This window comes from Bufo bufo, chromosome 2 (genome assembly GCF_905171765.1).
Source record: "Bufo bufo chromosome 2, aBufBuf1.1, whole genome shotgun sequence".
Lineage (NCBI taxonomy): Eukaryota > Metazoa > Chordata > Amphibia > Anura > Bufonidae > Bufo > Bufo bufo.
The window spans coordinates 207,606,838-207,732,639 of NC_053390.1; the positions used below are offsets into that span (position 1 = coordinate 207,606,838).

At 44.8% G+C, this 125,802-nt stretch overlaps 1 protein-coding gene across 2 annotated transcripts; it reads right to left on the reverse strand.

Annotated features, from left to right (window-relative positions):
* Positions 1-1,184: 1,184 nt before the first annotated feature.
* TRAFD1 (TRAF-type zinc finger domain containing 1) lies at positions 1,185-66,908 on the reverse strand. 2 transcript variants are annotated; one of them, XR_005776145.1, is made up of 13 exons: positions 66,821-66,908; positions 43,878-43,932; positions 40,566-40,701; positions 35,934-35,987; positions 22,868-23,231; positions 20,795-21,079; positions 20,057-20,127; positions 19,376-19,552; positions 16,909-17,059; positions 14,918-15,140; positions 8,319-8,371; positions 3,209-3,230; positions 2,737-2,772 (listed from the first exon to the last, which is right to left on the reverse strand). XR_005776145.1 is itself a non-coding variant. In XM_040416051.1 (12 exons), the coding sequence occupies exons 2-12, from the start codon at positions 43,919-43,921 to the stop codon at positions 2,722-2,724; spliced, it is 1,578 nt and encodes a 525-aa protein (XP_040271985.1). In that variant the 5' UTR covers positions 43,922-43,932; positions 66,821-66,908; the 3' UTR covers positions 1,185-2,721. The 2 variants fall into 2 exon arrangements, 1 of the variants encoding a protein (XP_040271985.1); XM_040416051.1 differs by lacking the exon at positions 8,319-8,371 and having other exon boundaries at positions 1,185-2,772.
* Positions 66,909-125,802: the final 58,894 nt, after the last annotated feature.

Genomic DNA, 125,802 nt, shown 5'->3' on the forward strand with positions numbered 1-125,802 from the left:
ATGTAGCTGACTGACATTAGCGCATCGCTAATGTCAGCACTACATAACAGTATGTTTCTAACGTTAGTCCCTGCAGCCGTTTTTGTTAAAAAAGCACTTTTATAGATATGCTAATGAGCCTCTAGGTGCTATGTGGGCGTCATTAGCACCTAGAGGGCTCCGTCCACTAACCATTTCAGCCGCCCATCGTGTCCCTCCAGCCCGCCCCGCTCCTGTTGATTAACGTGAAACTTCTCAGTATCTCGTACCAATTCCCGGGCCGTGCGCTTCTGTATTCGGCGCAGGCGCAGTGAGTGAATGCCGCGCTCCTGGTGCCGGCTTCCTCATTGTAAAGTAGTTGGCGCAGGCACAGTGAGGAAGCCGGCGCCGGGAGAATACAGAAGCACACGGCACAGGCATCAACAGGAGCGGGGCGGGCTTTTTAACAAAAACGGCTGCAGGGACTAACGTTAGAAACATACTGTTATGTAGTGCTGACATTAGCGCATCGCTAATGTCAGTCAGCTACATAACAGTATTTCTGGTGGTAGAAACCCTTTAAGTTTAAGTACTAAGTTTAGCAAATGTTGCACGTGGTTTGATAAATTCGGAACATCTTTATACCTAATATTTTTATCTAGAAATGCTGCTCTGGTTTTTCTACTCCACCCTCCTACTGGTGCGATTTAGAAAAAGTTGAAGTGGTAAATCTGGAGTGCAACTAGTCAACGTAGGCCACATTCCCACCCACTAATGATATATTCCCCCCCAAAGAATACAACTCTGAAATACACATCACAGACAGACATTCAGCCCATTTTACAAGACAATTCTGTAAACCCCATGATGTAATTCCAATGACTAGTGCAATGTACAGGCAGCCTGTTATAGAGCAGGAGGAGCCGAGATTGATATATAGTATTATGGGAAAATATTCAGTAAAACTTGTAATTTATACATTTATATGTTTTCTCTAACTTAGGCCTCATGCACACGAACGTATTTTGTTTCCGTGGCCGTTACGTTTTTTTTGCGGATAGGATGCGGACCTATTCAATTCAACGGGTCCACAAAAAATGTGGACAGCAGACCGTGTGCTATCCGCATCCGTATGTCCATTCCGTAGACCGGAAAAAAAATATAGAACATTTTCTATTCTTGTCCGTATGGACAAGAATGTCATCCGTGTTTTTTTTTGCGGATCCGCAATTTGTGGACCGCAAAACACATACGGTCGTGTGCATTTAGCCTTAGGCTACATTCAGATGACTGTTCTGTTTTGCAGTACACAAATTGCGGATCTACAAAACACGGATACCGGCCCATGTGCGTTCCGCAATTTGCAGACCACACATGGCCGACACTATGATAGAGCAATCCCAAGGCATTTTCTATCTTTTTTGCTGGGCTGCGGAATGGAATAACTGATGCGGACAGAACATGGTGTGCTGTCCGCATCTTTTGCGGCCCTATTGAAATGAATGGGTCCGCAACCGTTCCGCAAAATTGCAGAATGGATAAATGCGGACTCATTCTTACGATCGTCTGAATAAGCCATTAACAACAACCCTATGAACAGCTCTCAGTACACGGAGGAGGTGTTATCAATGACTGACAACTATCTATGTATATTACAGAGAATGCTATCAATCACTGATAACACCTCGGAGGGTGGTCTTTTCCCACAAAAATATATATCAATCTGCTCGGCTTCTCCTGCTCTATTACATGGAGCCTTCACATTGCATTCCATTATGTGGCGATGGGTCCTCTAAAGTGCATCTATCAGTATGCTCAACACTATTAAAACTATGTACATACTGCTTGCTAGGGTTGATTATGCGGATTAAAACGATACCTTCCTTATGTCTCTAGGTTGCATTGTTGTTGAAAAATCTCAGTTTTTATCATCATGCAAATTGCCTCCACTTCCAGGTCACATCAAGACACAGCGCAGGCCGGGAGAAGACAAGAGGTCTAGTCCTGTCCATCCCGGGGAAGGGAAGATTGGCAATAACTGAAGGGTGTCAACTAACTGGTGCTCGGAGGGCTCTGGCCAGCCCCTCAGGGCTCTACCTGGCCGATTTGCATAATTATACAAATGGAGATTTCTCGACAATTGTTCAACCTAGAGACCTAAAGAAGATATTGTTTTAATCAAAGTGATCAATCCTACTAGACAGTATAGCTGGTTTAATAGGTTTGACCATACTGACCGATACTCTTTAAAAATGCAACCCCTCTGGCTGAATACATGGTTAGTCTTTTATTGCTTTGAATATTTTGCTTATTAAATGAAAATATCACTTTATATCTTTTTTTGCATGAAGTTTCAGCATTCCAGCAAATTAAGTTAATGCACACTGATAAAACACTGATCTCTTAGAGAGCGGCAGTACAGGAGGTGCCATGAATATAGCAACAGTCCCAGAAATCTCTGCTCTAGACCTGAATTAGAACAGCAGGTTAAGCAAAATCTCACTGTTCAGGTGAATAAATGTAACCTGCTCAAATCATACAATCCCATTATTAAAAATTAATAAGCCCCATACAAAAGATATATACAAAGAAACAGACAACATACATATCTCCCCTATCATATACATAAAGAAAACAGTGTTCAGACGGGACTAGCCCTATAAAGGAGTGTGCCCGCAACTTCTTGAGCAGTTTTATAGACTCTCCTTTACAGAGGTGTAATAGAAGATATAATACAAAAGAATTGAAAAACATATAGAGACGTTACTCCTCCTTATCCACTTCGTCAGACCTTGAGTTTATCTTCTTTTTCGGCTAAATCAGAACATACAGAAATGAGTTAATACAGCACACCAGTCATGACAATAATGGCACATGTATTCCAGTTAAAATAAGTTATCCCCTTTCCACAGGATACTGGATAACTATCAGATCTGTGGGGGTCCTACCGCTGGGGCCCCAATGATCATGAGAACGGGGGCCCTGTACCCTGTGGAGCCCTCCTGAAATGGACGGAGCGGCTGGAAGTGTCTGAGATAGCCGAGTACAGCGCTCCGCTATCTCTGGTGCTCCCACAGAAATGGATGGGGTGGTGGCGCTGATTTACCACCAGCCGCTCTGTCCATACAGGGGGGCTCCTCCGGGTACCAGGCCCCCATTCTCGTGATCGGTGGAGGTCCCAGGAGACTAACTGGAATACCCTTTTAACCTTACAGAACTTCTTTATAGGGAGGGACGCTGGCTTTCTTACCTTGCCTCTGGTGCTGGTGTTCCTGCAGAAAAGAGAAACAGACTTTAATGAACACATAAATCCCACACAAAGCACCCATCAATATACAAATACAAGAAAGAATCCATATTTTTCATCACTAGATAAGTCGACTGTGGACATGTGGAGACTGCTCACAACATAACTACAATCTAAAGACCAATACGTATTATCCTTGTTGATTCTTCCATTGAAATTAATGGGAAGCTGAAAATAAAAAATGTACCAAAAACATGCAGAAAATGGAATGGAACAGTGGCAAAAACCCATCCAAGTTGGATCTTTGATTGACTGTCGCATCGCAGTGTGACACCATTGACCATCATAAAATGTTGCGCAACATGTCACAGTGTAGTTGTACCTCTTTTGTCACGTGACAAAAGTCGCCATGTAGCCCTAGCCTAAAGTGTTGTCCTATCTCCCTTGTTCAACTCCACAGCTCAGCAATTCCTGGAAGTTTAGTGGGTGGATCTATTCTATTTGACTGAAGCCAAAAGGCAGGCAGCGCTCTAATGTGCGCAGATTGCCTGCATGTGCACATTCCCAATGCTAGGTTCAGCCGTTCTATCTCATCAAAGCTGTATAGCCCAGCTCCAGGACTACTGCACATGTAATGGAGCTGACCTATACATAAAATGCTGCAGCACCATGGACGGGAACTGCCACGCATGCATGCTCCTGCAATCCCAGCCACAACAGTAAGAAGGAGTTCATCCCACTGCGCAAGCGCTGCCACTGCTGCAGGATTGCAGCGGTGGCCATATCCGCAGTACACACTACAAGGGAAGAGGGAGCCAGAAGTTGTAAAAGGAGGCACTTTCAATAAACCACTGCAATTGGCAAATTCCTTCTATTAAAAGGGTTGTCGGGGATTTTAATATTGATGACCTGTCCTCAGGATAGGTCATCAATATCAGATCGGCGGGGGTCCAACACCCGACACCCATGCCATCAGCTATATGAGGAGACGCAGTGGGCACGTGCCTTCTCTCTTCCTATTCCTCGCTGCTGTCTATAGCAAAGCAGCGGTGAGCAGGAAGAGAAACCGGAGACAGACCATGTGCAATGCGCACGCCATCTCCTCATACAGCTGATCGCCGGGTGCCGGACCCCCGCCAATCTGATATTGATGACCGATCCTCAGGATAGGGGTCCATTCACACATCTGTAGTGTATTGCAGATCTGCAATACACCCGGCCGGCACCCCCCATAGAACTGCCTATTCTTGTCCGCAATTGAGGACAAGAATAGGACATATTCTATTTTTTTGCGGAGCCGCGGCCTGGAAGTTCAGGGGCGCACTCCGGAAATGCGGATGTGGAGAGCACAGTGTGCTCTCCGCATCTCTTCTGGCCCGGCCCCATAAAGAATGAATGGGTCCGCACCCATTCCCGATATTGCAGAATGGATGCGGACCCGTTTGCGGACGTGTGAATGGACCCTAGGTCATCAATATTAAAAGCTCGGACAACCCTTTTTAAGTTTTTCTGCATGAGGGGACCTAATAAACAAGCTGGGAATACCCCTTTAACTCTACAGAGTCAGGAAAGATATGATGGCTGCCAAATTGCTAATCTCCCTGCAACACTGTACCAACGCCAGCTGTTAAAGGGAATCTGTCAGCATTGCCATGTACAATAAACTACCTTATTTCCTGCTGTGGTCTTCATTTATATTTTTTATGGTGTCATTTTGATAAAAAAAGCGCTTTTTAGGATATGCAAATGAACCTCCAAGGTGCACAGAGGGGTGTTATTCTTCTTCTTCTCTTGAGCCCAGTAACGCCCCCCTGCAGTGCCCAGCCTGCCTTAATTTCCAGCCCAAGCACGCCGCCTCATCAAGAAATACCCTCCGACCGCCGAGGTAAACGGCGGCGCCCCCTCCGCTATGTCATCAAATACATTCCAGCTACGCCTCTGGCTTCTTCCTTTCGGCCGCCGGAAATCTCGCGCAGGCGCAGTACAGCCCGCGCCTGTGCTCCCGAGGGCAACAGCATCAAAAGTATCACTGAGCATGCGCCGAGCCCAGTGATTTCTCGGCCATGCCCATTGACACTTTTGAGGCTGTTGCCCTCAGGAGCATTATGATCGCACAGGCAGTCGGCAGTACAGCGCCTGCGAGAGATTTCCGGCGGGCAAAAGGAAGAAGCCAGGGGTGTAGCTGGAATGTATTAGATGAGGGGGCGGCGCCGTTCACCTCGGCTGTCGGAGGGTATTTCTTGATAAAGGCGGCGTGCTTGGGCTGGAAATTAAGGCAGGTTGGGCACTGCAGGGGGGCGTTACTGGGCTCAAGAGAAGAATAACGTCCCTCTGGGCACCTTGGAGGTTCATTTGCATATCATAAAAACGCTTTTTTTTTTTTTTCAATCAAAATGACACCATGAAATGATAAAAGACCACCACAGCAGGAAAGAAGGTAGTTTATTGTACATGGCAATGGTGGCAGCTTAATATGCTAAAACCTGGTGACAGATTCCCCTTTTTTTTTTTTTTTTTTTTAACATTGTTGCCTGGCCAAATATTGCTAGAAACTAGGGATGTCCCGATACCATTTTTTTTAAGACTGAGTACGAGTACCGATACTTTTATTTAAGTACTCACCGATACCAATTACCGATACTAATTTTAACAATAAAATACACACACATGTATTTTCTGACCACTGACCAACCAAAAGGCCCAAAAACAGAACTATAACATTCCAAGGAGACATTATACTGTATGGGGGCAGCCACAAGGAGACGTTATACTGTATGGGGGCAGCCACAAGGAGACGTTATACTGTATGGGGGCAGCCACAAGGAGACGTTATACTGTATGGGGGCAGCCACAAGGAGACGTTATACTGTATGGGGGCAGCCACAAGGAGACGTTACACTGTATGGGGGCAGCCACAAGGAGACGTTACACTGTATGGGGGCAGCCACAAGGAGACGTTACACTGTATGGGGGCAGCCAACAAGGAGACGTTACACTGTATGGGGGCAGCCAACAAGGAGACGTTACACTGTATGGGGGCAGCCACAAGGAGACGTTACACTGTATGGGGGCAGCCACAAGGAGACGTTACACTGTATGGGGGCAGCCACAAGGAGACGTTACACTGTATGGGGGCAGCCACAAGGAGACGTTACACTGTATGGGGGCAGCCACAAGGAGACGTTACACTGTATGGGGGCAGCCAACAAGGAGACGTTATACTGTAAGGGGGCAGCCACAAGGAGACGTTACACTGTATGGGGGCAGCCAACAAGGAGACGTTATACTGTATGGGGACGGCCACAAGGAGACATTACACTGTATGGGGACGGCCACAAGGAGACGTTATACTGTATACTGTATGGGGGCGGCCACAAGGAGACATTATACTGTATGGGGACGGCCACAAGGAGACGCTACTGTAAGGAGTCAGGACAACAATTTTTGAAGCCCCCCCTCCTCAGTATAATAGTCTTGTGGCCATCATACAGTAAATGTATATTTCTTCTTGCCCTAATGCCTGCTTTTAGAGATCAATGTGCAGCTTGCAGGCAGGAAGGGAAGGACCAGGGCCATAGAAGACAGACACTATCACTTTTAGAGGGACTCGCTCCTGGCAAACACAGCTCTGCTGCAGTGAATGCAGTGGAGCAGACTGATATAATTACAATGTATAGTTATTGCAGGGACTCAGAGAATCGTCTGAGAGTTTATTAGTTAAAACGAATCGAATGAGTCAGAGACTGTGTCACCCCAGACTTCCTGCTCTGCTACATGCACCCTGTACACACCCAGCTCCACTACATGCTATGCTAATAATGCCCCCCCTTCCCCCGGACGGACTTACAGGGAGCCGCAGAGCAGGAAGTCTGGCAGGGACTCGATGACACGGTCTCTGACTCATTCGATTCTTTTAACTTAGGGCTCTTTCACACCTGCGTTCTTGTCTTCCGGCATAGAGTTCCGTCGTCGGGGCTCTATGCCGGAAGAATACTGATCAGGATTATCCTAATGCATTCTGAATGGAGAGAAATCCGTTCAGGATGCATCAGGATGTCTTCAGTTCCGGAACGGAACGTTTTTTGGCCGGAGAAAATACCGCAGCATGCTGCGCTTTTTGCTCCGGCCAAAAATCCGGAACACTTGCCGCAAGGCCGGATCCGGAATTAATGCCCATTGAAAGGCATTGATCCGGATCCGGCCTTAAGCTAAACGTCGTTTCGGCGCATTGCCGCATCCGACATTTAGCTTTTTCAGAGTGGTTACCATGGCTGCCGGGACGCTAAAGTCCTGGCAGCCATGGTAAAGTGTAGTGGGGAGCGGGGAGCAGTATACTTACAGTCCGTGCGGCTCCCCGGGCGCTCCAGAGTGACGTCAGGGCGCCCCAAGCTCATGGATCACGTGATCACATGGATCACGTCATCCATGCGCATGGGGCGCTCTGACGTCATTCTGGAGCGCCCGGGGAGCCGCACGGACTGTAAGTATACCGCTCCCCTGCTCCCCGCTCATACTATGGCAACCAGGACTTTAATAGCGTCCTGGGTGCCATAGTAACACTGAACGCATTTGGAAGACGGTTCCGTCTTCAAATGCTTTCAGTACACTTGCGTTTTTCCGGATCCGGAGTGTAATTCCGGCAAGTGGAGTACACGCCGGATCCGGACAACGCAAGTGTGAAAGAGGCCTAATAAACTGTCAGACGATTCTCTGAGTCTCTGCACTACGCTCCCTGTGCTGTGAGTCAGTGCTGGCTGCCTCTGATTGGTTGGAGGGTGGGGAGGGGCGGGGCGGAGCTAGCTTCCACTCTAGGCTCCAATTACACTGCCTGCTGCTGCCTGTGAAGCTGTTAGAGATGCAGGGGCTGCGGACGGACACATAAAAGCGGCGCACAGGTATCGGCAGTGGTATCGGGGACATTTGCACGAGTACATGTACTCGTGCAGATGCCCGGTATCGGTCCCGATACCGATACTGGTATCGGGACATCCCTACTAGAAACCAATCTTTAATTATTTAGGTCATCAGCTTCAAGTGTTTGTCCTTTCTAGACAAACCATTGACATATGCACAAATAAAAGCTGCAACTGGAAGATATTATAGTAATACATACTTTGTGCATTTTTTTTGCAGTAGAGGTGTGTTCACTACCACAGCATGATATCTCTGCTTAGAAAGTAAGTGAAGAATATAATTATACTTCAGGGTTGACTTTCTATAAAGTCTTTAACTTTTTTCACATGTTTCTACAACTTTGAGTAAAGTCCACCTGCGGTAAATTAAGTAGAAAGGACATGATTTGGAAAGACCGTGTCCTTATAAGGTCTCACAGCTGACAATGCATATCAGAGCAAAAACCAAGCCATGGGGAAGAAAACTGCCTGTAGAGCCCAGAGAAAGAATTATGAGGAGGAACAGATCTAAAGAAGGGTACAAAAATATTTCTGCACTGCAACGCTTCCAAGAGTGGGCTCCATAAATTTGAAATAGAAGCTTTTTAAGACTCTTTCTAGAGCTGGCTGCTCCACCAAACTAAGTATCGGAGGGGAAAGGGACTTTGTAAGAGAGGTGACCAAGGACCCAATGGTCACTCTGGCTGAGCGCCAAAGATCCTGTGTGCAGATGGGAGAAACTTCCAGAAGGTGAACCATCATTGCAGCACTCCACCAATTTGGGCTTTATAGTAGAGTGGCCAGAAAGAAGCCTCTCCTCAGTGAGACTACTTTCACACTAGCGTTTTGCTTTCCATTTGTGAGATCTAGTCAGGGCTCTCACAAGCGGTCCAAAACGGATCGGTTCTTTGCCCTAATGCATTCTGAATGGAAAAGGATCCGCTCAGAATGCATCATATTGCCTCCGTTTAGTCTCCATTCCGCTCTGGAGGCAGAAACCAAAAAGCTGCCTGCAGCGTTTTGCTGTCCGCCTGACAAAGCGGAGCCAAATGGATCCGTTCTGGCACACAATGCAAGTCACAAACGGATCCGTTTTCTCTGACAATAGAAAATCGATCCGTCCCCCATTGACTTTCAATGGTGTTCAAGACGGATTCCGCCATGGCTATAGAAGACATAATGCAACCAGATCCGTTCATTATTGTAACGGAAGAGTTTTTGCAGATCCATGACCGATCTGCAAAAAACGCTAGTGTGAAAGTAGCCTTAAAGACACATAAAAGCCCACGTGGAGTTCACAAATAAAAACACTCTAAGGGTCCATTCACACATCAGTGTGTGTTTTGCGGATCCTGCCTTTTCTTGTCCTATTCTTAGGACATGTTTTATTTTTTTCGGGATCGGAAATGCGGACCTGGAAGTGCGGATCCGCAATTCCGGATCTGGGCAGCACATCGTGCTGCCCCATAGAAATGAATGGGTGTGCAATTCCGTCCCGCAAAATGCGGAACGAAATTGCGGACGTGTGAATGGACCCTAAATCAGTGGTCCCCAACCTTTTTTGCACCAAGGACCAGTATCATGCACGAAAATTTTCCCAGGGACCGTGGACAGGGCTTAGGGTTTTTATTTTTATTTTTATGTTACGGCGCTCACCACACAGGAAAATTTTTGGATATTTTAATAATTTGGACTTTCAGACATGGCGATATGTACAGTAATCTGTAAAATTGGGAAAGGGGGTGATTTATACTTAATATTTTGGTGGTTTTTTTTAACTTTTTATTTAATAACCATTTCCCTCCTTAGGGGCTAGAACCTGGCTGCCATGGTGATCGTAGTCCCGAGATTACACTGCTGGGGCTCCGATCAGAAGCTGCCACTGCCACCAATGAGGATGAGGATGAGAGGAAGGGACCCTGTGGCCACTGCCACCAATGATTTTAATACTGGAGGGGGGGGGGAGAGGGGGGTGAGTGCACAGCGCCACCGATGATTTTAACCACCTCCGGACCGCCTAACGCAGGATAGCGTTCCGGAGGTGGCAGCCCTGCGCAGAGTCACGCATATACGCGTCATCTCGCGATGGCCGAGATTTCCTGTGAACGCGCGCGCTCACAGGAACGGAAGGTAAGAGAGTTGATCTCCAGCCTGCCAGCGGCGATCGTTCGCTGGCAGGCTGGAGATGTGTTTTTTTTAACCCCTAACAGGTATATTAGACGCTGTTTTGATAACAGCGTCTAATATACCTGCTACCTGGTCCTCTGGTGGTCCCCTTTGTTTGGATCGACCACCAGAGGACACAGGTAGCTCAGTAAAGTAGCACCAAGCACCACTACACTACACTACACCCCCCCCCCCCCCCCGTCACTTATTAACCCCTTATTAGCCCCTGATCACCCCTGATCACCCCATATAGACTCCCTGATCACCCCCCTGTCATTGATTACCCCCCTGTCATTGATTACCCCCCTGTAAAGCTCCATTCAGATGTCCGCATGATTTTTACGGATGCACTGATAGATGGATCGGATCCGCAAAACGCATCCGGACGTCTGAATGAAGCCTTACAGGGGCATGATCAATGACTGTGGTGATCACCCCATATAGACTCCCTGATCACCCCCCTGTCATTGATTACCCCCCTGTAAAGCTCCATTCAGATGTCCGCATGATTTTTATGGATGCACTGATAGATGGATCCGATCCGCAAAACGCATCCGGACGTCTGAATGAAGCCTTACAGGGGCATGATCAATGACTGTGGTGATCACCCCATATAGACTCCCTGATCACCCCCCTGTAAAGCTCCATTCAGATGTCCGCATGATTTTTACGGATGCACTGATAGATGGATCCGATCCGCAAAACGCATCCGGACGTCTGAATGAAGCCTTACGGGGCATGATCAATGACTGTGGTTATCACCCCATATAGACTCCCTGATCACCCCCCTGTCATTGATCACCCCCCCTGTCATTGATCACCCCTCTGTAAGGCTCCATTCAGACATTTTTTTGGCCCAAGTTAGCGGAATTTTTTTTTTTTTTTCTTACAAAGTCTCATATTCCACTAACTTGTGTCAAAAAATTAAATCTCACATGAACTCACCATACCCCTCACGGAATCCAAATGCGTAAAATTTTTTAGACATTTATATTCCAGACTTCTTCTCACGCTTTAGGGCCCCTAGAATGCCAGGGCAGTATAAATACCCCACATGTGACCCCATTTCGGAAAGAAGACACCCCCAGGTATTCCGTGAGGGGCATATTGAGTCCATGAAAGATTGAAATTTTTGTCCCAAGTTAGCGGAACGGGAGACTTTGTGAGAAAAAAATTAAAAATATCAATTTCCGCTAACTTGTGCCAAAAAAAAAAAAAATTCTATGAACTCGCCATGCCCCTCATTGAATACCTTGGGGTGTCTTATTTCCAAAATGGGGTCACATGTGGGGTATTTATACTGCCCTGGCATTCTAGGGGCCCCAAAGCGTGAGAAGAAGTCTGGTATCCAAATGTCTAAAAATGCCCTCCTCAAAGGAATTTGGGCACCTTTGCGCATCTAGGCTGCAAAAAAGTGTCACACATCTGGTATCGCCGTACTCAGGAGAAGTTGGGGAATGTGTTTTGGGGTGTCATTTTACATATACCCATGCTGGGTGAGAGAAATATCTTTGTCAAATGCCAACTTTGTATAAAAAAATGGGAAAAGTTGTCTTTTGCCAAGATATTTCTCTCACCCAGCAAGGGTATATGTAAAATGACACCCCAAAACACATTCCCCAACTTCTCCCGAGTACGGCGATACCACATGTGTGACACTTTTTTGCAGCCTAGGTGGGCAAAGGGGCCCATATTCCAAAGAGCACCTTTAGGATTTCACAGGTCATTTACCTACTTACCACACATTAGGGCCCCTGGAAAATGCCAGGGCAGTATAACTACCCCACAAGTGACCCCATTTTGGAAAGAAGACACCCCAAGGTATTCCGTGAGGGGCATGGCGAGTTCCTAGAATTTTTTATTTTTTGTCACAAGATAGTGGAAAATGATCATTTTCTTTTTTTTTTTTTTCATACAAAGTCTCATATTCCACTAACTTGTGACAAAAAATAAAAACTTCCATGAACTCACTATGCCCATCAGCGAATACCTTGGGGTCTCTTTCCAAAATGGGGTCACTTGTGGGGTAGTTATACTGCCCTGGCATTCTAGGGGCCCAAATGTGTGGTAAGGAGTTTGAAATCAAATTCTGTAAAAAATGACCTGTGAAATCCGAAAGGTGCTCTTTGGAATATGGGCCCCTTTGCCCACCTAGGCTGCAAAAAAGTGTCACACATCTGGTATCGCCGTACTCAGGAGAAGTTGGGGAATGTGTTTTGGGGTGTCATTTTACATATACCCATGCTGGGTGAGAGAAATATCTTGGCAAAAGACAACTTTTCCCATTTTTTTATACAAAGTTGGCATTTGACCAAGATATTTATCTCACCCAGCATGGGTATATGTAAAATGACACCCCAAAACACATTCCCCACCTTCTCCTGAGTACGGCAATACCAGATGTGTGACACTTTTTTGCAGCCTAGGTGGGAAAAGGGGCCCATATTCCAAAGAGCACCTTTCGGATTTCACAGGTCATTTTTTACAGAATTTGATTTCAAACTCCTTACCACACATTTGGGCCCCTAGAATGCCAGGGCAGTATAACTACCCCACAAGTGACCCCATTTTGGAAAGAAGAGACCCCAAGGTATTTCGTGATGGGCATAGTGAGTTCATAGAAGTTTTTATTTTTTGTCACAAGTTAGTGGAATATGAGACTTTGTAAGAAAAAAAAAAAATTTTAAAAAAATCATCATTTTCCGCTAACTTGTGACAAAAAATAAAAAGTTCTATGAACTCACTATGCCCATCAGCGAATACCTTAGGGTGTGTACTTTCCGAAATGGGGTCATTTGTGGGGTGTTTGTACTGTCTGGCCATTGTAGAACCTCAGGAAACATGACAGGTGCTCAGAAAGTCAGAGCTGCTTCAAAAAGCGGAAATTCACATTTTTGTACCATAGTTTGTAAACGCTATAACTTTTACCCAAACCATTTTTTTTTTTACCCAAACATTTTTTTTTTTATCAAAGACATGTAGAACTATAAATTTAGAGCAAAATTTCCATATGGATCTCGTTTTTTTTGCAAAATTTTACAACTGAAAGTGAAAAATGTCATTTTTTTGCAAAAAAATCGTTAAATTTCGATTAACAACAAAAAAAATAAAAATGTCAGCAGCAATGAAATACCACCAAATGAAAGCTCTATTAGTGAGAAGAAAAGGAGGTAAAATTCATTTGGGTGGTAAGTTGCATGACCGAGCAATAAACGGTGAAAGTAGTGTAGGTCAGAAGTGTAAAAAGTGGCCTGGTCTTTCAGGGTGTTTAAGCACTGGGGGCTAGACCTCTAACAGGGAGCTGCTATCAGCGGCAGTTAACCCCTCAGGTGCCGCACTCGCCTCCTGTATCTGTAAGATGAACATTCATGGGTCCGGTCTTCGTTTACTAAGTAGCAGGACAGGTAGAGAGGCGCCAAGGGATCTCCCTGCACTTATTATATCTGGGCACCACTCCGTTCGCCCGCTGTGGCCCCCATTACCGTCTCCCGCGCTGTATGCTAATTACTAGCATGGGAACATCAGCTTCTCTCCCTCTGCGTAGTGATTGGACAGCGCTACAGCCAGGGAGAAGGAACGCCCAGGGAGAGAAGCTGATGACTCCTCCCTGGTGTTCCGATAGTAGTAATTAGCATACAGCGCGGGTAACGGGGGCCACAGCTGCCCGCTGTGTGTGATGTGCGGCCCAGCGGTTGAAGACTGCTGCTCTAAATGACCCTCAGACTGTGAGAAACAAGATTCTCTGATCTGATGAACCCAAGATAGAATTCAGGCCTAAAAATTCAAAGTGTCAAGTCTGGAGCAAACCTGCCCAATACATCCCTACAGTGAAAGAAAAGCTGAAAGAAACAAAGTACAGAGATATTCTTAACGAAAACCTGATCCAGAGATCGCTTGGCCTCAGACTGGGCCGAAGGTTTACCTTTCATTAAGACAATGACCCTAAGCGCACATCCAGGACAATACAGGAGTGGATTAGGGACAACTATGTGAATGGCTCAGCCAGAGTGCTGACTTGAACCCAACTGAACTTCTCTGTTGAGACCTGAAAATGGCTGTCCACCAATGGTCCCCATCCAACCTGACAGAGCTTGAGAGAATCTGCAGAGAAGAATGGCAGAAAATCTCCAAAATCTAGCTGTGCAAACCTTGTGGCATCATACCCAAAAAGACTGGAGACTAACTGTAGCCAAAGGTGTTTCGACTCAGTCCTGAGTAAAGGGTTTTAATACTTATGTTAATGCTAAATTTTTTGTTTTTTCTTTTCAATAAATTAGCAAACTTTCTAACATTCTGTTTTCACTTTTGAGTGCGCTTTTGGGTATGGAGTGCAGAATGATGGGGGAAAACATGCTACAACATAAAAGTGTCTGAAGACTTTCTCAATGCAGTGTACTTAATACTAAACTAACAGAGTTCAGCAAGCAGGAAGGCAGCTATAGGGTGTGAAGAAGAAGCGGTCACATCTGAGGATTGGTGCCTAAAGGCCACATAAACAAAAAAGAGAGATGTAAATGGAACATGATAGTTTGAAAAGACGAACATTTAAATTTTGCTGCCTTTTTTCAAAGGAAAAAATAAATCTAGCATAATTCTGCAGCTAAATTACAGAAGATGTTTCCCCTAAATCAAGAGCATAAGTAGATTTTGTTACCTGCTTGATGCTCCCTGTGTATGACCAAAGAAATCCTCGGATTGGCTTCTGGCCATTCTGGCATTCTCTTCCATGTTCCCTTTTCTCATTTCTTCAAGACTGGACTGACGAGTGTTATTCATCGGACGATATAGATTGTCAATTCTGCCATGAGCTCTAGTTGCGTTACCTGCATTCCTTCTTGTCTGGTTCCTGAAAGAGACTGTGGCTTCACTCCCTGATGCTGAAATATGAGAACGCAAATTAGTTAGGTCAGTAATGTTACTAATATACTGCTACAGAAGTAATCAAGTGTTCTTATTTATTAAAGGTGATGTCACAGAGTCATTTGTAGCAGGCTCGCCAACACTCCCCATTTCAGATCTGACCAAAGAGAGGTCACAAAAAAAGGGACACCTTTTACAAGAAAACTTACATAGAAAATTATGAATGAGACGGGCCTCCTGGCCCGGCCTCTTCTCGGCCTACAATTTAAGACCCGGCGTGAGTGGGGAGAAGTCACAGATAGCGGTGCAACTAACCGTTGCGCCGCCATCTGCACCTGAAATACGCGTAATATAAGCGTATTTCCGTATAATAAATGATCCCCTTTAGTGTGTTTACTTAAAATTAAGTTAAAAATAAATTCCAAATTAAAAACTATACCTTTATTTTTCTGTCAATGGAGCTGTCTTAGCTCGTTTTTGTAGGGTGAGCTGTGTTGAGTTTCTGGCACAAGGAGGGCCAGAGATGCAACTTATTTATTAAGAGTCATTTGCTTCTTAATAAATTAGGTGTATCTGACTATCGCAGGGGGATGAAGACTGGCATATGGGAACGCCAGTCTTGATAAATGTCCCCCAGTGGCTTTGGCAGTCTAGGTCTAAACATCAGTCAACAGAAACCTACACTTATTATGGACCTTCACTGACCATTGTGGCTCTGTGTGTATAGAATATTAAAGGGGTATTCCCATCTTAGACAACGGGGGCATATCGCTAGGACATGCCCCCATTGTCTGATAGGTGCGGGTCCCACTGCTGGGACCTGCAAACATATAGAGAACGGAGCGGGGAGCGATATGGCTGGATGACCCCAGATTTCCCGGGGTCCGTCCACCACCAAGCGCTAATCCCCGCCTCTCCCATAGAAGTGAATGGGAGCGTGCCGCGCATGTGCAGCCCATGCTCCTATTAATTTCTATGGGGCAGGCGGCAATAGCCATAATTTCTATTTTCGGCGGCCCCATAGAAATTAATAGTCGACGGCTGCACATGCGCAGTGTGCCCTCCTTCACTTTTGGGGCTCCGTTCTCTATATAGGTGCGGGTCCCAGAGGTGGGACCCGCACCTATAAGACAATGGGGGCATATCCTAGTGATATGTCTCCATTGTCTGAGATGAGAAAACCCCTTTAAAGAGGTCATTCCAGAATGGCAACTTCTCTATCCAGTGGCTCTGTGGTGGACTAACCACTGAGACGCCCAGCCATCATGAAAAGTACGGTCCTGTGTCTCCCATTTAAACAGAGGTGCAATGGAGCATGCGCACTGCCACTCAACCTCAGCTCCATTTAAACAGGGAAGACTGTACCCTCATTCACATGGATAGGTGAAAGTGGTCATTCTGGGACTACCTCTTTCGAGTCTGCCTTCTTAGTGACACAAATCTCCAAGCTGTACCAAAATGGTTCAGGTTCCCCGATTTTGGAAATTCATGGTGGTCTGTGCAGGGACACACCTCCAACTGGTTACCTCCCCTCTGTACCCTTACTGCAGACTGCTAGCAGTTCATTCATAACTTCTAGTAGAAATAATAAAGGAATGGCACAAAATACAGACATAAGAATAGATGTTCCCCATAGATTACATGGGGAATGTTTGTAGCTATTAAAACAGACATGTCAGGAGCGGTGACAGATCCTCTTTAAGTATCTGTTTGACTTGCTAGAGGATAATCTTAAGTGGATTTCCACTTTAATTATTCTGTACTCAGAAGCAGAGGAGAACAAACCTGCTCTGTGACTGAGTGTCTGGGAGGGTGTGGGAACCATGTAACTTCTGTACTCATCTTCAGAGGCGACCTCGGGGGAGACATTATCAGCAAATGATGGTGCTGAAAAGTGGGATGTTTTCTCAGAGTTTGGTCCCATGTCACATTGATCCTATGAGAAACCAATAACAGAAATTAGGAAAGGGATTTATGCAATTGTAATCACAAAATAAACATCTATATGGCACCAGATTTTACCTTAAGGCAGAATTGTACAGAATTCTATAACACCAAATGCAGCACATACATATATGCACCAATAAGGAACTGTTGGAATGGAATAACACTTTCTATGTGTGAATGATATATGCAAGTTAAAACGGATACGCTTATTGGGAAAAAACTGTACAACTAAAAGGAGGCTCCAAAACCCTTTTGGGCCGCCTCTAGTCTGGATACAAGATGACATGGAGCCTTACAGGTTCCATAAGGTATCCTGCTGCACATTTGACCACAGATGTTACAGCTAGGCCTGTAGATCCTGCAGACAGGTAGGCTGCTGAAGCTGGTGTCCCAGCTGGCTCCATAAATGCTCAATTGGTGATAAATCTGGTGACCAGGCAGTGTTGTAATCTGAGAAACCCTTCCTGTGTGTGGCGAGCATTATCCTGCTGAAAAATGCCAGTTGGAAGCCCTGCCATAAGAAGCAACACATGATGCAGCAGGATGTCCTGCACATATAGATGAGCTGTTAGTGTTCCTAGGGTGGACCGACTGTCATGTGTGATGGCTCCCTAGATCATCGCACCAGCAGTTGGGGTAGTGTGTCTCCCCACTGCAAAGGTGTTTGCCATGTGTGTGTGTCCTCACGTAACCAATGCTCCCAACACCTCCTAACAACTAGGTCAGAACGGCCTAGATGGTGGGCAGTTCATCGAAACAACCATCCTGCTTCCCTCAGTCCAATGATGTGCCCCCTCTCAAAGTCTGTCAACTGGGCAAAATGTCTGAATGCATCATAAAGGTATGTCTAGCGGTCAGCGATCTCTCACTGAGATGTACACAACCCAAAAGTAGCCTCTGAGAACCTTTTTATAGGACAGCGGGAAAACACTTATACACCCTCTTGTGGCAAGACCCAATGTCTAATCAGACCGCAACTGAAATCATTTACAGATCTGCCTTAGACTTAACTGCATGCAGAGTTTTGCAGCAATCTGATAAATTTATGGTATGCTTTATCAATCTGAGTTTCCCATCTTTCAAAGGTTTTGTTTAGCAACTGTATTCCAATAAATATACCTGATGTTCTGAGTCGCTTGATCATTTACATGATGGTGATGAAAAGCCAGATGTTAACATTTTACACATTCTAATTATTAGTCATTTATAAGTAGTCAGAGATGGAGTCAGAGTTTGGAAAAATACAGAAGTCTGAGTCATAGCAGGAAGTCTGGCTTACCGCCATTGCCCTGGGTATCATACAAGTGAAAACTAAAAGGAACCCTTACAGCTGTTTCACACGAGCGGATGCCGTGCGTGACATCCGCTCCGTGAATGACAGCCAAGACCCGATGCAGACTGCAGAAGCACGGAGCATTAACATGACTGATAATGCTCCGTGCCTCTCTGTGATCTCTTTACTACGAACTCACAGTGACTACTTTATCTCACTGTGATTTCGTAGTAAAGAGATCACAGAGAGGCACGGAGCATTATCAGTCATGTTAATGCTCCGTGCCTCTGCAGTCTGCATCGGGTCTTGGCTGTCATTCACGGAGCGGATGTCACGTATGGCAGCCGCTCGTGTGAAACAGCCCTTAGAAATCAGGAGCTGCAACAATTATCAAGGCATTGTGCCTGGTTTAAACAGTGAACCTCCTGGAGACTGACTCCCGGTGAGCATACTGTATATTCAGATGTGACATATCATCACTTCAGTATTTTCTGTATTGATCATTTTAGGCTACTTTCACACTTGTGTTTTTGCCTGATCCGGCAGGGATCAGCAAAAACGCTTCCGTTACTGATAATACAACCATCTGCATCCGCTATGAACGGATTCGGTTGTATTATCTTTAACATAGCAATGACTGATCCGTCATGAACACCACTGAAAGTCAATGGGGAACGGTTCGATTATTTATTGTGTCAGGAAAACGGATCAGTCCCCATTGACTTGCATTGTGGGTCATGCCGGATCCATTTTGCTCCACATCCCATGACCGAAAGAAAACCGCAGCTTGCTCTCCGGTATGGGAACGCAACCAAACGGAACGCATTTTGGAGCCTTCCGTTCTGTTCAGTTACATTTTTCTCCGGTATTAGATCCTCTGCTGGATCTCAGTCCCGGAAAATGTAAACGCAAGTGTGAAAGTAGCCCTAATCAGTGCAAAACACAGTCATGAGACGAAATGCTGCATGTAGGCACATCACCTATCGTCCAATGTTTTACACAGGAGCCACAGATTTTACAATCATCAGGTACCTGATGATGGAACAGGATATCCCCTTCCATCAGGACACCACAGAATTCACACGGAATGATGACACTCTGAGGACTGTGAGCAGGAGGTGAAGATGATCTAAGATGTTCAATGAAGTCCAGCGGGGGACTAGGGGAACGTCTTCTAACCGAGGAAGTGACACTGGGCCTGCAACCAGACTGCAAACAAAGAAATCACTATACATTTTTCGGAATTAAAAACCAACATAAACAGAAACTTGATAACTATTCACAAAATATAGGATATAGGAGAGTTTCAGAATAAATTTGGAGGTGAAAATATATAATCATTGTGGGGCAGAATTATTTGTGTGCACAACGCTTCCTTTCCTGCAATTACAATGCAACAAGCTTGCCGCAATGTCAAATTCAAAGATATGCAATCGTGTATATATAGATGACACTATCTAAAAAATAAAAATTCTGCATTTTATGGAACAAAATGCAGAACTAAAAGGTGATGAGTGAGCAGAAAGTAAAGAAACCCCCACTTGGCAATGAAATGATGCAAAACACCATGATAGGAAGCTACAGAAAGGAGTAGATGTTCATCATGTTTGTCCTGTATTTGAAGGATAAAATCTAGCAAGAACTGAAGCTCAGTTTGTTTGATAAGTGCAGTCATAATGAAAGGGACTGTGAAAGGGATTGTGGCGCTGGTACCTGGTGTAAGATAAGATCATGTTCAGGAAAGAGCTCTTCGCAGAACTCGCAGGGCAGCTGGATGGCATCGGCTGTGAAGACAAACATGAGGGTGAAAAACTAAACCAACTTCATCTTAAGGACCCATTCACGACTGTGGTGCTGCTGTGCCCATGTTGTGGACCGCAGGTCCGTAAAACACAGGCACCAACCGCGTGAGCTCCGCATTGCTGTGCGGACCCTTTGACTTTAATGGGTCTGCGATCTGCAAGATGCGGAGAAAGATAGGACATGTTCTATCTTTTACGGCATGGAGGCACCAACCCGGAATCTCTTCCGTATGCCTCCAGGTCTATGCCGCAAAAGACAGAACATATCCCATCTTTCTCCGCATCTTGCAAATCGTGGACTCATTGAGGTCAATGGGTATGCACGGCGATGCAGAGTTCACATGGCTGGTGCCCGTGTTTTTGCAGACTCGCGGTTTGCGTCCGCAACATAGGCACGGCGGCCCCGCGGTCGTGTGAATGAGGCCTAACTGACTTCACAGAGTAAAAAGGTACAGCCAAATGTGGTGTAAATGCTGAGGATTTTCTATAGTGGAATTGATTGTAGAAAATATACGTTTCGCAGCAGCAGCAGAGTAGACGAGATTTAAACTCATCCACAAGCTGCGGTGCTTCATTTATTTGTACTAATGGAGATGCAGCTTAGAGAAACAAGGGTTTATTTCCATGCTAGGCCCTAAATAAAACGTACCAGTGAGTGTGCTGGGTGAATTTAAGTGCGCAGATTCACTGGTGGAGAAATAGTTAAGGTTGCTTCGTCCCTCGACATTCGTCTTCATTTTATTATCTTTGCAGTAGTAGTCACGCCAGAAGTCCAAGTTATCATCAGACTCAGGACTTGATCGAGTTTTGTTCTGACGCCGTTGAAGATGGGAATGATCATAATTGCGGAATGGTTTAGGCTTTTCCTCCGAAAGGTGATCGAAAAAATCCAGTGGACTGTCTATGTCCAGATCCTGAGGAGTCCGATCTCTCTCTAAAAGAGGGAAAAGACAGCTTATCATAAGACAAATTAAATCCTGAAATATGAAATCATTAGATCGCAAGTAAATCATCTGCTCCAGCAAAGAAAGAAAAAAAAATAAAGAGTCCATATTTCTCATAACAGCCAGGTCCCTTTACACTTATCCGAGGGAATGTATCTCCCAATGGAACAAAAGATCCGGCATGCTGAAATCAAACATGCTCCATCCGCCATTACCCTGCCATCTGTAGTCAGGTGAGTTGTGACAGCCTCACACACATTAGACAGTTGGCTGATGCAGCCAATGCATATCTAATGGGGATGGAAACCTTCAGGTATTATAGAAGATGGCACTGAGAGGAGTCCGTGCACTTTACAGGTTCAAATAAAGCAGACCGGTTACCTCTCCCAGCATGTCTAATTTAATACATAATTGTATTCTACATGAAACGACCATCCTGAAGCATCTATTCTTATGACTGTTTTGTCATTCCTCTGTTATTCCTGCTAAAAATGTATGAATAAATGTATAACTGTATGTTTCCAATTAAGAAAGTGCCCCTGTGCAATCTGCCACTGGCAGCAGTGATCGGATAATGTTAGAAGGTGCAGGGACACACTCCTAAAACCCAGTAGGACCTTTATTGCAGACTGCTGGAAACTCATTCATAAACTTCTAAGGGTCCATTCACACATCCGTGTGTTTTGCGGATCTGCAAAACACGGACACCGGCAATGTGCGTTCCGCATTTTGCGGACCGCACATCGCCGGTACTAATAGAATATGCCTATTCTTGTCCGCAATTGTGGACAAGAATAGGGCATGTTCTATTTTTTTCGGGAACGAAAATGCGGACCCAGAAGTGCGGACCCGCATTTCCGGATCGGGCCGCACATCATAGAAATAAATGGGTCCGCAATTCCGTTCCGCAAAATGCGGAATGGAATTGCGGATGTGTGAATGGAGCCTATTGTGTACGGCATAATAGAGGAATGGCACAACAGAGTCAGATGCAAAGATGCTCCAAAAGGTGTTCAGATATGGTAACAGGTCCACTTTAAACGTACAAGCAACACATTTTAGAAATCTGGGACACAGAAGATACACATACATGGGAAACACGTCACAACATCACACGAGTCAGGTGAAGCATGGGCCACACAACTCCACTGCGGCGGGCAGATGACCCATATCAAATACGGTGTGCAGGAGCTCAGACCCAGCGGCATGGGTATCAGGTAAGTATGATTCCCTCCACAGGTCTGCCACGCTGGGGGTGTCTGCCCAAAAGGCCCCAGGGACGAACAAGCCCTTTAAGTGGGTGAGTGCATACAATAAAACAGAAAAATTCAAACCATTCTAGGTGGCACTGATGCAGAAGAAGCTCATTACTCCAATAGTACCAATAAAAAGGTAATCTTTTATTCAAGAAGGTCTACGCGTTTCAGGGGCAAAACATGCCACTTCATCAGGACAATAAAAATTATTGTTTAAGTGGGTGAGGGAATTCACAGCTTATGTCCTGGGGTGACAAAGGATTGGGCATGTTGAAATCCAAAATACCCAATCATTCTGTCTCAACTGCTGGGTGGGAAGAAGCTAGGAGACCTCCATAGAGTCGGTTCACGTTATATAAGGTCTGTCACATAACGGACACTGGCAGCAACTTATAATGGAGTCTGCTGTTTTCACACAAAAAATTATAATAATACCAGTAGCTCTGAATGCAGTGTTATTAATTCTATCAAAACGGACGAAATCTACAACGTATTAGATCATTACCAGCTCAGAAATCTTACCTTGTTCTCTCCTCGTGTATTGGTTTAGGTCATCTAATTGGGTTAAAATGGAGTTTCTATAAAATCTCTTGGGTACGTGACTTGGCACCTGAGAAAGAAGGTTATTCACTAAGGCGCTTCTGTTCACAGACGCATAATCTCTGCTGTCCTCCCAACTGTGGACTCTCGCTGGTTTCTTTTGCGCTTTCACTTTGCCACACACAGCCGGGTGCTCCGTGAGGTCCTTAATCATTACACTGGAGCCACAATTCTTACACTGCTCAGTCCGAGCGCCACAATAATCTTCATGATTTTCTAGTGTATTAAAGGTCACTTCCAGCTCACAAAACTGGCATTTAACCAGACGCAAAGGACAAGAGGATTTCTGCAAAAAAAAAAAATAATAATAATAATAATAATTAAAAAAAAAGAATTTCCAAATACTAACACACTGTATTTCAGGTTACCCCACGGAGCATGACAGCTGACCGTTTCCATCCTTTACCGATAGGTCATAGATTTATATAATACATGCAATGACTACAGACAGACATAAGCTGCACCTCAGACATCATCATTTTCGTCTTTCTCAGTCGTAAGTAACGGAAGGCTTCATTCTAAGACCATCCACCACCTTTAGGCCTCAAGCTCAAAACCGTATCAGTTTTGTGGTCCGCAAAACATGGATGATGTCCGTGCGATGTCTGTTTTTTGTGGACCCACTGACTTCAATTCGTCCTTGGTCCGCATTTTGCCGCAAAGAATAGGACATGTTCTATTTTTTATTTCAGAATGGCCACATGGATGCGGACAGCAAATGGATGACATCGCGGTCCAATTTTTTTGGAGACCCGTAGAAATGAATGGGTCCGTGTGCAGTACGCAAGAAATGCAGATCGGACACATATACAAAATGCAGTCGTGTGTGAGAGGCCTTACTGAAAGTCTAAGGCTTCTTGCACATCTGCGTTTTTCCTGTGACGGATCTCAAAACCGCAGCAAAATGCTTCAAGTTTTCTCCCCATTCATTTTCAATGGGGACAAAAATTAATGGTGTGCATCAGAATGCACTCCGTTCCGTTTGGTTGCGTTCCCATGACCGCAAGCAGCGGTTTTGTGTACGGCATGGGATACTGATCAAGACCGATCCGGCATGAAACACAATGTGCAGGATCTGTTTTTCGGACGCGTAAAAAAATGGATCCGACGCCCATAGACTTAGGCTACTTTCACACTAGCGTTCGGGGTTCCGCTTGTGAGTTCCGTTTGAAGGCTCTCACAAGTGGCCCCGAACGGATCCGTACGGCCCCAATGCATTCTGAGTGGATGCGGTTCCGCTCAGAATGCCTCAGTCTGGCACCGTTTGACCTCCGTTCGGCTCAGCAGGCGGACACCTGGCCGTGCGGAGCCAAACGGATCCGTCCAGACTTACAATGTAAGTCAATGGGGACGGATCCGTTTGAAGTTGACACAATATGGTGCAATTTCAAACGGATCCGTCCCCCATTGACTTTCAATGCAAAGTCTGGACGGATCCGTCTGAATAACTTTCACACTTAGAATTTTTTCTGAAATATAATGCAGACTGATCCGTTCTGAACGGATCCCATCGTTTGCATTATAGGAGAGGATCCGTCTGTGCAGACACCAGACGGATCCGCTCCGAACACAAGTGTGAAAGTAGCCTTACAATAGATTTAGTGACGGATCAGTCTTGTTCATTTTGGAGATAATACAACCAGATCCAGATGCAGACCGTTGTATTATTATTGAACGGATGCAGACCGCTGTAGTATTATTGAACGGATGCAGACCGCTGTAGTATTATTGAACGGATGCAGACCGCTGTAGTATTATTGAACGGATGCAGACCGCTGTAGTATTATTGAACGGATGCAGACCGCTGTAGTATTATTATTGAACGGATGCAGACCGCTGTAGTATTATTGAACGGATGCAGACCGCTGTAGTATTATTGAACGGATGCAGACCGCTGTAGTATTATTATTGAACGGATGCAGACCGCTGTAGTATTATTATTGAACGGATGCAGACCGCTGTAGTATTATTATTGAACGGATGCAGACCGCTGTAGTATTATTATTGAACGGATGCAGACCGCTGTAGTATTATTGAACGGATGCAGACCGCTGTAGTATTATTGAACGGATGCAGACCGCTGAATTATTGAACGCATGCGTTTTTTGCTGATCCCCTGCCGGATCCGGCAAAAATGCAGATATTAAAGTAGCCTAAGAAGTTGTTCTGTTCACCAGATGATCTGGCCAAGGAAAGTGGCGGGATGTGGACCTATATAAAGAAACAAGCAGAGAAGACAAGGATTGTGTCATCTCTGCATGCCCTTATGTCAAATGCAAAATCAGCTTCTGCCTTCAGGAACATCTCACTCAGTGGGGGTCATTTACTAAGCATGTCAAGCCACTCTTTGGCTTAAAAAAAAGTTGCAAGACAGTACTTAACGACTTTTTTTTTTTTTACTCCTGTACGACAATATCTTGTCACCCAAGAGTTTTTATGCCACCCTTGCCACTTAGGAGTGGTGGGGGTGTAAGAGAGTGAAAACGAGGATTCCCCTGCATAACGGAAACGGGACGTATCCGTTATGTAGGCCATAGACTTCTATTATGACGGAAAGAATAACGGAATGCCTCTAAAGGCATTCCGTTATACATTCCGTCATAGAATTGCGTTATGGTCCGTGGTAACGGAAACCATAACGCAATTCTGCTTTTACCACAAAACGAAGCGTGAACGATTTCAAGATATGAAATTGGCTCATCTCTAATGGCTATATAGCCATCAATGAACACAATGGGCAATCTAACGATTGCCAGCTATTGTCACCCAAATGAAAAAAGTAAAAAAAAAAAAAAAGTTTTTACAAATATAAAAAAATAATAATAATACATATAGAAAGTTTAAAATAAACTCCCTTTCCTGAACATAAAAATACTTAACCAATAAAAAAAAATAAACATCAGCGTGCGAAAATGCCCATACAATTAAAATATAACAATATTAATGGCATATGGCAAATAGAGTAACGGGGAAAAAAATTAAAACAGCCAATTCGCCATTTTTTGTCACTTCAACTACCCAATAATTTTTTTATAAAAAGTGATCAAAAAGTCGCACACACTTCAAATTGGTATCACTGAAAAGTACAGATCGTCCCGCAAAAAATGAGCCCTCACACAGCCCCGTACACATAACTACAAAAAAGTTATAGGGGTTAGAATATGGTTCTAACATTTTTTTTTTTTTCCTCAAAGGTTTTTTTTCAGTATTAAAACGCAAGAAAAATTATACAACTGTGGTATTGTTGTAACCGTACTGATCTGGAGAATGAAGATAACAGGTCAATTTTACCGCATAGTGTAAAAAAAAAAAACACACCATCTCAATTCCGTTTTTTCCTAATTCTACCCCATTTCGAATTTTTTTCCCCGCTTCCTACTACAAGGCATGCAATTAGAAAGTACAACTTGTCCCTCAAAAAAATAAGCCCTCATAAGGCTATGTGAATGGAAAAATAAAAAAAGTTAGGACTATGGGAAGGCGGGAAGTGAAAAATGAAAAGGCAAAAAAGGAAAATCTCAGGGCCCTGAAGGGGTTAAAAGGTAGACAAAAGTGTCTGTCCCTATCCTGTCTACATTTTAGGCCTCATGCACCCAACCGTAATTTGGGTCGGCGTCCAAAAAATGCAGACAGCACAGGGATTTTATCCACGTGCTGTTCTGCAAAATTATGGAACATATCATATTCTTGTCCGTTTTGCAGACAAAAATAGTCATTTCTAGTATTATAATGTACGGTATCCATATTTTGTGAGCGCAAGCAGGTCTCAAGCAGAATCAGTAAATCTGCCCAAATGCGTTTACTGACGGGGAACTGATTATGTCAGTAAGTGTCACAGCTCATAGTGCGGTGTGCCAGGGCAGGCTGTGCTGCAAGACTGGGTAGAGATAACGTAGGAGGCACCGTACAGAAAACGTTGGCGATCCTCATTCTGCATAGGCACTAGTGTAGGCTCCTAGTGCTAGTGTACTCCAATAGCTGGTGATGTACATGCTGATTCTTGTCTAACATGGTGAACTAGTTTGTTTAGTATTTTGTCTAGTATTCAGAAAGTAGTAGATCCAGGCCCTGCATCACTACACAAACACCGAATATGTAATTTGGTGGAAAAGAAAAGAACTAAGCAATTATATTAGAAGACTATGGGGTCATTTACAAAAACCAGCGTTCCACACCAATCTTTGTTGCCCCTACACTGTCATAGGATTCAGCTAATTTATGATGAGGAGTGTGCCTCGTCATAAATTAGGCGCACCTCCGGCAGTCCTTGCGTCAGGCATAACAACGACACCAGCCATCACTGTTTTCAGGCATAAAAGTTAGTACATTTTTCAGAGCCATCACTCCAAAGTGCTGAATGTGCAATTAAATAGTCCAAGGATGTTAAAAAAGTTTGCAAATTTGCAACTATTTTAATTGCTAAAAGCTGGCGCAAAAATGATGGTAGATGACCCCCATGTGCACAAAAAGACACCAGTAGCCCAGTTTTGCCTGTTCTATTCTGTAGTCTTATAATTTAATGGGTTACAAACTATACACTGGACAGTCCCGCTCATTTCCTTTATACTTTAGACCTTATTACTTACCATTTACAATATCTCTGTTGCACGGAGGGGAGTTTATCACCTCCTACACTCCAGAATCCTGGCTTCAAAAAGTCACAAAACAGGGCATTCGCAACTGTCTGGGCTTCCTTGCACAAAGGTTTCATGACTTTTTGAATTTTTACCACTCACTGCTGTTCTGAAAAGTAGGTGGGGAAATGGGTGTGGTGTGGTTCCCTTCCGTCAATTGTCTGCTCGCTAGAGGAGGAGACTGCTGCTATTACATGCGACGATCTCCTCTTCAGCATAGGGACAAGGGATCGCTAATGCACCGCTCGTCCCTATACTGTCTCATTGTCTGCCGGCATCAGAGTGCCTATTACACAGCGTAATCTGCCGCCGGCAAACCAGGATTTTTTAACATGTAAAAGATCCCAATTACCTGATGAACGGGTAATCAGTGGCAGTATTACATTGTCAGATGATTGCTAACGAGCGGTAGGGTCTCAATACCAGAGAAAAACGCTTCTGTTTTGTCACCATTCCTTGTCAATGAGGACAAAACTTAACTGAACAGAACAAAAAGCGCCAAAATGCATTCGTTCCATTCTCATACCGGAGAGCAAACCGCAGCATGCTGTGGTTTGCTTTCCGTCATGGGATGCGGAGCAAGATCCGGATCCGTCATGACCCATAATTTAAGTCAATGGGGAAGGATACGTTTAAAGGGCTTCTGCAGTTTTTTCAAACTGATGATCTATCCTCTGGATAGATCATCAGCATCTGATAGGCGGGGGTCCGACACCCGAAACCCCTGCCGATCAGCTGTTTGAGAAGGCAGCGGCGCTGGCAGTAGCGCCGCGGCCTTCTTGCTGTTTACCGCAGTGACGTCACAACTAGTATCCAATGGCCTGGGCGGAGCCAAGCTCCATTCAAGTTAACGGAACAGCCCCGTCCAGGCTATTGATACTAGTCGTGACGTCACTGGGCCTGCGGTAAACAGTGAAAAGGCCACGGCGCTACTGCCAGCGCCGCTGCCTTCTTAAACAGCTGATCGGCGGGGGTCCCGGGTGTCGGCCCCCGCCAATCAGATGCTGATGATCTATCCAGAGGATAGATCATCAATTTGAAAAACTGCAGAACCCCTTTAACTCTGACACTATCTGACACAATAGAAAACTGATCTGTTCTCCATTGACTTTCAATGGAGTTCATGACGGATCCGTCTTGGGTATGTTAAAGATAATACAACCAGATCCGTTCATAACGGATGCAGACGGTTGTATTATCAGTAACGGAAGCGTTTTTGCTAAACCCTGCTGGATCCAGCAAAAACGCTAGTGTGAAAGTAGCCCAACTCCAGTAGGGAGTAGAGTACAAAATAAATTAAGTACCATTTCTAGACAAGATGTGACAACTTTAATAAACAACATGCGACATGGTGTAAAAAATACCAATGCAGACTCAAGCAAAACTTAGGGTCCATTCACACGTCCGCAAAATGGGTCCACATCCGTTCCGCAATTTTGCAGAACAGGTGCAGACCCATTCATTGGGGCCGGAATGTGCTGTCCGCATCCGCATTTGCGGATCCGCACTTCCGTTCCGCAAAAAAATAGAACATGTCCTATTCTTGTCCGCAATTGCGGACAAGAAAAGGCATTTTCTACGAGAGTGCCGGCGATGTGCGGTCTGCAAAATGCAGAATGCACATTGCCTGTGTCCGTGTTTTTCGGATCCGCAAAACACATACGGACGTGTGAATGGACCCGAAGATATATCACTCTCACAATTGTTTTTATTCAGGGGGAGAAAAACTTTCCTGACCATGTCCTGCTCACACAGCTGATTGGTTTGCTGTAAGGTATAGAGCTAGGCAGCCCCATGTAAGCTAAAGGCCTCATGCACACGACCGTTGTGTGCATCCGTGTCCGTTGTTCCGTTTTCCGTGATTTTCTGCGGACCCATTGACTTTGGGTCAAACTCGGAAAATGCACCGTTGTACATCCGCGTCAGTGATCCGTGTTTCCTGCCCGTCCAAAAAATATGACCTGTCCTATTTTTTTGATGGACAACGGTTCACAGACCCATTCAAGTCAATGGGTCCGTGAAAAAACACGGATGCACAGAAGATTGTCATCCGCATCCGTAGGCTACTTTCACACAGACGGATCCGCTGATCCGTCTGTATATTCTAACACAGAGGCGTTCCCATAGTGATGGGGACGCTTCAAGTTAGAATATACTACGAACTGTGTACATGACTGCCCCCTGCTGCCTGGCAGCACCCGATCTCTTACAGGGGGCTGTGATCTGCACAATTAACCCCTCAGGTGCCGCGCACCTGAGGGGTTAATTGTGCGTATCATAGCCCCCTGTAAGAGATCAGGTGCTGCCAGGCAGGAGGGGGCAGACCCCCTCCCTCCCCAGTTTTAAATTCATTGGTGGCCAGTGCGGCCCCCCCTCCCTCCCCTGTATTTAACTCATTGGTGGCCAGTGCGGCCTCCCCCCCACCTCTAATTAAATTCACCCCCCCCATCATTGGTGGCCAGTGCTGCCTCACCTCTCCCCCCCCCCCCCCCCCCCCCCAATTAAAATCACCTTCCCCCATCATTGGTGGCAGCGGAGAGTTCCGATCGGAGTCCCAGTTTAATCGCTGGGGCTCCGATCGGTTACCATGGCAGCCAAGACGCTACTGCAGTCCTGGCTGCCATGGTTACTTAGCAATAGGAGCATTATACTTACCTGCGATGTCTGTGACCGGCCGGGTGCTCCTCCTACTGGTAAGTGACAGGTCTGTGCGGCAATGCGCAATGAATATAATACTGGGGAGGGAGGGGGGCCGCACTGGCCACCAATGAGTTAAATACAGGGGAGGAAGGGGGGGAGGAAGGGAGGGAGGGAGGGAGGGAGGGGGGGCCGCACTGGCCACCAATGAATTTAAAACTGGGGAGGGAGGGGATCTGCCCCCTCCTGCCTGGCAGCACAGGGCAGTTATTACACAGTTCTCAGTATATTCTAACTTGAAGCGTCCCCATCACTATGGGAACGCCTCTGTGTTAGAATATACTGTCGGATCTGAGTTTCACGATATAACTCAAATCCGATGGTATATTCTAACAGAGGCGTTCCCATGGTGATGGGGACGCTTCAAGTTAAAATATACCATCGGATTGGAGAAAACTCCGATCCGATGGTATAATAGGGACTCTTGACTTTACATTGAAAGTCAATGGGGGACGGATCCGTTTGTAATTGCACCATATTGTGTCAACGTCAAACGGATCCGTCCCCATTGACTTGCATTGTAAGTCAGGACGGAGCAGTTTGGCTCCGCACGGCCAGGCGGACACCAAAATGACTTTTTCCTTCATGTCCGTGGATCCTCCAAAAATCAAGGAAGACCCACAGAAGAAAAAACGGTCACGGATCACGGAACAACGGAAATCCGTTTTGCGGACCGCAAAAAAAACCGGTCGTGTGCATGGCCTAAACACAGCAGAAGCAAATTCCTCTCCACTCTAGGCTGATGTGTATTAGCTATGCTAATAGATTATAATGAGCCAGGCTGAATGTCCCAGGAAGTTTAAAGGGGTTTTCAGAGATATTTTTAATGGTGACCTATCCTCTGGATAGGTCATCAGTACCTGATTGGTGGGGGTCTGACACCCTGGACCCCCAATCGATCAGCACACTAACCACACCGTCGATAAAATAGTAGAGATTTGTGTGTGATTTTTATTGCAGATATCATGCGGATTTTCTGCATACAAATCTGCAGTGTGCAAGTAGCCTTGGGTTACCTGTACACGAGTGCAGGTTGTGCAACAGAATTTCTGCATGGGTTTTTATATGGATTTTTATGTTTTTATGCGGATTTGCTGCAGATCTCACCACTGACACTGCAAAAGGTAAAATCTGCACCAAAAAATAAATACATTGCATAAATAACCGACATGTTCCGCCAGGTCAATTCAGCATTTTTTCGCATGGAAAAAAAGCAAAGTGTACCTGATATCAATCTAATCTCTTTCACTTTGCAGGCACTGTATTATGCTGTGTTTTGTCTGCACGTAATCTGCAATGTGTGACGGTACACAAGTGCAGGTGAACGCACAGAATTTCCGTGCATTTCTGCAGTACATCTGCACCAAAATCCGCAATTTCTAATTGAGGATTAGATGTGGTTTTGCAGCAGATCTCGCTCTTCCATTGAAAAGGGTGAAATCTGCAGCTAAAACCGCAAACATAATTGTCATAATGTGGCTTCTGAAATCCACAATGCAGGTCAATTTCTGTATGGAAACAATCCGCAAAGTGTACATGAGATATGTGTAATGTCATACACTTTGCTGGTACTGTACTACTCTGCGGTTTTTCTGCGCGGAAAAAACTTGCGTATTCTGCAATGTGTAGAGGTGGCCTTGGGTTATGTTCACACAGAGGATTTTTGGTGTGGGTTTTGGCCCAGATCCTGCACTAAAAACAGACACAGAACCTCTCCATTGATCGCATTGGGGAATCTGCATGTTAAACCATATATAAAAAAATATAAAAAGTCAAACACAGTAAAAAAAAAAAAGGAAATTACCTGTCCATTCTTGATGTGGGTTCAGAACTCCCACACAAAATCAGCAGGAATGAAAATCCATGACAAATCCATATTTAAAAAATAATAATATATATTTGATTCCACATCAGTTTCTTTCAGCACAGAAAATATTCTATGTGAACACTGATGCAGTTTTAATGTGGGAATTCTGGATGGGGATTCGGCGCAAAATCTGTGTTAAAAAGTTGAAGAGCTTTTCATTTATACGGTGATTAAAGAAGCTTTCCAGTAAATGTTTGCAATAAAGAATAAGGCCTCTTGCACATGAACGTTCTTTTCCCCCATTTCCGTTCCGTATACGGAACCAAACATTTCAATGGATCCGTTTCCTTATTTCCGTTCACAGATAGAACACGTCCTATTATTGTCCGCAAAACAGACAAGGATAGTACTGTTCCATCAGGGGCCAGCTGTTCCGTTCCGCAAAAAACGGAATGCACATGGACATCATCCGTATTTTTCTGCGGATCAGTTTTTTTGAGGACCGCAAAATACTGAAAAAGCCATACAGTCGTGTGCAAGAGGTCTAAGGTAGAGGCTCTTTAGTATATCGTGTGTGTACTTGATTTTGCTTTCAAGGTTGTCTGCCATCTTGTCTCCTTTTTCATGCGGATGGGTTTCCCCTAATGCAGTCATGTGCAGCCCTGCAACCTACATTTCCCATTAAGTTGCTTGCTATCCAGAGGCAGAGGGGGTAAAGACCCAATACACTGCACATGCTGCGCTCTGAGCCCTATCTAAGGGCAGCAAGTGATGGATCAGTGACGTAGAACTTGTGTCCTTTACTTATAAAACTCCCCCTCCACAGAGATGCTGCTTCACACTGCTCTCCTCTGCCTTGTAAGAGCAGACGGGGGGATACCCATCACAAGCAGGAGTCAGGGGAGAGCAGCATGAAGCTGCATCACCTTGAAATACAATGGACTCTACGCTGAACCCAGAAAAAAGCTGGGGTGAGTGAGGGGAGTTTTATAAGGCTTATTGCACAAGAGTGATACGGAATGAGTCCAGGTCTATTCAGGGAAAAACCGATGGTCTTCCATGCAAGTTCAATTAGTTTTGTCTGTGATTTCATTCAGTGTTTCAGTTTTTTTCCGCATGGATGCAATCCATTTTTGATGTGTTTTTCATGCACAGTAACAAAAACTGAAGAATTACACTCAACATCTCCTAGCAATTATCTGTGAAAAACGCATTGCACGGGGATGCCTTCTGTTTTTAATGGAAATCCCATTCACTTATATGCAGCCAGAGCTGTGTGGAAGAAAATGCAGAATATAGAACATGTTGCGATCTGCAATGCAGAGATAATCAGTGATAAACGGCGCTCATGTACACATACCCATTGAAACAAATGAGTCAGGATTCGGTCTGGATGCTACATGCTTCGCATATGGACAGAAAACTCGCTCCTGTGAAAGAGGCCTAACTGCAACTAATCACTCAATGGACGCACCTACATCACTACATTTCTATTCCCTTATCTACACCAGAAATGATCTCATCAGCAGCATTCTATAAATGGGGGGGTGCATAGGGAGGTACAAAACAGGGTAACCTGGTGGGGAGGGAAAGTGCGAGGAGGGATTTAGTAGATGCTGGTGTAATTCACAGGTCATACCTGGGGACAATGATCTCCTGTCTACATAGTAGAACCCGCTCTTGACTTGTGGTCAGGCTGGTGATCACATGAAATAAGAAGCTTCAGACTGTATGAATGGAACAAATAACACTGCTAGAATATTGCTGGAGAGTTAGCATTAAAAGTCCCAGAAAAAATGCTTGAACTGCTTCTTTAAAGGGAACCTGTCACCGGGATTTTGTGCATAGAGCTGAGGACATGGGTTGCTAGATCACTGCTAGCACATCCGCATGACCCAGTCCCCATAGCTCTGTGTGCTTTTATTGTGTAAAAAAAACGATTTGATACATATGCAAATTAACCCGAGATGAGTCCTGTCCCTGACTCATCTCACGAACAGGACTCATCTCAGGTTAATTTGCATATGTATCAAATCAGTTTTTTTTACACAATAAAAGCACACAGAGCTATGGGGACTGGGTATTGCGGATGTGCTAGCGGCCATCTAGCAACCCATGTCCTCAGCTCTATGCACAAAATCCCGGTGACAGGTTCCCTTTAAGCAATAGTCATACAAAATCAAAGAGGAGTATTAATTAATAAAACACAAGGTAGGGGTTTTCCAACAGTTAGAAGGTTGGGTGCTGGGAGCATAACAAGCGTACTGTCGGGCTGATCTATATACTTTCTGTACAGAATTATGCCCATAAGACCTCATTCAGACGGCCGTAGTGTTTTGCAGACTGCACATGGCCTCAACCACAATAAAAAATGCCTATTCTTGTCCGTGAGTGCGGAAAATAGGACATGCTCTATCCTTTTCACGGTGTACAGTCGACATCTTTTGCGGCCCCATTGAAATGAAGGGGTCCGCACCCGTTCCGCACTCTTTCATACGGCCGTCTGAATGGGCCCTAAAATAAAGCATGCTTTTATAAAATAACCCACTTAAGTAAATGGGTCCGCATCTGCAAACGGCGTGAACACGGACGGTGCCCGTGCATTGTTGACCGTTATTTGGGGTCCGCAGCACGGCCACAGGGCACACACGCCCATGTGCCCTTAGTCTGTAAAAACAAAAAGTTTAGAAGAAGAAGAAGAAGAAGAAGAAGAAGAAGAAGGAAAAAAAATTTAAAAAAAATAAAAATGACCTTAATGCCACCTGCACACTTTACGGATCATACACGTTTTTATCTGCGCGGAAAACGCTCAGCATAATACAGTACCAGCAAAGTGTATGATATTTCACAAATGTCATGTACACTTTGCTTTTCCTTTGGTGTTGAAATTGATCTACTGTTCAGATTTTGAGATCTGCAACAACTCAATTCAACGCAACGGTGAGATCTGCGGTGAAACTGCATCAAATCCACACCAAAAATTGCAAGGAACACAGAAGCCTGGCTTACAGTGCAACGGTGGCGTGCTTGCTGCACTGAACAGTTAATTTGCATATGATAAGACTAATTTCTCCAGAATGAGGCCAACAACTAAGATGGGACCAAGAGCGTTTTACTCAGAGGACCATCACACGCCTAACAATTCAGTTACACGGGTATGGTGGTGGCAAATTCCCTTCAGGGTCCATTTACACATCCGTATGAACGGCTCCGCATGCGCTATTTTGCGGAACGGGTGTGTACTCAATTTCAATGGGAAAAAAAAAAGATAAGAGCATGTCCTATACTTGTCCGCAGCCACGGACAAGAATAGGCATTTCTATCGCAGGGCCGACCACGTGTGGTCCGCAAAATGCGGAACGCACCATGGCCAGTCTCCTTGTTGTGCGGATCTCCAATTTGCGGACCGCAAAACACTTGCGAATGCGTGAATGGACCCTTAGGGTCCTTTCACACGTCCGTGAATGTGTCTGCAGCCGTTCCGCAATTCTGTGGAATGGGTGCGAACCCATTCATTCTCTATGGGGCAGGAATGGATGCGAACAGCACACAGTGTGCTGTCCGCATCCGTATTTCCGGAGCGCGCCCCCGATCTTCCTGTCCGCTGTGCCGTAAAAAAAATAGAACATGTCCTATTCTTGTCCACAATTGCGGACAAGAATAGGCAGCTCTATGGGGGTGCCGGCTGGGTGTATTGCGGATCCGCAATACACTATAGACATGTGAATGGACCCTTTAAGTGAGCAAATGAGACCAGCACAAATACAGTGGGGTCATTATAAAATAGACATTCCTGAGAAACCTGCATTCTACCCGCGAACAGAAGAACAAAAGTACACAATAAACTGACCTCATGTTCCTCCAGTGCACACTTCTCCATGGTCATGTTGCATTTGCAAGTCACCTGCAATAGAATCATAAAAATGAGATCTATAAACTAGACCTAAATATTTTAGGCATGGTTTATACAATAAACTGTGTTAGAAATATCCATAACTGAACAACGAATGTTGATTTACTGAATTTAACAGACTTAATCAGCCCCTGGATAAAGACCTTGGATGTTTCCATTCTAAAGTCTAAATCTTTCCTTTATTATATATTTCTGATTGCTTTCGAATCCACTTCTGATTTTGGGCAAAAATCCTACAGGCAAATCTGCCACAAAACCTCCTCCGAAAACTGTTCAGCCGTAGCCTGACAGAAAAAAACACAGTGAGAAACTGAAACGGTTGGTTAGATATAGTAAGACTGGTATTGCATACGTCAGTCTTAAAGGTCATTGGCATAAAATGCAACATATTTATTAAAAGACGCAGGCCTCTTAATAAATTTGGTGCATCTTCTACAACTATGAGCTGGCATAGATTTTAATTACAATTTATGCCATTTTCACTAAGTATCTTTCTACCCCTCATCTAAGCCTCACCCACTGTACTTGCCACTTTTGAAAAGTGTTGAGAGAAGTGAAGTCACAAAGTATGGTATGTGCCATAATTAAACGTAATGTAAAAAGTTTGATATATCTGTCCCAGTGTATACAAAAAAGTTGTAGAACTTTGCACTGTACAATACCTACATAAAACCAAAATAATCTGTTGAAGGAATTGTCCCATTAAGACGGCTTATCCAAAGAATAGGACATAAGGACCTGATCGGCGGGGGTCCGACCAATGGGACCGCTGCTGATCACAAGAATGGGGGTCTAGTCTCCCCTGTTTGAATAGAGCAGTGATCATGCATGCTCACCGGCACTGCTACTACAGATATCAGAGTACAAGAGCTAAGCTACCTCTGGCAGCCCCATAGAGCTGAATGGAGTGGCAGCGAGCATGCATGACCACAAATGGGGAGGAAAAGGGCCCCCCATTCTCGGGATCAGCAGGGGTCCAAATTGGTCAGACCCCCTACGATCAGATGTTATGCCTAAGGGCTCATGCACGCGTCTGTGGCGTGTTTTGCTGTACGCAAATTGCTGATCCGCAAAACACGGATGCCGTCCGTTTGCGTTCCTCAATTTGCGGAATGGAACAGGCGGTCCATGATAGAAATGCCGCATTCTCTCCCCCCCCCCCCTTCCCAATGAGATTGCACCAGTCACTCACTTGCTGTGGCAGGCTAGGGCCTTCTAAAGTTCCTAATGACTGTACATTCCAGTCCTCTTGGAGAACAAAAAATAAACTTTAAAAAAAAAGTTTTCAAAAATATCCAAAACATTTAAAAATTCTAATCAGATCCTTTTCACATTATACACCACAAAGAAAAATAAATAATAATAATTGGTATCACTGCATCCAAAAATGCCTGAACTATTAAAATAGAAAAGTATTTATCCTGTACGGTGAACGCCATAACAGAAAAAAATAGCTAATGCTTGTATTGCTGTTTTTTTTGTTGCCTCACGTCCCAAAAAGCCATACACACACCAGTAATCATACATAACCACAGAATAAAAGGTGAAGTATCATTTTTGAAGCCCAGTGAATGCAGTAAATACAAAACCCATAAAACAATAGTGGAATTGTATTTTTCCCCTAATTCCACCTTCTTAATAATTTTTTGGCTTTGCAATACATTGTATGGAATATTAAAGGGGTTTTATGAGATTTGTATCCTCTGGATAGGTCAGTATCTGATCGGTGGTGTCCGACACCAGGGACCTCCGCTGATCAGCTGTTTGAGAAGGAACCGGTTCTCCTTTGAGCACCGCGGCCTTCTCTCTGCTTTTCCTAGGCCAGTGATGACCTGTTCATCGATCACATGTCCTAGGAGCAGCTCAGCCCCATAGAAGTGAATGGGGCAGAGCACGGACGCTATACAATGTACGACTCACAAGCCCTCATATGCCTATGTGTATGGAAAAGTAAAAAAAAAAAAATTATAAAAAAAAGTTATGGCTCTTGGAAGGCAGGGATGGGAAAAAAAAAAAAAAAACATTAAAAGGGGTTATCTCAGAAAAGTTATTTCTGAGTTATCCCCAGGATAGGTCAGATCTGTGCGGGTGCAGCACCTGGGATCCCCGCTGATCAGCTGTTAGAAGAGGCCTTGAACACCGCAGCCTCTTCCTAGACCAATGACATCACTGTACATCAGTCACATGTCCTGGCTGCAGCTCAGCTCCATCCAAGTCAATGGGGCTGAGCTGCAATACCAAGTACTGTCACTATACAATGTACAGCGCTGTGCTTGGAAAGCTGTCGGGAGCTTGCATCACTCACACAGCTTTGGTGGGCATAGCAGCTCCCTGAAACAGACGACTGGCAGGGATACCGGGACTTGGACCCACGCTGATGTGAAAATCATGACCTATCCCGAGGATAGGTCGTCATTACTTTTTCCAGGACAATCTCTTTAACCCCTTACCGGGCTTTAAAGATGGTGCCTGCTTTGCTTGGTTCAAATAGTAGGGCCCCTGGACTTAAGTCCGCAACTGGCAGTAAAGCCGATTGCGGGCCTTTAACCCTTCAGATGTTGAAGTCAAATGTGACCACAGCACCTGAAATAGCAAAAACCCCAAAGCGCATGCTTCTGGGTGTGCTTCAGCTCCCCCCAGCGAGGATCGGTTGAGCCAGATGCAGTGTGCAGCAGCCTCTGTCCTCCTGAATGACACATTAGTTCCTATGGAGCCCCCTGCCTGTGCGCTCCATAGGAACATAGGGGGTCATTTATCAAGCTGAAATACGCCTAAATTAGGTGCAGATTGCGACGCAATGCTTAGTTGTGCCATAATATGCGACTTTTCCCGGCTCACGCCAGGTTTGAACAAGGGGGCGTGGCATGGGCAGGGTAGGAGACGGGCTGGTAGGCGCGTCTTATTTACCATTTTTGTTATGCCTGTTTCAGGGGTAGGAAAAGGTCTAAATGTAAGACAGCTCAGCAGAGTCTGGCGACTCTTCATAACTTAGGCAATCCACCACTAGCTGTGGGCCTTTATTAAGACCGGGGTCTAAAACATAATAAATATGCGTCAAAGTGTATTTCTCATACACTCCAATGTTAATGCATTGGAGTGTATGAGAGAAACAATCTAATGATTGCTTGATACAGTTCCCTATGGGAACTATAAAAAAGGTTTTAAAAATAAAAATGTAAAACAATATATAAAAATTCAACTCCCCTCCCTTTCCCCAAAACAATCTAAATATAATAAAAATATTACATAAACTAATACACATCATCGTGTACAAAAATGTCCATACTATTAAAAGATAAAAACATTTATCACAAATGGCGAAACAGAGAAAAAAAGCAAAATGGACAAATTTTGGTCACTTCACTTCCGAGAAAATTTTTTTATAAAAACTGATCAGCTTATATACTGGAAATTGGTATCAATGAAAAGTACAGATTGCCCTTAGCAAAAAATGAGCCCTCACACAGCTCCATACACAACTATCAAAAATATGGCGATAACCTTTGGAAAAAAATTTTTTTTTTCTTTCCAGTATTAAAAACAAAAAATACTATGGGGGAAATTGATCAAACTGGTGTATAGTAGAACTGGTGGCTACTTTCACACTCGCGTTTTGGCTTTCCATTTGTGAGACTCATTCAGGGCTCTGACAAGCGGTCTAAAACGGATCAGTTTTGCCCTAATGCATTCTGAATAGAAAAGGATCTGCTCAGAATGCATCAGTTTTCCTCCGTTCAGTCACCATTCCGCTCTGGAGGCTGCATGCAGCGTATTTCTGTCCGCCTGACGAAGCGGAGCAAAACGGATCCGTCCTGGCACACAATGTTTTCTCTGATACAATCTGGCACAATAGAAAACGGATCTGTCCCCCATTGACTTTCAATGGTGTTCAAGACTGATCAGTCATGGCTATAGAAGACATAATACAACCGGATCCGTTCATGACGGATGCATGCGGCTGTATTATTGTAAAGGAAGTGTTTTTGCAGATCCATGACGGATCCGCAAAAAAACGCTAGTGTGAAAGTAGCCTTAGTTGCCCATAGCAACCAATCAGATTCCACCTTTCATTTTTGACAGTTCCTTTGGAAAATGAAAGGTGGAATCTGATTGGTTGCCATGTGCAACTAAACCAGTTCTACTTTACAATAAATGTTTCCCTATATATATATATATATGCGGTATCGTTGTAATCGTACTGACCTGGAGAATGAAAGTAACAAGTCAGTTTTACCATACAGTGAACGTCATGAAAACAAAACCCATAAAACTGTTACAGAACTAAGTTTTTTTTTCCAATTTCACCCCATTTGGAATTTTTTTACAGCTGCCCACTACATTGTATGCAATGGTAAATGGTGGAATTAGAAAATGAATCTTGCCCTGCAAAAAACAAGCCCTCATACGGCTAAGTGACAGTATTTTCTTTGTTTGACCTGAAAATAACACATTACTATAACACAAATACATCATACATAATAAAAAACTGAAAACACTAAATGCATTATGGTGTCCAAAATGAATAATCTTCAGTACCTAATACATAAAACTATTCCTGCCAACTCTTACCAGGGCATGCTCACTGGCATGGTGATCCTCCATCTCACTTCTGGGGATCGGCTCTTTGCACAGCTTACATATGATGATATTGCGTCTGCAGTGAATCTCATGGATGGTGAAGTTAACCACAGGAATGTCATGTTTACTATATAAACCATACAAAAAGAGTAAGATTAAAGGCTGATAAAGAACAGTCTTGCTGTAACTTTTAGTTCTTATTTTAAGGGTCCATTCACACATCCGCAATTCCATTCCGCATTTTGCGGAACGGAATTGCGGACCCATACATTTCTATGGGGCCGCACGACGTGCGGCCCCGATAGGAATTACGGACCAACACTTCCGGGTCCGCAATTCCGATCCTGAAAAAAATAAAACATGTCCTATTCTTGTCCGCAATAGCGGACAAGAATAGGCATATTCTCTTAGTGCCGGCAAAATGCGAAACGCACATTGCCGCTGTCCGTGTTTTGCTGATCCGCAAAACACACACGGATGTGTGAATGGACCCTAAGAGAATCTGTTACTAGGATATTCAGTATTAAACCAGGGAGAGATCACAATGACTCCTGTATAGGACATTTTACTCCCTAAAAAAAGTCTTAGGATCCATTCACACATCCGCAAAATGGGTCCGCATGCGTTCCGCAATTTTGCGGAACAGGTGCAGACTCATTAATTTTCAATGGGGCCGGAATGTGCTGTCTGCATCCACATTTGCGGATCCGCACTTCCGTTCCGCAAAAAAAAAAATAGAACATGTCCTATTCTTGTGATGGCGGACAAGAAAAGGCATTTTCTATGAGAGTGCTGGCGTTGTGCGGTCTGCAAAATGCGAAACGCACATTGCCGGTGTCCGTGTTTTGCGGATCCGCAAAACACATACGGACGTGTGAATGGACCCTTAGGCTTATTTTCCCTGCCATTCATGAGTGCAGGGCAAAATGGGACAAATAGGACATCAGTGATTAATAGTATTCTCTGTGGAAGTGTGTATACAGAGATAGCTGTCAGTTACTGATATCTGTACACAGGGAGGTGTTATCAGTGATTGATAGTATTCTCTGTGTAAGGCCTCATGCACACGGCCGTTGTTTGGGTCCGCATCCGAGCCGCCGTTTTGGCGGCTTGGATGCGGACCCATTCACTTCAATCCGCATCCGTTGCTCTGTTCCGCGGCCCCGCAAAAAAAATATAACATGTCCTATTCTTGTCCGCAAAACGGACAAGAATAGGCAGTTATATCAATGGCCGCCCGTTCCATTCCGCAAATTGCGGAAGGAACACGAGCGACTTCCGTTTTTTGCGGGTCCGCAGTTTGCGGATCGCAAAAAACGGCACGGTCGTGTGCATGTAGCCTAAGTGTGTATACATAGATAGCTGTCAGTCACTGATAGTTGTACACAGGGGAGGTGTTATAAGTGATTGATATAATTCTCTGTGTAAGTGTATATACATAGATAGCTGTCAGTCACTGATAGTTGTACATGGGGAGGTGTTATAAGTGATTGATATAATTCTCTGTGTAAGTGTATATACATAGATAGCTGTCAGTCACTGATAGTTGTACATGGGGAGGTCTTATCAGTGATTGATAGCATTTAGAGATAAGCGACTCTCGTGTTGAAATTTGTTTGCAATTCGTTTACTGGTAAAAGGTGAATTGCGCTATGGATTCCATTACCACGGTCCAGAACACAATTCTATGACGGAATGCATAACGGAATGCCTTTAGAGGCATTCCGTTATTCATTCCGTCATAATAGAAGTCTATGGGTTGCATAACGGATCCGTCCCGTTTCAGTCATAGAATTGCGTTATGGTCCGTGGTAACGGAATCCATAACGCAATTCACCTTTTACCAGTAAAGGAAGCGTAAAAGAATTTCAAAATATGAAATTTGCTCATCTCTAATAGCATTCTCTGTGTAAGTGTGTATACAGAGATAGCTGTCAGTCACTGATAGCTGCACACAGGGGAGGTGTTATCAGTGATTGATAGTATTCTCTGTGTAAGTGTGTATATATAGATAGCTGTCAGTCACTGATACCTGTACATGGGGAGGTGTCTTCAGTGATTGATAGCATTCTCTGTGTAAGTCTATATACATAGATAGTTGTCAGTCACTGATAGCTGTACACAGTCAGGGAGAAGGAGAGTTGTTTTTTCTCTCCGTTTGTGACGCTCTCCACTGTGATTGGACCATGGCACAGCCAGTGAGAAGGAGACGCCCATTGAAAAACCCTGGCGTCTCTTCCTCCCTGTACCGATGCTCAGGATTAACATATTGAGCAGGAAAACTGCAGGGGGGCACAGCGGGGTGTATGAGCGATATTTGAAAATCAGCAGCATCAGCAGGGGGGTACCCCGCAAGGAAAGGTATTTATCTAAACTAAAAAAATAAATAAAAAAAAACACACATGAAAGGTCCTCTTTAAATGTCCTTTTTCTCAGACCACACTATTTTATTAGAGGCCACTCCACTTTTTGTGACAGCCCCGCCGCCTCAATGTATGTTTGGACGCCGATGCCAAGTCTGATGATGCAGAATCCCATTACCACACACGGGGAGATATGCCAACTCTTCTAGGTGTCGTAGGATCCCTTTTTTTCCCCTTGAAAGTTGGCAAGTATGAGGTCATCTGGTTCTACCAAAACTGGTGGATTCTGATGACTTTCATCTAATGTGTAGGCCCCCTTATTAGAACTTCTTTATACAGAGCCAGTAACACAGGTGTCTTACATACAGTCTGCAATGGAATTTCATGCAGATATTACCCATTGCAGAGTATTTTATCCTCTGCATCTGGATAGGGGTTTGCATTCTTATGCATTGTACAGATTATTGTGTAGTTTTGCTATTAGGTTAGGTTTACATCTGTAGCGAATTTTCCTTTTTTCCTGTTCTGGAATAGGGGGAAAAAAAAAACAAGGTCAGGATTCAGCAGCACCTGGTGGACCCTGGTGACTATAATTGAGTCTGTCAGGCTTCTGGCACTCTGCTGGGCAGTGGCCTATTACAAGGATACGCTCTGTACTCAGCTTGCCGAAGCTTTCACCGAGCAGACGCCTCGTGGCCACATGTCTGCCCAGGAGGCTCCACTGCCTCTGCCTGAGCTACAACTACTACCACTAGCAGAAACAGCAGCACCAGCTCCTACTTTTTGTCAAAACCTGCAATGGAGGCTCCAGAACAAACCTCTGATGTTCTGTATGGATATGTCACTGGTATTACATAGCACCAGAACCGATCCCCGAGACATTTCTGTCCTCTGCCCATAAAAAGCAATCCACAAGCTGCCATTATGACACATTACTCACCAGTTTCCGCACAGCCGTGTCTCCTGCTCAGCACTGGAATCCATGGTCAGCGTCTCTAAAGAAAACAGCACAATCACTATCACTTTCATTTCTCAGTAAGACCATAAAAAAAAAAAAAAAAACATTCCTCAGAAACTCCCTCCTGAATAACACACTCTACTACAGGAGCCCTAGAATCTGTATGGAGGAGGTCACATGGAAATAAAACATCCCTCAATCTTAGGGTTGTCACGATACCAAAATTTTGATTTGATTTCGATACCATAAGAAAGTATTGCGATACTCGATACCAAGCAAAAATAATAAAAACAAAAAAAAGCCTCGTGCATTACGCATTTTATGGAACGTCTGGCCCATAATAGAACAGTCCTACCCTATTTTTTTTTTTGGGGGGGGGGACGACAAGATGACCAAAAAAAAAAAGGTAAATTGCATGTTTTTTTTTATATTTTTTTCTGTTACGGCGTTTAATCGCATAGGAGATACTTTTTGATATTTAATCATTCTGACTTTTTCAGACGTGGCGATATGTAATATATTTATTTTTTATTGTGTTTACCATATATTTTTATATGTAAAATTAGGAAAGGGGGCTATTTAAAATTATTATAAAAAAGTTTTTGTTTTTTTTACTTTTTATTTAATAACTATTTCCCCCCTTAGGGGATAGAACTTGGGATCTTTTCATCCCTTGTCCTATTCACCCTAATAGAGCTCTATTAGGGTGAAAAGACGGCCAGAGCCGAAACTTGACCCTTCAGGGAGCTCAGCGACAGTCCCATCTCAAGTCCGGACTGAAGAAACGAAAGCACCATCGGGATGGAAAAACGAAGGGGAGGGAACCCCGAGTTCTCACAAAAGGCAAGGAAGGCCTTCCAGGTACGATAGTAAATCCGGAAGGAAGCCGGCTTCCTCGCTCTGATCATGGTTCTAACAACCGAATCCGAGAACCCCCTCTTCTTCAGGATGGCGGTTTCAACAGCCACGCCGTTAAACGAAGTTACCGTAAATTCCGACGGAAGAGCGGTCCCTGAGACAGTAGATCTTCTCTGTCGAGAAGAGGCCATGGGGCGTCCGCCAGCATCCGAGCCACGTCCGAGAACCATGTGCGGCGAGGCCAATCCGGGGTGATGAGAACGGTCAGAATCCCTTCCGCCTCGATCTTGCGTAGAACCTTCGGCAGCAGAGGAAGTGGAGGGAAGACAAAGAGGAGGCTGAAGTCCTGCCTCGGAGACACCAGCGCGTCCACCCCGTACACCTTCGGATCCCGGGTGCGAGCCAGGAACACCGGGAGCTTGTTGTTGAGCCTAGACAACATCAAGTCCACATCCGGACAGCCCCACCGGCGGCAGACGTCTTCGAATACATCCGGATGCAGAGATCACTCGCCTGGATCCACCTTGTTGTGGCTTAGAAAGTCTGCAGTCCAGTTGTCTACTCCTGGAATGTATACCGCTGACTACACCGGAACGTGAGACTCTGCCCACAGCAGAATTCTCCTCACCTCCTGCATCACCGCCCGGCTGCGGGTCCCGCCTTGATGGTTGATGTAAGCCACAGCCGTGGCATTGTCCGACTGAATCCTCACCGGGCGGCCGGCAAGGAGAGGGAGTGGAAAATCGCTCTCAGCTCCAGGATGTTGATCGGGAGGTGAGATTCCGCCGCCGACCAAACCCCCTGAACCGTGCGGGACAGGAGAACGCCGCCCCAACCCAGGAGGCTGGCATCGGTGGTGACGATCGTCCAGGAGAATGGAAGGAAAGATCTTCCCAACGTCTGGTTCATAGGGGAAAGCCACCAAGGAAGAGCTGCCCGAACCCACTGAGACAGGCGGATGCGAGCGTCCAGACCACGAGAGGTCTTGTCCCAGAGGAAAAGGATCTCCTGTTGCAGCGAACGAGTGTGAAACTGGGCATATGGCACGGCCTCGAAAGAGGCTACCATAAGACCCAGGACCCGCATGCACTCCCGGATGGAGAGACACGGGGAGCGCAGCAGGAGCTACACTGCCCCCTGGATCTGGGACGACTTGGAGACTGGAAGAAACACTTTGGCGGCCGAGGTATCCAAAACCATCCCCAGGAAGGAGAGCTTCTGGGAAGGGAGGAGAGAGGATTTTGGGAAGTTGATCAGCCAGCCGAACTGTTCCAGAGTCTGAACAGTGATCCGGACGCTGTCCTTGGCCTGTGGAAGCGAGGGGGCCTTTATCAGGATGTCGTCCAGGTAGGGCAGCAAAAGGAATGCCCCTTGTGCGAAGAAGCGCAATGAGCGGCGCTAGGATCTTGGTAAAGACTCGAGGGGCGGTCGCTAACCCGAAAGGAAGGGCGACAAACTGATAGTGCCGGCCACCAATGGCGAAGCGCAGGAATCGTTGGTGAGATTCTGCGATAGGGACATGCAGATAGGAGTCCTGGATGTCTACGGACGCGAGGAACTCCCCTGGAAGAAGAGAAACAATAACGGAGCGGAGGGATTCCATTCGAAACCTCCGCACCCGCAGAAACTTGTTGAGCAGCTTCAGATCCAGGATCGGACGCACCGACCCCTCCTTCTTTGGGACCACGAACAGGTTTGAATAGAAACCTGTGCCCTGTTCCTCTGGGGGAACTGGGGTGATAACACCCCGGTCTAGAAGGGAGGAAACTGCCATCAAGAGGTCCGAGGCTCGGGCGGGATCCCCCGGAACGCGAGAAGGGAAAAAAACGTTCCGGCGGTCTGGACGCGAATTCTATCTTGTAACCTGACGTTACAATTTCCAGAGCCCATGCGTCCTGAACATGAGCCCTCCAAACCTGCTGATAATAGAGCAGACGGCCCTCCACCACGAGGGGTGGGGGAGCCCCTTCATGCGGAAGACTGCTTGGCAGCAGCAGGGCGGGCCGACTGTGCCCTCGGGCGCCAGGAAGGTTGGGGCTTGAAGGAGGGCTTTTTGCGGAAGTCCTGAGACCCCACAGCGGAGGAGGCAGGCAATGTCCTACTAGAAGAGAAGCGGCAAAAGGACTGGTATCGGGAACCGGAAGACCTGGTCCGAAAGGGGCGCTTGGGCCTGGGTTGGGGAAGATGAGTGCTCTTGCCCCCTGTAGCCGCAGAGATGAACTCGTCCAGCTGAGCTCCAAAAAGTCTGGCACCCCCAAAGGGGAGATTAGCAAGGGAACGTTTGGAAGAGGCGTCGGCGTCCCACACCTTTAACCAGACTTCTCTGCGCTAAATGACCGAGAGGGCTGAAATGCGTGCAAAGAGGGAAGCAAATCCAGTGTGTCAGCAGACGCATCTTGTTCCGCCAGGTCTTGGTGGTGACGCTGAAGCCACACTGAGAGGGCTTCAGAGGGGAAGCCATACTTATCTGCTCCTGTAGTCTTATCCCTCTGTTCTGTACCAGCAGGGCTCACCTCTTCAGACATCTGACTCACCTGAGTACAGTGCTCTGGATGGAGGGCAGCAGCAGGTGACCCAGGAGCTGGTGGGATGCCGGAGCTAACAGGTCGAGCCCGGATCCACTTGTCTTCTTGGTGGAAAATGGAGGCAGCCAGGCAGCATCCAAAAGACGGCGGCGGGCACTCCACTGGGGACCAGGAAAGCGCTATGCTGACCTGTGTTCCCTCTAGAAAGAAAATAACAAAACGGAGTAGCATCACTAAAGTGTCATCCTCCTTCACCGGACACTAAGCAAAGACTGACTTCCTCCTGGTGGAGCCTGGGGGTATAGCCCGAGGAGGAGGAGCTCTCTTTTATATTTGCATAGTGTCCCTCCTAGTAATACCTCTAAGCCAGGGCTCGACAAATCCCAGGCGCCAGGTCGCTATGGCGACCAGAAATTTAGTCCTGGCGGTATTTGTCAGCCCGTTTTCAAAGGTGCCCGGGCGATGGGTGAGGAGCTGCCATTCTGTCCGGAGGCAGCACCGTTTGAAACAGCTCCTCAGTCAGTGAGTCACAGCACACAGAGAGCGAGATGCTGGCAGCAGGGAGGGGAGGGGCTCGGGAGGAGTGTAATCTGATCCTAGAGTGGAAGCTGCTTCTGCCAGCCCCTCCCCTCCCCGCCCACCAACCAATCAGAGCTGAGGCAAGGACTAGCAGCTCTAGGTCACTGACACAAGTACAGGAGGGAGTCTAGAAAGAATCGAATGAGTCTCAGGTTAAAGGGTTTCTGTCACCCTGCAAAACTCTTTTTTTTTTTTTTGGGATAGTTAGATTGCTCATAGTGCGATATAGGAGAATATAATAGTCTTACTTACTTTCATGCGGCCGATTCTTTATAAAACGAACTTTTATAATATGTTAATGAGGGCTCTACCAGCAAGTAGGGCGTCTACTTGCTGGTAGCCGCTGCAGAAATCCGCCCCCTCGCCGTGTTGATTGACAGGGCCAGCCGTGATCTCCTCCTCCGGCCGGCCCTGTCAGTAATTCAAAAATCGCGCGCCTCGCGTCATTCGGCGCAGGCGCTCTGAGATGAGGAGGCTCGTATCCTCAGCACTCCCTCAGTGCGCCTGCGCCGATGACGTCTTCTCTTTCGGTGATGTCATCGGCGCAGGCGCACTGAGGGAGTGCTGAGGATACGAGCCTCCTCATCTCAGAGCGCCTGCGCCGAATGACGCGAGGCGCGCGATTTTTGAATTACTGACAGGGCCGGCCGGAGGAGGAGATCACGGCTGGCCCTGTCAATCAACACGGCGAGGGGGCAGATTTCTGCAGCAGCTACCAGCAAGTAGACGCCCTACTTGCTGGTAGAGCCCTCATTAACATATTATAAAAGTTCGTTTTATAAAGAATCGGCCGCATGAAAGTAAGTAAGAGCATTATATTCTGCTATATCGCACTATAAGCAATCTAACTATCCCAAAAAAAAAAAAAGAGAGTTTTGCGGGGTGACAGAAACCCTTTAAAAGAATCTAAAGATCTGATTAGTTAGTGACTCATTCGATTCTTTGAGTTAAAAGAACAGGTTACACTGAGGCTGTCGGCTGATGCTTTTGTTGCAGCAGTGATCAGATTAAGGGACAGGAGCAGAGAGATAAAAGTGACAGGACACAGTTTAGATTACAGGTTGAATTAACCCTTTAGGATCAAATTGGCTTCTCAAGGAGATATACATGTTAAAAGGCATCCCTTCTTCTGTCTCATTCAGTAGCTATATAACTAAGGGTACTTTCACACTTGCGGCAGGACGGATCCGGCTGTTCACCCTGTCGGATCCGTCCTTCCGCTGTTTCGCCGGACCACCACTCCGTCCCCATTGACTATAATAGGGGCAGAGCTCTGGCAGTGCATGGTGAAAGGCCGCCGGACTAAAAGTACTGCATGTCCAACTTTTTAGTCCGGCGGCCTCTCACCGCGAACTGCCGTGCTGTGCCGGAGCTCCACCCCCGTCCCCATTATAGTCAATAGGGTCCGGGGACGGAGCGGCGGTATATGCAACATGGTATACAGCATTATTGGGGGGGGAGCACTATGGGGGCACCTACTGGGGGCTTTATGACGCGGCTCCGCCTGGCTCCTAACTTTTTTAGCTGGCTCCTAGATTCCAAGGAAATTTGTCAAGCCCTGCTCTAAGCTATACCCATGGTCTGTATCCCCCAATGGAATGTACGTGAAAAGTGGGTTTTGGAAATGTTCTGAAAAATTACAAGATTTGCTTGTAAACTTCTAAGCCTTCTAACGTCCCCCAAAAAATAAAATGTCATTTACAAAATGACCCAGACATGAAGTAGACATATGGGAAATGTAAAGTAATAACTATTTTAGGAGGTATCGCTATCTGTTTTAAAAGCAGAGAAATTTAAATTTAGAATTTTTCAAAAGTTTTGGTAAATTTGGCTCTTTTTTTTTAATAAATAAAAATGAAACATTTTGACTCAAATTTACCACTGTCATGAAGTACAATATGTGATGAGAAAACAATCTTAGAATGGCCTGGATAAGTAAAAGCGTTTTAAAGTTATCACCACATAAAATGACACTGGTCAGATTTGCAAAAAAATGACCTGGTCCTTAAAGAGTTTTTATCACTTCGTTTCACATAATTAGCTGTCAGACACTAGCGATCCGCTAGTGTCTGCTCTGCCAAACCATCCTAATATAATTGCTTTTGGGGCAGCCGTTTTGCTAAAAAAAAGAACTTTTATTAATATGCTAATGAGCCTCTAGGTGCTATGGGGGCGTCATTAGCACCTAGAGGCTCCGTCTACCTTCACAAACTGCCGCCGCACAGCGCGTCCCTCCAGCCCGCCCATCTCCTCCTGAATGCGATCCTCCCTGTGAGCGCCTGTATTCGGCGCATGCGCAGTGAATGTCTGACCGCTTCCCTGCTCAGACATCTCCACTGCGCCTGTTCCTTGGAGCACTATGACGTCATCGGCGCAGGCGCAGTGGAGATGTCTGAGCAGGGAAGCGGTCAGACATTCACTGCGCATGCGCCGAATACAGCCGTGCACGGCGCATGCGCGAGAATTCGTCCCTTGCGTCACACGGAGGATCGCATTCAGCAGGAGATGGGCGGGCTGGAGGGACGCGCTGGCAGTGTATGAAGGTAGACGGAGCCTCTAGGTGCTAATAGAGGCTCATTAGCATATTAATAAAAGTTTTTTTTTTAGCAAAACGGCTGCCCCAAAAGCAATTATATTAGGATGGTTTGGCAGAGCAGACACTAGCGGATCGCTAGTGTCTGACAGCTAATTATGTGAAACGAAGTGATAGAAACCCTTTAAGGTGAAAAAAGGAGGGTCCTGAAGGGTTTAAAGGGGTCATCCAAGATTACAAAAACATGGCTGCTCTTTGGGAAACAGCGCCACACCTGGCCATGGTTGGTGTGCAGTATTGCAGATCTGCCCCATTTAAGCGAATGGGGCTGAGAAGCAATACTACACAAAACCTGTGGACAGATGTGGCGCTGTTTTAGGAAGAAAGCAGCTATGTTTTTGAAGTTCTGGACACCTAATCTGAGCCTTTTAGACCACTCAGATCAGGTTATAGACTCCCTTGCTCTCATTACAATGGTACCTTTATTTGTTCTGTTCCTCGCCGAGATCTTAAAAAAATAACTTTTTAAACTTATGCTAATGATGTGCAGCAAGTGCCCAGGCCCCTTGGCGATGTGCCTAGAAAACCACACCTCTTTCACCATTCTGGCCCGCCCTTGTTTCCTATTATTACCTCCTCCTCTCCAACAAAGATCTCGCGCCTGCGCATGCGCAGTCCAACTACCTGTTCCTCTGCCCATAATGGGAATAGCAGTGCGCAGGTGCTGGACAAGTGTGGAGCGGCGCAGCCACGAAATCTGGGAGGGAGAGGAGGAGGTAATAATAGGAAACAAGGGCGGGCCAGAATGGTGAAAGAGGTGTGGTTTTCTAGGCACATCGCCAAGGGGCCTGGGCACTTGCTGCACATCATTAGCATAAGTTTAAAAAGTTATTTTTTTAAGATCTCGGCGAGGAACAGAACAAATAAAGGTACCATTGTAATGAGAGCAAGGGAGTCTATAACCTGATCTGAGCGGTCTAAAAGGCTCAGATTAGGTGACAGACTCCCTTTAAGATATAGGTGGAGGACTCTGATTGATCTACGTGAAGAAGGGTAAAAGATATAGTCTATAACTGACTTATTCTTCACGGTGCCAGAAAAGGGAGAGTCATACAAAGCAGACAGCATTAACCCTTAAAGGTGCAGTACAGGATTACAAGAATTTGACTACTTTTTTTTCGTGAAACAGCACCACACCTGTCCATGGGATGTGTCTGGTATCAGGGCGTATTCAGACAGTCTGGGTGGGTGCTGTCAAAATTACATTTGGAAAAAACACAATGTGGTTAAGGTTTTCCCTGTAAAAAAAATACACAGATGTGGTTTTAATTGCGACAAACCTGACCATCTGAATATAGCCTTACACCTAGCCCTGCTAACTTTTATTAAAGGTGACAAAACGTGGTACAAAATGAATTGATTTATAACAATAGAAAATTGTGCATCAAGAATAAAAGTTACAGTACATACCAGTAGTTGTACATTTGGACCCCTGCCATAATTTAATTTGTAGAAGCTGTTCTATAGTGGAGTATATTTAAAGGGAACCTGTCATCAACTTTAGGCCTCATGCACACGACCGTTGTGGTCCACATCAGAGCCGCATTTTTTGCAACTCGGGTGCGGACCCATTCACTTCAATGGGGCTGCAAAAGATGCGCACAGCACTCCGTGTGCTGTCCACATCCGTTGCCCCGCAAAAAAAATATAGCATGTCCTATTCTTGTCCGTTTTGCATTTCTACAATGGGCCGCAAAAAAACTGAGGGCAGTATAAAATAGTGACAGAAATGCTGATGTCAGCGGTGTGTCAGTCATGAGCTAAAAGTAAGTGGTTGCTGAGAACCAGCATCAGAATCATTGCAGCCCAGGGCCTGAGAAGAGTCAAATCTACCTGAGAAGAGTCCTGGTTATTATAATCTCCTGCTCTCCCGTCCATCCGCTGATGATTGGCAGTTCTCTCCTAGCGGGAAAGGGAGAAAACTGGGTAGAAGACGGTCAGTCATCAGCAGGTGGGCAGGAGAGCAGGAATTCATGGATAACCAGGACTTCTCAGGTGGCCGGGACTCTTTTCCAGGCTCAGTCTGCAATGATTGTGATGTTGGTTCTCGGCAACCACTTACCTTTAACTTATAAATACAGACCGCTGAAATCAACTCACCTGTCTCTACTTTATTCTGCCATTAGTATGGGCAGTAGGGATCGACCGATTATCGGTTTTACCGATATTATCGGCAGATATTCAGGATTTTGACAGTTATCGGCATCTATTTTGCCAATATACCGATAACGTATTGGGAACACAGAACGTGCTGCTCTCAGCGCTCTCCGTGTTCCCTCAGAAGCACAGGGGAGAAGGAAGCAGTGTCTCCCTCCCCCCTGTGCTGCTGCTGCCACCAATTAGAGGAGAGAGGACAAAAGAAGGGGAGGGGCTGTGGCCACCGCTCCACCAATGAAGATAAGTCTTTCATTAATTCATATACAGGAGGCGGGAGCTGGCTGCAGAATCACATAGCCGGCTCCCGACCTCTATGAGTGGTAGCTGCGATCTGCAGTAGTTAACCCCTTAGGTGCCGCGGATCGCAGCTACCACTCATAGAGGTCGGGAGCCGGCTATGTGATTCTGCAGCCAGCTCCCGCCTCCTGTATATGAATGGTGCGCCCCCCCCCCCCCCCAAGCCCCCCAGTATTAATCATTGGTGGCGCAGTGCGCACCCCACCCCCATCCTAGTATTAAAAACGTTGGTGGCGCAGTGCGCCCCCCACCCCCCCCAGTATTAATCATTGGTGGCAGTGGCCACAGGATCCCCTCTCCCCTGCTCCTCCGATCGGAGCCCCAGCTGTGTAATCCTGGGGCTCCGATCGGTTACCATGGCAGCCAGGACGCTACAGAAGCCCTGGCTGCCATGATAAGCTCTATGCTGCTGTGTGCACAAAGCACAGAGCAGCAGGGACAGTGTGAGATCCTATTCACCCTGATAGAGATCTATAAAGTTTGGTTTTAATAAACAGGCCATTTTTTACCTCTCTAGTGTGTGCATTTTATTTAATATTTCCTTATTAAGTGGGTGAGTTTATATTTATATGGTACATTTTATGAGGAGTATATGCTTTGTATTGCCATGTGATCAATGGATGCTGGGCTACCAGATTCCCAATGGTGGGGTCGGACTTTAGGATGCCCCAGTGTGCCTGGAGAATTTCACGTACTTCTCTATGAGCTTTGTCGAACGTGCCTATAATCCTCATGATGTCACATTTACACTCAGGGGCTTTGGGACACGATAGCTGTTCGGAATTTGAATTAAGTGAGTGATGATAGGCCTTTTTAATCACGTCCTGAAGATAGCCGCCATTTGTAAATAGAGTTCTCAGGTCACGGGCGGCAATCCTAAAGTCTGCCAATTCTGAGCAGTACATGGGACATAGCCCGATATACTCTGGACAGACACACATACCTCCCCCTCTATTTTCCTTCTCTCATATCAACCTCTTTCCTTCTCAGTTTGATTGTGCCTCCCTTTAGTATCCTCTGGTTAATAAAAAAACAACGACGTCTATAAATTTTCACTGGTCAGTAGATTAAGGCTACTTTCACACTTGCGGCAGAGTGATCTGGCAAGCAGTTCCGTCGCCTGAACTGCCTGCCAGATCCGGCAAAACGTATGCAAACTGATGGCATTAGTAACTGATCAGGATCCTGATCAGTCTTAAAAATGCCTGATCAGTCAGAAAAATACACTGAAATGCCGGGTCCATCTTTCCGGTGTCATCCGGCAAAACGGATCCAGCAATTATTTTTTTCATCCAGCATTCCTGTATTTTGAATGCCACTAACAGGCAAGTCTTCCGTGTTTCTGGCCGGAGATAAAACCGTAGCATGCTGCGGTTTTATCTTTTGCCTGATCAGTCAAAATGACTGAACTGAAGACATCCTGAACGGATTGCTCTCCATTCAGAATGCATGGGGATATACCTGATCAGTTATTTTCCGGCAATGAGACCTTTTGAGGGAACTCAGTGCCGGAAAAGAAAAACGCTAGTGTGAAAGTACCCTTAGCCGCTTTCAGTGGCGTACATACAGGGGTCGCAGGGATAGCAGTTGTGACCGGGCCCGGCACTCCAGGGGGCCCGGCCGCCTGTGGACCCCTGGCCCCTGCAGTAGTGCCTCTCAGACTAAGGTGTGGGCCCGCGGCGGCGTCAGGTGACAGGGACATGAACGCTTCCATTGTGGAAGCGTTCATCTCCATAGTGATCTGTATCGCCGTCCTCAGGACAGCGATACAGATTGCTGTGCTGCGGCCGGGCAGGGGAGGGAGGCGTCTCCGGGCATGGATCAGTTTTGCACCGGGGCCCCATGGATTGTGTGTACGCCACTGGCTGCTTTATGTGTTCCCCTAACACCTACTAGCGCTTGCAGCACTCCCCTCTTGGCCTGTATGCCGTAACCTGGGACGTCACAGTTAGGGGGCACGATCTGTCACGTGCCCATACTCCTGATTGGATGGTGACCGTGGCACTCCTCCATGAGGGGTGGGGCTAAGACCTTTTATCCCCGCGTATGGCCATCACAGTGCCGGGTTAGTTTTCCTGCACGCCATCAGTGGCGGGCTAACTTTTTTTACCACTGACTACATAATAGCTGTTGGTCCTGATGAAACGTGGGCTTGTCCCCATGTGGAAACGCGTCGAGCAGCATTATAGCATGTCTAGGTGATATTGTCAGGCAGTTATCCCTCTCCCCTAATTGCTCTTGTGCTGGGGTAAAATATCCCACTACTATCAGCCCAGAGAAATAGCGGAAGCGGAGTTCAAGCTCCAATGTGAGGGAGGGTTACTGTTTCTGATAGCCCTCTATGAGCGAGAGTTGGTCATACGACTAAGGCCTCATGCACACGACCGTTATTGTGTTCCGTTCCGCAAAATGGGGTTCCGTTGTTCCATGATCCGTTTTTGTTTCCGTGTGTCTTCCTTTATTTTTGGAGGATCACCAGACATGAAGAAAAGTTAAAAAAAAGTCTAAGTCAAGTTTGCCATGCAAATGATAGGAAAAAAACGGACGCGGATGACAATCTTGTGTGCCTCCGTGTTTTTTCACGGTCCCATTGACTTGAATGGGTCCGCGAACCGTTTTCCGTGAAAAAAATAGGACAGGTTATATTTTTTTGACGGACTGGAACCACAGATCACGGACGCGGATGACAAGCGGTGCATTAGCCGAGTTTTCAACGGACCCATTGAAAGTTAATGGGTCCGCAGAAAATCATGAAAAACGGAACAACGGACACGGAATAAAACAACGGTCGTGTGCATGAGGCCTAAGGCCTCATGCACACGACAGTGTTTTTTCACTGTCAGTGATTTGGCTTCAGTGGTCCGTGTCCGATTTTGCTTCAGTTGTGTTTCCTTGTGTCTTCCTTTTTTTTGTCTGACAGGGAAAAAAAAAAAGGAAGGTTAATGAAAAGTGTAATTTTATTACACCAAGGTCTTGTAGGAAAAAAAACGGACACAGACGCGGACATGGATGACATACCAGTTGTGCATCCGTTTTTTTGACTGACCCTATGACTTGAATGGATCTGGCCTCCATTTTCCACTGAAAAAAATAGGACAGGTTATATTTTTTTGACGGACTAGAATCACGGACGCGGAGAAAAAACGGAGGACTATCAGTTTTTTTTTTCAAAGCTGCATAGAAATGAATGGGACCTCCGCTAAACTGTGAAAAATGACGGAACGGACGCGGATGCACACAACGGTCGTGTGCATGAGGCCTAACTGTATAGAGATGCACTAGTAATTTGATATACCAGTGGTTCTGACGTTCAGTAGTGCGCTATGTACGCCTTCACTGGTGAACTATTTAAGTGAATGTACCCCGGTTAAGGTGATATAGGTGAAGGGGATTAACTAACCTCCTCCCGTATTTATTTTGCACCTTAAAAGCCTGTATTGTTGATATTGGGCTATTAAGCCCCTTTTTAGAGTATATTTTCTACAATGAAGATTAGGTTTTATTTTTAGCGTTCTATTCAGGCTGTGTTATTAAAACCAGAACAAGTCAAACCTGTACTCTCCACATTATTTAACTGGGGCGGTTTCATTTCTTAATTTGCTGAGGATAGAGGAGGGGCAGTGCGATAAATGTGTAGGGACAATCTGACAACATGCGTTGCTTTCTGTACATCTCTCCTTTCAGAAGACTGTCCTGTCAGCAAGAATACAATGGGGTTTGCTGGGATTCACATTTATGTGCTTAGATTCGGATCCAGCAAAGCTGTCACAACAATTACTTTAATGAGAATGGGGTCTTACCAATAGTTAAAGGGGTTGTCCAGGTTCAGAGCTGAACCCAGACATATCCCCGTTTTTTCTTGCCCTGCACTGAATGTTTATATTTTTTACACTGCTGAATCGCGCACGGCAAAGGCTTTTTCTGGAGATCCAGTGACATACCGGGCTCTCCATGGGAATGCTAGACGGAGGCTTCAGCCTAGCAGGGAGCCCAGTAATGTCACCGGCACTATTTGGTGGGTTTTAGCGCGGCCCCAGCCATTTTACAGGCGAGGGAAGTGCTAAAGCCCGCCCATTAGTGCCACTGATGTCACCGGGCTCACTGATAGGCTGAAGCCTCCGTCTAGTATTCCCATGGAGAGCCTGGTACGTCACTGGATCTCCAGAAAAAGCCTTCAGCGCAGGGCAAGAGAGAGACTCGGAGCATGAAATAATCCGATGCTCAAATCAGAGGGGCGCCGGCGTGAAAACGGGGATATGTCCGGGCTCAGAGCTTTAAAAAGGTTTTACGAAACTTTAGAACTGATTACTTGTTCTCAGGATAGGTCATCAGTATCTGACAGGTGGGGGTGCGACACCCGGGACCTTTGCCGATCAGCTGTTCGAGAAGGCACCGGGGGCTCCTGTGAGCACTGTGGCCTAGTTCTCCCTGCTCACCTAGCATAGCCCTGTACTTTTTATAGCGGCTGTGCTCGGTATCACGTTCAACCTCTTTCACTTCTATGGGGATGAGCTGTGCATAGGCCACGTGACCACTGAACGCGATGAAACCCGGCCTAGGGAAAGCTGGAGAAGGCTGTGGCACTGATCAGCGGGGTTCCTGGGTGTTGGAGCCCCACCGATCAGATACAGAGTATAGGTCAGGGATGGCCAACCTGCAGCTCTCCAGCTGTTGCAAAACTACAACTCCCAGCATGCCCAGACAGCCTACAACTATCAGCCTACAGCAGGGCATGGTGGGAATTGTAGTTTTACAACAGCTGGAGAGCCACAGGTTGGCCAGCCCTGGTATAGGTCATCAGTTCTAAAGTCTCAGAAAACCCCTTTAATGGTATGCATGGAGGAAGGGTGCCTCTTTAGTTTGGCAGCTTATCAAATTATGGCCCAATGTAACCAGAGAAAACGTATTTCCATAATTCTGTAATACTTGGGTGGACAACATATTTTCCTTTCTTACAGGAATTCTAAAACTTTACATTTGCGTCATGTAACCGCTGACCACATGGCATCTGAGCCTGCCAGCAGACGTACACCACCCGGGTATTAAATGCACATAACGTCCTAGAGTGTAGGAAAACAGTCTGTGGTGCCTATCAACACAGATAATATAAAGCTATGCTGATGCATACCAGCCTGATGGGTTTTGTGAATAAAGGTCTATGGATATGGTATAGGTGCTGGGGGGAGCTCCAGGGCATATGCCAATCATATCAAAAATAAAAACACTATGGGAAACATTTTTCAAAAATGGCATTTTCTTTGCCAGTTTTGGTTTCTCCGGCAGAACCGGAGGATGCACCAAATTTATGCAGTGGCGCAGAAAACTGGCGAGAATAAGGATCAATTTGTCGGACCTGCTGGCCCCGCTTCCTCCCTTCGCGTCCTTTTTGGAAAGCGATGAGAGCAGTGTAAAAGCCCCAAATGCTAAACATTATTGTCACAGTGGCGTTTAAAAAGTGGCAAACACAAGGTTTTGGTCGAGATTCAGCGACGACATTCTGTTGTTGTGGTCAGGCTCGTCAGATGATTTTTATGGCTTCATGCAGGATCTAAACAAAAATCATATTGGCCTGGTTTTCACGTATGAGCTACAGCATCAGAGCATAACCTTCTTGGATGTACAGATCAACAAAAATGCAAACAGTACCCTAGCCACAACGTTATATCGCAAGCAGACATCAACCAATAGTTTGCTCAGATGGGAGAGCTTTCACCCTAAACCACTGAAACCCTAAAGAGACAGTTTCTGCGAATACGCAGAAACTGCTCAGATCAGATGGAGTTTAGGAATCAGGCCTCCACACTATTCCATCGCTTTAAACAGAGGGGCTACTCAGATGCTTGCCTGTATGACGCGTGGAACCACGCAGAAACCGTGGATAGATCCACACTCATCCACTCTGATGGGAAACAGGGAAGCTCAAAAGAGGTCATCAGGATTAGGGATCGACCGATATTGATTTTTTAGGGCCGATACCGATAATTTGTGAACTTTCAGGCCGATAGCCGATAATTTATACCGATATTCTGGGAATTTTCATTTTTGAGAAGAAAAAAAATTCCTACACAAATCTGCTGAAAATTAATATGTTTATTGTTAATGTGTATTTTTTTTGTTTATTGTTAATGTGTATTTTTTTTTTTTATAAATCTTTTTCATTTATACTTAATATTTTTGTGTTTTTTTTTTTTACTAACTTTTAGCCCCCTTAGGGACTAGAACCCTTGTCCTATTCCCCCTGATAGATCTCTATCAGGGTGAATAGGATCTCACACTGTCCCTGCTGCTCTGTGCTTTGTGCACACAGCAGCAAGGTTACTGACTATGGCAGCCAGGGCTTCAATAGCGTCCTGGCTGCCATGGTAACCGATCGGAGCCCCAGGCTTACACAGCTGGGGCTCCGATCGGAGGAGCAGGGGAGAGGGGATCCTGTGGCCACTGCCACCAATGATTAATACTGTTAATACTGGGTGGGGGGGGGGGGGGCGCACTGCGCCACCAATGATTAATACTGGGGGACTTGGGGGGGCGCACTGCGCCACCAATGAAGATAAGTCTCTCGATCATTCATATACAGGAGGCGGGAGCTGGCTGCAGAATCACATAGCCGGCTCCCGACCTCTATCAGCAGTAGCTGCGATCCGCGGCACCTGAGAAGTTAACTACCGCGGACCGCAGCTATTGTTCATAGAGGTCGGGAGCCGGCTATGTGATTCTGCAGCCAGCTCCCGCCTCCTGTATATGAATGAATGAAAGGCTTATCTTCATTGGTGGCGCAGCGGCCACAGCCCCTCCCCTCCTCTTATGTTCTATCCCCTCATTGGCGGCAGCGGCAGCAGCAGCACAGGGGGAGGAGACACTGCTTCCTTCTCCCCTGTGCTGCGGAGGGAACACAGAGAGCGCTGAGAGCAGCGCGTTCTGTGTTCCCAATACGTTATCGGAATATCGGCAAAATAGATGCCGATACCGATAACGTTCAAAATCCTCAATATCGGCCGATAATATCGGCCAAACCGATAATCGGTCGATCCCTAATCAGGATCATAGGAACATATGACACGGAGTCCCAACAGGTTCGGGAAATAATAGGACGCTATTGGTCACTATTAAAGTCAGATCCGGACCTCACTGATCTCCTCCCCGAACGCCCGTCAATTACGTTCAGACGGGGTCGTAGTATTGGGGATCAGTTGGTACATAGCCACTTTGAAGCACCTCCAGCGCGTAACACATGACTCATGGATAGAAGGGTTGGGACCCACAAATGTGGGAGGTGTAAGGCTTGCTCCTTTATTGAGGTAGGCAACACATTTTGTAACAGTAACCAGGACCATACGTATACGGCTCGCTCTTTTGCGAACTGCAACACTGTCGGCCTGGTGTACAAGGCACAATGTGGGTGCGGACAGAGCTACGTGGGTAAAACATGTAGGGCATTCAAAAAGAGAATATTGGAACATGTCGGAGATGTCCGCCACAAACGTGACAAACCATTGTCCAGACATGTTGTACTCCAGCATGGAGCAGACCCAAATACACTACGTTTTTCTATGATAGAGACTATCAAACACTCTATCATAGGAGGTGACATAGACACCATTTTGAAACAAAAGGAGTCCAGATGTATCCATAGGCTAAGTACTATGTCACCACTGGGACTTAATGAGAATATTGATTTCTCTTGTTTTCTATAGTCTGTCATGAACTATCGATATAAGGGTGTGGGTATATTATAGCAGAGGATTGATTGTAATGGTTAGGGCATGTAGCCATCTCCTACACCCCGCTACTCCACTTTCTCTTATAGTTAATAAGGCGAACGTTAAAATAAAACAAGAAGAACAAAATTTTATATAGCATAAAAACAAAAAAGAAACATACACACGTAATTGATGGAAATGTGTAAGACGCTATTAATATATAAATTTATAACTGCACGGTCAGACACAGACATAGGGGTCTACAATGCCCCGATCCATTTTAGACATCCTCACCTAGACGGACACTATATCAAAATGGTCAGGGTTATCATCTATATATACACTGCTCAAAAAAATAAAGGGAACACTTAAACAACACAATGTAACTCCAAGTCAATCACACTTCTGTGAAATCAAACTGTCCACTTAGGAAGCAACACTGAGTGACAATCAATTTCACATGCTGTTGTGCAAATGGGATAGACAACAGGTGGAAATTATAGGCAATTAGCAAGACACCCCCAATAAAGGAGTGGTTCTGCAGGTGGTGACCACAGACCTCTTCTCAGTTCCTATGCTTCCTGGCTGATGTTTTGGTCACTTTTGAATGCTGGCGGTGCTTTCACTCTAGTGGTAGCATGAGACGGAGTCTACAACCCACACAAGTGGCTCAGGTAGTGCAGCTTATCCAGGATGGCACATCAATGCGAGCTGTGGCAAGGAGGTTTGCTGTGTCTGTCAGCGTAGTGTCCAGAGCATGGAGGTGCTACCAGGAGACAGGCCAGTACATCAGGAGACGTGGAGGAGGCCGTAGGAGGGCAACAACCCAGCAGCAGGACCGCTACCTCCGCCTTTGTGCAAGGAGGAACAGGAGGAGCACTGCCAGAGCCCTGCAAAATGACCTCCAGCAGGCCACAAATGTGAATGTGTCTGCTCAAAAGGTCAGAAACAGACTCCATGAGGGTGATATGAGGGCCCGACGTCCACAGGTGGGGGTTGTGCTTACAGCCCAACACTGTGCAGGACGTTTGGCATTTGCCAGAGAACACCAAGATTGGCAAATTCGCCACTGGCGCCCTGTGCTCTTCACAGATGAAAGCAGGTTCACACTGAGCACATGTGACAGAGTCTGGAGACGCCGTGGAGAATGTTCTGCTGCCTGCAACATCCTCCAGCATGACCGGTTTGGCATTGGGTCATTAATGGTGTGGGGTGGCATTTCTTTGGAGGGCCGCACAGCCCTCCATGTGCTCGCCAGAGGTAGCCTGACTGCCATTAGGTACCGAGATGAGATCCTCAGACCCCTTGTGAGACCATATGCTGGTGCAGTTGGCCCTGGGTTCCTCCTAATGCAAGACAATGCTAGACCTCATGTGGCTGGAGTGTGTCAGCAGTTCCTGCAAGACGAAGGCATTGATGCTATGGACTGGCCCGCCCGTTCCCCAGACCCGAATCCAATTGAGCACATCTGGGACATCATGTCTCACTCTATCCACCAACGTCACGTTGCACCACAGACTGTCCAGGAGTTGGCAGATGCTTTAGTCCAGGTCTGGGAGGAGATCCCTCAGGAGACCGTCGCCACCTCATCAGGAGCATGCACAGGCGTTGTAGGGAGGTCATACAGGCACGTGGAGGCCAGACACACTACTGAGCCTCATTTTGACTAGTTTTAAGGACATTACATCAAAGTTAGATCAGCCTGTAGTGTGTTTTTCCACTGTAATTTTGAGTGTGACTCCAAATCCAGACCTCCATGGGTTGAAAAATTTGATTTCCATTTTTTTTTTTTGTGTGTGATTTTGTTGTCAGCACATTCAACTATGTAAAGAACAAAGTATTTCAGAAGAATATTTAATTAATTCAGATCTAGGATGTGTTATTTTTGTGTTCCCTTTATTTTTTTGAGCAGTGTATATATTACACCATTGGGTTATCCACCATGAATATACACTCACCTAAAGAATTATTAGGAACACCTGTTCTATTTCTCATTAAATCAATTATCTAGTCAACCAAATCACATGGCAGTTGCTTCAATGCATTTAGGGGGGTGGTCCTGGTCAAGACAATCTCCTGAACTCCAAACTGAATGTCAGAATGGAAAAGAAAGGCGATTTAAGCAATTTTGAGCGTGGCATGGTTGTTGGTGCCAGACGGGCCGGTCTGAGTATTTCACAATCTGCTCAGTTACTGGGATTTTCACGCACAACCATTTCTAGGGTTTACAAAGAATGGTGTGAAAAGGGAAAAACATCCAGTATGCGGCAGTCCTGTGGGCAAAAATGCCTTGTGGATGCTAGAGGTCAGAGGAGAATGGGCCGACTGATTCAAGCTGATAGAAGAGCAACGTTGACTGAAATAACCACTCGTTACAACCGAGGTATGCAGCAAAGCATTTGTGAAGCCACAACACGCACAACCTTGAGGCGGATGGGCTACAACAGCAGAAGACCCCACCGGGTACCACTCATCTCCACTACAAATAGGAAAAAGAGCCTACAATTTGCACGAGCTCACCGAAATTGGACTGTTGAAGACTGGAAAAATGTTGCCTGGTCTGATGAGTCTCGATTTCTGTTGAGACATTCAAATGGTAGAGTCCGAATTTGGCGTAAACAGAATGAGAACATGTATCCATCCTCTGATGGCTACTTCCAGCAGGATAATGCACCATGTCACAAAGCTCGAATCATTTCAAATTGGTTTCTTGAACATGACAATGAGTTCACTGTACTAAAATGGCCCCCACAGTCACCAGATCTCAACCCAATAGAGCATCTTTGGGATGTGGTGGAACGGGAGCTTCGTGCCCTGGATGTGCATCCCTCAAATCTCCATCAACTGCAAGATGCTATCCTATCAATATGGGCCAACATTTCTAAAGAATGCTATCAGCGCCGCTCATGTAATGATACATGAGCGGCGCTTTGACCCCGCCCCCAACGCCAGCAGAGCGGGCTATTTAAACCAGAAGAAATCCACAGCTGGTGACTCCACACAGGACTCATTGGGGCACCGGGGCTGGTGTGTTTTGAAGAGAACTGAACAAGGCTAATAATGTAGGTAGACAATATAGACATGATGGCTAAGATGTACACTTTCTATTATATCTCCTGATAGACTATCATTGGTCAAGCCGGAATATGGTGGGCTGCGACATCACCACATGGACGCACCTAACCAACCCCATATAGTCATTTTTGGGCACGCAAGTACCATTAATATCATAACTATCACCCATGTTTTGGTTCACATGGAAGAATTAATGTGACCATTATTGTGTATCATAAGCAGACACACCACCAGCTAACATGTGGATACGGTGAAGTGTTTAGATGTCTGTGTCTATAGGGGGAATAAATCCATCCCCTAAGTGGACATAGGGCTGTGACCCTGTTGTGTGTGGTTCTGACTGTACCGTCCAAGAGTGTGGACTGGTGGTGTAGGGCTGTAAATATTGAAAGCCTAACACTGGTGACAATCCTAGTGTACTGTCACCTATGATGAGGAATATTGTGTCCTGTTCATGTTAATATTGATGCCCATTATATATCCCCTGAAGAGCCCAGGTGATTGGTATGGGCGAAACGCGTAGGGATTATATACATATATACCAATAACACGTTTGGCATCGGAATGAACGGCTGCATTACAATAATGCACTACTGTGAGTGTCAAGCAGCCGTCTAGTATGTGTATCATAGAATACCTCTCTTTTTCCCTCTAAAAGACATTTTTGGATCCAGCATGTATCTGTATGATGCAATAACCTATGGATATATCTTTATTATTTTCTGTATTTAGCCTAGGTCACTCCCCAGGACACTACAACTAGACCTAGTCCAATCATCATCGATAGGGGTAAACCAGGGATATACAGGAGGTTCCTGAACACGGGATCGCCCCTATCGGGGCGGCCATTCCGTTTTTTAGGCAGGAATAAATATCTTAGGGCCACATATAGGGACAGGCCCGCTCTAGAGATCAGCATCCTGCCTGGAATCTAACGTCCTTTAGGGATCTCACCAAGACACAGAGAAACTTATCGCTGGTCCGTCTATAGAGCGTCGATTTTGTTTTTTCTTTTTCTTTCTTTCTGTGTTTGTTCTAATGGGAGTTTGTTATTTTATACGTATTGTATAATAAAGGCTACGTTTTAAGGCAGGTGGTACCCTGTGATTATACAACTTATACATACCATCCGTAATTAATCTCCCTCTGACGGGACATTGTCTTAACTGCGATTACAAACACAAGGTTAGCAACTTTTTTACACCCCCAATGTGAACATAAAAGGGTTTACCACGATCCGATAACTAATGGCTTATCCATCAATATCAGAACTGTGGGGGTCCGACACCTGACACCCACATGATCAGTTGTTTGAAGGGGCCACAGGCCCAATGTTAACAGCAAGAGAGCCACAGCGCTCACACAAGTGCCTTGGCCTCTTCACAGACCCCCACCAATCCTGATCCTGGAAAACATAGGCCGCGTGCACGTGACTGTATGTATGCTGCAGTCTGGACACCACAGAGCCGCAAAATACGGACACTGGCCGTGTGCATGTCGCAACTTCTATGTACAAATGCCTATTCTCTGCAAAACGGACAACACAGGGCCTGCTCTATAATTTGCAGGGTGGGCACATAGATGCAAAGGGTCTGCATGCGATCCGCATTTTTTTTGCAACCTGAAAATACTGTTGTGTGCATGAGGCCTTAAAGGGGTTGTCTCATCACAGACAATGGGGGCATATCGCTAGGATATGCTTCCGTTGTCTTATAGGTGCGGGTCCCCCCGCGGGACTGGCACCTATATCGGGAACGGAGCCCAGCAAGGTGATGGCTGGAGGATTCCAGTCCGGCCACCACCAAGCACACTTCCCATAGAACGTACCGTGCATGACCTGCCACTGCTCTCATTCACTTCTATGGGCCTGACGGAAATAGCTATTTTCGGTGGCCCCATAGAAAATGAATGAAGAGCGCCCTCCAACACTTTTGGGGCTCCATTCTCTATATAAAAGTGCGGCTCCCACCGGTTAAGACAATGGGGGCATAGCCTAGCGATATGCCCCCATTGTATGTGAAGATACAACCACTTAAAAAAAAAAAAAAGAACCACCAAAAAAGCAGCGTGCATTCTGCATTTTATGGAAGGTCCAGCCCATAATCCGATCCAGCGCAGGGCAAAGGAGTGCATCGGAGCATTAAAATGCTCCGATGCTCATATCACAGGGGCCGCCGGGGTGAAAATGTGGGTATGTCTGGGTTCAGCTCTGACCCTGGACATACCCACATTTTCACCCCGATGCCCCTGTGATATGAGCATGCTCTCCCTTGCCCTGCGCTGGATCGGATTATGGATTATGGGCTGAACCTTCCATAAAATGCATAATGCACACGGCTTTTTTGGTGTTTTATTTTTTTTTGCATGGTATCAAGTATCGCAATACTTTTTTATGGTATCGAAATCTAATTAAAATTTGGGTATCGTGACAACCCCTTCAACCAGAGGAGATTGTACAGAGCTTTGATTTTTAACGGATTATTCCTCACCCACACAGTTATGGTATATGCACAGGACATGAGTGTCAGACAAATCCTTGTCTCAGTAGTAGGACCCGCATCTGTCTGTAGATGGAGGCCTCCCCTGACCCCCTCATGCCTGGATGCAGAAGCTATGGAGACAGCAGACCAGGCCCTGCTTTGCTGTTCCTGTAACTCCCATTAACTTGTATGAGAGATACAAGTTTCAGATCTAGTGTCCCACTGCTCACCCAGGCACTGAAGCTGCCTAGAACAGGCACTACATGTCCCAGAATACAGATCACAGAAAATAAGGACACAGATTTCAACTCTGACACTTGCAGAATTATGAATGCAGCTCTGGTCTATAATGCAGGCAGTCACAGGTTACTGCTACATATATATATATCCCTCCAGTTACACGTCAATAACTACCCCTGGGCACAGGCTGGTCACAGATGCCAGGCAGGCACTTGCTGCTGAGGAGTGAAATGCCATGAATCACCATGACACAGGAGGAACTGGGAGCGGACGCCCTGCCCAAGGAGCCCATCCGTCTCCATGCTGGGACCTGTAGTGCCACAGCACTTCTACCCACACAGCACTGGAATACGGCCGAGGGGTGCCCTTAGCGCCCGCGGGCGTTACTCAGCTGACAGCAGGGGAAGCTCCAGTCTCTTACCCGGAGCACAACAGAAGAGTACGACACCGGCTGTCACCAACGGCTCCTCTGCTTCTAAACACAGAGCCCCAATGAACTGGAGCCGCTGGCTGACGTCACGGTCATGTGACCGGTCCGTTGGTGGGAGGAGCCCCGAAGTTAGGTTTTCACGCCAGCGAATGGTGGGTTGTTGTTTCCAGTCTGCGGCTGTGAAACTACAACTCCCAGCATCACCTGTTACAGTATGCTGGGATTGTAGTGTCGCTACAGCTGGAGAGCCACAGGTTGGACATCACTATTCTGCATTCTGTGATGGAAGGGAACGTGTGTAGGGGCCCTAACAGTACAGTCAGCCTGGGCAACCTCTCTGGGGGCTGTACAATAACTGGGGCTTTACAGGAGAAATCAGCTGTAAAGGGAACCTGGATTTTGGGTATAGAGCTGAGGACATGGGTTGCTAGATGGCCGCTAGCACATCCGCAATACCCAGTCCCCATAGCTCTGTGTGCTTTTATTGTGTAAAAAAGCGATTTGATAAATATGCAAATTGACCTGAGATGAGTCCTGTCCCTGACTCATCTCACGTACAGGACTCATCTCAGGTTAATTTGCATATGTATCAAATCGGGGTTTTTGTACACAATAAAAGCACACAGAGCTATGGGGACTGGGTATTGCGGATGTGCTAGCGGCCACCTAGCAACCCATGTCCTCAGCTCTATATCCAAAATCCCTTTAAATGTTCCCCAGAGGTCTTGTCTGTCCATATTGGGACACAATGTGTAAAATAGTGTTGAGTGAATCGAAGCATCTGAAGTGAAATTCTATCCGAAGTTTAGAAAAAAAATGTATTCACAACGAATCTCTATTTCCTCTGGCTTTGTGGTAACAAATCTTTTTTTTTTTTTTTTTTTTTAAATGGCGACTACATGTGTTACAAAGTGAAAGTAAGGAGTCCAGGAATGTGAGATCACCCATAATGCCATGCAGATAGCCAATCAGCAGCTAGACAGCCCCTGTGATGTCACATCCCTATAAAACCCTCATCCCGCACGGTCTCCGCCATTTTTTCGTGAGCTGAGCATAGGGGGAGAAGTGACAAGCGCTCATCAGCTAGGGACGGTGTTGCTAAAAGATTTTAATTGTGGGATATTGGATAGGGAGAGTGCAGGACCAGTTTTTACACACTATAGGGAGACTCCAGGGAAAGCAATCTGAAGGGATCCGTAGGAGACAGTGCAGTGTGCATCAATCCCAGTGTAGGGCACAGCGCTAATTGAACAGCGTCCACCTTGTTTCATAGATCAGCCATTCTATTAGGCCTTGATTTTAAAATTGGGGAGAATAAGGCTTCGTTCATATCACCGTTCAGCCTTTCCGTTCTCCTGCTCTGTTTAGGATCAGAAGAACGAAAGGACGGATTCGGCACATAACTGAGCCTACGGACCCCATAGACTCAGAAGAAGATTTTTGAAGCAGAGACAAAAGTCCTGCATGCACTACTTTTTCTCCGCTTCAAAATCTTCATCTGAGCAGAAACCTAACAGACCCCATTATAGTCTATGGGGTCCTTAGGTTCCGTTCAGCTCAGTTATGTGCCGAATCCGTCCTTTCTGTATTCCTGCTCCTAAACGTAAAGGGTGAACGATGCCTAAGCTGTCTTGTTCTACTGTTATTGGGGTGCCTGTCACAGTAACTGTTTCATTGCCAGAAAGGACTAAGGCTGGGTTCACACGGGCGTGACGGATTTGTTCAGGATGCGTCCCGGGTGTAAACCCGCGCGAGTAGGTACCCAATTGCAGTCAGTTTTGACTGCGATTGCGTTCCGTTCAGTTTTTATCGCGCGGGTGCAATGTGTTTTGCACGCGCGTCATAAAAAAATGAATGTGGTACCCAGACCCGATCATTATTATTTTCCCCTTATAACATGGTTATAAGGGAAAATAATAGCATTCTGAATACAGAATGCATAGTACAATAGGGCTGGAGGGGTTAAAAAAAAAAAAATTATAATTTTTTTAACTCACCTTAATCCACTTGTTCGAGCAGCCGGCATCTCTTCTGTCTTCATCTGTGAGATAAAGGACCTGTGATGACGTCACTGCGCTCATCACATGGTCCATCACATGATCAAGCACCACGGTGATGGATCATGTGATGTACCATATGATGAGCGCAGTGACGGAAAGGAGATATAATATAACAAAGTAGTTTAGCTGCATGTTGTGATATTAACAAAAAATGAAAAATAAATTTCCTGGGTGTAAAAAAATAAAAACCAAAAAATACAAAATTAAATATAAAGCTCCATATGTCACCAAAAAAGGTGCAAAAATGACATAACAACAGAAAAAAGTTATAGCTTTCAAAGACATGTACTAAAACAAAAACAGAAAAGGTGCCTGGTCAGGAAGGGGTTAATCCTTGAACAGTTTTACATTTTATTTCTGACCACTGTATTAGGCCTCATGCACACTTCCGTTTCCATATTGCGGTCTGCAATCCAAGAATCTGCAGCTACCGTATGGCTATTTCAGTGTTTTGCGGTCCGTTTTTCACGGATCCGTTGTTCCGCTTTTTTGTTTCCGATGTGGTTCCGTTTTTCCGTATGGCATATACAGTATACAGTAATTACATAGAACAAATTGGGCTGGGCATAACATTTTCAATAGATGGTTCCGCCAAAAACAGAACGGATACAGAAGACATACGGATGCATTTCCGGATGCATTCCGGTTTTGGCACACACACCCCCTGAGGAAGCTTACGCGAAACGCGCGATGGGGCTCTTTTGGATCACTATTCTGGTATTTATATAATTTTTTATTTATCATATTGTTCATTTTATTGTCAATGTACATTGTATTTTTTGTACTTTAACTCATGTACTGTATTTGGCTCCAATATCTTGTTCACACCTTTTGGTGAGGTCATTGTCATATGTACTCCATCTGGGTATTTATCAATTATCTAGTATCTCCTTGACCTTTCCATGAATTGTTTTTACATGTCGTCCATTTTGTGATCCTTTCCCACCCTGTGTGTCTCTCGTCCACCCATGTATTGTTTTTCATTGCATTTTATCGGATTTTCCCCTTTTTTGGGGAACCATAATAAAGTTTATATATATTGTTAGTCGTGCTTTGCCTTTTTTATTCTTTGGTGTTGAGCATACATAACATGATAACCTTATTCGCTGGGTCAGTACGATTACAGAGTATTTTTAAATTGTTCTACTTTTATGCAATAAAAATTCTCTTTTAACCACTTCAGCCCCCCTACCTTAAACACCCTTAATGACCAGGCCACTTTTTACACTTCTGACCTACACTACTTTCACCGTTTATTGCTCGGTCATGCAACTTACCACCCAAATGAATTTTACCTCCTTTTCTTCTCACTAATAGAGCTTTCATTTGGTGGTATTTCATTAGTGGTGACATTTTTACTTTTTTTGTTATTAATCGAAATTTAACGATTTTTTTTGCCAAAAAATGACATTTTTCACTTTCAGTTGTAAAATTTTGCAAAAAAAACAACATCCATATATAAATTTTTCTCTAAATTTATTGTTCTACATGTCTTTGATAAAAAAAAAATGTTTGGGTAAAAAAAAAAAATAGTTTGGGTAAAAGTTATAGCGTTTACAAACTATGGTACAAAAATGTGAATTTTTTGAAGCAGCTCTGACTTTCTGAGCACCTGTCATGTTTCCTGAGGTTCTACAATGCCCAGACAGTAGAAAAACCCCACAAATGACCCCATTTCGGAAAGTAGACACCCTAAGGTATTCGCTGATGGGCATAGTGAGTTCATAGAACTTTTTATTTTTTGTCACAAGTTAGCGGAAAATTATGATTTTTTTTATTTTTTATTTTTTCTTACAAAGTCTCATATTCCACTAACTTGTGACAAAAAATAAAAACTTCAATGAACTCACTATGCCCATCACGAAATACCTTGGGGTGTCTTCTTTCCAAAATGGGGTCACTTGTGGGGTAGTTATACTGCCCTGGCATTTTAGGGGCCCAAATGCGTGCGAAGTAGTTTGAAATCAAAATCTGTAAAAAATGGCCGGTGAAATCCGAAAGGTGCTCTTTGGAATGTGGGCCCCTTTGCCCACCTAGGCTGCAAAAAAGTGTCACACATCTGGTATTGCCGTACTCAGGAGAAGTTGGGCAATGTGTTTTGGGGTGTCATTTTACATATACCCATGCTGGGTGAGATAAATATCTCGGTCAAATGCCAACTTTGTATAAAAAAATGGGAAAAGTTGTCTTTTGCCAAGATATTTCTCTCACCCAGCATGGGTATATGTAAAAAGACACCCCAAAACACATTGCCCAACTTCTCCTGAGTACGGTGATACCAGATGTGTGACACTTTTTTGCAGCCTAGGTGGGCAAAGGGGCCCACATTCCAAAGAGCACCCTTCGGATTTCACCGGCCATTTTTTACAGATTTTGATTTCAAACCACTTCTCACGCATTCGGGCCCCTAAAATGCCAGGGCAGTATAACTACCCCACAAGTGACCCCATTTTGGAAAGAAGACACCCCAAGGTATTTCGTGATGGGCATAGTGAGTTCATGGAAGTTTTTATTTTTTGTCACAAGTTAGTGGAATATGAGACTTTGTAAGAAAAAATAAAAAAAATCATTTTCCGCTAACTTGTGACAAAAAAATTCTAGGAACTCGCCATGCCCCTCACGGAATACCTTGGGGTGTCTTCTTTCCAAAATGGGGTCACTTGTGGGGTAGTTATACTGCCCTGGCATTCTAGGGGCCCTAATGTGTGGTAAGTAGGTAAATGACCTGTGAAATCCTAAAGGTGCTCTTTGGAATGTGGGCCCCTTTGCCCACCTAGACTGCAAAAAAGTGTCACACATGTGGTATCGCCGTACTCAGGAGAAGTTGGGCAATGTGTTTTGGGGTGTCTTTTTACATATACTCATGCTGGGTGAGAGAAATATCTCGGCAAAAGACAACTTTTCCCATTTTTATACAAAGTTGGCATTTGACCAAGATATTTATCTCACCCAGCATGGGTATATGTAAAATGACACCCAAAAACACATTGCCCAACTTCTCCTGAGTACGGCGATACCAGATGTGTGACACTTTTTTGCAGCCTAGATGCGCAAAGGGGCCCACATTCCTTTTATGAGGGCATTTTTAGACATTTGGATCCCAGACTTCTTCTCACGCTTTAGGGCCCCTAAAATGCCAGGGCAGTATAAATACCCCACATGTGACCCCATTTTGGAAAGAAGACACCCCAAGGTATTCCGTGAGGGGCATGGCGAGTTCATAGGAATTTTTTATTTTTTTGGCACAAGTTAGCGGAAATTGATTTTATTTATTTTTTCTCACAAAGTCTCCCTTTCCGCTAACTTGGGACAAAAATTTCAATCTTTCATGGACTCAATATGCCCCTCACGGAATACCTTGGGGTGTCTTCTTTCTGAAATGGAGTCACATGTGGGGTATTTATACTGCCCTGGCATTCTAGGGGCCCTAAAGCGTGAGAAGAAGTCTGGAATATAAATGTCTAAAAAATTTTACGCATTTGGATTCCGTGAGGGGTATGGTGAGTTCATGTGAGATTTTATTTTTTGACACAAGTTAGTGGAATATGAGACTTTGTAAGAAAAAAATAAATAATTTCCGCTAACTTGGGCCAAAAAAATGTCTGAATGGAGCCTGACAGGGGGGTGATCAATGACAGGGGGGTGATCAGGGAGTCTATATGGGGTGATCACCCCCCTGTCATTGATCACCCCCCTATAAGGCTCCATTCAGATGTCCATATGTGTTTTGCAGAGCCGATCCATGTATCCGTAAAAAACATACGGACATCTGAATGCAGCCTTACAGGGGGGTGATCAATGACAGGGGGGTGATCAGGGAGTCTATATGGGGTGATCACCCCCTGTCATTGATCACCCCCCTGTAAGGCTCCATTCAGACGTCCGTATGTGTTTTGCGGATCCGATCCATGTATCAGTGGATCCGTAAAAAACATACGGACATCTGAATGCAGCCTTACAGGGGGGTGATCAATGACAGGGGGGTGATCAGGGAGTCTATAGGGGGTGATCACCCCCTGTCATTGATCACCCCCCTGTAAGGCTCCATTCAGACGTCCGTATGTGTTTTGCGGATCCGATCCATGTATCAGTGGATCCGTAAAAATCATACGGACGTCTGAATGGAGCCTTACAGGGGGGTGATCAATGACAGGGGGGTGATCAGGGAGTCTATATGGGGTGATCAGGGGTTAATAAGGGGTTAATAAGTGACAGGGGGGGGTGTAGTGTAGTGTGGTGCTTGGTGCTACTTATTACTGAGCTACCTGTGTCCTCTGGTGGTCGATCCAAACAAAAGGGACCACCAGAGGACCAGGTATATTAGACGCTGTTATCAAAACAGCGTCTAATATACCTGTTAGGGGTTAAAAAAATCGCATCTCCAGCCTGCCAGCGAACGATCGCCGCTGGCAGGCTGGAGATCCACTCGCTTACCTTCCGATCCTGTGAACGCGCGCACCTGTGTGCGCGCGTTCCAAGGAAATCTCGCGAGATGACGCGTATATGAGTCCACCCAGAAGAGCAGGGCCGCCGCCAGGATGCAATCCTGCGTACGGCGGTCCCGAGGCGGTTAAAAATGGAAATGTTTTTGTATTGCCGGATCTCAAGACCTATAACTTTTTTTCTCTTCTTTCTACATAGGGCTTAATCTTGCGGGATGATTTGTAGTTTACTTTGGTATCATTTTGGGATAGAGAAGACAGTTTGATAGCTTTCTATTTTGGGTCGAATATAAGCAAAAAACAGCAATTTTGGCCCTTTTTTTAAGACGTTTACCTTGTGGGATAAAGTATGTGCTCATTGTACAGTTCAGGTCGCTAGAGTGATATGAAATATGTGGAGGGGTTTTCATTTTTTTCAATTAAGGCTACTTTCACACTTGTGTTTGGTGCGGATCCGTCATGGATCTGCACAGACGGATCCGTTCAGATAATACAACCGCATGCATCCGTTCAAAACGGATCCGTTTGTATTATCTTTAACATAGCCAAGACGGATCCGTCTTGAACATCATTGAAAGTCAATGGAGAACGGATCCGTTTTCTATTGTGCCAGATTGTGTCAGTGAAAACAGATTCGTCCCCATTGACTTGCATTGTGTGTCAGAACGGATCCGTTTGGCTCAGTTTCATCAGACGGAAACCAAAACGCTGCAAGCAGCCTGCAAAGCGTAATAGAGACGGAACGGAGGAAAACTGATGCATTCTGAGAGGATCCTTTTCCATTCAGAATGCATTAGGGCAAAAATTATCCGTTTTGGACCGCTTGTGAGAGCCCTGAACGGATCTCACAAACGGAAAGCCAAAACGCCAGTGTGAAAGTAGCCTAAGCAACATTTTTTCAGAGAACAGTTGATTTTTTTAATTTGGGTATTTTTTTTTTTTTTTACTTTTATTCAATTCTCAATTATACCATTTATTAGTCTCACAAGGGGACTCCGACATATGATCACAGTCTAATAGGCATACACAGAAGGCAGACCTGGGAGCCTTCATTAGACCCCTGGCTGCCATGCACAGACATCAACATCCCTTAATCACATTTGTGGCTCTGGGTGACAGATACTGCGGTTGCTATTGACCATAACTAGGCTTGAGCGAATCGAGCCTCGAATCATAGATCCAAAGTCGAGTCAAAGAATTTGTGGTTAATGCTGTTAATGTATTAAAATGTATTGGCTCCGTGGAGCCAAACTTGTCTCACCCAAAGCTGTGAGACAAGTATTTTAAAACATTTTAAAATAGGAATCTAAAGTGGGTTTTGGTACTGGCTGGTACCTCGGTACCAAAGCCCACTTCGGATTTTTATTTTAAAAGGTTTTTAAATACACAGATAGGAATACCGCACTAATTCACCAAAGTCTCAGTTTCACGGAGCCAATACATTTTAATGCGGTACGTAAAAAGCATTAACCACAAAGTTTTTGAAAGAATCAACTTCGGATCTATGTTTCGAAGCTCGATTTGCTCAAGCCTAATCATTACCATCTAATTGATTTCAGAGGGAGGGGGAGCCCTAAGGCCCTTAGTGACTGCTCGTTTCCGATAATTGCCCTGTGTAAAAATGACACCAATCACCTAATGAACAAGCAAAGGCACTTACGCAGTCACCTAAATCAATGATTCTTTTTTTTTTATTGAAGATTTTTTATAAGTTAGAGCCAACAGACAATATGACAAAGTAAACTAGTAATGTGTGGTATTATTTTAAATATAAAGATGATTTTTATCTTCAAACGTGGGGGACCGCGATGGGGACGAGGTTCGCCCCGGGGTTCGATAATCTCTATGTGGGGTGGTGGGAGCATAAATATATAAACCCCAATGGCGAGCTCCGGGCGGGCCTCGTCCTATGGCGGCGGTTCATAGATGATGTTATTTTTATATGGGAGGGAGGGAAAGCAGCATTAAAGCAATTTTTTAAGGATATAAATAAAAATGAGTTTATCTGGATTTTACCCCAACCTATAGTAGGGAAGAGATTAATTTTTTAGATCTGACCATTTATAAGGAAGGAGAAAAAATCTCCACGAAAACCTTCAATAAACCCACAGATTCCAATAGTTTTATCTCCAGAGAGAGTTGTCATTTACCTCAGTGGCTAGAAAATATTCCCAAAAGTCAGTTTTTGCTCATCAAAAGAAATTGCACTACATGGGAGGACTATGAGAAGGAGGCCGAAAAATTTCAGAAAACTATTTGAGCTAAAAGGGTATGATACACAAAAACTTATTCATCAGAAAACTGAAATAGGACAAAAGGTTAGACAGCTATTAGTAATGAATCAAAGAAGTAAAGAAAAAGATAATAACAAAAATACATATGAACTACAGGAAGTAATAAAGGAATCAATTCCACCTATCATCATACCATATAATAGGCAAACCAAGTATTTTAGGAAGATAGTAAGAAGATATTGGGACATCCTAAAGGAAGATAAAATAATTGGAGACCATATTCCAGAAGCCCCAAAATTTGTATACTGCAAAGCAATAAATATAGGAAATCTAGTAGCATCCACTGGGAAAGGTGCGGCAATAGAAAATAAAAGAATAATAGATAACAAATTACCTAAGGGTTTTTTCCTGTGCAAAAAATCGACAGGATGTAAAAAAATCTCAGAATAAAAAACAATTCCAAATACAGAATAGTGATGGTTCATATACACACAACATAAAAGAACACATAATATGCAACACCAGAGGAGTAATATATGTCATTAAATGTCCCTGCAATAAAATATACATCGGCCGCACAAAAAAACTATTGAAAAAGAGAGTGGGAGAACATATATATAATATCCAAAGGAATTTTGAGGGACACCCGTTGTCAAGACACTATAAGGATAAACATGGAGGGAAATTTTAGGGATCGATGTTTTGCGGAGTAGAAACAGTAAAAATAGATGCACGAGGAGGAGATTACATTAAAAGTATGTCCAAAGTGGATCTTCAATATGGATACAATGGCACCAAAAGGTTTAAATGTAGAGATAGAGCTATTTGCGTTTGAATAATCAGGAGAGGGGGGTGGGGGATATGTGTAAAAGCATTAACTGTCGAGGCATAGTGTGGCAATGAAAGTGTTAATGCAATTATGAGAGTATATGTCTATATAAGAAGGGGTGTAGGTAGTACGAAAGTGATTCCCTGATGAAGAACAACGTTACTGTTTGAAACGTGTTGGATACTTTTTGGTACTCACAGTAATCCTTAGCACGTACAAGTGATGTCACTAGGTAGCTCTACGTGAGCACGAGCACCCGTAAGAACGCGTTCTCCAACAAACAATTACCGAACCCGAATATATCCTGTAAGAGACATCTGCAACAAGGAATAAAGAGGAAGCCGCAGAACATAGATCAATTACAAGGTACTCTTGATTTTAATATTGATTGAAGTGGTTATCCCGTCCTAGCAGAGCCAGCAGGATAGGTACGGGGGAAGTTGTGCGCAGTATCGTGTATATCATTATTTATTGTAGTTCCAGGCATTGCGGTACTGCTGTGATACCGCAGCATACTCTTTAGATCTGCGCCAGTGGATTGAGAACAGAGCATGGATTAATTTTTTCATTACATTATACACTGCTTGTTCCCATGGTTACAGACCACCCTGCAGTCCACCAGTGGTAGTCTGTCACGGTAGGTAAGATAAGGGAAGAAAACAGAACACTGCAAAGCAAACAAAACAACTGACTAGGCCCCAAATGCTAGGGAAAGGGGTCACCTCCTAGCAATCCCTAAAACACTTTCCCTAAGCTGCTATGCCCATGTGCATATCTCGATGGTAGATATGCACATGCCCACGTACCTAAGACTATAACATACTGAACCAAACCCTCAGCTGTAGGGAAGAGGCAAAGAGACACCCAGCTCCTTCAACAACCGAAGGAGCTAGCGTCACCCTAGAGGCCTAGTAAAAACAGACACAAAAGGGAAAAGGACTTATCTAGAGATGTGGTGGAGCAGACGATCCACCAAACTTCCAGAGCTCACATATGGCATAACTATAACCAGCAAAGGCTATAGGAAGAGGGAAGAATAAATAGCCTTACCAATTACCTAAAGAGCAACACCTGGGAGGAGGTGGGATTCTGCTCAAACCCACAACAATACAAACTGTCATATCGAGTCACATGAAGCAACTCTGACAGATCTCCTCAGAACACCCACAGGGCAGAGCGTGACATAGTCGCACCAGCACACTATAGGAAAAAGCACTAGCCTAGGTGCGCCCACACAGTCCCTGCCTCCAGTATTGTGCAAGCATGACCACCACTGATGGATTGCAGGGTGGTCGTAACCATGGATATAAGCAGTGTACAATGTAATGGAAAAATGAAACTAATCAGCAAAGGAAGCAATATGGACAACCACAATACATTAGTAAATGCCTTGTATTAACTTTCTCTATATGATAAATGCTACTTGCTGAAGTGAGTCAAGAGGTATGTATTAGGGTATACATTTCCACGATAAGACCTCTAGCATGTGAATGACACAGGCAGTGAGTTTTTAAATCTGTCAAAGATAGAGGGGTAGTTGCATTTTTAAGGAGAGATTCAATAAACTGTTTTAATTGGAGGTAAGGAAAGGTTTCCGTGGATGGTAGCTCAAATCTGCTCTGCAAGGAAGTAAATGTAGTCACACCATCAAGGGAAAGTTAGTGATAAATCTTAGTGAGTCCTTTGGCTGTCCAAAGTCTAAACGATCCCATGGAATCCTGTCCCTGGAGAAATATATGCAAATAAGCCTCTAGGAGCAATGGGCTCAGAGAGGCATGGCAATCTAATATATAAAGCTGAGTGTATGTGTGTGTGTGTGTGTGTATGTATGTATGTCCGCTAAAGGAATCCGCATCGTCGCATTTAACGAAATTTGGCACACAGGTACATCAGGTGTCTGGGAAGGTATTAGACCGGGTCTCAGCTCTGTAGCAAGTACCGTTCCTGAGATATTCCCAAAAAATGCAAATATGGCACATCACATGACCTACTTTAGCCAAAAGAAGCCTGCAGGTCTTTCTCTTCATATCCCAACTGCCATACACACGGTCACATGTCCCTTTTCAGCCAATAGAAGCTCGCAGGTCCTTAGTCTCCACATACACACAGTTTTACACCAGGTTTCCATAAAAACCCAGCCATTTTTCTGTGCTGTGGAGGTCACAGTTCAGGGGGCAGGTAGGGTGGGCATTCAGGCCACCCTCAAAAGACGCACTTAAAAACCCAGCCCCCAGGTCCTGCTAAGCCACGACCCTGATTCAGTTAAGCCACACTCCGCAGCCGACGGGGATTAAAAAAAATAAAGGTAAAAATCAACTTCTGTCAGCTGCAGGGGTGGGAGGGACGGTGACTTTCTCCCTGCAGCTCAAACAGCATAGTGCTGCTGTCTGAGATTGAGCTGTTTAAAAGGACACCCCTGTGTCCGTCCAGGCCCTGCGCCGGGTGGTGGACAGGGAGTCTGAAAGCCGGACTGTCCGGCCTAAAACCGGACCTCTGGCCACCCTAGGGGCAGTCTGCCGTGGAGGTTACAGTTGAGGGGACGGTCCGGGATGGAGGTCAGTGTTAAGGGGCAGATTGCTATAGAGGCCACTGTTAAGGGGACGGGGTGGTCTGGAGATCACTGTTAAGGAGATCGGGTACTGTGGAGGTCACTGTTAAAGGGGGGGGGCCACTGTGGAGGTCACTGTTAAGGGGGCGGGATGCTGTTGAGGTCACTGTTAAAGGGGCGGGCTGCTGTGGAGGTCACTGATAAGGGGGCGGGCGCTGTAGAGGTTTCTGTTAAGGGGACAGGGAACTGTGGAGGTCACAGTTAAGGGGACGGTCCGCTATGGAGGTCAGTGTTAAGGGACGGGGTGCTGTAGAGGACACTGTTAAGGGGCGGGGTGTTGTGGAGGTCACATTTTATGGGAACAGAGCTCTGTAAAGGTCACTGTTAAGGGGGCGGGTTATTGTGGAAATCACTGTTAACGAGACGGGGTACTGTGGAGGTCACTAATAAAAGGGCGGCCGCTGTGGAGGTCACTGTTAAAGGGGAGGACGTGGTGGATGTTACTGTTAAGGGGGCAGCCCACTGTGGAGGTCACTGTTAAAGGGGCGGGGTACTATAGATATCACTGTTATAGTGGATACTGTCGATATCTTTTAACGACACACACAAACTTTAAATAAAATAGATTAAATATACCTGTGCAAGAGGTGTATATTCAGGGAATGGCTTCAACCTAAAACACCCTCAATGGACGAAGTTTTCTTAAATACTAAGTCGTGCTTTCTACTTGAAAGAGCAGAGGCAGAACAATTTAAAGGAAAGAGGGTCAATGTTTTCTTTAGCAGATGGGAGCCTTTCATAAGGGTAGCCCTAAGCAATACTGAATTGTTGGAAACTATGCAACCATTCACAGGTTCAGAGTTGTATCTGAAAAGAAAATTAACAAATACCTTAGGGACGTTACAGGTAGATTGAAGACTAGAGAATAACCTAGCTTTTAGCACATGAGTGAAGGTATCGAACTAATAGTAGACCTGTAGTGAAAGGGGGGAGGGAGGAAGGGTCAGTTGGGGTCTGTTGCAATAAAGTTGGGGGTTAAAGTTCTATAAAAAATAAAAGTGGATAGTCATGAAACCGAAAAAGAAAAAAAGGTTCGGCGCAACGAGGTGATTCATGAGGTCATTTGACAACTGTACTGTGAAGGATAAAAAGTATGTGTATCACTACATGAGTATACAGGACTTCAAGATGTATACAGATAGTAATGTGTTGACTATGACAAAATATGTATAATGCTGGATTGATGTCATTGTAACTGTATATGTGATATGATATCACAAAGATGTAATTGAATCTGACTTATCTGCTTCAATAAAAAGGATATTTGAAAAAAAAAAATATATATATACCTGTGCAAAGCCAGGTCCTTCTGCTAGTATATATTAAAACTTCATTCTTCTCAGCAATACAGGCACATATGAACATGCGACCAACACAGATGCCTTCAGCTGCCAGGAGCACATGTAACAGGTCAGAAAGTGTCATAGGTACAAATCTGCTGACAGATGCCGGGGCGCCATAGCCGGAGGGTGTCTGCTGTTTCAAATAGCAGAGACCCACGGCTAATGGCCGCGACTGGCAATATTGCCTATCACGGTCATTACAGCCTTTAGATGCTGTGATCAAGTGTGATTACGGCATCTAAACAGTGAAAAACCTGGAAACGCGCGTTTCCGGGTTAATACCAGCATCCCTGTGCGACCAATGGAGATGCGTGCAATTCACTGTAATAGGCTGGGTCTCTCTGAAGAGACCCAGTGTATTAGAGCTGCAATTCTTATGTTGGCCAGCAGGTGGCAGGCCAACATAAGAAATCAGCAATTCACATATTACCATGCTGCTGTATGCAATATGGTAATATTGAATAAAAAAAAATAGTGAATGTGGTAGCCTAGACTGGCTGCAAAAACATAAAAAAATATATAAAAATTTAAATCGCCCCCCTTTCCTTAGAATAAAAAAAAAATACCTAAATAATAAAAAAGATAAACATCATGTTCATCACTACATCTGAAAACGCCCATACTATTAAAATATAAAAATATTTTTTCAATGCGGCGAAAGGCGTAACGGAAAAAAGTTGCCATTTTTGTTGCCAAAGTTTGCAATTTTTTCATTAATAAAATCTAATCAAAAAGACACACACACTTCAAAATGGTATCAATACAAACTACAGATCGTCCTGCAAAAAATGAGCCCGCACACAGCTTACAGAAATCAGAATATGTAAAAAAAAATAAAAATTCAAAGTTTTAACTTATTTTTACAGTATTTAGAAATATAAAACCTATACATATGTGGCATCGTTGTAATCGTACTGACCCAGAGAATGAAGGGCACAGGTCAGTTTTGTCACAAAAGGAATGCCGTAGGGTCAAAACCCGTGAAATGTTGGAGGAATTTTTTACATTTATTTTCCAATTCCACCCATTTGGAATGTTTTTTCCGGCTTCCCACTACATTGTATGCCATATTAACTGGTGGTATTAGAAAGTCCAACTTGTCCTGCAAAAAACAAGCCCGTATATGGATATGTAAATAGAAAAAAAAAAAAAGTTATGGCTCCAGGAAAATAGGGAAGAAAAAAAAAAAAAAAACCTCCAGTATCCAAAGGGTTAAGTGATCACTAACTTTTCACACAACTTTGCATAAATAGTACAATGACCACAAGAAACTTTGTAATATGTCTTATTAGTAAAAAAAAATGTCTAGTTCTCATGTTATCTCCCCAACCACCAACACTATCTAATTGCTTTTCACTTTGAAAAATGCCTTAAAGGGGTTCTCCGAGAATTAAGAAAATGAAAATACTTAAATATTACTTCATTATAAATATGTTCCCAAATACCTTTCGTTAGTTATAATGGCTCGTTTTGTCTGGGGAGCAATCTTTAGGAGAAACAAAATGGCCGCCGTCCTATTAGTACACATAGAAAGTAGCCTAATCACATAGGAGGACAAGTTACTTCATAACACTGAGGTGAAAAGCTGCCTCATCCTCCTCTCTGCTTTACTTGTCAGGGATTATGGTCCTGAATATAGCTGATAAGATCTTCAGCTGAATCTCTGTGGGAATGGAGTTCATGAGGAGACATGAAGTACAGAGAGGAGGGTGGGGATGTGGATAATGAGCAGCAGCACTTGTATGCATCTCCATTACCACAGTCTGTCCTGTCCGTCCTCTCTGTACTTCATGTCTCCTCCATTGCTACAAAGATTCAGCTGAAGCTCTTATCATCTGTAATCAGGATCATAATCCCTGACAAGCAGGAGAGGAGGATGAGGCAGCTCTTTACGTCAGTGTTGTAAAGTAACTTGTGTAAGTCCTCCTGTGTGATTAGGACAGGTTTTGTTTGTACTTATAGTACAGCAGCCATTTTGTTTCTCCTAATAATTGGTACCCAGACAAAAAGGTTTATGGGAATATGTTCATAATAAAGTCCCAATAGAGTCATCATACTGCACATGTTTTTTGAAGTGTAATATTTCCTCAAACTGCTGTAAAACACTTGGGAAACAACCATTTCCTGATGTAAAGTACAGGGTGGGCCATTTATATGGATACACCTTAATAAAATGGGAATGGTTGGTGATATTAACTCCCTGTTTGTGGCACATTAGTATATGTGAGGGGGAAACTTTTCAAGATGGGTGGTGACCATGGCGGCCATTTTGAAGTCGGCCATTTTGAATCCAACTTTTGTTTTTTCAATAGGAAGAGGGTCATGTGACACATCAAACTTATTGGGAATTTCACAAGAAAAACAATGGTGTGCTTGGTTTTAACGTAACTTTATTCTTTCATGAGTTATTTACAAGTTTCTGACCACTTATAATATGTGTTCAATGTGCTGCCCATTGTGTTGGATTGTCAATGCAACCCTCTTCTACCACTCTTCACACACTGATAGCAACACCGCAGGAGAAATGCTAGCACAGGCTTGTACTCCATACCAACAGGTTATTATCTTGTAACAAGTTTCTTGATATCATTGCTCTATGTCATAGGAAAAAGCATCTGTTTCACTGAGAGGGGGCGAGTCATACACCTAGATCACTTTTCGAGGCCTGACAGAAGAGGGGAAGCGAGGATGAGCATCAGCTTAGAAGTAATTTGTAAGTAGAGGAGATGTCGCAAAAAACTGCAGAAGGTGCTAAACAAAACTTTTCAAAGACGGTTAAGACTCAAGTTATAGGTTGGGCGTAAGTAAGAATAAAAATGTTGAAGCTGGAGATGTTTGAAGGAGTGACGTGCCGAGGGGGCAGTGTCACCCATCAGGGAGGAGAGGGATTTCAAGGAGGTCCCCAAGAGGACATGACAGAAACAGAGTGGGCGCACTTTTGTTCCGGTGAGAAAAAATGAAGATGATGCCCCTGGTGGAAACAAAGCATTGTCAGTAATTGGGACAAGGGGGCCTGTAGGATCAATTATAGAATTACAGGGACCAATACAAAACCAAATGTATAGTTAGCAGTAAAGGACAAGGCGGTCAGGGGACGGTGTGGATTCCCTGTCGTCCAAGAAAGCATAATTAAGTAGCAGGAAGAAGACTCCGGGGCTACACAGACCTAGGATTTTTAGTTAACAAAATGGAGCATGCCTAAAGAAGCCTGTAGGCTGTGGAATGGTAATATAGACGACAATCCAGGAGACCAATTCCACCCGCATCCTTGGGACAAGTTAAAATCTCCCACTTGATTCTAGAGCTTCCAGGGGACCAGACAAACCTTGTAAAGCAACAACGGATTTGGGTCCAGAATGTAATTTGATATAGACTAAGGATTTTTGACAGGAACCATGGGCCCAGACCGATCTGGGAGAGAGTAGTACATAATAAAGGCCACTTGATATGGTCAAAAGCCTTTTTCCACGTCTAGTGATAAGACGATAAGAGGAATTTTACGAGTTTTTGCATCATGGATGAATTCAAGTGTCTTCAGTGTGTTGTCACAAGCCTCCCTCCCTTGTACAAACCTTACCTGGTCAGGATGGATTAGGGAAGGTAGGAAAGCATTCAGTCAGCCATGAGTTTTGCATACATTTTAATGTCTATATTCAGAAGAGAAATTGGAAAAATAACTTGCACAGACCTAAGGGGCCTTTCCGGGTTTAGGGATGACTGTGATATGTGCTTCCATGGACTGAACCTGGGAAGAGAAGCTCGAATGACACCGCGTTAAAAACTTTGAGTAAAAAGGGGAGAAGGAGTTTGAAAATACTTTATAGAATCCAGATGTGAGCCTGTCAGGGTCCAGGCTTTTACCCCCTGGGAGGGATTTGAAAACCACCCGAGGCTCCTGCTCCGTAAAAAAATTCTCCAGGCTAGAAGAGTCCTCCTATGATATTCGGGCTCCAACCGGCCCAAGGTTGAGGGTGGTAAATTATAAAGGTCAGAATAAAAGGAGTGAAAGGACGCCAGTAGGGATTTTAATGACTGGGGTGTGAGAGTTGGCCAATTGTCCCCTAAAAGCCCTAGCTAATATGCGCCCACTCTTCTTTCCATATTCGTAGAACTTGCTATGACATATTTGGATCATATGCTTGTAAGAAGACTCCAGCAGATGCTTTGCCTCTCTGCGGGCATTCTGGAGCTCACATAGGGTGGGTAAGGAGAGAGCACACTTATGTGTCAGTTCAAGAGAAGCAACCTTCTGGAGAGCGAGAGTGAGGGAGTGAGCTTTCTCCTTCTTGAGATGGGTTGTATTGATAAGGACTCCGAGGAGGACACACTTGAGGGCTTCCCACTGTAATGGGAGAGGTGGTAAATCTGCCATATGATCAGCGAAAAAGCTTGTTATGGATTGAGTGATATCAGCAGAACATACCGAGTCAAGTAGGAGAGACTCATTAGGCCTGCATGTCCATTCCCCTCTAGAGAGAAAGGGGAGATGTATGGTTCAGTACACAGGAGTGTGATCGGACTACAACATATTACCAATGTGGGAGGAGTCTAAACAAGAGAGTGTGTGGTGTTGAAGTAAAGTGTAATCTGTTCGACTATAGGATAAATGGCGTGAGGAGTAAAAGGTGCAGTCTTTGTCTGCAGGATGCTGAATGCGCCACAAGTCACTCAACTGCAGCTGTAAGAGAGACTGCTTTTTTAACCCTTTTGATAGCCGAGTATGATAGAGCAGCACAACCGGAAGAATTATCTAGCGTGGGGTCAAGGGTGAGGTTGAGATCTCCACAGAGTATGACCATGCCGCTTACTAAGGGCAGGACCTGATCAACAAAGTCTACCACCATGGGAACCTGGTTCTGGTTAGGTGCATATACATTAAGAAGTATGAATTCACGTCCACCTATCAGTAGGGAAAGGATAAGATATCACGCATTTATGGATCGCTATGGCGACTCCTTTTGTCTTATTCACTGGATTGTTTGCATAATGCCAGATTGTATAATGCCTATGCCGAAGACTAGGGGCTCCTCCTTTTTTAAAATAGGTTTCCTGGAAGTAAATTATGTGTACCTTCTGACGATGGAAGTGATAGTGAATCTGCGCCCTCTTTTCGGGAGGACTGAAACCTTTCGCATTGAAGGACGTGATCTTGAGAGGTGTCATATTAAGGGATGAGGAGGAAGCACAGAAGAGGGATAATAAAAAAAAAGAAAAGTAATAGGTATAGAGTCCTAGAAAAAGAAAGAAAGAAGAAAAAAAAAGTTAGAAAGTCCAAAATTATAAGCAGTAATACAAAATACGTAAACTACATTAGAAGAATACTATAGTATAACCGTTGAATCAATAGAGACATATATAGAACATAAACTACAGCACATATGGTCGTCGATTGATAGTAGCTGTTATAAGGTATGTGGCAGTAATCATGTAACGTTTCGGCTCGCAGGCATCCATTAGACACTATGCCGCAGTTGGAGATCAAGGGAAAGGAAGCAGAAGTCAGGCGCAGAAGAAATAGTGTGTGAACACATGTGTATAGAGAGGTGCCTTTTCTATACATGTGTGTTCACATACTCTTTCTTCTGTGCCTGACTTCTGCTTCCTTTGCCTTGATCTCCAACTGCGGCATAGTGTCTAATGGATGCCTGCGAGCCGAAACGTTACATGATTACTGCCACATACCTAACAAAAACTACTATCAATCTACGACCATATGTGCTGAAGGTTATGTTCTATATATGTATACGGGTTGGAGCCCTACTTGCAGCACCCACAAGCAGTGTGCGACAAATACTTTATCTTCATGAATCAATAGAGACAGTCACATAGGACAAATAATCCCTAGGGAATGTCTCGAACTATAACGGGGAAGTGACAGCCAGAGAGGGAGCTAGACACAAAACCTGTCTGACAAAATGTCCCGAGGGCTCTACCTACAATAGGGAGAAAAAGAACAGAACAATTTGCAATCAGAAATTACACAGAAGCAAAAGTCACATTGGGGGACAGCTAAGAGTTGTTCAGGGAGGGCCGTTGGCTCAAAACCCTGCAAATGGCTGGTGGAGCATCTTTGTCGTCCATGTTGAAGGTCCCGTCAGTTGAAGCTTGGGAGGGTATCAGGCGCTGAGGTGGAGCAGATGTAGGAGGAAATATGGACCTAACACAACTGGAGGTAGCTCAAGGTCCTAGAGAAATTGTGGAAGGCCCTCGGCACAGCGGAGAGTGGTGGAAGGTCTTTTGTGGCTGGCAATTAATACAAAAGGATATCCCCAGCGGTATAGAATTCCCCGGTCCCAGAAAAGATCCAGAAGAGGTCTCAGGGTAACGCGTTGTGATAGGGTGTAATGAGAGAGATCTTGCAGTGACAGTATGGAAGGTCCGTCATAGGATAGGGAGGCTTGTTTTCGGGCCGTAGTTAGGATCTGCTCCTTGATAGTTTAGAAGTGAATACTGCAGATAACATTCCTAGGTCTGGAACCATCACAATGCACAATGTGGGCATAACTACTGTGAGGGTGCACAATGTAGACATAACTACTGTGACAGAGCACAGTGTGGGCATAACTACTGTGAGGGAGCTCAATGTGGGCATAACTACTGTGACACAGCACAAGGTGGACATACTTACTGTGACACAGCACAATGTGGTGATAACTACTGTGACAGGGGACAATGTGAACATAACTACTATGAGGGCAATGTGGACATTACTACTTAACTACTATTTTACTTGACATTACTACTGTGAAGGCACACAATGTTGACATTACTACTGTGAAGAGGCACAATGTGGGCATTACTACTGTGAGGGGACTCAATGTGGGTATTAGTACTATGAGGCGACACTGTAGATTCTACTGTGGGGAGGCACAGTGTGGGCATTAGTACTGTGAGGAGGCACATTATTGATATTACTACTGCGAGGAGTTACAATGTGGGCATTAGTACTGTGAGGGGGCACCATGTGGGCATTACTGCTGTGAAGGGGCACAATGTGTACTGTGAGGGGGCACAATGTGGGTATTAGTACTGTGAGGAGGCTCACTATAAATATTACTACTGAGAGGAGTCACAATGTGGGCATTAGTGCTGTAAGGGGGCACCATGTGGACATTACTACTGTGAGGGGGCACAATGTGGGCATTAGTACTGTGAGGAGGCTCACTATAAATATTACTACTGCGAGGAGTCACAATGTGGGCATTAGTGCTGTAAGGGGGCATCATGTGGACATTACTACTGTGAGGGGGCACAATGTGGGCATTAGTACTGTGAGGTGGCACAATATGGGCATTGGTACTGTGTGGTGGCACTAAAGGAAAAGCAATGCCCTTGATTACCCAGGTATGCATGGGGATGGCTAGTTCTTCCAGTGCTAGCACAGCGCCTCCTCCTGGGGATTTAACAGGTATAATTACCATCACTTGTTTTTGTCGTTATTTTTCTGCTCTATCACCATAACGTCCTTATTCCGGTTCCAGCGGACATTACGCCGCCACGCCAGCGAAATCCTGCATGTAGTAGGACCTGTTGCTTTTTTCATTTGTCACAAAGTATACTGGTATCGCCATGTACCCTATGATAGATCTTATCAGGTGTAATTGGGGGCATTTACAAAGACTGTCTTTTTACACCGATCTTTGTTCCCCTCTGCACCACCAGAGAATTACACAAATCACAGAAAAAAAATGCACCAAAATGATACGCAACTGACAATATTAGCTAATTCCTCAAGCTGATGTTAAAAGCTGAAAACTTTGCCAATATCTTCCAGTCAGGAACATATCGGAGCCCCTCATGCACCACGTCACGGTGTCTCAGCACGCATGGGGTCCTACCACTCAACTGCCCGTGGTGTGTGAACAGGGTCTGAACAGTGCCGTTATCTGCGGACCGCATGCGGAGGAATTGCTCCCCCGGTTATAGACACGCTACAGTGTCTGGGTTTGGAGCATTTCCACCCGTTTAGGACACTTTTTTTTTTCCAGTGAGTTTTTGTCTTTATGTGTATGGGATGTGGTGGTAATCTTCTTTTGCACCTGGTAGCTTCTGTGTCACATGGTCTGTTGTGGGTGCGGCTCACATCTTTATCCTACCTCACAGTGCATTGGTGATACCACAATGGAGGCCTGTGAGATGGTTTCTAGCACTGTTCAGACCCTGTTCACACACACCGTGACGTGGTGCATGAGGGGCTCTGATATGTTCCTGACTGGAGGATATTGGCAAAGTTCTCAGCTTTTAACATCGGCTTGAGGAATTAGCTAGTGTTGTCAGTTGCGTATCATTTTGGTGCATTTTTTTCAGTGATTTGTGTATATATATATATATATTTTCATCTGCACAATGTATCATTTTGTGTAAGATGTCCTTGTGGTGCATGCGGTTCGCCCCGGCATCCTCCATTGTACACATTTTTTTCTGGGGATTGCCGTTGTCTGCGGACCGCATGCAGAGGAATTGCTCCCCCGGTTATAGACACGCTACAGTGTCTGGGTTTGGAGCATTTCCACCCGTTTAGGCCACTTTTTTCTGTGAGTTTTTACCACCAGAGAATTAGCCTAATTTATGTTAGGCGCACCTCTGGCAGTTCGTGTGCTTGGGGTAAAAACTACTTGGGCCCTTGACTGGAGTAGTTTTTATTCCTCTTTTATGCCTGTTATGCCTGCTCCTAACTAGGAGAAGGGGCTTGTGACAATTTTTATGCCTAAAACAGGTGTAAAAATATTTGTAAGGATATTATTAAAAGTGACATTTTAAGCTATTCACCCATAACCCTAAAGGGACTGGGTGGGATTAGGTGAGTATAGTTATGCATTAAGTGGAGTTAGTGTTAGTTGGAATTAGTATACAAAAAAATTGCAGTGGCATGCATAGCACCCCGCTGATATTGTCCCTTTTTCTGATTTGCTAAGGGTACTAGCGTTATTCTTTTCCGGTATTGACATCCGGTGAAGGGTCTCAATACCGCAAAAGAGCGCATCCGGTTTGTCCTAATGCATTCTGAATGGATGTCTTCCGTTCTGTCCCTTTTATGGTATTTGACTGGAGAAATTACCGCAGCATGCTGCGTTTTTTTGGGTTTTTTTACCGGCCAAAATCCTGGAACACTATCGCAAATGCCGGATCCGGCATTAATTTCCATTGAAATGTATTAATGCCGGATCCGGTACCTAGTGTTCCGGAAATTACCGCATCGACGGATCCGGTTTTCCTGTCTGCGCATGCGCAGTGCTTTCTAGATGTAAAAATATATATATAGCGGATCCGTTATTCTGGATGATACCAGAAAGATGGATTCGGTATCTCAATGCAAAAGTCTAACGGATCCTGATCCGGAAAAAAAAAGATATCAGTTTGCATACGGATTTCCAGATTCGGCAGGCAGTTCCGGCAATGGAACTGCCTGCCGGATTCTTTTAACGCAAGTGTGAAAGTACCCTTAAATTGGGAAGTAAGTGAGGGTTGGGGAGCCGTACTGAATCCTTGCCCCGGGTGCAGGAAAGCCTAGCTACACCTCTGTACACTGCCTTCCTGCTGCCTGCACCTAAACTTTCTAGTCCAGTTGAGACTTAAGCATTTGAGGTACTTGGACTTGTATTTCGGAGACGAGCATATTCTGAGAAAAACAATAAGCCAGGAAGCGTTTATAAGTGAACCTTGAACTGCCCTTTGTCCCACTTACCCATTAATATTCACTTTTATCCATGTGAACGCAATTGACCCACCTGCTTGTAAAACAAACAGCAGATGTGGAGAACTTCGGATCCATAGCAATAAATTGAATAATGGGAAGACCTTAAAACAATCTTTTATTAATCATGTTAAAATAATAGGCCCAAAAATAATCACACAAAACTACCTAGGGGGTAGTGTTCTACTGCCAACCAGAGTGATATGGTGGAGAGTTTTATAGCAGCCAGGAGGTGTGTTCACTGGCTTACTCAGAGGGTGAGTTAGGAAACACAGGGATACAATAAAAGAGGGAGACAGATACTGGGTCTCTTCCCCTAAAACATCCCTTATTCCTCACATATGTACCAACACCCCTCTCTGTCTGTCCCTAGGTGTCCCTTGTAGGCTATATAGTGACTGCCCAGCTTCGTCAGAAACAAAAAGACCAGTCATACCTTGGGGCAGACAGACAAACAAATGTAATGCAAACTGCCCCGACACGTTTCACTGGCTATGGGCCAGATCATCAGGGGACCAATGGATACCCGGAATTCAATCAAAACACATAGGGCCAGATTTATCATTACTCTGACAGCTCACTCTACTTTCACATATGGCTAAAGTCAGTTTTAGCCAAGTCAGATTTATGATCGGCCCTTTAAGACTGTAATAAATGTGGTTTGACGGTAGCAGTTTATCCGTCAGTAAGCAGCTTTACAAAAGTCGCACATCTTTACGAAAAAGTCGCACGTTTTTATGAAAAAGTCGCATGTTCTATTAAAAGGTCTCATAAGATAAGCATGGTCCTCACTGGAGTGAAATTGCGACTTTTTTGCGACTTTTTAAATAGTCCCAATAGTAAATCTGTCTAGAGATTAATTTACATAAGAAAACACGCCCACTTTCAGAAAACTGGCGAGCATAGTGCAGAGCAGAAAAAAGTCGCAAATTTGTGCGCAGTTTTAGCGTTTGGGACTTTTTTTGGGACTTTTTCACTCCATTATTCTGACCTGAGCTAATGATAAATCTGGCCCATAGTGGGCGCTTATTCCAACATTAGGCACTAAGAGGTACCAAGGTACAAAGGTACCAAGTATGCCGGCGCCAGCAAGTAAATAACAGTCTTATTGGTAAAGCAGAAAGTACTTAAGTCGCCAAGTGTGTGAGATTCCTGGGTCTGCTCCTCTCCTGCGTATGGCAGTGGGGAGCGATTACTCGCGCTGGCGTTCTTTTTAAGCCGCGCGGGTCTAATTGAGTCCGCCCCTTGGATCCCATGATCGGTCACGTGGGTCGTGACTTAGCTGGTCACAGGATACCCGCGTCACCGTCCGAAATCACATGATCGGGATCGGCACCTTTAGTGCCGCCCCTTCACTGAGGCCAGCCCTCCACAGTACGAGGTAGGTCCAGCGCTATAAGGGGGCGGATCAGTGATGAAATTGTAGAGACATAGAGATGGACAGTCTCCAGCTCCCACAAACCATCATCTAAACCGGGCGAAAATCGCCAAATAAGGTGCGTCACTTCTATACAGTCACAGAAGGCGTTACCTAGGGCATTTATAAAACAGATTCAATAGGTAACAGGCCTGTTAGACAATATTCAGTGGATTCAGTACTTTTTATATGTTCATTTAAAATCTGTCAAACCCACAAGTATATAGATTATATGTGCAGGTGAGGATCTCAGAAATGGTGAATAAGCGCCCACTATGTGTTTTGATTGAATTCCGCGTATCCATTGGTCCCCTGATGATCTGGCCCATAGCCAGTGAAACGCGTCGGGGCAGTTTGCATTACATTTGTTTGTCTGTCTGCCCCAAGGTATGACTGGTCTTTTTGTTTCTGACAAAGCTGGGCAGTCACTATATAGCCTACAAGGGACACCTAGGGACAGACAGAGAGGGTTGTTGGTACATATGTGAGGAATAAGGGATGTTTTAGGGGAAGAGACCCAGTATCTGTCTCCCTCTTTTATTGTATCCCTGTGTTTCCTAACTCACCCTCTGAGTAAGCCAGTGAACACACCTCCTGGCTGCTATAAAACTCTCCACCATATCACTCTGGTTGGCAGTAGAACACTACCTCCTAGGTAGTTTTGTGTGATTATTTTTGGGCCTATTATTTTAACATGATTAATAAAAGATTGTTTTAAGGTCTTCCCACTATTCAATTTATTGCTATTTACAAGTTGGAGGCCATATTTATATTTGGTGTGACCGGCCACATTCTTGGTTAAGTTTATAAACTTCGGATCCATAGCAAGAAACGCTTGGACAGCAAAACAGTATACTAAGGGTGGCCAACAGCTATTTTTCTCGACTCGGCTTGGCCGAGTGTGCATGTGTTTTCTATGGAGAGAGGTGAACTGCGGCATGCCTAATATGAACTTGGGGCTAAGCTGCAGTAGCCTGGAATGCCCACTACACAGTGGACTCAGCTTTCTGGTTCCAGCTCCCTCATCTGAGTTTTCTTCCGGCGCTGGACGACTGCTGAAAACAGATGATCAATGGCGGTGCTGGGTCTTAGGCTCCACTGATCTGATATTCATGATCTATCCTGAAAAGAGATGAGCAGGGGCGGACTGGGAACTTAAAGTGGCCCTGGAAAAAACCTAAAAGTGGCCCCATGTTGTAGGCATGTCCAAATCGACAGAAGGCAGGGCAACACCTCAGCTGATATACGGTACCTTCAGGGTACCTTCCCAATGTAAGTCCGAAACATTGTTGCTACACGTCTACACTTTATTTATTCGGCTGTGTTGATGAAATAAAGATAACTTACTTCACTGCAAATAGTATGCTGTCTGAAACTCGTGTATCAACAGAAGTAGGCAGGGCCAGATATACCGCAGTGCAGCACAAAATACTGCCTCAGCATAACCATATACCACAGTGCAGCACAAAATACTGCTTCAGCATAACCATATACAACAGTGCAGCACAAAATACTGCTTCAGCAGAACCATATACCACAGTGCAGCACAAAATACTGCTTCAGCATAACCATATACCACAGTGCAGCACAAAATACTGCTTCAGCAGAACCATATACCACAGTGCAGCACAAAATACTGCTTCAGCATAACCATATACCACAGTGCAGCACAAAATACTGCTTCAGCAGAACCATATACCACAGTGCAGCACAAAATACTGCCTCAGCATAACCATATACCACAGTGCAGCACAAAATACTGCCTCAGCAGAACCATATACCACAGTGCAGCACAAAATACTGCTTCAGCAGAACCATATACCACAGTGCAGCACAAAATACTGCCTCAGCAGAACCATATACCACAGTGCAGCACAAAATACTGCTTCAGCAGAACCATATAACACAGTATAGCACAAAATACTGCCTCAGCAGAACCATATACCACAGTGCAGCACAAAATACTGCTTCAGCAGAACCATATACCACAGTGCAGCACAAAATACTGCTTCAGCAGAACAATATACCACAGTGCAGCACAAAATACAGATCCTGGCAGGTCTAGCGGTGGAAGTAAAGCTATACCACTCCTACGTGCAGGTCTTTGCAGCTCACAAAAGAGCATTGGATTAAAGCGCCAGGTGTACAAGTGACTCCACGATTATAGAAGACGCAGAGTGGTAAAGTACCTTGATACCCTGATATATGAATATCGCTTGAACATTGCTATAAGCACCTTTACGTATACATGAATATATGACTTTTATGGTCAGCCCATTGTGACACACATTCGCATGAGACTCCATCTTTTTGTGCTATAAACTTTGGGATGAATTATAAAGGTCACGGTGATACAGCCCCATAGTGACATATATCATATGAGACTATTTATTTGGGCCACAGACCTTGGAACTTATTTTGGCACAATTCACTCAGTGTTATTCATCTATTTTAAATGTGTGTTTTTATATATTGCTGTTTTTTAAGTATATTGTTTTTATTTATGTTGTTTGTATGATAAATGTGATATAAAATTTAGTCTGATACAACCCAACTTGCACATATGTTTGCCTGATATTTGAATGACGCCCAATTCAATTACTTTCCTCAGCTCAAAATACTGCCTCAACAGAACCATATACCCCAGTGCAGCACAAAATACTGCTTCAGCAGAACCATATACCACAGTGCAGCACAAAATACTGCTTCAGCAGAACCATATACCACAGTGCAGCACAAAATACTGCTTCAGCAGAACAATATACCACAGTGCAGCACAAAATACTGCCTCAGCAGAACAATATACCACAGTGCAGCACAAAATACTGCCTCAGCAGAACAATATACCACAGTGCAGCACAAAATACTGCTTCAGCAGAACCATATACCACAGTACAGCACAAAATACTGCCTCAACAGAACCATATACCACAGTGCAGCACAAAATACTGCTTCAGCAGAACCATATACCACAGTGCAGCACAAAATACTGCCTCAGCAGAACAATATACCACAGTGCAGCACAAAATACTGCCTCAGCAGAACAATATACCACAGTGCAGCACAAAATACTGCCTCAACAGAACCATATACCACAGTGCAGCACAAAATACTGCCTCAGCAGAACCATATACCACAGTGCAGCACAAAATACTGACTTAGTGTTATGGACTATTGAAACAGTATGGATACTTGCTTGTTTTATACACTTGCGTCACACTGCTCAGACACTGCTTAGGTCAAACATCCTGCTTCCTGGATGTACCACCAGGCACACACACAGCTTTCCCACTATCTTGAAGATGGGAGGGGGGAATGAGCGCATTCCAAAGTCCTATGTACATGTCAATGAGGGGGCTGCGGAGCTGCACTGTTAGATGATTTCTTAAGTCAGCCTGATGAAAAAGAAGTGTAAGATTAACCCATTGAATGCTTGCTATTGCTTCCCAGTAACCAATAAAAATGCACCACATTTAGTCACCTCCCACCGGGAGGGTATATTCTGTGTACACACTTACAATTAAACTAGAGATTTACTTTGACTCCAATTCGGTGTGTTTGAGTTTGATTGCTCCGTGCATGTTAAGATAATTTTCTACTAATTTGGAGCAGTACATCAACCTACCTAGTACCCTTATAAAAATATAAATATGAAACAGCCTTTAGTACGTTGCCTTTTTGTGGTGCGTCGCGGATTTCAATTGTGAAGTGGGTACAGTTCACATATTCAGGTGCGTTTTTCAAGTGGACCGCGCTGCTCCAGAGCAAACATAAAGTCCTCCTTTCCGAATCAAGCAGATATCACTGGATATGGGAAAGCATTCAGGTCACATAAATCCACTTTCTCCTCTCCTTTGTGAACTTCTGTGAAGGATCAAGGTTGCCACAAATAGTGAAGCACAATCACATAAGTTGAGCTGCAAAGGTTTTATTGTACTTACAAGATAAAAGACGGTTACAAGCAGTGTGCAAGGAATCAGTCACCCGACCCCGGTTTCACTCCGAAAAGCTTTGTCAGGGGTATCTCTTCTGCCAATTCCAGGGCGGTCTTTATAAACCCACAGGTGGGGATCCACCACACCTCCAAAAAAACGTCATAGCCAATGAGGCTCATTACAAAAGTATACATGCAACCATAATACATTTATAAAACCCTAAATAAAATATATATCTTATAAATATTAAATCATGAAATATATAAACATCGCATAAACATCCTCCTTTAAAGGGCTTCTGTCACTCCACTAAACTTTTTTTTTTTTTTTGTCTCCTTAAAATCCTTATGCTGCGATTTCTCAATATATAATGCTATTACTCAGTTTGGTTCAGTAGTTATATAAAAAAACTGACTTTTATAATATGCAAATTACCTCTCTAGCAGCAGGTAGGGCGGCTACCTGCTGCTAGCAGCCGCATCCTCCATTCATAATGACGCCCCCTCCTCATGTTGATTGACAGGACCAGCCAATGCGCTCGTCCTCTGACTGGCCCTGTCTGCGTTTTAAATCTCGCGCCGGTCTTCAGTTGGCGCAGGCGCACTGAGTGGAGGACGCTCGCTCGGCCGCTCCATCCTCAGTGCGCCTGCGCCGGGTGTACATGTGACGTCATCGGCGCAGGCGCACTGAGGATGGAGCGGCCGAGCGAGCATCCTCCACTCAGTTCGCCTGCGCCAACTGAAGACCTGAGCGAGATTTAAAACGCAGACAGGGCCAGTCAGAGGACGAGCGCATTGGCTGGTCCTGTCAATCAACATGAGGAGGGGGCGTCATTATGAATGGAGGATGCGGCTGCTAGCCGCAGGTAGCCGTCCTACCTGCTGCTAGAGAGGTAATTTGCATATTACAAAAGTCTGTTTTTTGATATAACTACTGAACCAAACTGAGTAATAGCCCTATATATTGAGAAATCACAGCATAAGGATTTTAAGGAGACAAAAAAAAAAAAAAAGGAGTTTAGTGGAGTGACAGAAGCCCTTTAAGTTCCAGAATACACAATACACACCGAATCCATATCCAAAACGCTAACGTAGTGTTCTCCCATTCAGAAATGACCACCCTCCCCTCGTGGCCTATATTCCAACCAATGGTGAATTACACACCTTAGGACCGCCTACTTTCATTCACAGATTTCAGAATACGTCATATCCCACAAGCTCTCCTTGAGCCAATCCCAGTCCCTCAGTAATTCTACCGAAGGTCCTCGAACGGCTCTAGTGGATACTGCGGTACAGAACTTTCTTTCAGGTAAGACAGGGTTTAAGGTCGAACTCAACACTCATCCCTTTAGGTATCCCTATAGATCCATTCAACCTCCCTCCTATTGATCTGCATGAGGGAATTCCCTCCATGCCAATGTGGTTTAACCAGCTCGAACCCAAAAAATAACAAGTCACTAGGATTTTTCTGATTCGTGGTTTTAAAGTACAGGGTGGGCCATTTATATGGATACACCTTAATAAAATGGGAATGGTTGGTGATATTAACTTCCTGTTTGTGGCACATTAGTATATGTGAGGGGGGAAACTTTTCAAGATGGGTGGTGACCATGGCGGCCATCCAAGTCGGCCATTTTGAATCCAACTTTTGTCAAGTCATTTGACACATCAAACTTATTGGGAATTTCACAAGAAAAACAATGGTGTGCTTGGTTTTAACGTAACTTTATTCTTTCATGAGTTATTTACAAGTTTCTGACCACTTACAAAATGTGTTCAATGTGCTGCCCATTGTGTTGGATTGTCAATGCAACCCTTTTCTCCCACTCTTCACACACTGATAGCAACACAGCAGGACAAATGCTAGCACAGGCTTCCAGTATCCGTAGTTTCAGGTGCTGCACATCTCGTATCTTCACAGCATAGACGATTGCCTTCAGATGATACGAGATGTGCAGCACCTGAAACTACGGATACTGGAAGCCTGTGCTAGCATTTCTCCTGCGGTGTTGCTATTAGTGTGTGAAGAGTGGGAAAAAAGGGTTGCATTGACAATCCAACACAATGGGCAGCACATTGAACACATTTTGTAAGTGGTCAGAAACTTGTAAATAACTCATGAAAGAATAAAGTTACGTTAAAACCAAGCACACCTTTGTTTTTCTTGTGAAATTCCCAATAAATTTGATGTGTCAAATGACCCTCTTCCTATTGAAAAAACCAAAGTTGGATTCAAAATGGCCGACTTCAAAATGGCCGCCACGGACACCACCCATCTTGAAAAGTTTCCCCCCTCACATATACTAATGTGCCACAAACAGGAAGTTAATATCACCAACCATTCCCATTTTATTAAGGTGTATCCATATAAATGGCCCACCCTGTACATTGAGACACTATGCGTCTCAAGTCCCTTTCTTATGTTCCTGACATGTTCCTGAATCCTCACCTTTAATTTTCTCATAGTTTGGCCCACATATTGGAGGCCGCATGGGCACTCCAACATGTAGACAACCCCTACACAGGTAATAAGTCCTTTTACTTTGTAGTCTTGATCTTTCTGATTGGAGTGCACAATCTGTGTGTCCCTTTTCCTCTTTTCTTTTTTCCTATTTCGACATGGCAGGCAGAACCCACACCAGGTAAATGTATTTCCTTTTCTTAGACCCTCAAAATGTTTTGAACTATGAACTAATCTGGTGCGGAGACTCGTAGCCTTTCTAAAAATCACACTTGGTTGATCCGGAATGTCTTTCCCCAACACCGGATTGTTCTTCAGAGTTAACCAATTCTTTTTTATCACATTTTTGATGATCCCAGCATGCGCATTAAATTGTGTTAGGAAGGAAAAACTGAAATCTTTTTTTAGTTTTAATGAATTTCCTTCTTTTTCACTTTTTCCTTCTATTTCTTTCCTACATTTCACTAGATCCCTATCCCTTTTCCACAAATCGCTCACTGATAGCCTCACTCTGCGTCTTAAAATCTTCTTCTTTCGAGCAGTTACGATAAACCCTTTTGGTATATTTTTAAGCCAGGGAGTGTAATGGCAGCTAGAGGTGTCTATATACCCATTCACGTCAGTCTCCTTAAAGAACGTTTTAGTCTTCAGGTGGTCATCTTCTACAAATATAGGTAAATGGAGGAAATTGATGGTATTTTTACCGACTGTACTTGTAAAAGGAGAGGTTCTACTGATTCACATTCAGGTCACCTATGAAATCCAAAAGGCCCTGTTTCTCTCCCCTCCAAACAATCAAGCAGTAGTCAATAAACCTCTTCCAAATAATAAGCTCATCAAAATCAGTTGCTTTATTGAGGATGGGCCTGATGATTTCTTTTTCCCAGGACTCCATAAATATATAAGCTAGACTGGGGGCGAATTTCGCCCCCATCGCCGTCCCAGTTCGCTGAAGGTAATAGTTGTCCTTATACCAAAAATAATTGTGACAGAGGAAAAAGTCAACACAGTCGAGGATGAACCTCTCCTGTTCCTCTGTCATCAAGGGGTCTTGCTTCATCTCTTCCTCTATCGCCTTAAGGCCCAGGTCCTTAGGGATCACAGTGTATAGGGATGTCACATCAATCGTGGCTAGCCACATGTCGGCAGGGCAAACACCAATCCCTTTAACTAGATCCAAGATGCTACCAGAATCCCTTAAATAAGAGGGTATCAGTGGGACATACTTTTGAAGAAAGTAGTCCACATATTCACCTAATCTGCTTGTAAGGGAATTGATCACGGACACAATGGGTCTGCCAGGGGGGTTGGTCAGACTCTTGTGTATTTTGGGTAAGAAATATATCACCGCTGTGACCGGGAACTTGTTTTTCAAATAATCAAACTCTTTCTTATTAATGATCTCATTTTTGAAACCTCTGGTCAGAAGTTGGTTAAGTTTTAATTTAAACTCAACTGTTGGGTTCTTTTTTAAAACCTGGTATGTTTCTCCATCTGACAGCAACCTGAGCATTTCTGCCTCATAATTCTCTACATCCATACAACCACCCCCCCTCCCTTATCCGCCGGTTTTATAACAATCTTGTGGTAGTCATCCAAACTTTTTATGGAATTTCTCTGTTCCAGTGTCAGATTCTGCCTCCTTGGTTTGGTGCAATAAGCTTCTATTTCCTTTAATACCCCTTTTTTAAAAGCTTCTACACACTCGTTATCTTTATCTTTTTTGAAAGAGTGTGGATTTCTCTTTCAGGTGTGTATGCACAGTCCTTCCATCTTCCTCACTATTCCTCAAAGGGGCTTGATTAGTTAGACAGTATTTCGCAATGTTCAATTTTCGTACAAACTTATGCACAGCCAGAAAGGTCTCAAATTTGCTAATCCTCAAAGTGGGTGCAAACTTAAGGCCTTTCCCCAAAACCTCTTTTTCAGGATCTGACAGAATATGTGAACTCAAGTTGAAAATCCTCATTATGTCCCCCTGCTTTTTTTGTGGTTTGAGCTGGTGCTTCCTCCCCCCTGATTTTCCTCTACATGGCTTCTCTTTAGTGGGGTTTCCTGTCTTTCTATCGGTCCTCTGTACCCCCTTTACTCCCTGATGGGGAAAATTTTGAGCATCTGTGATCACACTTCTCTGCATCTCAGAAGGTCCACTCCCCTCCCCAGATTGCTCACTACGTGGCATGGGTTTCCCAGAGTCTCCGCTCTCATAATTCCTGTAATTAAGCGTGTGTGAGAAGTTCCTTCCACCATAATAATTATTCTGCCTAGGGGGATAATAGCCCCCTTGCTGTGCAGGGTGGTAATTTTCATTATAATAATTATTCCTATAATTATGCGGTCTATACTGTCCGTGATAATCATGATTCTGGTGTGTTCTAAACCAAGGTTTAAATCTCTGTATACCATAGTTTCTCCTCTGATCATAATTAAACCCCTCTGTTCTCTCTCTGTGACTGCTATAGTTGTTTCTATTATCATTCACATTTGTCTGCATATACCTTTGATTTCCTGTGCTATATCCCTGCGTTGGTAAACCCATAACCTTATCTGCCGATTCTATCTTGGTGGTTTTCTGTTCCTCCTTATTCTTCCATTTGTATACTCTATTTTTTTGGTAATCACCACATGTTTTAAAATACTTTTTCTGTTTTTTACTGGTGACATTTTTTTCTATTTTCATTAAACCACTTTTACATTTCTCACATAAGGCCGCATATTCTTTATGATCTTTATATGGTTTTAGCTGTTGTTGAAGCAAATCTATATTGGTTTTAATCATCTGCAATTTATTTTTCTGCATACAAATAATAAACCTCATGGCCCTAAAGCCACAGTCGTTCATTAGTTTCTCCCATTCCCCCAAATCATTGGGGTTTTCGGAGTTCAGCGGCAATTGCCATCTCAAACCCTCTGGAATTTTTGCTTCACAGAGGTATTTCTCGAGTGATGCGATATCCCAAGTGAGCAATCTGATAACGGGGAGGGGAGGGGACCTTCTGAGATGCAGAGAAGTGTGATCACAGATGCTCAAAATTTTCCCTATCAGGGAGTAAAGGGGGTACAGAGGACCGATAGAAAGACAGGCAAAATGTGGGTGATTCAGTTAGCACAACCCTGTATGCAGGTGCACATCGCTATGGCGAAATACATATACAAACGCAAAATACAAATGCAATAGCACTCTGCAACCAGCATTCTGCCCTGCCTCTATGCTGGATGAGGCATTGGTGTACATTTTGGCCAAAGCGTAATAAGCCACTCACCACGTCAAGGTCGCCTCTATGGAGTGGTCCCTAACACTAGTTCCTACCTGTTTATGGGCCATGACAGCCACATAAAATCCAGGGAATGCAGGTGCAGCATGCAAGCCAAGCACACTCTGCTTTTAACCCCGTCCGGTGCCATTACAGCTTTTATCGGATCCAGGGATGCAAGTGCCAACATGCATGCTGAGCTCACTATATACTTCTCCTGGAGCCAAATGGCTACTGGTAGGTGCTATATAAGCAGACTCAGTTTTATACTGACTTTAAAACCAGCCTCCAGGACAGATTGACTGGTCAGGTGTGCATGACTGCATGGAGATCGCCACGCCTCCAATATATACTACAAAGAAAAAATGTGGGTGATTCAGTCAGCACAACCCTGTATGCAGGTGCACATCGCTATGGCGAAATACATATACAAACGCAAAATACAAATGCAATAGCACTCTGCAACCAGCATTCTGCCCTGCCTCTATGCTGGATGAGGCATTGGTGTACATTTTGGCCAAAGCGTAATAAGCCACTTACCACGTCAAGGTCGCCTCTATGGAGTGGTCCCTAACACTAGTTCCTACCTGTTTATGGGCCATGACAGCCACACAAAGTCCAGGGAATGCAGGTGCAGCATGCACGCCAAGCACACTCTGCTTTTAACCCCGTCCGGTGCCATTACAGCTTTCATCGGATCCAGGGATGCAAGTACCAACATGCATGCTGAGCCCACTATATACTTCTCTTGGAGCCAAATGACTACTGGTAGGTGCTATATAAGCAGACTCAGTTTTTTACTGACTTTAAAACCAGCCTCCAGGTGCCTGCTCAAATCATTGAGCAGGCACCTTGGCTAAATGCGCCGGAGGGACCTGTAACCCCCCCATGTCGGCGATCACAGCAAACCGCAGGTCAATTCAGACCTGCGGTTTGCTGCGTTTCCGGGTTATTCGGGTCTCTGGGGACCCGATAACCCGGAACAGGATGGGGATCGGTGGTGTGATAATACACCTCTCAGGATCGCTCTCATTGGTCGGCTGGGCAGGCGGGCCATTCAAATTATTGCAGCGCTCCTCTCCTCCTCCTTTTGTGTCCGGGAGCCGAGGAGCGCTGCGCATGGATCCAGAGCTGCACCGATCTCCAGCCAGCACCCCCATCTGTGCCCTATCATCCCCCAGGTGTTTAGGGAAAGGTTGGGTTAGGCAGGGATATTCAGGGAAAGTTAGTGACGCTGACTGTGGCCGGCACTCTTAGCGCCCGGCCACTCTTAGCGCATCGCACACCCCACCGCTGATCAACTTCGGACGGTTGATCAGCGATTTAGAATTTTTTTTATTTCATTTTTTGCAAATTTTTTCCCCTTTTTTTAGTTAGTCTTTTTTTTTTTTGCCTGTTAGGTTAAAAGATTTACACACACACGCAGACACACACTCCCCTATGGCCCGCCGGATGTTCTCGGCCAAGGAGGCATACGCCCAGCTTGCCTCCGAGTCTGAGAGTTCCAGTAAGGACGAGGATGACCCCACTTTCCTGTTGTCATCCGCGTCCTCCTCATCATCTAGCGATGATGATGAGCCCCCAAGGTGGCGGAGACGCCGCCAGGCGGAGCAAGGGGACCGCCATGCTAGGGACCCTTTCCGGCCCACCACTTAAATCCACCGGAGCCCCCTGCCGGTGAACTTGTCTGGTGTACCCCAGAGCGATTTGAGCCCATGATTCCTGATTTTGTAGGCCAACCAGGAATCCAGATTTCCACAGTGGGCTTCACTGAATATGACTATTTTTTTTTTTTTCAGTGACCACTTTGTAAATCTGATGGTGGAGCAGACAAACCTGTTGCTCAACACCCGGGCTCCTTTTTGGCTAGGCCCGGTGGCTGGATCCCGGTCAGTGCAGCCAAGATGAGGACGTTTTGGGGCCTCGTGCTGCACATGGGCCTAGTCAAGAAACCTAGTGTCAGGCATTACTGGAGTGGGGACGTCCTAACCAGACCCCACTTTACAGTACGGCCATGACACGCTCACGGTTTGAGGCCATCCGGAAATGCCTGCATTATTCAGATAATGCAGCATGTCTCCCCCCCCCCCCGAGGTGATCCTGCCTATGACCGCCTGTACAAAATCAGGCCGGTCATCGATCACTTTGGGGCCAAATTTGTACAGGCCTATGTACCTGGAAGGGAGGTTGCGGTTGATGAGTCTCTCATTGCGTTCAAGGGGAGACTCATTTTCCGCCAGTATGTTCCCTCTAAGCGGGCGAGGTATGGCGTGAAGCTGTACAAACTTTGTGAGAGTACCTCAGGGTACACTTACAAGTTTTGTGTGTACGAGGGGCGAGAATGTCCCCCCACTCTGGGTGTTAGCGGGAAACTTGTGTGGGACCTTATGCACCCACTGCTAGATAAGGGTTACCACCTGTACGTGGAGAACTTTTATACTAGTATCCCCTTGTTCCAGTCCCTCGCCGCCAGATCCACGTCCGCTTGTGGGACCGTGCAGAAAAATCAACGCGGCCTCCCTGCCCACCCCCTCCAGGTACCCAACCCCAGGGGTGAGACCTGTACCCTTACCACTGGAAACCTGTTGCTGGTCAGATATAAGGACAAGAAGGATGTCCTTGTACTGTCCACAATTCATGGTAACGGCAACACCCCTGTCTCTGTGCAAGGTACGGTCCTCAAGCCCGATTGCATCGTCGACTACAATCGGTATATGGGAGGAGTTGATCTCTCTGATCAAGTCCTCAAGCCATATAACGCCATGCGCAAAACCCGGGCATGGTACAAAAAAGTTGCGGTCTACTTGGTACAGGTTGCCTTGTACAACTCTTTTGTGCTGTCCCGGAGCGCTGGCAACACAGGGACATTCCTTCAGTTCTATGAGGCAGTCCTCAAGGACCTGATCTTTTCTGACCGGGAAAGAGCAGGCTGGAGTACCTCGGGAACTGGAGGCGCCCAGATCGTCCTGGCCAACACTTTCCAGTATGGGGGACCACACCTGAGAAGAAGGGACGGACCCAAAAAAGGTGCAGAGTGTGTCACAGGAGGGGGATATGGAAGGATACCACTACTCAGTGTGACACGTGCCCCGATCATCCGGGCCTCTGCATTATTGGTTGTTTCGGGGAGTACCACACTTCCATGGAGTACTAAATTTATATCCCAATTTAGCCACTGACAATCGGATAAAAAACTAGTTCTCAGACTTAAGACCCTAAAACAAAAAAAATAAAAATTCTAAAATATTATTTAGTAAAACGAAAATAAATAAAAAAAGTAGACATATTAGGTATCGCCACGTCCGTAAGAATCTGCTCTATAAAATACCCCCCCAACTCCTCAGATGAACACGATCAAAAAAATTAAATAAAAACGGTGCAAAAAAAAAGTATTTTTTTGTCACCTTACATCACAAAAATTGTAATAGCAAGCGATCAAAAAGTCATATGCCCCCCAAAATAGTGCTAATAAAACCGTCCTCACATCCCGCAAAAAATGAGCCCCTACATAAGATAATCGGCTAAAAACTAAAAAATATAATGACTCTTAGACTATGGAGATACTAAAATGTTTATTTTTTCTTTATAAAAAGATAATATAGTGTAAAACATAAATAAATAGAAAGTAGACATATTAGGTATCGCTGCGTCCGTAAGAATCTGCTCTATAAAAATACCTCCCCCCAACCCCTGAGATGAACACAAAAAAAAAACGGTGCAAAAAAAGGTATTTTTTTGTCACCTTACATCACAAAAATTGGAATGGCAAGTGATCAAAAAGTCATATAAAAATAGTGCTAATAAAACCGTCCTCTCATTCCACAAAAAATAAGCCCCTACATAAGATAATCGGCTAAAAACAAAAAAAATAAATGACTGGAGATACTAAAATGTTTTTTTTTTCTTTATAAAAAGATAATATAGTGTAAAACAAAAATAATAAATAAAAAGTAGACATATTAGGTATCGCCGCATCAGTAAGAATCTGCTCTATAAAAATAACCCCTCAGATGAACACTGTAAAAAATAAAAAATAAAAACGGTGCCAAAAAAGCAATTTTTTGTTAAATTTTCCATGTTAATCCGTTTTTTTCCAATAACAAAGCAAGGGTTAACAGCCAAACAAAACTTAATATTTATTACCCTCATACTGCAGTTTACAGAAACACCCCATATGTGGTCGTAAACTTCTGTATGACCAAACGGCAGGGCGCAGAAGGAAAGGAACGCCGTATGGTTTCTGGAAGGCAGATTTTGGTGGCCTTTTTTTTCTTGGCACCATGTCCCATTTGAAGCCCCCCTGATGCACCCCTAGAGTAAAAACTCCAGAAAAGTGACCCCATCTAAGAAACTACACCCCACAAGGTATTTAAAACTGATTTTACAAACGTCGTTAACCCTTTAGGTGTTCCACAAGAGTTATTGACAAATGGAGATGAAATTTCAGAATTTCTATTTCTGGTAACCTTGCCTCACAAAAATATCTAGATAAACTACAAATCATATGTACCCTAAAAATAGTCCCAACAAAACTGCCACCTTATCCCGTTGTTTCCAAAATGGGGTCACTTTTTAGAGTTTCTACTCTAGGGGTGCATCAGGGGGGCTTCAAATGGGACATGGTGTAAATAAACCAGTCCAGCAAAATCTGCCTTCCAAAAACCACACGGCGCACCTTTCCCTCCACGCCCTACTGTGTGCCCGTACAGTAGTTTACGGCCACATATGGGGTGTTTCTGCAAACTACAGAATCGGGGCAATAAATATAGCATTTTGTTTGGCTGTTAACCCTTGCTTTGTTACTGGAAAACATGGATTAAAATTGAAAATTTGCCCAAAAATTTAAAATCTCAAATTTCATCCCCATTTGCCAATAACCCTTGTGCAACACCTAAAGGGTTAACAAAGTTCATAAAATCAGTTTTGAATACCTTGAGGGGTGTAGTTTCTTAGATGGGGTCACTTCTATGGAGTTTCTACTCTAGGGGTGCATCGGGGGGCTTCAAATGGGACATGGTGTAAATAAACCAGTCTAGCAAAATCTGCCTTCCAAAAACCACATGGCGCATCTTTCCCTCTACGCCCTACTGTGTGCCTTTACAGTAGTTTACGGCCACATATGGGGTGTTTCTGAAAAACTACAGAATCGGGGCAATAAATATAGCATTTTGTTTGGCTGTTAACCCTTTCTTTGTTACTGGAAAAAATGGATTAAAATGGAAAATTTGCAAAAAAATCTGAATTCTGAAATTTTATCTCCATTTGCCATTAACTCTTGTGGAACACCTAAAGGGTTAACAACGTTTGTAAAATCAGTTTTGAATACCTTGAGGGGTGTAGTTTCTAGAATGGGGTCATTTTTGGGTGGTTTCTATTATGTAAGCCTCACAAAGTGACTTCAGACCTGAACTGGTCCCTAAAAATTTGGTTTTTGAAAATTTCTGAAAAATTTCAAGATTTGCTTCTAAACTTCTAAGCCTTGTAACGTCTCCAAAAAATAAAATATCATTCCCAAAATGATCCAAACATGAAGTAGACATATGGGGAATGTAAAGTAATAACTATTTTTGGAGGTATTACTATGTATTATAGAAGTAGAGAAATTGAAACTTGGAAATTTGCAATTTTTTACAAATGTTTGGTAAATTTGGTATTTTTTTATAAATAAAAATGATTTTTTTTTACTTCATTTTACCAGTGTCATGAAGTACAATATGTGACGAAAAAACTATCTCAGAATGGCCTGGATAAGTCAAAGCGTTTTAAAGTTATCACCACCTAAAGTGACACTGGTCAGATTTGCAAAAAATGGCCTGGTCCTTAAGGTGAAATAAGGCTGTGTCCTAAAGGGGTTAAACGAGGGGTATTAAAAGAAATAGAAGCAATAAGCACCAAACCAAGGAGGCAGAACCTGACACTGGAACAGAGAAATGCTTCGTGAGGGATCGGTCATGTCAAACTAATTTAATCAGTTTCTATGAGGAGGTAAGTTCTAGACTTGACAGCGGCGAATCAATGGATGTCGTATATCTGGACTTCTCCAAAGCATTTGACACTGTACCGCATAAAAGGTTAGTATATAAAATGAGAATGCTCGGACTGGGAGAAAACATCTGTATGTGGGTAAGTAACTGGCTGAGTGATAGAAAACAGAGGGTGGTTATTAACGGTACACATTCAGATTGGGTCACTGTCACTAGTGGGGTACCTCAGGGGTCAGTATTGGGCCCTATTCTCTTCAATATATTTATTAATGATCTTGTAGAAGGCTTGCATAGTAAAGTATCAATTTTCGCAGATGACACTAAACTGTGTAAAGTAATTTACACTGAAGAGGACAGTATACTACTACAGAGGGATCTGGATAGATTGGAGGCTTGGGCAGATAAGTGGCAGATGAGGTTTAACACTGATAAATGTAAGGTTATGCACATGGGAAGGAAAAATGCAAGTCACCCGTACATACTAAATGGTAAAACACTCGGTAACACTGACATGGAAAAGGATCTAGGAATTTTAATAAACAGCAAACTAAACAGCAAAAACCAGTGTCAGGCAGCTGCTGCCAAGGCCAACAAGATAATGGGTTGCATCAAAAGGGGCATAGATTCCCGTGATATGAACATAGTCCTACCACTTTACAAATCGCTAGTCAGACCACACATGGAGTACTGTGTACAGTTCTGGGCTCCTGTAAACAAGGCAGACATAGCAGAGCTAGAGAGGGTTCAGAGGAGGGCAACTAAAGTAATAACTGGAATGGGGCAACTACAGTACCCTGAAAGATTATCAAAATTAGGGTTATTCACTTTAGAAAAAAGACGACTGAGGGGAGATCTAATTAATATGTATAAATATATCAGGGGTCAGTACAGAGATCTATCCCATCAGCTATTTATCCCCAGGACTGTGACTGTGACGAGGGGACATCCTCTGCGTCTGGAGGAAAGAAGGTTTGTACACAAACATAGAAGAGGATTCTTTACGGTAAGAGCAGTGAGACTATGGAACTCTCTGCCTGAGGAGGTGGTGATGGTGACTACAATAAAGGAATTCAAGAGGGGCCTGGATGTGTTTCTAGAGCGTAATAATATTACAGGCTATAGCTACTAGAGAGGGGTCGTTGATCCAGGGAGTTATTCTGATTGGAGTCGGGAAGAAATTTTTTATTCCCCTAAAGTGGAGAAAATTGGCTTCTACCTCACAGGGTTTTTTGCCTTCCTCTGGATCAACTTGCAGGATAACAGGCCGAACTGGATGGACAAATGTATTTTTTCGGCCTTATGTACTATGTTACTATGTTACTATGCCCTAAAAAGGTTGGATGACTACAACAAGATTGTTATAAAACCGGCGGATAAGGGAGGGGGGGTGGTTGTCATGGATGTAGGATTCAGGAACATGTCAGGAACATAAGAAAGGGACTTGAGACGCATAGTGTCTCAATGCACTTCAAAATCATAAATCAGAAAAATCCTAGTGGCTTGTTATTTTTCGGGGTCGAGCTGGTTAAACCACATTGGCATGGAGGGAATTCCATCATGCAGATCAATAGGAGGGAGGTTGAATGGATCTATAGGATGGGTACACTACAACCTAAAGGGATGAGTGTTGAGTTCGACCTTAAACCCTGTCTTACCTGAAAGAAAGTTCTGTACCGCAGTATCCACTAGAGCCGTTCGAGGACCTTCAGTAGAATTACTGAGGGACTGGGATTGGCCCGAGGAGATCTTGTGGGATATGACGTTGTGGCAAACCCAGCCACTGTATATTGTCATTCCTGTATGTACAATGTTATTGCATATGTGTATGCCACTTTAAAGAACCAAGCGTATATATGTTTTGTGTAATATGGTTCAGGTGGGCTGTAACGTTCCTATACTGGCTGCATGAAAACCGCCAGCATTCATGCAATTGTATTGTATGTTATGTGAGGGGACCCAGATAGCTAATTGTATTGTATTTGTGTATTCTGAGCGGCATCCACCTAATGATATGCACTCAGACTTGAGCTGTCTGGGAATGTGTTAAATGTCTATGTGTATTGTAAAGGGTGGGGCATTGTATGTTTGAGTCATCAACCCAGTGTGAGGTAATTCTATCACGGACAGAGGGGAGGATTTTGTGTGGGAGTGTCTGAGTGTATTGTATGTTGTTATTGGCTGTTTTTACAAAACCCTGGGGTGGTAACTTTGTTGGAAGATGTGTATAAAATGCTTGTGTGTTAAAATAAAGAGAGTTCCTGTTTTACATTCAACATAGAGCCTCGTCTCATGTGTGGGGGATTGCTATACGCTGTATACTCCCCTGGCTATAACTCCTAGCTCTTGTAAGAGCTGTTCCTGGTTCCTGTCTCTGGATTTGGGAGAGGTTCACCCACTGGAGCCTTGTCATAGGTCCAGGGTGGGTAGGAGATGGCGAGACCTCCACCAAGCTTCGGCGGTTCGTGGGGTCTGCAGTGCTGACGGGGTCAAGTGGAGTGCTTGGAGTCCTCTGGAAGCACTTGGAGCAACTATCGACGGAGGTACCCGGTCGGGGTGCTAGGCGTTCCGTTACAGTTCTTGGGAGGGAAGGATTGTATGCTGTACCGGCCTATTTGGATCATTGCCTGCTTTTCCTGTCTACCAGCGGAGACCTTGTGGATCGTGCTACCCCTCCGCTACAATTGGTGGCAAGCAACGGGATTTCGACTACCCAGCAAAGCAACTTTCGGCAGAATTCTAGCGAATAGAAGAAAGGAAGCAGCAATTCGTGAGTTTACTCATTCGGTTGAAAACGGAACCCGGGAACACGTGGAAACTCACGAACGGCCGGTGAATGGGCACGAATTATGCACTTTTGAAACGAAGTACTTTGAAAGAGTTACTGGAGGCAAGGGGAACAGTAGCCAGCAACAAGACAAAGGTTATATTAATCACAGAGCTAATGGAAGGAGACAGAGCCGCGGCTGCTGCAGCACCTCCAAGGGAGGAGGAGCCAACAGAATTTGAGAAGGAATACAGGAGCAGGATGGCTCTACTTCCACCAGCGCTATATGACCAGATGGCTGACCGAGTTTTTGGAGATGTGCAGGAATACATCATGCTTCGGAGGTCGCAGATGAACCAGCAGACTGGAGAAAGAGCTACGACGCCTGTTAACATCCTGCCAGGGAAAGCTAAAATTCCCTACCAAGCTTTTAAGAGCTATTCGGAAGCGGAAGGTGAGGTAGATGACTACCTGCAGGATTTTGAACGGTTATGCCAGTTGCACAATATAAGTGTGGAGGATCGGGTACCCCTACTGGCAGGGAGACTATCTGGTCGCGCCGCAGAGGCATATCGTGCCGTACCTGACGAGGACAGTACAAACTATGCCAAAGTAAAACAGGCCATTTTAGCTAGGTATGCGATTACCTCCGAGGCCTACCGACTAAAGTTCAGAGACATTAAAAAGCTCACCAGAGACACTCACACAGAATGGGCACACCGCCTACAACGAGCGGCAAAGGGGTGGTTGGAGGCCACCCAAGTTAACACCCTGGAAGACCTGTTCCAACTCATGGTAATGGAGCAGTTCTTTGACGGGATACCCGCGCACCTGCAGAATTGGGTGCGGGATCGGAAGCCACGCACCCTACAAGACGCAGCCAAGCTAGCAGATGAGTTCCAGGATACCAGGAGGGAACAGCGCACTCAATCGAAACCAATCTATGGATCTACCACACCAGTACCAACCGTAAACACAGCCGTTCCAGCACGCCCGGGGGTAAGCAATAACACCTACACCCCCAGGTATCAAGCTCGCCCCCCGATACGATGCCACACCTGTAACCAACAGGGACATATGCAGCGGGACTGTCCCCGCAACCGACCACGGCCCAGCTGGAACCCCCCGGTACCCAACAACCGGGCAGCGGTTCATTGTGCCCAAGCGGAACCCTACAGAGTACCCGAGGTCCTAGCTTCCACCGAGGAACCCCTGGGCACACTACATGAGGTGAACCCTATCCAAGCCGCCTCTGACAACCGCCAAGGGCACCGACAAGAGGTACAGGTGGAGGGGAGAAAGGTACAGGGGTTACGAGACTCTGGGGCTACTATAACGCTGGTCCGCAACCACCTAGTACCCAAAGGCAACCTCACGGGGGAGGGCGTGGCAGTGCGTGTAGCAGGGGGAGCGATCTACAAGATCCCCACGGCCAAAGTCCACCTGAATTGGGGAGCGGGGAATGGGAATGTGGAGGTGGGCCTGATGCAGGACTTACCCGCAGACGTTATTTTGGGCAACGACCTGGGGGAGCTGACTTCAGCTTTTGTTCCCCAGTCCATCAGCCATGAAGCTTATCCGGTTGAGACACGGCAACAGGCTCGCACCACAGCACCACCTAACCACTCTGAGTACTCCTCCGGACATCCCCAAGCCGATCCGTTAGGATCAAACTGGGTATGCCGGCTTGGTTCTGGGGGAGCATTGTGGCAAACCCAGCCACTGTATATTGTCATTCCTGTATGTACAATGTTATTGCATATGTGTATGCCACTTTAAAGAACCAAGCGTATATATGTTTTGTGTAATATGGTTCAGGTGGGCTGTAACGTTCCTATACTGGCTGCATGAAAACCGCCAGCATTCATGCAATTGTATTGTATGTTATGTGAGGGGACCCAGATAGCTAATTGTATTGTATTTGTGTATTCTGAGCGGCATCCACCTAATGATATGCACTCAGACTTGAGCTGTCTGGGAATGTGTTAAATGTCTATGTGTATTGTAAAGGGTGGGGCATTGTATGTTTGAGTCATCAACCCAGTGTGAGGTAATTCTATCACGGACAGAGGGGAGGATTTTGTGTGGGAGTGTCTGAGTGTATTGTATGTTGTTATTGGCTGTTTTTACAAAACCCTGGGGTGGTAACTTTGTTGGAAGATGTGTATAAAATGCTTGTGTGTTAAAATAAAGAGAGTTCCTGTTTTACATTCAACATAGAGCCTCGTCTCATGTGTGGGGGATTGCTATACGCTGTATACTCCCCTGGCTATAACTCCTAGCTCTTGTAAGAGCTGTTCCTGGTTCCTGTCTCTGGATTTGGGAGAGGTTCACCCACTGGAGCCTTGTCATAGGTCCAGGGTGGGTAGGAGATGGCGAGACCTCCACCAAGCTTCGGCGGTTCGTGGGGTCTGCAGTGCTGACGGGGTCAAGTGGAGTGCTTGGAGTCCTCTGGAAGCACTTGGAGCAACTATCGACGGAGGTACCCGGTCGGGGTGCTAGGCGTTCCGTTACAGTTCTTGGGAGGGAAGGATTGTATGCTGTACCGGCCTATTTGGATCATTGCCTGCTTTTCCTGTCTACCAGCGGAGACCTTGTGGATCGTGCTACCCCTCCGCTACAGACGTATTCTGAAATCTGTGAATGAAAGTAGGCGGTCCTAAAGTGTGTAGTTCACCATTGGTTGGAATATAGGCCACGAGGGGAGGGTGGTCATTTCTGAATGGGAGAACACTACGTTAGCGTTTTGGATATGGATTCGGTGTGTATTGTGTATTCTGGAACTTAAAAGAGGATGTTTATGCGATGTTTGTATATTTCATGATTTAATATTTATAGGATATATATTTTATTTAGGGTTTTATAAATGTATTATGGTTGTATGTATACTTTTGTAATGAGCCTCATTGGCTATGACGTTTTTTTGGAGGTGTGGTGGATCCCCACCTGTGGGTTTATAAAGACCGCCCTGGAATTGGCGGAAGAGATACCCGACAAAGATTTTCGGAGCGAAACCAGGATCGGGTGACTGATTCCTTGTACACTGCTTGTAACCCTCTTTTATCTTGTAAGTACAATAAAACCTTTGCAGCTCAACTTATGTGATTGTGCTTCACTATTTGTGGCATCCTTGATCCTTCACAGAAGTTCACAAAGGAGAGGAGAAAGTGGATTTATGTGACCTGAATGCTTTCCCATATCTAGTGATATCTGCTTGATTAGGAAAGGAGGACTTTATGTTTGCTCTGGAGCAGCGCAGTCCATTTCAAAAACCTACCTGGTACCCTGACCAGATCCAAAACATTAGCAGAACCAAATACCACAGCGCAGAACAGAAAACTGCCCTAGCAGAACCAAATACCACAGTGCAGAACAAAATACTGCCTCAGCAGAACCAAATACCATAGTGCAGAACAAAAAACTGCCTCAGCAGAAGCAAATACCACAGTGCAGAGCAAAATAATGCCTCAGCAGAACCAAATACCACAGTGCAGAACAAAATACTGACTCAGCAGAATCAAATACCACAATGCAGAACAGAAAACTGCCCTAGCAGAACCAAATACCACAGTGCAGAACAAAATACTGCCTCAGCAGAACCAAATACCATAGTGCAGAACAAAAAACTGCCTCAGCAGAAGCAAATACCACAGTGCAGAGCAAAAAACTGCATCAGCAGAACCAAATACCACAGTGCAGAACAGAAAACTGCCCTAGCAGAACCAAATACCACAGTGCAGAACCAAATACTGACTCAGCAGAACCAAATACCACAGTGCAGCACAAAATAATGCCTCAGCAGAACCAAATACCACAGTGCAGAACAAAATACTGACTCAGCAGAACCAAATACCACAGTGCAGCACAAAATAATGCCTCAGCAGAATCAAATACCACAATGCAGAACAGAAAACTGCCCTAGCAAAACCAAATACCACAGTGCAGAACAAAATACTGCCTCAGCAGAACCAAATACCATAGTGCAGAAAAAAAACTGCCTCAGCAGAAGCAAATACCACAGTGCAGAACAAAAAAATGCATCAGCAGAACCAAATACCACAGTGCAGAACAGAAAACTGCCCTAGCAGAACCAAATGTCACAGTGCAGCACAAAATACTGACTCAGCAGAACCAAATACCACAGTGCAGAACAGAAAATAGCAGAACCAAATACCATAGTGCAAAACAAAAAACTGCCTCCGCAGAACCAAATACCACAATGCAGAACAGAAAACTGCCCTAGCAAAACCAAATACCACAGTGCAGAACAAAATACTGACTCAGCAGAACCAAATACCATAGTGCAGAACAAAATACTGCCTCAGCAGAACCAAATACCATAGTGCAGAACAAAAAACTGCCTCAGCAGAACCAAATACCATAGTGCAGAAAAAAAAACTGCCTCAGCAGAACCAAATACCACAGTGCAGAACAGAAAACTGCCCTAGCAGAACCATATACCACAGTGCAGCGCAAAATACTGACTCAACAGAACCAAATAACACAGTGCAGAACAAAAAACTGCCTCAGCAGAACCATATACCACAATGCAGCACAAAATACTGATTCAGTAGAACCAAATACCACAGTGCAGAACAAAAATTGCCCTAGCAGAACCAAATACCACAGTGCAGCACAAAATACTTCCTCAGCAGAACCAAATACCATAGTGCAGCATAAAATACTGCCCCAGCAGAACCAAATACCACAGTGCAGCACAAAATAATGCCTCAGCAGAACCAAATACCACAATGCAGAACAGAAAACTGCCCTAGCAAAACCAAATACCACAGTGCAGAACAAAATACTGCCTCAGCAGAACCAAATACCATAGTGCAGAACAAAAAACTGCCTCAGCAGAACCAAATACCACAGTGCAGAGCAAAAAAATGCATCAGCAGAACCAAATACCACAGTGCAGAACAGAAAACTGCCCTAGCAGAACCAAATGTTACAGTGCAGCACAAAATACTGACTCAGCAGAACCAAATACAATAGTGCAGCATAAAATACTGCCCCAGCAGAACCAAATACCACAGTACAATGCAAACTACTGCTTCAGAAGAATCAAATACCTAGTGCAGCGCAAAATACTGCCTCAGCAGAACCAAATACCGCCCCCACAGAACCAATTAAATTTGAATTCAGCAGGGCACCTGCGACCGCTGAGCAGATGCATAAGTGCCTGATGTTCCTACATTTACTAATGTTGAGAGCATCAGATCATTACGTAGATGGCTGCCCCCTGAGTGTCTGAATTTCCCTGTAGTGTCTATGGCCAGTCCTCCCATGGTTGTGTGGTATGGTATTCTGTGTTACACTATGGTACTGACTCTTCCAACATGTATTGGCCCCATCTACTTGTGTTGGCCCCGCCTTCTGTCCGCTTGGACTATGGAGAAGGGGAAAAGGAGCACTATGGGGGCATTCACTGGGGCCACTATATCGGGGCATTTTATACTGGCACACATTATAGCGGCACTATGGGGACATTAGCTCAACTGGGGGCACTAAGAGAGGGTATTTACCAGATTTTGTCTAGAGGGGCGAGGAGAGGTATGATATCCTGTATATATAAGCTATTGCTTGATAAGTTTCTAGTGTCCCATCCACTGGTGGCTAAAAGTAAATGGGAGAAAGATGTTGGCGAATTAACTGATGACCAATGGTCTGATATACTGGAGGCGATACCTCTCTCTTCCCTGAGTGAAGGACGTAAACTCTCGCAGCTGTTTATTGTCCATAGAGTCTACAAAACTCCGGTTTTTTTGTTCCGTATAGGGTTCAGGCCCACGGATGAATGTCCAAGATGCTCTGTGGTTTCTGCAGATTTGTTGCATATGATGTGGACGTGCGAGAGGTTAGGGAGATACTGGGAGTTGGTACGTCAGACAATACAGGACGTTTACAAGGTACGAGTACCCTCTGACCCTAAAGTGTGTGTGTTGGGATATGTCTCTGAACTGTCCACAGGTCAGGTACATAAAATAGCTATAGGGAGAATGTTATATGTTGCTAGAAAGTTAATCGCTCTGCATTGGATACAGACAGCGCCGCCAATCCTAGGCGAATTCCTAAGCGCGGTTGACACGATGCTGAGTTATGAACGGATGGTATATCAGAAGCGTGGATGCCCAGCGAAATTTGGAAAATTATGGGATTTATGGCTGTCGTTTCGACGTCTGAATGGAAATGTTTAAAAATGTGTCTTTGTACTTTGCAGGTTAGGGAGGGAGGGAGGGGGGGGGGGTCGGTTGGGTACTTAATTACTACACATAGGCTGATATCCTTTTTGTTATTAGCCTTATGGACAGTATATTTTTATGTCATCCTTGTTTACAATGTGTTAAAATGTGTATTTACACTGTAAAATGTTTAATAAAAAAGATCTGATTCAAAAAAAAAAAGAGAGGGTATTTTTTGTACTGGCACACAGAACAGGGGCATTTTTGTACTAGTTCACATTAGGGGGAATTTCTTGCACTCTGCCTCGTCATAAATTAGACATATCTAATGGCAGCGCAGAGGGGGAAACTGAGACTGGCATAAAAAGCCAGTCTTAGTAAATGTATCCCATTAGCACTAGTGCTTTTACAAGCTGGGCAAAAAAAACAAAAACAAAAATATGGGGGTCATTTATTAAGACTGTGAGGAATATGGATTATCATTTACTGGCAGCAATGATTTTCATCTAATTCACCTTGGTCAGTGTACATGCAAAATATGTTCTCACCCCCCAGCCATCTGCTGTCAGATAGAAAGCCCCCAGGGGTCCAGGCTTCAAGGAGGCCCCAGGTGGATAAAGTAGCACCTCAACAAGCCAGTTTGGAGGCAAGCTAATCCTGCAGGAAAACCCCCAGCAGGTGGTCTCAGCCCTTGCCCAGGATCAATGATACCTCCCAGACATGTTGGCACCTACATTTTATAAGGAATTATGAATCGTCCATCCATCCCAAGCTTCGGTTATCTTTTTGCAATCCTGGGGTAAAGCCAAACATCCATGTGGTCTTGGCTTGATGCTACGATGCCCGGGAGGGGAGATATACATATATCCCCACAGAAACCAAATAACGGGGGCGGAGCATGGCTGCAGACTGGAATGGCTGTGTGAGACAGAGCTCTCCCGCCACACACACTCATATAGCCTGGAATACCTCATTAATCATCTGAAAAATGGGCAAAGTTGGCCGATATCAACAGGGAGAAGGTAGAGGTCCTGGGAGACCTACAGCAAACCAAGCGGGTGTCGCTGAGTTTTTTAAAAAACGCCACAAGCAGCCTCACACATCTCCCTCCAAGATGGTGCAGGATCTCAGCTCTCAGCCAGAGCAGGAAGAGGAGAGAGGTGCGAGCAGCGATGAAGACTCAAGCCAAGACAAGACACTAACGGCAGCTGTGCTGAAGGAAACCCTGCTACAGGCGCTTAAGCCGGTAAGGGACGATCTTGCAGACATCAAGGCAGACCTTCAGGCCATCGGCTCCCGAACAGAGGCCTTGGAAAATGCGTGCCTTAGCCTCATTTCACATGCAGAGACCCTCGCGGCCAGATCTACACAGTTAGAATTGCATGTTAACACTGCTCTCACCCTGATCGAAGACCAGGAGAACAGGAGCCGCAGGAGAAACATCCGATTCAAGGGGATATCAGAGACCTGGGCTGGAGACGCTCTCCCCAAAGTTGCTCAGGAAATATTTGCAAATCTGCTAGGCCCAGACCGTGCAGACAAAATTGTCATTGAGCGTATACATAGGTCTCTCCACCCTAAACCCAAACCCAATGAGGCACCCAGAGACGTTATCTGTGGTTTATTGTCATATGTGGACACAGCCTTAATATTACAAACGGCGAGAGAACAAGCTCCTATACATTATGGTGAAGCTGAAGTCGCCCTATATCAAGATATAGCACCATCAACGTTGCGGAAGCGCAGGATGCTAAAGCCTCTGTTAGACCAACTGGGAGCAAGGGACTTGCAATACTCATGGTTGCTTCCTTTTGGGATCTCTGTGTTAAAAGGCAACAGGCGCATTATGATAAAGACGCCTTCAGACCTTGAAGAAGCGTGACCGAAACTAGAGATTGACCCGATAGACATACCCTCTTGGTCACTTGCGATGGATGTGGCTGCTTTGCCTCCCTTGCCCAGCCGGGAAGATTACCGTGACCCGTCCGAAACCCCAGAGATTCAGATAATCTAGAGGACCTTCGTCTACCCCACATCGCTGACAGTGATCCACGTATGCCGACTTTCATACCAGAGATGGACAATCTCTTTTCAAGCCAACACCTGATCGGTGAGGAGAATTAGACCCTGCCAGTGAACAGCGTTTGCACTTCCATGCAAGGACACAGATACTTCCCTCACTTAAAGAGGACCTTTCACCTTGAAAAACATTGTGAACTAAGTATGCTGCCATGGAGAGCGGCGCCCGGGGATCTCACTGCACTTACTATTATCCCTGGGCGCCGCTCCGTTCTCCCGTTATCCCCTCCGGTATCTTTACTCACTAAGTTATAGTAGGCGGTGTCTGCCCTTGTCCTATGGGCGTCTCCTTCTCCTAGGCTGTAGCGCTGGCCAATCGCAGCGCACAGCTCACAGCCTGGGAGAAAAAAGCCTCCCAGGCTGTGAGCTGTGCGCTGCGATTGGCCAGCGCTGCAGCCTAGGAGGGGGAGACATCCACAGGACACCGCCTACTATAACTTAGTGAGTAAAGATACCGGAGGGGATAACGGGAGAACGGAGCGGCGCCCAGGGATAATAGTAAGTGCAGTGAGATCCCCGGGCGCCGCTCTCCATGGCAGCATACTTAGTTCACAATGTTTTTCAAGGTGAAAGGTCCTCTTTAACATGCCTTTCCATAACTCACCCAATTTTCCCCTTCATGCCTTCCTGTCCCCCCCCCCCCCCCCCCCCCCGAGCCCCCGCCGGGCACATAATGCTAATGTCTTCACCTGACATGCCTCCAATCTAAGAACTGCTGATCTCAGGAACTGGCATGTGATGGTTTAATCTACACAGTTCTTAGCCGAATTGCATGGGGTAGCTTCATACATTGATTGCATAACCTGTAATTTAACGAGATAACCATGAATGTTTTTCAATTGATCTTTCATCACCCTCCCTTCTCCCATTTGACCCCAACTCCCCCCCATCCCCCCCCCTCCCTTCCTTAGTAGTCCCTCGGTACTTTAAGCTAAGTGTCCTGCAACGTTCTCACCACCCCTGGCAGGGATCTGTTCAAAGTGTTTAGTGATGTTTTGAATGTTCGGATTATATAGGTCAATTTGAATGGTGGGACGCACTTGCCTAACAGACCTTATTTGGTCATTGGTGTAGCCATCATTTAATTGAATCGTCCGCATGGTTCTGACCAGTTGAGCAATGGCGTTCCACAACTGTCCCATCACTAGCGCCTCTAAATGGGGTATTCCCCTATGTTTTATGTTTTATGTTCTTTACATACAGACGTTTGCTTTTTGTTCAGTGCTATATGGGTGTGTGCCACAGGTCAAGGCACACCACTCAAACTGACCGACCCCCTACCATATACAATTGTTTATCATTTTCATTTCCCCCACTTGGCCTTCTTAGGCTAATATATTTCACATTGTATTGTTAGAACTATTGATTACTATTTCTCTATCCATTTTCTTTTAGGTTCTACTATCTAGAACCTGTACTGCCTTCTTTTCCTCTCCTCTCTTTAATACTCACCTCTTCTTAGTCTCTTTCTCCACTCCTTCCCCCCCCCTCCTCACCCTCTATTTCATATCTCATAGAGGGCGCTAACTATACGCTCCATAGAGTTCATAGAAATTGATAGATTTATTCTATTTCAGAGGTTTGTGGTGGTTAGCTACACGCCTTTGCTCCTTTCATTTTTATTACACCCAAATTGTTGCCATCGGCTCTCTCACTGGGACCTGGGCCTGACTGACAATGGGTGAACTGGGAATAGTGTCCATTAATGTGAGAGGATTGAATACCCCTAACAAACGGTATCATGTTCTTGATATTGCAAAGAAACTGAAGGCTTCTATAGTCTTCCTACAGGAGACACACTTTAAGCAAACCAAAATCCCTAAATTACCTACTAAATTTTTTAGCAGTTGGTACCACTCGTGTCACCCTACATCAGCCTCTAAAGGAGTGTCCATCGCCATACACAGGTCCATCCCGCTGAAGGTCACAAAACAATACTCGGATTCTGAAGGTCGGTTGCTATTCCTAAGGGCTCAGATATACACAACGAAAATAACATTTGCAAACATATATGCACCCAATCAGAACCAAGTACCCTGGCTCCTGAAGACGTTAGACGCACTACAGCTGTTTGCAGAGAGTCCGATTATACTAGGGGGAGATCTGAACATATCTCTTAACCCCTTGTTGGACTCCTCTACAGCTAAGTCCTCTATCTCTAACCTGGCTCTAGCCAAACTACGCTCTAAACTGTCAGAGTTTTCTCTTATAGATGCATGGCGCACCTGGAACCCCTCCGCCCGTGACTACTCCTTCTTCTCTCATGAGAGACTCGATTACCTACTGGTCTACAAGTCCCTACTAGCAAGCATTACAACCACAGGTATTTCTATCATCTCAATTTCGGATCATGCACCGGTACACTTGTCCCTCAACATCTCGGGGCTGTTGTGCATTTTCATACGTATACAATATTATCTAATGACATTATAATCAAAATGAATGCTCATCTCATTGCCTTTAAGAATAAAATCAGCCTGAACCAAAGTTCTATTATGTGGCTGAGGAAGCCAAGATGAGTTCATGGCAAGTTCAGTTTATATAACAATAATTGTGAACATAAAACGGACATTGTATTTAAAAGTTATTACTAAAGATATGGAATTATCTGTAAGGAGTAAACCAACTTCCTAAGACATGTCTGTCTGGAGAGAACAAGGTTATTTCATGGATAAGCAATGACTTGATAAGGATGCATATCCTTGAGGCACACCTGCTGTATGAGGTTCAATTTATATATTCATAATTATATTTTATATATATATATATATATATATATATATATATATCTGTATGGTATATTTAGTTTACAACATATGTTAATCAATAATTCATATAATATGTTATGTGTAACAATGTATCGATTTATATATATATGTTATACCATGTATTTATTATTTAGAAGGTATTGTAGAAGGTACAGAAACATTGAAGTAAGTTTATGTTAATTGGATTTCTGAGAAGAGTAAATGTTATTTCAAAACAATAGTTATTCATGGATGTAGATAAGTGAAATGTACAAATTCCGATGCCAAGCATCAAAGCCGTTATATAAAATTTTCATCAAGTCAATCTATATTTCAAAAAGATAGGAGAAGATAGCCAACTCCAACAAGTCCAGGATATAGGTAATTAAAAGTGTCAGGAAAAGACCTTCCTCAATGATTTATATTAAGAAGGTCAACGAGGTCATGTGAACATATTATTAGATATTTAGTTTTAATGCTTAAAAGTTGTGATGTTCATCTGCAGTACCGCAAAGCCATCTGGAGGCAGATGGACAATATTATATTATTTCATTGTTCTATGCCATATTAGGAGTGAATATGACATCATGGTATTATTAGCATGCGAATACACCCATCTTACCTGATTGGGAATCCCTAATCTAAAGGGGATGATTCTTAGATAAGGGGGGGAATAATTACTCGTGTGCGGAGTAGCAAAGGAGAGCCATATAGATCCATATATCCATAGATCCATCCATCCATCCAATCAAAAAGAAAACTTTACCAGAAGAAACTTGGATTATTTTTTGGGATTACTAGGAAAGTTCTTCAGAACTGGTCCCATCTGAACTCTGTCTACCTTTGACCCGGTAACGTATATTTTGTTTACTACTCGTGATATTAATAAGATATTTCTCTCGGTATATAGCCAAGAGTTCACAATGTACTCTTGGGAATATATAGTGTTAAGTGCCTCCATAATGCTGATTATTCCCTTAGCAAAGATGCATATTGTTAATGGGAGATCTGACATTATTTGAAAAGAGGACTAAACCCTTGGAAAGTTATTTTCCATAGCCTGATTGTCGAGCTGAATATTTTATCATATTAATATCATATATTTTTGATTGGTCATAGGAAAACAGAGTCAAGGGATAACAGTTATTTTCCTGTATATCCGTGTTTTATTGCTATAGCCTGTTTGATAAACAGAAGATCCTAAGTTTCTCTTGGTATATGAGTCTGTTTGTTAAAAGTATGACACTGGTTGTCATAAATCACTAAATCATACTGTGCTGAACAGATAGGGGTGTGTTAACACCACCGTGTGGTACATTTTGGGTGTTATTTTGTAACTTCATCATTTGTTTTACAATTGTATTGATTTTATATTCTTTGTTTTTATAATAAAAGATTACATATTTTTGCATATACAATTGTCCCTTTGTTTCACTGCTTGCAAATTAAGATACCCGATAAAAAGAACTTAAAGGAGATTATGTCCGCCTGAAGGATAATATCATTTTATAGTTCTTTTTTATCCTCTCTTTTATATGAAGATTCTTTTTATATAGAAGATATATGACAGGGCTCCCGCGCAAAACATGTCGATGGAGACTTAAAGGGTTTCTATCACTTCGTATGCCATAATTAGCTCTCAGACACTAGCGATCCGCTAGTGTCTGCTCTGGCCAACCATCCTAATATAAGAGCTTTTTGGGCAGCCGTTTTGCTAAAAAAATAACTTTTATAAATATGCTAATGAGCCTCTAGGTGCTATGTGGGCGTCATTAGCACCTAGAGGCTCCGTCTACCTTCATACACAGCCACCGCCCAGCACGTCCCTCCAGCCCGCCCATCTATTTTTTGGCCCCGCCCATTATTAAAAGCCCCTCCTACATATAATAGGCCACTCCCAACAAACACTGTACAGCTGACATTCTATAGTTGCGGCCTGTCTCTACACATCATACGGAGAGGGGAGGGTCTGTCCTGGCTGCACTGCCTGCTTATATAACAAGCTACAGCCAGGAAGCTCCTCCGCTCTCCTCCCTCCCCTGATCCTGCTCAAGGCCTGTGGTCCCCCCAACCATCTGCCACCCGCCCGTGGCCTGCTGCCCCCCTTGACCGTCCTCACCCAGCTCTGAATCCTCCTTCTGCAAATGGCAGGGGGGGGAGCCGGAGCATCTCCTCTCCTACATAGCACCACATACCTCTTACATCCAGTGATGTCACCTTTGTTGTAGACGTTCTCTTTCCTCATCTTCTCCATTCAGACCAGACTGCCATGATGATTTTTCAGCCATCACCCGTCTCTGCAGAGATTAACAAACAGACATTAGTTTCCCACATTTCCATCATCTTCTGAACACCCTTTCCTGCCACCCCCAATACTGTGCCCGCTGTGCCCCCAATACTATACTACAGAAACAGTCCCCCTGGAAATACTACTACCACACAGATAGTGCCCCCCTCAACAATTATTGGCACACAGTGCTCTAAAAAAATAACTGCGCCCAGACACTAATAGTATAAAGATAATGTCCCCCAAAAATTATTGTGCTAAGCTGATACTGTGGCAGGGTGCCCCCCAAAGTAACAGGGCTCCCCAAAATAGAAATAATTCTCTGCCAGAGCACACTTAGTAGTAATAACGCCCCTATAGTGCCCATACTAGTAATCATGTTCCTCATAGCCCCCCAGTATTAGCAAAGCTCCGCATAATACCTCCTAGTACTAATAATTCTCCCTACAATATGACAGTACATGAAATACCCCCGCTTAGTGCCCGCTGTTGAGCTAATGTCCCCATAATGTATGCCAGTATAAAATACCTCTATATAGTGCCCCAGTAAATTCCCTCATAGTGCTCCTCTCCCTTCCCCATAGTGTCCCCCATAATATGCCAGTAAAAAATGCCCCTTCTAAGTGCCACCATATGCCCCAATAGTGCTCCACTCCCCCATAGTGCCGCTCTCCCCTATAGTGCCTACCATAATGTGCCAGTAAAAAAATGCCCCCTTAGTGACACCAGATGCCATAATGCCCCCATAATGTGCCAATAAGAATAAAGGCCCCTTTAGAGCCCCCACTTCCCCTTAGTGCCCCCAAATAATGCCCCTATAGTGCAACCAGATGCCCCATAGTGCCATTCTCCCCTATAGTGCCCCCATAATATGTCAATAAAAAAAAAGCCCGTTTAGACCCCCCAGATGCCCCCATAGTGCTCCTCTCCTCCATGGTGCCGCCCCATAAAGTTCCACCATATGCCCCAATAGTGCTCCACTCCTCCATAGTGCCGCCCTCCCCTATAGTGCCAGTGAAAAATGCCCCTTAGTGCCACCAGATGCCATAATGCCCCCATGTGCCAATAAGAAAAAAAGGCCCCTTTAGTACCCCCACTTCCCCATAGTGCCCCCAAATAATGCCCCTATAGTGCCACCAGATGCCCCATAGTGCCGTTCTCCCCTGTAGTGCCCCCCATAATGTGTAAAAAAAAAAGCCCCTTTAGAGCCCCCATAGTGCTCCTCTCCCCCATGGTGCCCCCCAAATAATGCCCCTATAGTGCCACCAGATGCCCCATAGTGCCGTTCTCCCCTGTAGTGCCCCCCATAATGTGTAAAAAAAAAAAGCCCCTTTAGAGCCCCCATAGTGCTCCTCTCCCCCATGGTGCCCCCCAAATAATGCCCCTATAGTGCCACCAGATGCCCCCTTGTGCCGTTCTCCCGATAATGTGTAAAAAAAAAAAGCCCCTTTAGAGCCCCCATAGTGCTCCTCTCCCCCATGGTTCCCCCCCCCCATAATGTGCCAGTAAGAAGTGCCACCTAAAAAAAAAAAAAAGAGTACCACCAGATGCCCCATAGTGCCGTTCTCCCCTTTAGTGCCCCCATAGTGCCAGCTCCCCCCCTCCAAAAAAAACAAAACAAAAATAAAATAAAAAATACACTGATACTTACCTCCATCAGCAGCGATGCGATGCAGGCTCTGCCGGCTTGTGTCCCTGCTGTGTGCTGCCCGGCTCAGGCGCGTGATGATGACGTCATCTCGCCTGAGCCGGCCTCTGATAGGCTGCAGGCATTAGTGCCTGCGGCCTATCAGAAGAACAGGGGAGGGACACGCTTCTCCCTCCCCTGCCGCAGCACAGCACAGGCATCTGTATCGCTGTCCTAAGGACGGCGATACAGATGGATTAGATATGGAGATGAGCGCTTCCACAATGGAAGCTCTCATCTCCTAGTACTCCCACTGCCCCCCCGCCCCCCCCCCCCCCCACCACCGCCGCAGCCGCAATTACATCCAGGGCCGCGCCGCCTGTGGTGATCGGCGGTGCGGCCCTGAAGGATTAAAAAAAAAATAATTCGGTTGGTTGTTCTAGGGGGGGTCCAGACCCGCTGGACCCCCCCTGTAGGTGCGCCACTGAGTCCCAGTGACTGAAGAGGAGATACAGACGATCATTTCCTCTTTTACCCCGGGTAAGAGCCCTGGCCCAGATGGCCTGCCTTTACTCTATTATAAAAAGTTTAGCGAAATCTTGACACCTCAACTCACCAAATTATGTGCCTCCTTATTGAAAGGGGAGTCTCTACCCAAACAGTCACAAGAGGCACATATTACGCTTATCGCTAAGGAGGGCAAAAACCCTATGGAATGCGGAAGCTACAGACCTATTTTGCTTCTTAACTTAGATATTAAAATATGGGCTAAGCTTCTTTCCACCCGGATTAAGGTACTGCTTCCGCATCTCATAGGGGAGGAACAATCCGGATTTGTCCCGAGAAGAGAGGGAAGGACTAATACTGCCAAACTTTTAACAGCTATACACCACGTTCACTCCTCACACACCCCAATAGTCCTTCTTGGTGTAGACGCCGAGAAGGCGTTCGATAGAGTGAGTTGGGCGTTTCTGGAATCTACCCTACTCAAATTTGGCTTCCCGACCCCTTTTTTGAAAGCAAT

Coding starts and splice junctions, on each gene's coding strand:
- TRAFD1 (XM_040416051.1), bottom strand. CDS start 43,921: ATGGATTCCAGTGCTGAGCAGGAGACACGGCTGTGCGGAAACTG. Junction 23,232..35,933: donor GTGCACTGGAGGAACATGAG/GTCAGTTTATTG, acceptor TTTTTTTTGCAG/AAATCCTCTTGTCCTTTGCG. Junction 21,080..22,867: donor ATACACGAGGAGAGAACAAG/GTAAGATTTCTG, acceptor TCCCTCTTTTAG/AGAGAGATCGGACTCCTCAG.